This window comes from Zea mays, chromosome 5 (genome assembly GCF_902167145.1).
Source record: "Zea mays cultivar B73 chromosome 5, Zm-B73-REFERENCE-NAM-5.0, whole genome shotgun sequence".
Classification (NCBI taxonomy): Eukaryota; Viridiplantae; Streptophyta; class Magnoliopsida; order Poales; family Poaceae; genus Zea; species Zea mays.
In genome coordinates this window covers 90,238,485-90,382,663 of record NC_050100.1, presented here as the reverse complement: position 1 = coordinate 90,382,663, position 144,179 = coordinate 90,238,485, and the positions used below count along the sequence as shown (strand labels likewise).

The following is a 144,179-nucleotide window of genomic DNA, read 5'->3' as shown; positions in this document are numbered from 1 at the left end:
ATCATCCTTCTCATGGATGGCACTAATTAATTCATTTAATTTTTCCTTTTGTTGCATGTTAAGATCGGCAAAAAGGGTACGCAAATTATTCTCCTCATCACTAGCATTATCATCACTAGAGGATTCATATTTAGTGGAGGATTTAGATTTAACCTTCTTCTTTTTGCCGTCCTTTGCCATGAGGCACTTGTGGCCGACGTTGGGGAAGAGGAGTCCTTTGGTGACGGCGATGTTGGCGGCGTCCTCGTCGGAGGAGGAGTTGGTGGAGCTCTCGTCCGAGTCCCATTCCCGGCAAACATGGGCATCGCCGCCCTTCTTCTTGTAGTACCTCTTCTTTTCTCTCCTCTTTCCCTTCTTGTCGTCGCCCCTGTCACTGTCACTAGATATAGGACATTTTGCAATGAAATGACCGGGCTTACCACACTTGTAGCAAACCTTCTTGGAACGGGATTTGTAATCCTTCCCCTTCCGTTGCTTGAGGATTTGGCGAAAGCTTTTGATGATTAAAGCCATCTCCTCATTGTCGAGCTTGGAGGCGTCAATTGGTTGTCTACTCGATGTAGACTCCTCCTTCTTCTCCTCCGTCGCCTTGAATGCCACCGGTTGTGCTTCGGGCGTGGAGGATTCATCAAGCTCGTTGATCTTCTTTGAGCCCTTGATCATACATTCAAAGCTCACAAAATTCCCGATAACTTCCTCGGGGGTCATTTGAGTATATCTAGGATTACCACGAATTAATTGAACTTGAGTGGGGTTAAGGAAAATGAGTGATCTAAGAATAACCTTAACCACCTCGTGGTCATCCCACTTCTTGCTCCCGAGGTTGCGCACTTGGTTCACCAAAGTCTTGAGCCGGTTGTACATGTCTTGTGGCTCTTCCCCTTGGCGAAGTCGAAAGCGACCGAGCTCCCCCTCGATCGTTTCCCGCTTGGTGATCTTTGTTAGTTCATCACCCTCGTGCGCGGTCTTGAGGAGGTCCCAAATTTCCTTTGCACTCTTCAGCCCTTGCACCTTGTTGTACTCCTCTCTATTTAGAGAGGCCAAGAGTATGGTTGTGGCTTGGGAGTTGAAGTGCTCGATTTGGGCCACCTCGTCCTCATCATAATCCTCATCCCCTATTGATGGTACCTGTGCTCCAAACTCAACAACATTCCATATACTTTTGTGGAGTGAGGTTAGATGAAATTTCATTAAATCACTCCACCTAGCATAATCTTCACCGTCAAAGGTTGGCGGTTTGCCTAATGGAACGGAAAGTAATGGAGTATGTCTAGATGTACGAGGATAGTGTAAGGGGATCTTACTAAACTTCTTACGCTCTTGGCGTTTAGAAGTTACGGAGGGCGCATCGGAGTCGGAGGTCGATGTTGTAGAAGTGTCGGTCTCGTAGTAGACCACTTTCCTCATCCTCTTGTGCTTGTCGCCTTTCCGATGCGACTTGTGAGAAGAAGATTTTTCCTTCTTCTCTTTGTGGTGAGAAGAGGAAGATCTTTTCTCCTTCCGTTTGGAGGAGTCCTTCTTCTTCTCCTTCCTCTTGGTGCGGGACTCTTCCGATGAAGTGCTCCCGTGGCTTGTAGTGGGCTTTTCACCGGTCTCCATCTCCTTCTTGGCGTGATCTCCCGACATCACTTCGAGCGGTTAGGCTCTAATGAAGCACCGGGCTCCGATACCAATTGATAGTCGCCTAGAGGGGGGGTGAATAGGGCGAAACTGAAATTCTCAAAAATAATCACAACTACAAGCCGGGTTAGCGTTAGAAATATAATCGAGTCCACGAGAGAGGGCGGAAAACAAATCGCAAGCAAATAATGAAGTGAGACACGCAGATTTGTTTTACCGAGGTTCGGTTCTCTCAAACCTACTCCCCGTTGAGGAGGCCACAAAGGCCGGGTCTCTTTCAACCCTTCCCTCTCTCAAACGGTCCCTTGGACCGAGTGAGCTTCTCTTCTCAAATCGCTTGGGAATCAAACTTCCCGCAAGGGCCACCACGCGATTGGTGCCTCTTGCCTCAATTACAAGTGAGTGTTTGATCACAAGAAAGAATGCGAAAGAAAAGAAGCGATCCAAGCGCAAGAGCTCAAATGAACACTACAAATCACTCTCACTAGTCACTAGGGCTTTGTGTGGAGTTGGGAGAGGATTTGATCTCTTTTTGGTGTGCTTTGCAATGAATGCTAGCTCTTGTATAGTGGTTGGAAGCTGGAAACTTGGATGCCATGAATGGTGGGGTGGTTGGGGTATTTATAGCCCCAACCACCAAAAGTGGCCGTTGGGAGGTTGTCTGTTCGATGGCGCACCGGACAGTCCAGTGCACACCGGACAGTCCGGTGCCCCCGCCACTTCATCAGTGCCGTTGGAAATTGACCGTTGGAGTTCTGACTTCTGGGCCCGCCTTGATGTCCGGTGGCGCACCGGACATGCACTGTTCACTGTCCGGTGCGCCGACATGGGCGACTCTGACTTCTGCGCGCGCTGCGCGCGCATTAAATGCCGTTGCAGGTAGCCGTTGGCGCGAAGTAGCCATTGCTCCGAGGATGCACCGGACAGTCCGGTGTACACCGGACAGTCCGGTGAATTTTAGCGGAGCAGCTGAAGTGAAAACCCGAGGCAGGCGAGTTCCGGAGGCCGCCCTTCCTTGGAGCACCGGACATGTCCGGTGTACACCGGACAGTCCGGTGAATTATAGCGGAGTTGCCTCTGAAAATTCCCGAAGGTGGCGAGTTTGTGTTGAAGTCCTCTGGTGCACCGGACATGTCCGGTGGTGCACCGGACACTGTCCGGTGTACACCGGACAGTCCGGTGCACCCAGACCAGAGGTGCCTTCGGTTGCCTTTAGCTCTCTATTTGAACCCAACTTTGGTCCTTTTAATTGGCTTGATGTGAACCTTTGACACCTGTATAACTTATTAACTAGAGCAAACTAGTTAGTCCAAAGATTTGTGTTGGGCAATTCAACCACCAAAATTATATAGGAACTAGGTGTAAGCCTAATTCCCTTTCAGTGACTCGTAGCTAGTCGTTGTTGCCTTCTTCCCTTTGCCTTGAGCTCTTGTCCTGGTATAATTGATAGGATATGGTGGGTTAACACTGTTCGATGTTGCGGAGCTATAATCGTCGTCCAAATTGAGACGAGATCTTTTGCTCTCATCACTGGAGTCGTCGTCATCATGTTGCGTATAGCACTTGGACCGATGGCGTAGAGCATGCCACATGTGCTCTAGCTTGAAGCATAGTCGCAAAGTTCCCGGATCGATAGGGTCGTGATACGTGGTATGCTACTTGTGAGAGACTTTTACACGGTGGGAACGAAATTGGTCCTGCGTATCCGAGTCGGAGACGACGTTTCCGAGTCGAGGGTCGCTACCACCGTACCCGTTTTCTTATGACTATGGCTTGAAGTTGGTTTCGCCAGACTTGTTGCGAAAGCTCTCATTGGTCACGTGTGCGAGAGGAGGAGCATCGGCAGGAACATCCTCTCGGCAATAATGGACGAGAGAAAAACCATCGAAAAATATATGCCCACTCTGGTAGAGGTTTTCGTGTTGTTGTGGAAATTGCTCATTGAGCAAGTCGGTGAAGGTTTCAAAGTTTAGACTCCACACATGATTTATACTGAAACAGAGAGTAGGATGCTACAAATAGAGAAGAATGCAAGTGGATTGGAGAACGAGAGGTATGAATGAACCTAAACACTCCCTCTATTCATAGTGGATTCACTTTTTTCTTAAACTCTAAACGGTCAAAATGGCAAGAACTAATTAGGAGCTGTCGTGTGGCAATAGACGGTCAGTATCGATCGATTAAGTTCAGACTGGTTCGGTCTCCAATGCGTTAGCGCTAGTTAGTACGACTAGTTTGGTTTCAACAGGATCGGTGCCAATCGGATAGACCCATCAACATGCCCACTAACCAGTCGGCTAGACGGACCAACGCTGAAGCCAGATTGGTTGGTACTTGGTACCGACCGTTTGTACCGCTACATCATCAGATGGTGTCGACCACCGTTGAACCCAAACTAACGTCGAGCGGCCAACAACGATTGAGACGTCAACGTTAAATGCTAATATGCAATTGCATTGTCGACTATTATTATTGAATTAAGCAAATACTTCGTCTGTCTCAAATTAAAATTTATTCTAGAGAACTAATAAATTCATATAATAATTGACGTATATATATATATATATATATATATATATATATATATATATATATATATATATATACGGCGCTGCTAAAATGCACCTGGGTGCATTCTCTATATTGAATGCACCCAGGCGTTTTCGCGCGCCTCCTAGCCCCCCGCCGCCGCCGCGCGCATCCCTTTCCCCGCGCCGCCGCCGCCTCCTCGATGCTCCTCCCCTAAATCCCACCGCCGCCGAGCGCCTCCCTGTCCTCGCGCCGCCGAGCGCCTCCCTGTTCTCGCGCCGCCGCGCGTCTCCCTGTCCCCGCGCCGCCGCGCGCATCCCTTTCCCCGCGCCGCCGCCGCCTCCTCGATGCTCCTCCCCTAAATCCCACCGCCGCCGAGCGCCTCCCTGTCCTCGCGCCGCCGAGCGCCTCCCTGTTCTCGCGCCGCCGCGCGTCTCCCTGTCCCCGCGCCGCCGCGCGCCTCTCTGTCAGCGTGTCTCTGTCCCCCGCATTTGAATAACTCTGAGAAATTTTGTTAAAAAATATGATTGCAACTGCTGCTCTGATGTAATTGCAACTGTGGGTCTGGTGTGATTGCAACTTCTATATAACTATGTCCAAAAATCTATTAAATAAACAAGATTGCAACTGCTGCTCTGATGTAATTGCAACTGTGGGTCTGGTGTGATTGCAACTTCTATATAACTATGTCCAAAAATCTATTAAACAAACAAGATTGCAACTGCTGGTCTGGTGTAATTGCAACTGTGGGTCTGGTGTGATTGCAACTTCTATATAACTATGTCCAAAAATCTATTAAACAAACAAGATTGCAACTGCTGGTCTGGTGTAATTGTAACTTCTGGTCTGGTGTGATTGCAACTTTTATATAACTATGTCCAAAAATCTGTTAAACAAACAATGATTGCAACTGCTGTCTGGTGTAATTGCAACGGCTGGTCTGGTGTGATTGCAACTCCTATATAACTATGTCCAAAAATCTGTTAAACAAAACAATGATTGCAACTGCTGCCTGGTGTAATTGCAACTGCTGTCTGGTGTAATTGCAACTGCAAGTCTGGTGTGATTGCAACTTATGTGAAGAGGTTGAGCCGTTCGCGGAGGAGCCGTTCACGGAGGAGCCGTTCACGGAGAAAGAGGGGCGGGGGCGGGAAAGTGAAAATATTCTGTCCGGAGCGTGCGGGAGGGACGAAACCGGCCTGGGTGGGACGGTTGGCTCGGACCTGGCACATAGGTTCGGCCTGGGTGCATTCTCTATATTGAATGCACCCAGGTGTAATATATAAATACAGTATACGGCGCTGCTAAAATGCACCTGGGTGCATTCTCTATATTGAATGCACCCAGGCGTTTTCGCGCGCCTCCTAGCCCCCCGCCGCCGCCGCGCGCATCCCTTTCCCCGCGCCGCCGCCGCCTCCTCGATGCTCCTCCCCTAAATCCCACCGCCGCCGAGCGCCTCCCTGTCCTCGCGCCGCCGAGCGCCTCCCTGTTCTCGCGCCGCCGCGCGTCTCCCTGTCCCCGCGCCGCCGCGCGCATCCCTTTCCCCGCGCCGCCGCCGCCTCCTCGATGCTCCTCCCCTAAATCCCACCGCCGCCGAGCGCCTCCCTGTCCTCGCGCCGCCGAGCGCCTCCCTGTTCTCGCGCCGCCGCGCGTCTCCCTGTCCCCGCGCCGCCGCGCGCCTCTCTGTCAGCGTGTCTCTGTCCCCCGCATTTGAATAACTCTGAGAAATTTTGTTAAAAAATATGATTGCAACTGCTGCTCTGATGTAATTGCAACTGTGGGTCTGGTGTGATTGCAACTTCTATATAACTATGTCCAAAAATCTATTAAATAAACAAGATTGCAACTGTTGCTCTGATGTAATTGCAACTGTGGGTCTGGTGTGATTGCAACTTCTATATAACTATGTCCAAAAATCTATTAAACAAACAAGATTGCAACTGCTGGTCTGGTGTAATTGCAACTGTGGGTCTGGTGTGATTGCAACTTCTATATAACTATGTCCAAAAATCTATTAAACAAACAAGATTGCAACTGCTGGTCTGGTGTAATTGCAACTTCTGGTCTGGTGTGATTGCAACTTTTATATAACTATGTCCAAAAATCTGTTAAACAAACAATGATTGCAACTGCTGTCTGGTGTAATTGCAACGGCTGGTCTGGTGTGATTGCAACTCCTATATAACTATGTCCAAAAATTTGTTAAACAAAACAATGATTGCAACTGCTGCCTGGTGTAATTGCAACTGCTGTCTGGTGTAATTGCAACTGCAAGTCTGGTGTGATTGCAACTTATGTGAAGAGGTTGAGCCGTTCGCGGAGGAGCCGTTCACGGAGGAGCCGTTCACGGAGAAAGAGGGGCGGGGGCGGGAAAGTGAAAATATTCTGTCCGGAGCGTGCGGGAGGGACGAAACCGGCCTGGGTGGGACGGTTGGCTCGGACCTGGCACATAGGTTCGGCCTGGGTGCATTCTCTATATTGAATGCACCCAGGTGTAATATATAAATACAGTATACGGCGCTGCTAAAATGCACCTGGGTGCATTCTCTATATTGAATGCACCCAGGCGTTTTCGCGCGCCTCCTAGCCCCCCGCCGCCGCCGCGCGCATCCCTTTCCCCGCGCCGCCGCCGCCTCCTCGATGCTCCTCCCCTAAATCCCACCGCCGCCGAGCGCCTCCCTGTCCTCGCGCCGCCGAGCGCCTCCCTGTTCTCGCGCCGCCGCGCGTCTCCCTGTCCCCGCGCCGCCGCGCGCATCCCTTTCCCCGCGCCGCCGCCGCCTCCTCGATGCTCCTCCCCTAAATCCCACCGCCGCCGAGCGCCTCCCTGTCCTCGCGCCGCCGAGCGCCTCCCTGTTCTCGCGCCGCCGCGCGTCTCCCTGTCCCCGCGCCGCCGCGCGCCTCTCTGTCAGCGTGTCTCTGTCCCCCGCATTTGAATAACTCTGAGAAATTTTGTTAAAAAATATGATTGCAACTGCTGCTCTGATGTAATTGCAACTGTGGGTCTGGTGTGATTGCAACTTCTATATAACTATGTCCAAAAATCTATTAAATAAACAAGATTGCAACTGCTGCTCTGATGTAATTGCAACTGTGGGTCTGGTGTGATTGCAACTTCTATATAACTATGTCCAAAAATCTATTAAACAAACAAGATTGCAACTGCTGGTCTGGTGTAATTGCAACTGTGGGTCTGGTGTGATTGCAACTTCTATATAACTATGTCCAAAAATCTATTAAACAAACAAGATTGCAACTGCTGGTCTGGTGTAATTGCAACTTCTGGTCTGGTGTGATTGCAACTTTTATATAACTATGTCCAAAAATCTGTTAAACAAACAATGATTGCAACTGCTGTCTGGTGTAATTGCAACGGCTGGTCTGGTGTGATTGCAACTCCTATATAACTATGTCCAAAAATCTGTTAAACAAAACAATGATTGCAACTGCTGCCTGGTGTAATTGCAACTGCTGTCTGGTGTAATTGCAACTGCAAGTCTGGTGTGATTGCAACTTATGTGAAGAGGTTGAGCCGTTCGCGGAGGAGCCGTTCACGGAGGAGCCGTTCACGGAGAAAGAGGGGCGGGGGCGGGAAAGTGAAAATATTCTGTCCGGAGCATGCGGGAGGGACGAAACCGGCCTGGGTGGGACGGTTGGCTCGGACCTGGCACATAGGTTCGGCCTGGGTGCATTCTCTATATTGAATGCACCCAGGTGTAATATATAAATACAGTATACGGCGCTGCTAAAATGCACCTGGGTGCATTCTCTATATTGAATGCACCCAGGCGTTTTCGCGCGCCTCCTAGCCCCCCGCCGCCGCCGCGCGCATCCCTTTCCCCGCGCCGCCGCCGCCTCCTCGATGCTCCTCCCCTAAATCCCACCGCCGCCGAGCGCCTCCCTGTCCTCGCGCCGCCGAGCGCCTCCCTGTTCTCGCGCCGCCGCGCGTCTCCCTGTCCCCGCGCCGCCGCGCGCATCCCTTTCCCCGCGCCGCCGCCGCCTCCTCGATGCTCCTCCCCTAAATCCCACCGCCGCCGAGCGCCTCCCTGTCCTCGCGCCGCCGAGCGCCTCCCTGTTCTCGCGCCGCCGCGCGTCTCCCTGTCCCCGCGCCGCCGCGCGCCTCTCTGTCAGCGTGTCTCTGTCCCCCGCATTTGAATAACTCTGAGAAATTTTGTTAAAAAATATGATTGCAACTGCTGCTCTGATGTAATTGCAACTGTGGGTCTGGTGTGATTGCAACTTCTATATAACTATGTCCAAAAATCTATTAAATAAACAAGATTGCAACTGCTGCTCTGATGTAATTGCAACTGTGGGTCTGGTGTGATTGCAACTTCTATATAACTATGTCCAAAAATCTATTAAACAAACAAGATTGCAACTGCTGGTCTGGTGTAATTGCAACTGTGGGTCTGGTGTGATTGCAACTTCTATATAACTATGTCCAAAAATCTATTAAACAAACAAGATTGCAACTGCTGGTCTGGTGTAATTGCAACTTCTGGTCTGGTGTGATTGCAACTTTTATATAACTATGTCCAAAAATCTGTTAAACAAACAATGATTGCAACTGCTGTCTGGTGTAATTGCAACGGCTGGTCTGGTGTGATTGCAACTCCTATATAACTATGTCCAAAAATTTGTTAAACAAAACAATGATTGCAACTGCTGCCTGGTGTAATTGCAACTGCTGTCTGGTGTAATTGCAACTGCAAGTCTGGTGTGATTGCAACTTATGTGAAGAGGTTGAGCCGTTCGCGGAGGAGCCGTTCACGGAGAAAGAGGGGCGGGAGCGGGAAAGTGAAAATATTCTGTCCGGAGCGTGCGGGAGGGACGAAACCGGCCTGAGTGGGACGGTTGGCTCGGACCTGGCACATAGGTTCGGCCTGGGTGCATTCTCTATATTGAATGCACCCAGGTATAATATATAAATACAGTATATATATATATATATATATATATATATATATATATATATATATATATATATATATATATATATATGTTTTTAGACTTATCGTCATTTTTTTAAATATAGACATAAAAATCAAGAGCTAAAACGACTGTTATTTCAGAACGAAAAAGGAATTAACTTTATCGAATGATATAGCAAAGCTTAAAAAACCTAGATCCACCGTTAGTTTCTTGATATAAAGACGGCGATGGACAGGTAAATTTACTCGGAAGTTTCTCTAAGGTCTTCGCAGACGACTCGGAACAGTGAGATTCATAAATCTGCCTCATGCATAGGACTGCACCTTTTCGATGACTGACTGCAGCTTGACACGGGTCAGTCTTGAGTGCCGCTGTTGTGTTCAGCGTCTGGACGCCAACTTTTGGCAAGGATTATTAACCTCCCTGGCTGCCTCTAACGTGCATGCATGGTGTCAACTATCAAATCAAAGCAAGGATTATCTATCTATACATGTCTGTTAGAGGGATTCAACGAGACACAGTTAATGAACCTCCTCCTAGTTCCTCAGGCGTGGCATCGATGTTCTCCTATGAGCTCCCTCTTTCTCTAATTTGTGTGCACTCGTGTGAATGCATGCCTGCAGGTCAGGGTTGATCTCGAAGTAAATCTATATTTTTATTTATTTATTTGTTATGTTATGACTAGGTCGAGATAAGATCTAATATCGTAGGACTAGTACAATTGTGTGCCTTAGGTCATGTTTGAAAATCACTAGAACTAATAGTTAGCTAGCTAATAAATTATTAGCTAGATTAAGTCAGCTAATAAGTTAATTGTTAGTTGTGACTTATGAGGTAGCGAACAATTAGCTAGGTTATTAGATGGGGAAGTTTGGAATTTCTTTAACTAATTTTAGCAGCTACCCTCTCAGTTCTCTATCTTAAAGTTACGAAGATTTGTCCTAAGTCAATGATTCAAAGCTTTAACCAACAATATCTATAAAATTAAATAATTTTAAATTATAGAAAATATATATTATGGTAGATGTTTTTGTTAGATTATATGGTGCTTAGGATCGACTTCTAAGTCCCTAGAATACTAATCCGTGATTGGAAGGAAAACCTCGATGACGAGTAGATCTGATCTACTGAGAGGAATAGTGAAACACACCTTTGTTGTTGTTGGAGAGTTGTCGCAGTTGCCATCTTCATATTGTTGCCCTGCCGAGAACCAGCAGGCATCAGATCCGAGCCGCTATGGGTTGTAGCGTTTCCAGTAACTCCGACGCCTAAGCGATGGGGGCCTCTAGGGACTAGGGTTTTGAGTCGAGGTACTAGCGTTAGTTTTACCTGTGACCCCTTAGTCCTATATTTATAGCGTCGTGTGCCTGGGAGCTCCAACCGAGGTTAGTACGGGCCCTCCCGATCAAGGGCCCGATTAAAGATACGATAGTTGGGTTAAGCCCAATCCGGTCTCTATGGACTAGTTGTAGAGGACACACCCAACAATCTCCCCTTTGTTCTCTACATTCCTTATTCTCAACTTTTCTGGATTCCATCCTTCGACAAGTTTACACATAGAGACCAATGCGTGACAATGATCGATTAAGTATCACTGCACTCATTGACTACAATATGCTCACCTGCTTTAGAACGAAAAGACACTTTATTTTGTTGCAATCTGTAGCCCCTATGATTCAAGACCATAGGCATTCCCTTAAACCCATGTCGGCTACGTGTTGTCTTAACACGTTGGGTGGAAGACCTTTTTGTGAGCGGATCCGCTAGCATCTGCCATCTACTGTTATGCTCATCTTTTATGGTTTGATCCTGAATCTACTCATTAACAACATAACACTAAAAGTCAATGAACTTGGCAGCGCCACATGACTTGTTGTTATAGGAGTAAGGTACCGCTGGCTCATTATCGCAGTAAATTCTCAGTGGTCGCTCTATGCTATCAACCACTCTTAATCCGGGTATGAATTTATTTATCTTTATTGCCTGCCCAATTGCCTCGTGCATGCTACAAACTCAGCGTGCATTGTCGACAATTCTATCGTTGTCTGTTTGCAATTTTTATAAGAAATAACTCCCCATAGAGTGTAAATTCATACCTCAAAGTAGGGAACTAGATCTTCTGTTTGTTAGCATGAGACCATTTTAGTACCTTGGAGGTACATTAGAGCCTTCTTAACTGCTTAACAGTGTTCTATACCTGGGTTGATCTGATATCTCCCAAGCATCCCGGTAGTAAATTCTAAGTCAGGGCGAATATATATTTGAGCATACATAATGCTTCTAATAGTAGAAGCATATGGTACTAACTTCATGTGATCTTTCTGACACTGAATCTGGGGACACTGATGATTCCCAAACTTATCACCCTTGACTATTAGCGCAGGCGTGGCCTTACATTGATGCATACTGTACTTCTTTAGTACTTTTCTATGTATGACTTCTGTGAGAGTTCTAATACACCATTATGCCAATCTCTGTGAAATTCTATTCTAGAACATAAGAGGCTTCTCCTATGTCTTTTATATCGAAGTTCAAGGAAAGAAAAATTTCTGTTTCCACCAGTAGATCTTTATCACTACTAGCTAAAAATATGTCATCAACATACAGAACAGGGAAGATATACTTTCCTTTCCTTAGACTTTGCATAAATACAATTGTCTTCCTCGTTTTCCTCGAAACCAAACTTTCTGATAGTCTGATCAGACTTGATGTACGACTGTCTGGAGGAATGCTTTAATCCAGAAATGGACCTCCTTAAGTGACATCCCTTGTTTTTCTTTTACTACTCACGACAAAACCCTTTGGTTGTGCCATGAACACGTTTTTCTGTTAACTCTCCATTTAGTGATGTTGTCATTACATCCATCTGATGGAGCTCTAGATCAAATGAGCCACTAATGCCATAATGATCTGAAATGAATCTTTTGTTATGACAAGTGAGAAGGTTTCATGGTAGTCAATGCCTTCTCACTGTGTGAACGCCTTGGCCACATGTCCTTGTATCTTTCTATATTCCCTTTGGAGTCACGCTTGGTCTTGTAGACCCACTAATTTGCGCTTCTCATAGCTATTTCATATGTAGTGGGATCACCTTCTGCATCGATGTCCTCACACATATAAAACTCATCGCTTTCTATGTCTACACTTGTGTAAACTCCATAATCATCAGGAAACGCAGATCGTCTAGACCTTTGAGACCTTCATAAACTTGTTTCTAGTATGGTTCGTTCTGGGGCTCCCGCATTGGTGCGTCACTTGGCGCAACAGTACTACTGTCATGTGAACTCTCCTATGCAACCGACTTAGAAGAGCCAGATTGTGCAGAAGGTGAAGTAACTTGCTCTATAGTAGTTGCACTTGGTTATACAATATTTGTAGCAGGGGTTTTACCTCGAGTCGTTACAATCGTTAGTGGAACCACGGCAGGTATCGAAAAGTATGGTTCTTCAACCATCGGAATCGGGACATGTGTCCTCTTTTTCTGAAGGTCAACCTCTCTGAGTACCTTACTCCTCTTGATCAAGTCACTTCGAGGAAAATGGCATGTCTGGTTTCTATAAACTTGGTTTGTCTGCCTGGGCAGTAGAATCTGTAAACCTTTGATCTCTCAGGGTAGCCAATAAAATGGTAGCTAGTGGTTCTCTCATCTAGCTTTTCCTGTCCTGGACTAAATATTCTAGCTTCTGCTGGATAACCCCATATGTGGAAGTAGTTGAGCGTGGGCTTTCTGCCAGTCCACAACTCATATGGAGTTTTAGCCACTGATTTGCTAGGAACTTTGTTGAGTATGTGCATAGCGGTTTTTAAAACCTCCATCCATAGACCCAATGGTAAGTTAGAGTAACTAAGCATACTCATTACCATGTCCATCAGTGTTCTATTACGCCTTTAGGCAACCACATTCTGTTGCGGTTCACCAGGTGTTGAATATAGAGCTACAATATTGTTTTCACTTAGGAACCTCGCGAAAGGATCCTGGGACCTGTCCATACTCAGTATGGTGCCCATAGTACTCCCCCACACAATTTGATATGACAATCTTTGTGTTCAAATCGTGTTGTTTTTTTACCTCAACCTTGAACTATTTAAACTTGTCTAAAGCTTATGATCTGTCCCTTAAAAAGGGTAAATATAATCATAGCGAGAGTAGTCATCTGTGAAGGTTATGAATAAGTCGAACCCATCTACTGTCCTAATTGGAAAAGGACCTGTCGGGGACCATAATTAAGGGTACCCCCAAGACTCCTAATCTCAGCTGGTAACCCCCATCAGCACAAAGCTGCAAAGGCCTGATGGGCGCAATTCAGGTCAAGGCTCCGTCCACTCAAGGGACACGATCTCGCCTCGCCCGAGCCCAGCCTCGGGCAAAGATAGCTGACCCAGGAGGATTCACGTCTCGCCCGAGGGTCTCCTCAAGCAACGGGCGCACCTTCGACTCGCCCGAGGCCCAGCTCGGGCAGGCTTCACGGAGAAGCAGCCTTGGCCAGATCGCCACGCCAACCGACCGTATCGCAGGAGCATTCAATGCAAGGATCGTCTGACACCTTATCCTGACGCGCGCTCCTCAGTCGGCAGGGCCGAAGTGATCACAGTCACTTCGCCGCTCCACTGACCGACCTGACAGGAAAACAGTGTCGCCTGCCCTGCTCCGACTGTTGTGCCACCCGCCAGGGTGAGGCTGACAGCAGCCAAGTCCAGCCTCGGGCGCCATAGGAAGCTCCGCCTCGCCCGACCCTAGAGCTCGGACTCAACCTCGACTCCGGAAGACGGTCTCTGCCTCGCCCGACCCCAGGGCTCAGACTCAACCTCGACTCCGGAAGACGGTCTCTGCCTCGCCTGACCCCAGGGCTCGGACTCAACCTCGACTCCGGAAGACGGTCTCCGCCTCGCCCGACCCCAGGGCTCGGACTCCACCTCAACCTTGGAAGACGGTCTCCGCCTTGCCCGACCCCAGGGCTCGGACTCAACCTCGACTTTGGAAGACGGTCTCCGCCTCGCCCGACCCTAGGGCTCGGACTCAACCTCGACTCCGGAAGACGGTCTCCGCCTCGCCCGACCCTAGGGCTCGGACTCAACCTCGACTCCAGAAGACGGTCTCTGCCTCGCCCGACCCTAGGGCTCGGACTCAGCCTCGACCTTGGAGGATTCACCGCCTCGCCCGACTTCGGGCTCGGACCGACCATGTCACAGGGGGGCCATCATTACCCTACCCCTAGCTAGCTCAGGCTACGGGGAATAAGACCGGTGTCCCGTCTGGCTCGCCCCGGTAAAACAAGTAATGATGGCACCCCGCGTGCTCCATGACGACGGCGGCTCTCAGCCCCTTACGGAAGCAAGGATTCGACAGCCCCGACAGCTGTGCTTCCACAGGGCTCAAGCACTCCTCCGACGGCCACGACATCACATGAATAGGGCAGCAACACCTCTCCAACAGCCACGTCGGCATGTACACAGGGCTCTAGCTCCTCCCCATTAGACACGTTAGCACATTGCTACGCTCCCCGTTGTACACCTGGACCCTCTCCTTACATCTATAAAAGGAAGGTCCAGGGCCCTCATACGAGAAGGTGGCCGCGTGGGAGAACGGGCCGACGTGCAAGGCTCTCGCTCTCTCTCCCTCGCGAACGCTTGTAACCCCCTACTGCAAGTGCATCCGCCCTGGGCGCAGGACAACACGAGGCCGCGGCTCCCCTTACTGTTTTCCCCCTTGTGTTCCGTCTCGCGCCGACCCATCTAGGCTGGGACACGCAGCGACAATTTACTTGTCGGTCCAGGGACCCCCCGGGGTCGAAACGCTGACAGTTGGCGCGCCAGGTAGGGGACTGCTGTGTGTTGACGAACAGCTTCCCGTCAAGCTCCAGATGGGTAGTCTCCAACGACCTCTCCAGCCCGGGACGATGCTCCGTTTCGGGAGTCTTGAGTTCATGTCCCTCGACGGTAGCTACGACATGATACTCCTTCCTCCGCCGCGCGACAACGACAATGGCGACCGTCAACCTGCCCGCCGGCGGTGGAATCGACGACGTCTTCCCCGCGTGGCGGAAGAGCAACATCTGGGTCTGTCCCGTCACCTTCCTCGCCGACGGAGGAGGAGGCGGGGCAGGCATGGCCAAGCAGGAGGCGGCACCTCGTCGGCTGTCGAGCGAGTCGACGGCGCCGGCGCCCCAACGGGGGACACGTCGGGCGTTGACCTCGCGTCTGAGACGAAGACGAGCGTCGTTTCCCCGCAACACGCCAACCCCAAGCAGACGAATGACGCCAGCACGCTCGCGAAGGACTTGATGGGCGTTAGCCTCGTACCTGAGATGACGGTGCAGTCCGTCCCCGACGCGGCTTCGTCACCATCCGTCGATCAAGAGGTACCGTCCGTTTTTCATCCTGTGCCTTTTAGATTCAGCTTCGACCCACCAAGCGACCCTGCTTCGGTGGATGCTTTCATAAAGGCATATCCAAACCTTCCGGGGTATCATATGTGGTCAACCTGGGACCGGCTGACGGCCGTCTCGACCTACGGGCCCCCGGGTTCCGAGGAAGATGACGAGCCCGACTCTGGTTGGGATTTCTCCGGGCTCGATAACCCCAGTGCCATGTGGGACTTCATGACCGCATGTGACTATTGCCTCTTCGATTGCTCCGATAGTAGCCACAGCCTCGGCGACGAGGACTGTGGCCCAAGTCACGAATGTTTCCACGTCGATCTAGGGGGTCTCGACGAAGGCAACCATCTTGGTATGCCAGAGGACGGTGATCCCCCTAGGCCTGCGCCTCACGTTGACATTCTTCGGGAGCTAGTTGTGGTCCCAGTCCCTGCGGGGGATCAGGACGCACAGCTCGAGCAAATCCGTGAGATGCAGGCCAGGCTCGACGAGGAAGCAGGACAACTTGTGCAGCTTCGGCAAAATATCGGGCAGGAGTGGGCAGGCCGAGCACCGGCCGGAGAAGCGCGTCATCTGGCCCAGGACGTCCAGCACCGCATCGCCGACGATGCCAGGGCAAGGCTGCCCCCAACTTCCAAAGGGGTCGGCCAGAACCTGGCTGCAGCAGCAATACTACTCCGAGCGATGCCGGAACCATCCACCACCGAGGGGCAGCGTATCCAAGGAGAGCTCAAGAATCTCCTCGAGGATGTCGCGGTCCGACGGGCCGAAAGCTCTGCCTCCCGAAGGCAAGGGTACCCTCGGAGCATCGCGCCGCGACTTTCCGATTCATGCGGGAAGCCTCGGTCCACACCGGGCGCACGTGGAACACGGCACCTGCGGCCCCGGGTCGCCTCAGCAACGAGCACCACCGTCGCGACCGTCGAGCCCACCTCGACGAGAAGGTGCGCCTAGGCTACCACCCCAGGCGTGGGGGACGCTACGACAGCGGGGAGGATCGGAGCCCCTCGCCCGAACCACCCGGTCCGCAAGCTTTTAGCCGGGCCATACGACGGGCGCCGTTCCCGACCCGGTTCCGAACCCCGACTACCATCACCAAGTACTCGGGGGAGACAAGGCCGGAACTGTGGCTCGGGGACTACCGGCTGGCCTGCCAGCTGGGCGGAATGGACGATGACAACCTCATCATCCGCAACCTCCCCCTGTTCCTCTCCGATGCCGCCCGAGCCTGGCTGGAGCATCTGCCCCCTGCGCAGATCTCCAACTGGGACGACCTGGTCAAAGCTTTCGCCGACAACTTCCAGGGCACATACGTGCGCCCTGGGAACTCCTGGGATCTCTGAAGCTGCCGCCAGCAGCCGGGAGAATCCCTCTGGGACTACATCCGGTGATTTTCGAAGCAGCGCACTGAGCTGCCCAACATCACCGACTCAGATGTCATCGGCGTGTTCCTCGCCGGCACCACTTGTCGCGACCTGGTGAGCAAGCTGGGTCGCAAGACCCCCACCAGGCCAAGCGAGCTGATGGATATCGCCACCAAGTTCGCCTCTGGTCAGGAGGCGGTCGAGGCCATCTTCTGGAAGGACAAGCAGCCCAGGGGCGCCAGCCGGAAGTAGTCCCCGAGGCGTCCGCTCGACGCGGCACCAAGAAGTCGCAAGCGAACGCGACGCCGCCGAGCACAGGTACCCTCGGAAGCCTCCTCGAGGCGCCAACCTGTTCGACAAGATGCTCAAGGAGTCGTGCCCCTATCATCAGGGTCCTGTCAAGCACACCCTTGAGGAGTGCGTCATGCTTCGGCGCTACTTCCACAAGGCCGGGCCACCGGCGGAAGGAGGCAGAGCCCCCGACAACGACAAGAAGGAGGGTCACAAGGCAAAGGAGTTCCCCAAGGTCCACGACTGCTTCATGATCTACGGTGGACAAGTGGCGAACGCCTCGGCTCGGCACCGCAAGCAACAGCGCCGGGAGGTCTGCTCGGTGAAGGTGGCGGCGTCAGTCTACCTAGACTGGTCCGACAAGCCCAACACCTTCGACCAAGGCGACCACCCTGACCGCGTGCCGAGCCCGGGGAAGTACCCGCTCGTTGTCGATCCCGTCATCGGCAACGTCAGGCTTACCAAGGTCCTCATGGACGGAGGCAGCAGCCTCAACATCATTTACGCCGAGACCCTCGGGCTCCTGCAGATCGATCTGTCCACGATCCGGGCCGGCGCGGCGCCCTTTCACGGGATCATCCCCGGGAAGCGCGTCCAACCCCTTGGGCAACTCGATCTACCCGTCTGCTTCGGGACTCCCTCCAACTTCTGAAAGGAAACCCTCACGTTCGAGGTGGTCGGGTTCCGAGGAACCTACCACGCAGTGCTGGGGAGACCATGCTACACCAAGTTCATGGTCGTCCCCAACTACACCTACCTCAAGCTCAAGATGTCGGGCCCCAACGGGGTCATCACCGTCGGCTCCACGTACCGACACGCGTACGAATGCGACGTGGAGTGCGTGGAGTACGTCGAGGCCCTCGTCGAATCTGAGGCCCTCATCGCCGACCTGGAGAGCCTTTCCAAGGAGGCTCCAGATGCAAAGCGCCACGCCGGTAACTTCGAGCCAGCAGAGGCGGTTAAGTCCGTCCCTCTCGACCCCAGCAACGACGCCTCCAAGCAAGTCCGGATCGGCTCCAAGCTCGACCCCAAATAGGAAGCAGTGCTCGTCGACTTTCTCCGCGCAAACGCCGAGGTTTTTGCGTGGAGTCCCTCGGACATGCATGGCATACCAAGGGATGTCGCCGAGCACTCACTGGATATCCGAGCTGGAGCCCGACCCGCGAAGTAGCCTCTGCGCCGATTCGACGAAGAAAAGCGCAGAGCCATAGGCGAGGAGATCCACAAGCTGATGGTTGCAGGGTTCATCAAAGAGGTATTCCATCCCGAATGGCTAGCCAACCCTGTGCTTGTGAAAAAGAAAGGTGGGAAATGGCGAATGTGTGTAGACTACACTGGTCTAAACAAAGCATGTCCGAAGGTTCCCTACCCTCTGCCTCGCATCGATCAAATCGTGGATTCCACTGCTGGGTGCGAAACCCTGTCATTCCTTGATGCCTACTCAGGCTATCACCAAATCAGGATGAAAGAATCCGACCAGCTCGCGACTTCTTTCATCACGCCCTTTGGCATGTACTGCTATATTACTATGCCATTCGGTTTGAGGAATGCAGGCGTGACATACCAAAGGTGCATGAACCACGTGTTCGGACAGCACATTGGTCGAACGGTCGAGGCTTACGTCGATGACATCGTAGTCAAGACGAGGAAAGCCTCCGACCTCCTCTCTGACCTTGAAACGACATTCAAGTGTCTCAAGGCAAAACGCGTAAAACTCAATCGCGAGAAGTGTGTCTTCGGAGTCCCCCGAGGCATGCTCCTGGGGTTCATCGTCTCCGAGCGGGGCATCGAGGCCAACCCAGATAAAATCGTGGCCATCACCAACATGGGCCCCATCAAGGACTTGAAAGGAGTACAGAGGGTCATGGGATGCCTTGCGGCTCTGAGCCGTTTCATCTCGCGCCTCGGCGAAAGAGGCCTACCTCTGTACCGTCTCTTAAGGAAGACCGAGCGCTTCACTTGGACCCTCGAGGCCGAGGAAGCCCTCGGGAACCTAAAAGCACTCCTCACAAGCGCGCCCATCTTGGTGCCCCTCGCTGCCGGAGAATCCCTCTTGATCTACGTCGCCGCTACCACTCAGGTGGTCAGCGCCGCGATCGTGGTCGAGAGACGAGAAGAAGGGCACGCATTGCCCGTCCAGAGGCCGGTCTACTTCATCAGTGAAGTACTGTCCGAGACCAAAATCCGCTACCCGCAAATCCAGAAGCTACTGTACGCGGTAATTCTGGCGCGGAGAAAGTTGCGACACTACTTCGAGTCTCATCCGGTGACTGTGGTGTTGTCCTTCCCCCTGGGGGAGAACATCCAGTGCCGAGAGGCCTCGGGTAGGATTGCAAAGTGGGCGGTGGAGATCATGGGCGAGACAATCTCGTTCGCCCCTCGGAAGGCCATCAAGTCCCAAGTCCTGGCGGACTTTGTGGCTGAATGGGTCGACACACAGCTTCCAGCAGCTCCAATCCAACCGGAACTCTGGACCATGTTTTTCGACGGGTCGTTGATGAAAACAGGAGCGGGCGCGGGCCGGCTCTTCATCTCACCCCTCGGGAAGCACCTCCGCTACGTGTTGCGCCTCCGGCGTCCAACAATGTGGCCGAGTACGAGGCTCTGGTTAACGGGTTGTGCATCGCCATCGAGCTAGGGGTCCGGTGCCTCGACGCTCGTGGCGACTCGCAGCTTGTCATCGAACAAGTCATGAAGAACCCCCACTGCCGCGACCCGAAGATGGAAGCCTACTGTGATGAGGTTCGGCGCCTGGAGGACAAGTTCTACGGGCTCGAGCTCAACCACATCGCTTGACGATACAAAGAGACTGTGAATGAGCTGGCTAAGATAGCCTCGGGGCGGACAACGGTTCCTTCGGACGTCTTCTCCCGAGACCTACATCAACCCTCCATCAAGACCGACGACACGCCCGAGCCCGAGAAGGTCTCGGCCCTGCCCGAGGCGCCCTCGGCTCAGCCCGAGGCACCCTCGGCCCCCGAGGGTGAGGCACTGCGCGTCGAGGAAGAGCGGAATGGGGTCCCGCCTAATCGAAACTAGCAGACCCCGTACCTGCAGTATCTCCATCGAGGAGAGCTACCCCTCGACAGAACCGAAGCTCGGCGACTGGCGCGGCTCGCCAAGTCGTTCATCTTGCTGGGTGACGGAAAGGAGCTCTACCACCGCAGCCCCTCAAGCATCCTCCAGCGATGCATATCCATCGCCGAAGGTCAGGAACTATTGCAAGAAATACACTCGGGGGCTTGCGGTCATCACGTAGCGCCTCGGACCCTCGTTGGAAACGCCTTCCGACAGGGTTTCTACTGGCCAACCGTGGTGGCCGACACCACTAGGATTGTACACACCTGCCAAGGGTGTCAATTCTACGCAAGGCAGACGCACCTGCCCGCTCAGGCCCTACAAACAATACCCATCACCTGGTCGTTTGCTGTGTGGGGTCTAGACCTCGTCGGTCCCTTGCAGAAGGCACCCAGGGGCTACACGCACCTGCTGGTCGCCATCAACAAATTCTCCAAGTGGATCGAGGTCAGACCCCTAAACAGCATCAGGTCCGAACAGGCGGTGGCGTTCTTCACCAACATCATCCATCGCTTTGGGGTCCCGAACTCCATCATCACCGACAACGGCACCCAGTTCACTGGCAGAAAGTTCCTGGACTTCTGCGAGGATCACCACATCCGGGTGGACTGGGCCGCCCTAGCTCACCCCATGACGAATGGGCAGGTAGAGCGTGCCAACGGCATGATTCTGCAAGGACTCAAGCCACGGATCTACAACGACCTCAACAAATTCGGCAGGCGATGGATGAAGGAACTCCCCTCGGTGGTCTGGAGTCTGAGAACGACGCCAAGCCAAGCCACGGGCTTCACGCCGTTCTTTCTAGTCTATGGGGCCGAGGCTATCTTGCCCACAGACTTAGAATACGGATCCCCGAGGACGAGGGCGTACGGCGACCGAAGCAACCGGACCAACCGAGAAGACTCACTGGACTAGCTGGAAGAGGCTCGGGACATGGCCTTACTACACTCGGCAAGGTATCAGCAGTCCCTGCGACGCTACCACGCCCGAGGGGTTCGGCCCCGAGACCTCCAGGTGGGGGACTTGGTGCTTCGGCTACGACAAGACGCCCGAGGACGCCACAAGCTCATGCCTCCCTGGGAAGGGTCGTTCATCATCGCCAAGATTTTGAAGCCCGGAACATACAAGCTGGCCAATTGTAACGCCCCGAATTTCGAGTTGAATTTTTTTCTTTCTATATCGCTCGCTAAATTCGGGTGTTACCCCTCTTTCCTATTTCTTTTCGCTAAAACCCTACCTATTTCCAAAACTCCAAGTAGTATAATAATAATAAACCCTAAGGCCCCGTTTGTTTCCTTTCATTTTGAGGAATTGGAATCTTACTAATGGAATATGCTATTTTTTTAGAATGTGACATTCCACCACTTTCCAAAGTTATCATATAAGCCTATCTCAAATTCATGGGGTGAGAGATGGAAATTGATTCTATAGATTTACATGCTATTTTTCCGATGTACAACTTATAGTACACTCTTCTACTTGCGCCGCTATAATATAAATGTAGTATATAACTATCTCTCTCATATGATTTAGGATAATATACAAATATATTACATATATAAATATATAAACTTAACTAGTTTTGTCTAAATTATAATTATTAAAATGGAATTCAATTCCAACGAAACAAACGGGGCCTAAGGGTATTTTATTTGGGTTGTTGCACCATGCCGGTCCCTGCATATCTTTTGCGTGTGGATTGAATTGGTGAAAACATGCTTTTAGGAAAAAGATTAAAAAAGGGAAAAATCTTTCCTTCTCTCTCCCCCCCCCCCTTCCCCCCTTTCAGCCCGGCCGACCTGGGCGGCCCAGCTGGTGCGGCCTAGCCAGGCGCGCAGCCGCCGCCCCCCCCCCCCCCTTCATTCCCCCCGCCGTGGGCCGGCCTCGCCGCGGCCCAGCTGCCCCAGCGCTTTGGGCCCGTGGCGGCCCAGCCGGCTCGCCCGCTCCCCCCGCCTGGAAAGCCGCCACCGCCCCGTCAGTCGCGCCCTCCCCAAACCGCCTCCCCCTTTCCTCTCTCCTCCCCTGCTCGTTCCCGTTCCTCTGCCCTAGCTCGCCGCCGCTCCCCTGCCCGCCCCCCAGCTCGCTCGCCGCCGGCGCCCCGCCTGCCCGTGGTAAGCCCCGGCCCCTTCCCTTCTTCCTCCCCTCTCTCCTCCCCTCCCTCCCTCTCCCCGGCGCGATCCCGCCCGCCCGGCATCCGCGCGGCCCCGCCCTCGGCGCTCGCGGCCATGGCGTCCGCGGCCATGGCGCGGCGTCCCGATGCCGCCCCCGCCCCGCCCGACGAACTCCCCCCTCGCCCCCGCCCAGAGGCGCTCGGCCCGGCCGTGGCAGCGTCCCGGCGCGGCCCGGCCTTGCCCCCGCCTGGCGGGCTCCGCTCCCCGTGCCCGGCGGCGCTCGGCCCCGACGAGGCCCGGCCTCGCCCGCCCGCGGCGAACCCCGCCTTTGGCTCGCCGGCCTCGCCCCGCCCGTCCCCGCTCCCTCCTCAGCTTGGGCGCGGCCCAGCCATGGGTGCCCGCCCGTGGCTCGCCGGCGCGGCGCGCTCGCCGGCCATGGCGCGGCCGTGGCGCGCGGCCCGGCCTCGGCCCCCGCCCAGCGCAGCGCGCCCTCCCCTGCGCAGCGCGGCCTCGCCCGCCCGCGCAGCCCCGGTCCCCGGCGTGGCCACTGTCGGTGTTTTGGGTCCGACCGCACACCCGGGGTTGCCCCTCAAGGTGTTTTCTAGGAGTAGGACGGTGTCAACGACTGTAGCAAAATGGTTCGTGTCGATCGCACGAGAGACAGTAGACAAGATTTACAGGTTCGGGCCGCTTAGAGATGCGTAACACCCTACGTCCTGATGAGAATTCGGATGTGGTTACAAGAGGACTCTCTGGGTTGAAGGCACAGAGAGTTTACGTATGTGGCTAAGTAAGATAGGGTCGATCGTTCTGAAGGGGTGCCCCCTAGGCCTTATATACTCGACCGTGGGGCAGTACACGTGGGTAAGATAACAACAAGTAGCTAAAAGATAATGAACCTCTTGAGATTATCCCTACGTAACCCTCGCCGACTTATCCTCGCATGGCTTCGTTGCAAGGAGACTCCAGCGCGGGAAAGTCGGATCTCTGTTGCAGCCATTCGCTCGACGCTGTGGGCCGTCCGGGTTTGCACCAATCCAGCCTCATGTCGTTCTGCTTTGCCGGTTGTTTCTCCCCAGGCCCACGAAAGAATGACCTTACGATTTATTGGGCCCTTGGGCCTTTCGTGAGGTCCTTTACTCTTTTAGTGGACCCGGGGGATATCTATCTCCCACAAGCCCCCGATCTTTGGGTTGATTTGGAGGTAATCAACTCAAAGATCCAAGGTCCAAAAATGACTCCCTGCTGTTTTCTCTTGCTCTGATCACTTGTTTGACCAAAGTTTAGTTTTGTGCCTGTGCCTTAGAAATCAGCATTTTGGATTGTAAGATTCTGGACTTCATTGGGTGCACCGGAGGTGCACCCAATGGGTGTAGCCCCCGACCTTTGAGTAGATTTTAGAAGATAATCTACTCAAAGGTCTTCTCCAAAGATTATCTCCATTCGCGCTCCTGCATCTCAGTTGAGGATTGATCTTTCCAATCTTGTTCCACGCCTTAGAGGTCGGCACTATATTGATTTAGAATGATAATCCATGGGGTGCACCGAAGGTGCACCCAATGGGTGTAGCCCCCGACCTTCAAGTGGATTTTTGAGGATAATCCACTCGAAGGTCTTCCTTCTGTGTCCTTTTGCTGAAAATTATCCTTTCTGCTTGTAAAAAATTGACATGATGTCATCCGCGCTATGTCATCAATATTATGCTTCAGAGGTCAGCATGTATTTTGTCTTTTGCAGCCGAGTTCGCAATCCATCCATATCTCGCTAGGTAGTGTAATTTATTTGCTCTGTGACTGATTGGACATTTGATGGACGTTCTCTGTCTAGTCTTCAAGTCATTTCTGTCGACCATATGTTGCACTCTACTGGCTATATTTGGCTTCCCTCTAACTCTTGTTGATATCTCATTTTTGTCTTGAGGTATTCACTGCGTGCCCTGCACGGATGTGACCGTTTTGAAAAATATACTGATAATTCCTGGGCGTCCCCCCCCAATGGGTGTGGGCAAGGAACGGCTTGGTACGCTGAGTGTTTTAGCCGGTTGCCTCTGAGTAGTAATGCGATGGGACGGCTAGTGTAATCATATCCTTTGCGCTGTTGACTGGAGTCCCAATGAGTGTAGTGATGCATGAAACGGCGTCCGCTGTCTGACATGTCTTCAGATGGGTGGGAGTGCTTATTGAATGCTTTGCGACTGTTCAGTGACCGCGGTTGGAAGTGAGCGGTTGCTTTCCCCTCTATAAATAACGCCTTTGCTTCTCTGGTTTTTTCACATCTCTTCGCTGTTACTTACTGCCTTCTTCTCCTCCCTTCTGTCTGCTTCCACCATGGGCAAGGGCACCAAGCGTAAGCGCGAGCCGACTCCTCCGTCGGATGAGTTCGGTGACTCGGAATACTCAGAGGAGGAGTTCTCCTCTGAGTCCGAGGGATCTCCGGCCCCCGTCTCTCCCCCGGCGTCGTCCGATGACTCGGACGACTCCCAGGGGATAGCCGCGGAGGTCTGGACGTACATCCGGGCTGTCGAGCGCTCCGGGCTCGAAGGCTCGGATGAGTCGGAGTACTCCTCGGATGAGGAGGACTCGGACGGCGGCGACGAGGGTGAAGGCGACGACGACGACGACGACGACGGCGACGGTGACGGCAGCGGCAGTGGCAGGGGCGGCGGCGACGGCAGCAGGGACAGCACCAAGGGTGGCAGCAGCAAGGGCAGCACCAAGGGCGGCGGCGGCGGCAGGGGCAGGGCCAGTGGCTAGACGCCACTGGTCTTCTTAGATGTTAGTATAGTTTAGTATAGTTAGAATAATGTAGTAGTAATTAGTGTAGTTTAGTAGTAGTAATAATGTAGAGTAGAAGTAGGGAAGTACCAACTCGTGAAGAGTTGGTTTGTAAACTCGTTAACTTCCCTTTAATGAAGAACTATCGTTGATCCCCCCTTTTCGATGACTTGTCGTTGCTTTTCCTGAATGTTGAACCGATTCTTTTAATGTTGTAGAAACAACGCCGAGCGATGTGTAGGTTGTCATCAGCGTTTTAGAAGTAACACCAAGCAATCGAACACAAGATCCGCGTTTTAGAGGCAATGCCGAATGATAGAAGGTCGGCATCGGCATTTTAGAAGTAATGCCGAGCGACAGAATACAGGGTCGGCGTTTTAGAAACAATGCCGAGTGATTGAAGGTCGGCGTCGGTATTTTAGAAGTAATGCCGAGCGATTGAACACGTGGTCGGCGTTTTAGAGGCAACGCCGAGTGAGTGAAGGTCGGCGTCGGCATTTTAGAAGTAATGCCGAGCGATTGAACACGTGGTCGGCGTTTTAGAGGCAACGCCGAGTGATTGAAGGTCGGCATCGGCATTTTAGAAGTAATGCCGAGCGATTGAACACGTTGTCGGCGTTTTAGAGGTAACGCCGAGTGATTGAAGGTCGGCATCGGCATTTTAGAAGTAATGCCGAGCGATTTGAAGGTCAGCATCGGCATTTTAGAAGTAATGTCGAGCGATTGAACACGTGGTCGGCATTTTAGAGGTAACGCCGAGTGATTGAAGGTCGGCATCGGCATTTTAGAAGTAATGCCGAGCGATTGAACACGTTGTCGGCGTTTTAGAGGTAACGCCGAGTGATTGAAGGTCGGCATCGGCATTTTAGAAGTAATGCCGAGCGATTGAACACGCGGTCGGCGTTTTAGAGGTGACGCCGAATGATAGCCAGCTTTACAAGTTATTTTGAGGAAAATAACCGAGTGATGAGGTGGCACGTCGGCTCTCTTGGAAATAACTGTCAGATATCCACGTGGCATGCTGGAATTTCGGAGATGACCGCCGGGTGATGACTGGGCACTTTTTAAAAGGGTATCTGGCTCAAGAATATCCCTTAAGAGTCGCGCTTTTAGCCGCCTTTGCTTTCCGTGCCCTAGTTCTTGCATTTACGCATCTGAATCTTCTCTGCCACTCGCCTCCTACTCTGTTTCGCCAGTGAGAAGCAAGATGGCGCCCAAGAGGAAAACTGCGAGCTCGTCTGCTGCGGTGATCCCCCCAATCGACCCCAACAGTCAGTTACCTTTCGCAGGTAACCACATGTCTGTTATTTCCGAAGATGAGCTTCTCCGTCTTGTCTCCATCGGGGTTCTCCCTCCGCGGGAACTCTGTTCTTGGCGAGTTTGCCACGGGACTACTGTTCCAACCGAAGATACCCACGAATCAGTAGTTTACGCTCCTTTCCTTCTCCGCGGCCTCGGCCTTCCAATCTCTCCTTTTTTCCGTGACCTTCTTGACTTTTATCATATCAACTTGACCCATTTGAACCCTAATTCTATTCTCCAAATCTCCATCTTCGTCCACCTATGCGAAGCCTACCTCGGTGTGCTGCCGCATTTTGGTTTGTGGAAGTATCTGTACCATTGTCGCCCTGGGATGGCGGGGGGGCAACATCAGTTGGTCGGAGGTGCCAGTTTGGAGATGCGCCGTGGACGTAAAACCGAGTATCTCGAGATACCCCTCAAGGACAGCATTAAAGGTTGGCGTCTGGAGTGGTTTATAATTGATAATTATGGAAATTCTCTCCCTCCCCGCTCAGGAAGACAGCCAGACGTTCGTACTCTGAGTTGGACTGAGTCTCCCACGGATCAAGAAGTGGCCGAGGCAGGCGTGTTGCTTACTGAAGTCGGATTACTGAAAGAGAGAGGTCTGACTGCCGAAGCTGTGGTCACAGATTTCGTTTTCAAAAACATTCAGCCGCTGAAAGACAGGGCCTATCCGGCATATCTTTACCGAGGGCTGGCCGACTCAACCCGAGTTACCAATAGGAGAATTCCTTCTGTCGATTTGGTAAGCCGACTTGAAATGATCCTCAGAGGTAAAGTTTCGAATGTTGGTGCTCCAGTGGCATACTCGGCTTGGAACCTGCCTCCTCCCAAAGATTTCACCCTTTTTGTGTCAAATCCGCCTGTGACTGACAGCAATCTGGGCCTTAGAGTGCGACCCTCTGCTGAGGAAGTCAATTCTTTAGTTGCTTCGCTCGGGGCGATTCCTGATGATGAACGGCAGGTTTATTTTGAAGTGCCTCTGAATCCTAGTGATGCTGACATAAATGATATGCTTGATCTATTAGCTGAGGATTCGTCCGATGCTGCTCCTGTTGGTACCTTGGCAGTGGTGCCCCTTCCAGAGGTTGATACAACTTTGGATGTCTCAAAAACTGTCAGCACTCGTCCGAGGCGCCCTAGCCGAGCTAGTCGCCCCGAGCCTTCTGCTGATGAGCAAAAGAAAAAGACAAGACGCCTCCGGCGAGTATCCAGTTTTGATGAGGACGCCGGCATTTTAGCTCCTGCTGCTGAAGAAGTGCATGTTATCGGTCTTACTGATACTGATCCCAATGGGTGTGCCCAAACTGTCGTTGATCCCAATGGGTGTGCCCAAACTGCCGTTGATCCCAATGGGTGTGCCCAAACCGTTGGTGATCCCAGTGGGAGTGCTGCTTGTGTTGCCGCTGTAGAGGATGAAGAGGAAGAAGATGAAATTCCTTTAACTCGGAAAAACAGTCAGCAATTCATTGCTAGCGGTGGAAGTAGTGGAGTTCCTTCTCCTGCTTTGTCTGCTCTTATTGGCTTGCAAGAGCTGTCCATGGCCGACTTTGATAAAACTCTAGAGGATATGGTCCCAGAAGACTTGCTATCGGAGCCTGCAGATGCTGATGCGACAGAAACTTGTGCAGCCGTGCCAGATGCTGGGTTGAGGTCATCCCGTGCCTCGTCGACCTTAGAGCATGATCTCGAGGGTCGGAATGCTGACCTGGATCGTTCTGATCCCATGGAAGTAGCTGAAGGCCCGTCAACCTTAGAGGTGGTCACGGCAGAGAGCCTGGGTCCCAAGAATGGCGCTGATATATGCCCAGCCCCCGAGGATGTCGTCGGGAGTGACTTAGTTCGGGCGAAGAGTGTAGGCCACTGCCCAGCCCCCGAGGGTGCTGCCGGGGATGATCCGGCTCAGGTGGGCAGTGCCGACTGTGACCCAGCCCCCGAGGGTGCCCGAGCAGGGTCTCCTTCCTGCACTTCTATGGACGTTCATGCGGGTTCACCTCCACACTCTGGCGGCATGGTGGTGGCTCAAACTCCAGATCAGGGGGTCGCTTTAGAGGGCAGCATCCCCACTGGTCTGGCGTTAGGCTCTGCTGAATGTACTGAGCTCGCTCCTGCTGGTCTACTGCAAACTGCTTCGGGTGGTGGTCTGACACCTGATTATCAGCTGATTTCTCCTGACTTGGGGATCCCTTCGTTCTTTTCCAACCTCCAGGTGCTGTGCTGTGCTTTAGTTTGATCTTTATGTTGCATGAATTGCTGTCATTATGCTCATCTGTTCTTCTCATCAGGCTTTGGTGAATGGATTGGCCAGTCAACTGAAATCACAGGGTGCTTCCACCCCAGAAGTGGCTTCATCTCTCGAGCGTTGGAATCCAGTGTTGCTTCATCGTCGTGTATCCGAGTTGGAGGCAACTAATGCTGGTTAGTGCCCTTTCTTCTTCTTCCTTACCCTTGCTCGTGGATTGTTTTACCTTCTGACCTCACTTCATTTGATTATTTCTTGATAGGAATGACTCGGCAGATCGCAGTCCTTGAGGAAAAACATTCTCGAGATCAAGCTGAAATGGCTCAACGGTGTGCTGACTTCGAGGATAAGTATCTTCAGAGCCAGACTGAACTGAATCAGGTTTCCGCTGCTTTGGATGATGCCAACGCTCTGAGTTCTTCTCTTCATGCTCGGCTTGACTCCGAAAAGGTAACTTACGAAACCATGCTTCGCCTTATTACATGCTTGGATTCTGAATGAGTTGGTTTTTGCTTGTAGGAAGAAAAACGCATCCTTGCCGCTTCTCGCGATAATCTGGACAGATTGTATCGAGATTCTAGCAACTCGCTAACCATCTTGGAGAGGAGCCACCGCTTTACAATGGAGGAACTGGACAATCAACGCTGTAGGCTGCAAGAATCTGTGGACGAAGTGACCCGCCTTAAGCAATTGATATCAGCGAAGGATGCCACCATCAAGGAACTCCGAGCTTCCAAGAAAACCATTGCCCAGGAGTTAGAAACTGCTCAGCTGGCCGCTAAAACCGCCGAAGAGACTGCTGCTACTCTCAAAGCCCAACGCGATAAAGCCATGGACAAGGCTATTCGAGCGGGACGAATCTTGATGAGGAGACCCGGAGTGGTAGTTCCTGAAGATATAAAGGCCGACGTGCATGCCGCCCCCGATTCTTCGAATCACCCTTCTTCATCGGTCGTTCCTGAGAAGGATATTGGAAAATAGAGAAACACTTTGCGTGCCATGAGCACGCGGTTAGTATGAGCAAGTATTCATTTAGAGGACATCAGTTTATCATTCGAATGTTATGATTTCTTTCTTATCGTATCAGAATTTATTAGTTTGCAAATTTGTGGTAATGCTACACGATAATTATGAAGTTTGTTTGTGGGATATGGAAGTCATCCTCTGAATTGCATAAGCGCGAGTATGCTATACCGGCTTAAGCCATCAATGACTTTAGCTAATAACTCCGTTGGTAGGGCATAGTGGTCGCCCTGGGTTTGAGTAGGCGTGAGCATGTTGCACCGGCTTAAGTCGTTGCTGACTTAAGTCGATTGCTCCGTTTTTAGGGCATAGTGGTCACCCTGAGTTAAGTAAACGAGAGCATGTTGCACCGCCTTAAGTCGTTGCCGGCTTAAGTCGATTGCTCCGTTTGTAGGGCATAGTGGTCACCCCGAGTTAAGTAAGCGTGAGCATGTTGCACCGCCTTAAGTCGTCGCCGACTTAAGTCGATTGCTCCGTTTGTAGGGCATAGTGGTCACCCCAAGTTAAGTAAGCGTGAGCATGTTGCACCGCCTTAAGTCGTTGCCGACTTAAGTCGATTGCTCCGTTTGTAGGGCATAGTGGTCACCCCGAGTTAAGTAAGAGTGCAAGTCGATCATAAACGAACCAAGTATCTTTGAAGTCTATCTTTATTGATGACATATTTCCACTTTACAGAGTACATGGTCGCCCGAGCTATTTTGAAATACAGCTAGGGGTAAAACTTTCTGAGGTGCTCTATGTTCCAAGAGTTCCCAACTTCTGTGCCATCCATCTGGGTGAGGCGATACGATCCGGGCCGAGTAACCTCTGCTACTATGAAAGGCCCTTCCCATAAGGGTGATAACTTGTGCCGTCCCTCCCCCGTTAGAATTCGGTGGAGGACGAGGTCTCCTATCGAAAAGAAGCGTTGTCGTACAGCCTTGTCATGATAACGCCTTTGAGTTTGCTGGTACCGTGCTGATTGGATCACTGCATTCAGCCGTTCTTCCTCAAGTATATCAATATCCTCCAGCCTGGTGGCCTCGGCTTCTGCTATGCTTTCGAAGATCAATCTTGGTGCCCCAAACTTGAGATCAGCAGGCAGCACTGCCTCCGACCCATAGACCATGAAAAAAGGAGTATTTCCATGTAGGGCTCGGCTGGGTTGGGTTCTCAGGCTCCAAACAACATAAGGCAGCTCTCTTATCCATTTTCCAGCGAATTTTTCATTCTTATCGAAGACCCTTTTCCTGAGTGCCTCTAATATCATTCCATTGGCCCGCTCAACCTGCCCGTTGGCTCTTGGATGTGCTACGGATGCATACTTGATCTGAATGCTCTTTTGCTCGCAGAAGTCAAAGAATTCTGAGCTGGTGAAGTTGGATCCCAAGTCGGTAATGATACTGTTTGGTATCCCGAATCTAAATATTATGCTTTGTATGAATTCCACGGCTTTAGCAGAGGTTAAAGAAGCAATAGGCTGAAACTCTATCCATTTAGTGAATTTGTCAATTGCCACCAACACATGGGTATATCCTCCTTGAGCTTTCTTGAAAGGTCCAATCATATCCAGTCCCCAACATGCGAAAGGCCAAGTTACTGGTATGGTCTGCAGCTGCTGCGCTGGCATGTGCTGTTGCTTTGACAGGTATTGGCAAGCTTCGCATCTCTGAACTAACTCGGCTGCATCGTTCTTCGCCGTCGGCCAATAGAATCCTGATCTGAAAACCTTCCCGACTAGTGTTCTGGATGCCGCGTGTACTCCACACTGCCCTGCATGGATTTCCTCCAGAAGTTGCTTTCCGGTGGACGGGAGAATGCATTTCATGAGGACGCCTGACGCGCCCCTCCTGTATAATACCTCCCCAATGAGGGTATAGTGAGCCGATTGTCTGGCAATACGCTCTGCCGAATTCTTGTCATCTGGTTCTTCCTCATTCTTTATATACTTAATAATCGGCTGCCTCCAGTCATCAGAGTCTGACTCGGGTTGATCCATGACGTTGCACTCTTCTGCTTGATTCATCGAGACACTCGGCTGCAGGATTTCTTGCACGAAGACTCCGGGTGGGACCTGAGTTCGACCGGATCCGAGTTTGGATAGTATATCGGCTGCTGTGTTCCGATCTCTTTCTACATGGTGAAATTCCAGACCCTCGAATTTATCTTCCAGCTTTCGGACGGCAGTGCAATATTTTCCCATTGAATCACTTGAACAATCCCATTCTTTGTTTATCTGGCTGATGACTACCAGTGAATCTCCATATACCATTAATCTCTTGATGCCCAATGATATGGCGATGTTTAATCCGTGTATCAAGGCTTCATACTCGGCTGCATTGTTTGAGGCTGGGAATAGCAACTGGAGAGCATACTTGAGGTGTTCGCCTCCCGGTGCAGTGAAGAGAATCCCTGCTCCTGCTCCCTGCAGCTTCAGCGAGCCATCAAAATACATTCGCCATACTTCTGTTGTCTCTGGATTGTCTGGAACTTGCTGTTCTGTCCACTCTGATACGAAATCAACCAGTGCCTGAGTTTTGATGGCAGTGCGAGGTCGGAACTCGATATCGTGAGATCCCAACTCGCAAGCCCACTTGGCTATTCGGCCAATGGCTTCCTTGTTGTGAAGAATATCTCCTATTGGAAAACCAGTAACTACTATGACTTTGTGGTCGTCAAAGTAGTGACGCACCTTGCGGGCAGTTAGAAGTACTGCATATAATAGCTTCTGAACCTGAGGATATTTTTTCTTCGAGGGACCTAGAACTTCACTGATGAAGTAAACAGGATGTTGTACCGGGTAGGCATGCCCTTCTTCCACTCGTTCGACTACCAACGCAGTGCTTACCACGTGAGTCGTGCAAGAGATATACAACAGCAAATCTTCAGCCGGTTGAGTCGGCGTAGCTCGCCGGGGCGGTTTCAATACTGGTGGTGTTGTCAAGAATTTCTTCAATGCATCTAAAGCTTCTTGTGCCTCTGAAGTCCACTGAAACTTGTCCACCTTCTTGAGTAGTTTGTAAAATGGTAAACCTTTCTCTCCCAGTCTGGATATAAATCTGCTCAGAGCTGCCATACATCCAGTGAGTCGCTGAACCTTCTTTTGTGACCGAGGAGCTTCCATCTTCATGATAGCTTCAATTTTTTCTGGATTAGCCTCAATTCCCCGGTGGCTGACAATAAATCCGAGCAGCTTTCCTGCTGGTACCCCGAAAACACATTTTTTAGGATTGAGCTTCCATCTATATCTCCTCAGGCTGTTGAAAACCAGCTGTAAATCTTCGATGAAGTTTTCCGAATTCTCTGTTTTGATCACCACGTCATCAACATAAGCCTCCACACGCTTGCCCCAGTGATCGGCTAGGCATGTTTGAATGGCTCTCTGATAAGTCGCTCCAGCGTTTTTGAGGCCGAACGGCATGGAGGTATAACAGAAAGCACCAAACGGGGTGATGAACGCCGTTTTTTCCTCGTCTTCTTTTGCCAAACTGATCTGATGATACCCGGAATAGCAATCTAAGAAAGACAGCACAGAACATCCAGCTGTGGAGTCCACTACTTGATCTATCCTCGGGAGCCCGAAGGGATCCTTCGGACAGTGTTTGTTGAGATCAGTGTAGTCGACGCACATGCGCCAATCCACTTTATTCTTTTTGAGTACAAGAACAGGGTTGGCTAACCACTCGGGATGTAATACTTCTTTAATAAATCCAGCCGCGACCAAACGAGCTAACTCGGTACGAATGGCCTCTCTCTTGTCGGGCGTGAAACGACGCAACTTTTGCCGAATCGGCCTCGCTTGAGGATAGACCTTCAATTTGTGCTCGGTCAGTTCTCTTGGGACTCCCGGCATATCCGCAGGTTGCCACGCGAATACGTCCCGGTTATCTTGCAGAAACTGGACGAGCGCGCTTTCTTATTTGTCGTTCAAACTGGAGCTGATGACAGCCGTCTTGCGCTCGTCAGCGAACCCCAGGTTGATTCTTTTGGTTTCTTCAGTCGGCCGCATAGAGGTCGCGGCCTGAGTTTCATTCGCCGGTACCGTGAGGCCTTCCTCAGGCTTAGAGTTCGCCGATGTAGAAGGAACCGCCGACGGCTTGGTGGTGAGGGCTGCCTGAATGGCAACTCGGAAACACTCTGCGGCACCTTGGAAGTCGGCACGCACAGTTATGATTCCTCGTGGTCCCGGCATCTTCAGTATCATGTATGTATAGTGTGGAATGGCCATGAATTTGGCCAGTCCCGGCCTCCCGATGATGGCGTTGTACCCGCAGTCGAAGTTCGCCACCTCGAACCTCAGGAACTCGGTTCTGTAGTTCTCCGGAGTTCCGAAGGTGACCGGCATGTAGATGTGGCCCAGCGGGTATTCCCCTTCCGTCGGCATGATGCCGAAGAAAGGAGTGTCCGACTCGTGGAGCTCTTTGAGGTGAACTCCCAAGCCTTGGAGTGTACGGGGGAAGGTGACGTTGATGCTGCTCCCCCCGTCCACTAGCACCTTCTTTACCCGGCTCTCTCGGATCACCGGATCGACGAGGAGCGGGTATTTGCCTGGATGGTCGAAGTTGAGCCACTGATCCTCCCGAGTGAAAGTGATCGGGTGCTCCGACCACCGGTACGGGGCGGGAGGACCGGTGGTCGCCACCAGTATCTGGCGGTCGTTGAGCTTTTGTTGTCTTTTGTTCTCCTGCGACCCATGTCCGCCGAAGATGACGTTGACTTCCCTGTCAACGCGCGGGAAAGCTCCTCCTCCCCCCTCCTCCTGCCGATGGGGCTGTCGTGGTTCATCTGGTCCTCCCCTCGGCGGAGGAGGCGGTAGAGGTTGGAAGGGTCGGCCGTGCCCGACGGAGTGCTTGAAGTCTCGGCAATTTCGAAGGGTGTGGCGCATGTCCTTGTGGTACGGGCACTGGGCGTCGAGGATGTCGTCCAGCGTGCGCTCGCCTCCGCGAGGTCCTCCTCGGGCGCGAGAGGCGGGTGGTCCGGCGGCGTGTACTTCTTCTCGAGGCCTCTTCTCCCAGCGTTTGTCGGACGGCTGGTTCGCGTCACGTCGTGGCGCTGCTGGTGCAGGCTTTGCTCCTCCGATGAGATCCTGGGCCCGCTCGTCGGCGGTGATGTAGAGGTCGGCTTCCCGGAACAGCTCCTCGGAGGTAGTCGGCGCCTTTTGTAGTATGGCTCGGACGAAAACCGAGTCATTGGATCCTCTGTAGAAGTCCTCGATCACGGCCGCCTCCGTGACCTCGGGGATGCGGTTTCTCATGGTCTGGAACCTTTTAAGGTATGACCGGAGAGTCTCATCCCCCCGGCGCTTGATGGATTTGAGGTCCCATGGTTGCGCCGGCTTGTCGGAGAGGGACTGGAAGTTGGCGATGAAACGTCGACTGAAGTCTCCCCAGTCGTCGATGCAGTGTCGGGGTAGATGTCGCAGCCACTACAGCGCATCTTGCCCAAGGACGATGGGCAGATATGCGGTCATGACGTCTTCGGATGCTCCGGCAGCTCGAGCGGCAATGGTGTAGACGGCTAACCAACCCCCTGGATCCTGCTTAGGTTCATATTTGTCGACATTGGATACCTTGAAATTGGGAGGCCATTGGATGGCCCTAAGGCGCGGAGTAAGTGCGGATACTCCACACGTGTCCTCCTGTCGTCGGGGATGTCGTCTGTCCCGGGGAGGGGAGTAGTGGTGGCGGTTCCTCGACCGTCCCCGGGTGGTACCGCCAGTTGAAGCTGTTGTCGACTCAGTCCTGGTGGCCTGGCTTTGAGTTGGGAAGCCATGATCTCGGTCATACTCCTCCCGACGGCGAATTTCGTTCTCATGCCGCCGTTCGCGCGAAGCATTGATGGAGCTTCGCGCGTCTCGGCGACTGTTGATGGTGTGTCGCAAATCGTTCGGCGGGTGAGCGAGCAGTAGAAGATGGTTGGCCGCCTGAGTAAACAGGCGTCGGTATCCCTCGGCGTCGGGAGTCCGAGGAAGTCCATCAGCTATCCGAGCTAGAACGCCTCCGACTTCGCTCGGCGTGTTCATAGCTCGGGCGAAGTCGGGGTTCAAGTTGCGCCCGAAGAGCGGATTCTCCCGGCGTTGCCTTGCACCTTGCTCGGCTTGCTCCTGAATCCGTCGGCGATCGCGTCGTCGGGAGTTCCTTCGTTCCCTGAAGACGCGTTCTTCCGGAGTTTCTCCTACCTCCGAGACCTCGTCTCGCGAGACAGGCTGCTCCGGATCCCGCTCTCCGGCCGCGTGATGTCGTCGAACGTTCCTGCGTCGGTTCCTTCGTCGGCGGGATTCTCGCTGAGGCGGTTCTTCTCCAGGCGCGGTCAGTTCATCGTCGGAGACGACGAGCGACTCTGCTCTCCCGATGAAGAGGACGTCGGGGTAGAACGGCATCGCTGCCGCGGCGACTTTCTTTCCGTTCTCCTTTGAGGTCGGAGGAACGGGAAGAACGATTTGCCTCTCCCTGGTCTCCTTCTTTCTCACGACCCGTGTCCATTCTTTCGTCGGGGAAGTAGACAGCGGACTCTTCCGGGTCAGCGAGCTTCTAGCTCCAGCCTCCCCGGAGACGATCTTTTTCCGAAGAGCCGGAAGTAGCGTCTTTCCAGCATTTTCGGAGTTTGTTGGAGGAGACTTCTGTTCCGGCAGATCTGCGAGGCGGTGTAGAATTCCTTCTTCATCTGCTACGGACGAGATTGTCCCGAAGCAGAATACAGATCTGGGACGCACGGCGATTTTGCTGTGGAAGGTGACGGCCATTGAGCTAGCTTGGATCGTCGACACACCCCCTACCTGGCGCGCCAGCTGTCGGTGTTTTGGGTCCGACCGCACACCCGGGGTTGCCCCTCAAGGTGTTTTCTAGGAGTAGGACGGTGTCAACGACTGTAGCAAAATGGTTCGTGCCGATCGCACGAGAGACAGTAGACAAGATTTACAGGTTCGGGCCGCTTAGAGATGCGTAACACCCTACGTCCTGATGAGAATTCGGATGTGGTTACAAGAGGACTCTCTGGGTTGAAGGCACAGAGAGTTTACGTATGTGGCTAAGTAAGATAGGGTCGATCGTTCTGAAGGGGTGCCCCCTAGGCCTTATATACTCGACCGTGGGGCAGTACACGTGGGTAAGATAACAACAAGTAGCTAAAAGATAATGAACCTCTTGAGATTATCCCTACGTAACCCTCGCCGACTTATCCTCGCATGGCTTCGTTGCAAGGAGACTCCAGCGCGGGAAAGTCGGATCTCTGTTGCAGCCATTCGCTCGACGCTGTGGGCCGTCCGGGTTTGCACCAATCCAGCCTCATGTCGTTCTGCTTTGCCGGTTGTTTCTCCCCAGGCCCACGAAAGAATGACCTTACGATTTATTGGGCCCTTGGGCCTTTCGTGAGGTCCTTTACTCTTTTAGTGGACCCAGGGGATATCTATCTCCCATAGCCACGGCGGTGCGCGCGGAGCCCTGGCGCGGCCCGTGCTCGCACGGTGCCCCCGGCGAGCTCGCCGCACCCACGGCTCGCGGCCACGGCGGCTCGGTCTCGCCCGCATCGGCATGTCCCGCCCCTGCGCAGCGAGGCCCAGGCCCGGCACAACTTCAACTCGCGCGGCCTTGGTGCCCCTGCGTAGCGCGTGCGCGGTTCGGCCCCGGCGTGTGCGCGACTCGTTCGCGACACGTCAGCGCGGCCTTGCGCGTACGTGCTCGCATGGTGCACGGTGTGTTAGCGTGGCTCGTCGTGCCCGCAACGCAACGCATAGCGCCCTGTCGCGTCCGCGACACGATCGTCTACCCCGAGCCACCCGTCTACCCCCCCCCCCCTGCATTCTATGCGTGTGACCGCGTTATTTAATTAATAAATGGAAACTCAATTTAGAAATCGGTTACGTTAGTTAATTCATGTAAGTAATTATCTATCTCATTTAATGTCGATCAACTGGAAATGGTCATGATTCGAATTATGCATGTAGCTAATCTGTTTGTTAGAACTAATTGGAGCTAAGTAGAACTAGGGCACGTAGCGTTGAGTTATTCGTCTACCCGTAGTGCATCTCGAGCATAAGCCTTAACCCCTGCGAGACTTTCCCTCGTCTCTTTCTAACAATGGTAAACCCATTATCGTATGTGATATTCTATGCATGTTTAAGCTACTTGTTCTCTTGTATGGTGTATTGTTGGTTTCCTAATTTCAACGGATGGATGTATGTATGTTTGTTTGCACTCGCATAGAGAACGATCCGGTTGAAGAGCCCGAGGAACTCGCAGGAGAAGCCCCTGAACAGCAGTCGGTTGGTGGAGGCAAGTGTCCCTTGACCTATCTCTGTCCTATTCACTCTTTAATTCACCTCCCGCATTACACATTTATGCCTAAGGATTGACTAGCTTTTGTTATCCATATCCTTGTTTACCCATCTGGGTTGGATTATTATTGTTTAGCTTTATGCTATTGCTCAACTCTAATCAATGAACATGATGAGATTATCCATGATACGATGTTTTCCCTTCTCTTATTATGATGTTGTACTTGTGGTCTTCAAGGGGGCTCGAGCGGTTTCTCGAGTGCCTCTCCGTAAGGACCTGTTCTATGGATGACCGCCCGGGAAAATAGTGCAACCATGAGGGTGGAATGGGGTGCCCTTAGCTGAATAATTAGAGGATCTGGGGTGTAGTTCGCTTCGCCGTTGTGCCGTTAATGGGGCTCGGTGTATGCGGCTCGCTCTACCAAGGTTGATTCGTCCCTTGGGGAGGAGTGCGGTACATTTAGGAAACCTAACGGGCGGCTACAGCCCCGGGGAATCTTTGTAAAGGCTACGTAGTGAGACCCTGCCTATTCACCTCGGTAGTGTTTAAGGGTTTGATCGGCCCGAGGCAAGAGGGAATCACGGCTTGTGGGTAAAGTGCACAACCTCTGCAGAGTGTTTGAAAACTGATATATCAGCCGTGCTCGCGGTTATGAGCGGCCAAGGGAGCTCCAGTGATTAGTGGTACTTGATCAGAGACACTTTGGTTTACAGGTGGCAATGAGACTGATGGTTTTGGTTATGACTATGGTGCTGGTAAGTGGTATTCTTTCCGTTTGGAAAGGGTACATCGGGCTAATAACTTGGGTTAATGCTAAAACCTAGCTTTCTATTAGTAAATAATAATCTGACCAACTAAAAGCAACTGCTTGACTTATCCCCATATAAAGCTAGTCCACTACAGCCAAACAGGATACTTGCTGAGTATGTTGATGTGTACTCACCCTTGCTCTACACACCAAACCCCCCCCCCATCCCCAGGTTGTCAGCATTGCAACCACTGCTCAGGCGAAGATGAAGCTGTGGAAGGAGACTTCCAGGAGTTCCAAGACTACGACGAGTTCTAGGCGTGGGTTAGCGGTAACCCCCAGTCGGCTGCCTGTGAAGGCCGTGTTTATCTATGTTTCGTTTTTGCACTTTGATTTATTGTAAGGACTATATGGACGTCTCCGACGTATGCTGTAATCGACTATTATTTCCCCTTTTAATACTATTTTGAGCACTGTGTGATGATGTCCATGTTATGTAACTATTGTGTACGTGAATAACTGATCCTGACACATACATGGTTTGCATTCGGTTTACCTTCTAAAACCGTGTGTGACATAAGTGGTATCAAAGCCGTGCTGACTGTAGGACCGCTAACCTAGAGTAGAATGGTCATTCTAAGGATTATAGACCTCTGTCCCTGCCTTGACTTTGGTATCCCTTCAAAAGTTGGTCATACCGACCAAACCTATATTCTACTATATATTATACCTTGCTGAAAATTGTGTTTTATTCTAATCCTTCATTTATTTATGATTCATTATTTGCTTGTCATATTAATTCTGTTCTCACCCTTTTGCTTGCGATGTCTTTTGTAGATGGCTCGACTTAGACACACTGCACGAAAGTCCGTCATCCCCTTCTTACCCTCCCGCCTTGCTGAGCGTCCGCTTCGCCGCCCCATGACCGGATAGTCCAGCCACTTGGAGAGGCTGCACCACCGCCTGCATGAGGAGCAGGAGCGTCGACGACAGGAGCAGCAGGGCTCTTCCTTCTCGCTCCAGCAGGAGATAGAGTCCGTGAGGAGCTGCTCCCCTGTGCTTCCTCTAGAGGCGCCCCCTGCACCACCACTGGGCGCCCCAGCCTCTGGAGTAGCTGCTGGAGGAGACCCAGACGACGGAGGTGGCGACGACAGCTCGAGCCATGACACCGGCTTCTCTACTGACCAGGAGCCGGAAGGATGGGTTGCTCGACCCATCACTCGCGATGCCGCTCGCGGGTGTCACTTCCACGATGCGCTCGACACCCTGCTACGTCGGGCACTTAACCGGCGTACTTGGTCCATCGAGTATCGCTGTGTGGTCTACCAGCATAGTTGCGGGGTCTACCCGGACCGCTGGGAGGTGACCTGCTTGGTGCGCCGTTCGGAGAACAGTCTCCAGGGTGCAGAGGCCTGCTCAGAGCACTATTCTATCTCTGAGCGGGACTCAGCTGAGGCGGCCATGCAAGATGTTGCACGACGTGCGCTTTCGCACTACTGCTCGGTTCTCGGTGGGGTAGCTGACGGTCTCGACCTAAAGTATTACCCCCGCCGTCCATCTGGCAGCACAGGAGGCGTGATTGTCTCACCTGTTGGTGAGGACAATCCTAGGTTGAGCAGCACAGTCAACCTAGCCGTCGTGCTAAACACGGAGCTGGACCATGCACTAGACGAGCTGAGTAGGGCTCGTGTTGAGATCGCCCTGCTGTGGGCTGAGCGCGCGGAACGTCGTCACTTGGACGATGGTTCCCCCGCTCCCGTCGGGACTCAGCACCCGTACCACTCACCTCGGCGTGGACACCAGCCTTATGGCAATCTCGACTGCAAGACCAAGATAGACTTGGAACCATAGATTGTCAATGTGGAGTCTTGTAATAAGTGCTTAATATAGAAGTTTTACTCTTAGTCTTAGTCTCAGTCTTAGCATTAGCCTCGCTCTTAGTTAGTCTTAGTTAGACAGGGTAGTTTGCTATATCCTGTGCATTTATGGTTGTCATGATGAACTATGTTTGGTTTGGATCTTTGTAATGACTGTCACCAGAGTGCGGGTATCCCCTGCATTTTGGTTTACCTATTATGTTAATGGAGTTAGTTATATAGTTGGGAAAACCTTTTATTCCACTTTCCTCTTTATCTGAGAAGCTGTGTGATCTGTGTTGGAGATCAGTGAAGATGCTTATCTGTTCAGTGTTGTTGAAGAATTCTATACCCTTTTCTTATGCTGCAAGATTTGCAGGATCAGTTCTGATATGTGGTTGCATTCTGCAGATGTCAGAGAACAGGCGCAGAGGAGGAAGGCGTGCTTAGCAGGAGCGAGCCGCTCAGCAGGATGAGGTGCCCCAGCAACAGCACCTGCCACCCCCACCCCCGATGTCAATCAAGCAGATGTTTCTGATGCAGACTCAGGCAGTTCAGGCCATCGGTCAGACTTTGGCCGCCATTCAGCAGCAGCAGCAACAACAACAGCAGGCACCACCTCAGCCTCAGATGCCCAGAGACAAGCATGCTGAATTCATGAGAGGTCATCCACCAACGTTCGCTCACTCTTCTGACCCCATGGATGCTGAAGACTGGATGCGCACTGTGGAGCGGGAATTGCATACCGCTCAGTGCGATGACAGGGAAAAAGTCTTGTATGGTCCCCGTCTGTTGAGAGGAGCAGCTCAGTCATGGTGGGAGTCTTACCTCGCCACCCATGCCCACCCTGACACAATCACCTGGGAAGAGTTCAGAGGAAGCTTTCGTCAGTACCATGTTCCTGCAGGTCTAATGACAGTGAAGAAGGAGGAGTTCCTGGCTCTCAAGCAAGGGTCATCGTCTGTCAGTGAGTACCGGGACAGGTTTCTGCAGTTGTCTCGCTATGCTCCAGAAGATGTCAACACCGACGCCAAGCGGCAGTACCATTTCCTGAGAGGCTTAGTTGACCCTCTGCACTATCAGCTGATGAATCACACCTTCCCGACGTTTCAGCACCTGATTGACAGAGCAATCATGACAGAAAGGAAGCGTAAAGAGATAGAGGATCGTAAGCGCAAGATCAGTGGACCCTAGCCTGGAAGCAGCAACCGTCCTTGTTTCTCAGGCAATCAACCTCAGCAATTCAGGCAGAACCAGCATCCACCTCAGTAGCATCAGCAGTTCCAAAGGCAGTATCCTCAGCATCAGTATCAGAACCATCAGAACAATCAGTCAGGAGGTCAGTTTCAGAGGCAGAATCAGCAGGCACCTCGTCTTCCTGCCCCAGCAAACCAGCAGAACAATCAGACAGCACCAGCTCAGGATGGAAACAGGGCATGTTTCCACTGTGGAGAGCAAGGCCACTGGGTGATGCAATGTCCGAAGAAGGCAGTCCAGCAGCAGTCAGGCCCCAATGCCCCAGCAAAGCAGAATGTGCCTCAGCCTGGAACAGGCAACCGCTCTCAATCGCGCTATAATCATGGGAGACTGAACCACTTGGAGGCTGAAGCAGTTCAAGAGACCCCCGGCATGATAGTAGGTATGTTCCCAGTCGACTCCCATATTGTAGAAGTGTTATTTGATACTGGAGCAACGCATTCTTTCATTACTGCATCATGGGTAGAAGCACATAACCTTCCAATTACTACCATGCCAACCCCCATTCAAATTGACTCAGCCGGTGGTAGAATTCGAGCTGATAGCATTTGTTTGAATGTATGTGTGGAAATAAGGGGGATAGCGTTTCCCGCCAACCTTATAGTAATGGGTACTCAGGGAATAGATGTCATCCTAGGGATGAATTGGCTAGATAAGTATCAGGCAGTTATCAGTTGTGATAAAAGGACAATCAAGTTGGTGTCCCCACTAGGAGAGGAAGTGGTGACCGAGTTAGTCCCGCCCGAGCCAAAGAAAGGAAGTTGTTATCAGATAGCTGTCGATAGCAGTGAAGTAGACCCAATTGAGAGTATCAAGGGTGTGTCCGAGTTCCTAGATGTGTTTCCAAAGGACTTACCGGGTATGCCACCAGAGCGGAAAGTTGAGTTTGCCATAGAGCTTCTTCCTGGAACCGCCCCCATCTTTAAGAGAGCTTACAGAATATCTGGACCAGAGTTGGTTGAGCTTAAGAAGCAGATTGATGAGCTATCGGAGAAAGGTTACATCCGGCCAAGCACCTCGCCTTGGGCTGCCCCTGTCTTGTTTGTGGAGAAGAAAGATGGCACCAAAAGGATGTGTATCGATTATTGAGCTTTGAATGAAGTCACCATCAAGAACAAGTATCCCTTGCCCAGAATAGAAGATCTGTTTGACCAGTTGAGAGGCGCCAGTGTGTTCTCCAAGATTGATCTGAGGTCAGGTTACCATCAGCTCAGGATCCGACCTTCGGACATTCCGAAGACGGCATTCATTACCAAGTATGGTTTGTATGAGTTCACAGTGATGTCTTTTGGTTTGACCAATGCACCAGCATTCTTCATGAACTTGATGAATAGTGTATTCATGGACTATCTTGATAAGTTTGTGGTGGTATTCATCGACGACATTCTGATTTATTCTCAAAGCGAAGAAGAGCATGCAGATCATTTGAGGATGATATTGCGGAGATTGCGAGAGCACTAGTTGTATGCAAAGTTGAGCAAGTGTGAAATCTGGATCAATGAAGTCCTATTCTTGGGTCACATAATCAACAAAGAAGGATTGGTTGTGGATCCGAAGAAAGTGGCAGACATTCTGAACTGGAAAGCGCCCACAGATGCCCGAGGAATCAAAAGTTTCATTGGAATGGCCGGATATTATCGGCGATTCATTGAAGGGTTTTCGAAGATTGCGAAACCAATGACAGCGTTGCTAGGCAACAAAGTTGAGTTCAAGTGGACCCAGAAATGTCAAGAGGCTTTCGAAGCACTGAAAGAGAAGTTGACTACGGCGCCTGTCCTAGTCTTGCCTGATGTGCACAAGCCCTTCTCGGTGTATTGTGATGCTTGTTACACCGATTTGGGATGCGTGTTGATGCAAGGGGGAAGAGTTGTGGCTTACTCGTCCCGACAGCTGAAGGTTCATGAGAAGAATTACCCAATCCATGATCTAGAGTTGGCAGCAGTGGTTCACGCACTGAAGACATGGAGGCACTATCTGTATGGACAGAAATGCGATGTTTACACAGACCACAAGAGTCTGAAGTACATATTCACTCAGTCAGAGTTGAATATGAGGCAACGAAGATGGTTAGAGTTGATCAAAGATTATGAGTTGGAGATTCATTACCATCCGGGCAAAGCGAATGTAGTGGTAGATGCTTTGAGCAGGAAGAGCCAAGTCAATCTGATGGTCGCTCGTCCGATGCCTTATGAGTTGGCCAAGGAGTTTGACAGGTTGAGTCTCGGGTTTCTGAACAATTCGCGAGGAGTCACAGTTGAGTTGGAACCTACCCTGGAGCGGGAAATCAAAGAAGCGCAGAAGAATGATGAGAAGATCAGTGAGATCCGGCGACTGATTCTAGAAGGCAAAGGCAAAGATTTTCGAGAAGATGCAGAAGGCGTGATATGGTTCAAAGATCGCTTGTGTGTTCCCAATGTCCAGTCTATTCGGGAGTTGATTCTCAAGGAAGCTCATGAGACAGCCTATTCGATTCACCCTGGCAGTGAGAAGATGTATCAGGATCTGAAGAAGAAATTCTGGTGGTACGAAATGAAGAGGGGAATCGCAGAGCATGTGGCTATGTGCGATAGTTGTCGAAGAATTAAGGCAGAGCACCAGAGACCAGCTGGATTGTTGCAACCGTTGCAAATCCCTCAGTGGAAATGGGATGAAATCGGTATGGATTTCATAGTCGGATTGCCTCGCACTCGAGCCGGCTATGATTCCATTTGGGTAGTAGTGGACCGTTTGACCAAGTCAGCCCACTTCATACCTATCAAGACCAACTACAGCAGTGCAGTATTGGCAGAGCTGTACATGTCTCGGATCGTTTGTCTTCATGGTGTGCCAAAGAAGATAGTGTCAGACAGAGGAACGCAGTTCACCTCTCATTTCTAGCAGCAGTTGCATGAAGCCTTGGGCACACATCTGAATTTCAGTTCAGCTTATCATCCACAGACAGATGGCCAGACCGAAAGGACCAATCAAATTCTTGAAGATATGTTGAGAGCCTATGCGTTGCAAAATCAGTCCGGATGGGACAAGAGATTGCCTTATGCAGAGTTTTCCTATAACAACAGTTACCAGGCCAGTTTGAAGATGTCACCATTTCAGGCGCTCTATGGAAGAAGTTGTAGAACTCCGTTGCAATGGGATCAGCCTGGAGAAAAACAGGTGTTTGGGCCAGACATTCTGCTTGAAGCCGAAGAGAACATCAAGATGGTCCGAGAGAATCTGAAGATAGCGCAATCAAGGCAGCGAAGCTATGCAGACACAAGAAGAAGAGAGCTGAGTTTCGAAGCTGGAGACTTTGTCTATCTGAAAGTGTCACCGATCGGAGGAGTTAGAAGGTTCGGAGTCAAAGGCAAGCTAGCACCCCGCTACATCGGTCCGTATCGAATTCTCTCAAGGCGTGGAGAAGTGGACTATCAGCTCAGTCTGCCAGAGAATCTGTCCGCAGTGCATGATGTCTTTCACGTGTCTCAGTTGAAGAAGTACTTGTGTGTGCCAGAAGAGCAGTTGCTAGTGGAAGGTCTTGAAGTCCAGGAGGACTTGACCTACGTTGAGAAGCCAGTGCAAATCCTTGAGACTGCAGACAGAGTCACTCGAAGGAAGACCATTAGAATGTGCAAAGTCAGATGGAATCACCACTCTGATGAAGAAGCAACCTGGGAGCGTGAAGATGATCTGATGGCCAAATACCCTGAGCTCTTTGCTAGCCAACCCTGAATCTCGAGGGCGAGATTCTTCTAAGGGGGATAGGTTTGTAACGCCCCGAATTTCGAGTTGAATTTTTTTCTTTCTATATCGCTCGCTAAATTTGGGTGTTACCCCTCTTTCCTATTTCTTTTCGCTAAAACCCTACCTATTTCCAAAACTCCAAGTAGTATAATAATAATAAACCCTAAGGGTATTTTATTTGGATTGTTGCACCATGCCGGTCCCTGCATATCTTTTGCGTGTGGATTGAATTAGTGAAAACATGCTTTTAGGAAAAAAGATTAAAAAAGGGAAAAACCTTTCCTTCTCTCTCCCCCCTTCCCCCTTTCAGCCCGGCCGACCTGGGCGGCCCAGCTGGCGCGGCCCAGCCAGGCGCGCAGCCACCCCCCCCCCCCCCCCTTCATTCCCCCCGCCATGGGCCGGCCTCGCCGCGGCCCAGCTGCCCCCGCGCTTTGGGCCCGTGGCGGCCCAGCCGCCCTAGCCGGCTCGCCCGCTCCCCCCGCCTGGAAAGCCGCCGCCGCCGCCTTGGGTGGGCCCCACCCGTCAGTCGCGCCCTCCCCAAACCGCCTCCCCCTTTCCTCTCTCTTCCCCTGCTCGTTCCCGTTCCTCTGCCCTAGCTCGTCGCCGCTCCCCTGCCCGCCCCCAGCTCGCTCGCCGTCGGCGCCCCGCCTGCCCGTGGTAAGCCCCGGCCCCTCCCCTTCTTCCTCCCCTCTCTCCTCCCCTCCCTCCCTCTCCCCGGCGCGATCCCGCCTGCCCAGCATCCGCGCGGCCCCGCCCTCGGCGCTCGCGGCCATGGCATCCGCGGCCATGGCACGGCGTCCCGGTGCCGCCCCCGCCCCGCCCGACGACCCCCCCCCCCCCTCGCCCCCGCCCAGAGGCGCTCGGCCCGGCCGTGGCAGCGTCCCGGCGTGGCCCGGCCTTGCCCCCGCCTGGCGCGCTCCGCTCCCCGCGCCCGGTGGCGCTCGGCCCCGGCGAGGCCCGGCCTCGCCCGCCCGCGGCGAACCCCGCCTTTGGCTCGCCGGCCTCGCCCCGCCCGTCCCCGCTCCCTCCCCGGCTTGGGTGCGGCCCAGCCATGGCTGCCCGCCCGCGGCTCGCCGGCCATGGCGCGGCCGTGGCGCGCGGCCCGGCCTCGGCCCCCGCCCAGCGTGGCGCGCCCTCCCCTGCGTAGCGCGGCCTCGCCCGCCCGCACAGCCCCGGTCCCCGGCATGGCCACGACGGTGCGCGCGAAGCCCTGGCGCGGCCCGTGCTCGCACGGTGCCCCCGGCGAGCTCGCCGCACCCGCGGCTCGCGGCCACGGCGGCTCGGTCCCGCCCTCATCGGCGTGTCTCGCCCCTGCGCAGCGAGGCCCCGGCCCGGCACAACTTCAACTCGCGCGACCGTGGTGCCCCTGCGTAGCGCGTGCGCGGTTCGGCCCCGGCGTGTGCGCGACACGTCAGCGCGGCCTTGCGCGTACATGCTCGCATGGTGCACGGTGCGTTAGCGTGGCTCGTCGTGCCCGCGACGCAACGCATAGCGCCCTGTCGCGTCCTCGACACGATCGTCTACCCTGAGCCACCCGTCTACCCCCCCCCCCCCGTGCATTCTATGTGTGTGACCGCGTTATTTAATTAATAAATGGAAACTCAATTTAGAAATCGGTTACGTTAGTTAATTCATGTAAGTAATTATCTATCTCATTTAATATCGATCAACTGGAAATGGTCATGATTCGAATTATGCATGTAGCTAATCTGTTTGTTAGAACTAATTGGAGCTAAGTAGAACTAGGGCACGTAGCGTTGAGTTATTCGTCTACCCGTAGTGCATCTCGAGCATAAGCCTTAACCCCTGCGAGACCTTCCCTCGTCTCTTTCTAACAATGGTAAACTCATTATCGTATGTGATATTCTATGCATGTTTAAGCTACTTGTTCTCTTGTATGGTGTATTGTTGGTTTCCTAATTTCAACGGATGGATGTATGTATGTTTGTTTGCACTCGCATAGAGAACGATCCGGTTGAAGAGCCCGAGGAACTCGCAGGAGAAGCCCCTGAACAGTAGTCGGTTCGTGGAGGCAAGTGTCCCTTGACCTATCTCTGTCCTATTCACTCTTTAATTCACCTCCCGCATTACACATTTATGCCTAAGGATTGACTAGCTTTTGTTATCCATATCCTTGTTTACCCATCTGGGTTGGATTATTATTGTTTAGCTTTATGCTATTGCTCAATTCTAATCAATGAACATGATGAGATTATCCATGATACGCTGTTTTCCCTTCTCTTATTATGATGTTGTACTTGTGGTCTTCAAGGGGGCTCGAGTTGTTTCTCGAGTGCCTCTCCGTAAGGACCTGTTCTATGGATGACCGCCCGGGAAAACAGTGCAACCATGAGGGTGGAATGGGGTGCCCTTAGCTGAATAATTAGAGGATCCGGGGTGTAGTTCGCTTCGCCGTTGTGCCGTCAATGGGGCTCGGTGTATGAGGCTCGCTCTGCCAAGGTTGATTCGTCCCTTGGGGAGGAGTGCGGTACATTTAGGAAACCTAACGGGCGGCTACAGCCCCGGGGAATCTTTGTAAAGTCTACGTAGTGAGACCCTGCCTATTCACCTCGGTAGTGTTTAAGGGTTTGATCGGCCCGAGGCAAGAGAGAATCACGACTTGTGGGTAAAGTGCACAACCTCTGCAGAGTGTTTGAAAACTGATATATTAGCCGTGCTCGCGGTTATGAGCGGCCAAGGGAGCTCCAGTGATTAGTGGTACTTGATCAGAGACACTTTGGTTTACAGGTGGCAATGAGACTGATGGTTTTGGTTATGACTATGGTGCTGGTAAGTGGTATTCTTTCCGTTTGGAAAGGGTACATCGGGCTAATAACTTGGGTTAATGCTAAAACCTGGCTTTCTATTAGTAAATAATAATCTGACCAACTAAAAGCAACTGCTTGACTTATCCCCACATAAAGCTAGTCCACTACAGCCAAATAGGATACTTGCTGAGTATGTTGATGTGTACTCACCCTTGCTCTACACACCAAACCCCCCCCCCATCCCCAGGTTGTTACCATTGCAACCACTGCTCAGGCGAAGATGAAGTTGTGGAAGGAGACTTCCAGGAGTTCCAAGACTACGACGAGTTCTAAGCGTGGGTTAGCGGCAACCCCCAGTCGGCTGCCTATGAAGGCCGCGTTTATCTATGTTTCGTTTTCGCACTTTGATTTATTGTAAGGACTATATGGACGTCTCCGACATATGCTGTAATCGACTATTATTTCCCCTTTTAATACTATTTTGAGCACTGTGTGATGATGTCCATGTTATGTAACTGCTGTGTACGTGAATAACTGATCCTGGCACGTACATGGTTCGCATTCGGTTTACCTTCTAAAACCGGGTGTGACACCAATAGTCAAGGCGAGGTCTACAACAACGCTTGGAACATCCGACAGCTACGTCGCTTCTACCCTTAAGATGTTTTCGAGTCGTTCATATACCTCGTTTACATACGCAAATAAAGTCTAACCATCAAGGAAGGGTCAGCCTTGCCTCGGCAAAGCCCGACCCTCCCTCGGGGGCTAGAAGGGGGGAACCTCCTCTGCGTCAAAATTTTCCTCAGAAAAAGTCATTCTGCCATAACATCTTTCGTGCTTTTCGACTCCTTCAATAGTGGGATCCTGAAAACGACGGAGTACACGTAAGCGGCAAGGCCGACCGAGCCGAGGGACTCCCACGCCTCCGGGATACGGATACCTCACTCATCACCTTCCGCGATAAGTAACTCACGCTCGGATAAGCGATTCCGCTGGCCGAACAAGTCTTAACGCTCGAAAGCTTTTCTGCCGAAACAATTTTTCGTGCCCTCTCGACTATATCGATAACAGAATCCTACGGACGAGTAAGAGTACACGTAAGCGGCAAGGCCGACCGAGCCGATGGACTCCTACGCCTTCGGGATACGGATACCTCACTCGTCACCTACCGCGAAAAATAACTCTTACTTGGGTAAGCGATCCTGCTACTGACAAACAAGTCCGGATACGCAAAACAGGAGGAAAAGAGACACAGCTTTATATCACGATGACAAAGTGTTCAGGCCTTGGCGGCCGCGAAAGACACATACATATTCAAAATAAACTGCTCTGGCAGAATCAGGCATCGCCCGGGGGAGGAGCTGCACCCTTGGCTTCGTTTCCACCCTCGGCGAGATCCGCCCCGCCCTCGGACGGTGGCGCAAGCGGAAGGTTCTCCGCCTCGAAAGTGGACGCCAACACCACGCTTGGGCCCGCGGCGGCCGCATCAAGCCTCTGAACTTCGGCCAGGGCAGCTTCATCTTCGTCGGGAAGGCAGTACCCCTCGCTGACCCGCTCTAGATCCACATCGTAGTGGGAAGCGAGCACGGCGAAGGCCCGCCTAACGCCGTGACGCAGCGCCTCGCGGAGTCTGCCGCGCGTGTGGTCACCCAAGGCCTGCAGGCGACTCAGGGGGGAGCTCCCCGAGGGGACGTTGTCAAGACCAAAGATCTGGCAGAAGGCCGAGACAGCCTCGGACATGGCCACGCGGTCGGCCTCCTTCTGCTCAGCCGCCTGGGCAACTGCCTTGGCGGACTCGTTAAGGGCAGACTCGAGCTCTGCAAACAGCCAAAACAGAAGTCTTCAAACACGAGTTGAAGAATGAAGTTGAATCAAAATCTCAAAACAGCCAAGACATACCTTTGGCCCGGGCACGCTACTCCGAGGCTGCGGCTTGGGCGGACTGAGCAGACCCGACGGCCACGGCCAGGTCCGCCGCAAGGGCTCTGGCCCGAGCAGACGCCTTGGCTAGCTGGCCTCCAAGGGCCTCAGCCCGACTTTCAGCCTCGGCGGCCCGGCCTCGAAATTGGTCTCGCTCACCGATGACCTAGCCAAGCTCCAACTGTCGCCGCTGCGCCTCTGCGCGCGCCACCGCTGCCTCTGCCCCCAGCTCGTCACAGGGCAACCGAAGGTCTGCCACCTCGGTGCTCCGTTGGGAGAGGTGCTTGGTGGCCTCGGCAAGCGTGGTCCTCAGGAACCGCAGCGAACCCCAGACGTCGGCCTCGCGGCGGATAAACGACGACTTGGCGGTGCTCAGATCCATCAGATCCTGAGGAAGGGAAGCAGGGCGTCACAAAGAATGCCTTGATCACATGAAAGGTATGCCTGGAATCCTTACCTGGAGGATCCTGGGAACGTCCCTGGAAAGGACCTCCAAGGTCAACCGAAGCGACCCCACCGTTGCCTCAGCACACTCACGAAGCTCGTCCCAAGCCTACTCCTCTCGCTCATCGTCAGAAACAAAGAGGGGTTTCAAGGCACCACGGGTCCAGAACCGGAGCCTCTCCCCACTCCGTTCATTGGGACCTCGCCGCACAAGGATGAGGTCGCCGCTCCCCAGGACGGGCCGCGGTTCTGCGCCCCCCTCCTCCAAGGCGTCGGCACCCCCTGCGGTCGGCGCATCAAGTACCTCCTCGACTAAGGGGGCAGGCCTCCGATCACCGGCCTCGGGTAGCAGCGCCTCAGCCATCTCAGCATCGGCGGCGACGGATGGCCCCACGGGCAGAACGGCAACAGCCTCGGCCGAGGCTGGTGCCGGCGTCGGCAACACATCAGGTGGTGTGAAGGCCGCGGCCGCGCCAGTAGTCTCCCCCGGCACGACGGCCGCCACAGTAGAGGGGTCAGCCTGAGGGGCCCGCCCCACGGCAACTCGCGCCGCTTGAGCCCCCCGCTTTGGGGCATCTTGTGAGGAGGTCAGCCGGCCGGCGAGGCCTTGTGCGGCACTGGCTGCAGAAGCCGACGCTGTCTTGAGGACCTTCCGGGGAGCCAGGCCGGTCGAGTCGTGCCTCCGTTTGCTGGGAGGAAAAGGAAAGGCAGGATTAGGACATACGAAGAAGGAATCGGGACAGAGGTATCCTTAGATACTCACCCACTCTGGGCCACAACCAATCGTGCCTGCGGGGAGGCCCCTCGAGCCTCGGTCCCCGCGGGCACCACCAAGGTTTGCCCCGCTGCCGGCTTCGGCACCATCCCTGCCTCGGGCGCCTGGGGCGCCGAAGGGACGGTCCGCCCAGGCGCAGACACGGCGACCTGAGGATCTGCCTCCTGTGCTGCCGGCATGGGCAACGGCTCTTCAGGGACAGGCGGGTCGGCCTGACTCCCCAGGGTCACCTCAACCACCTCGGCCAAGGGGTCAAGTACCCCCTCGGCCTACCCCTGTTCTTCGGACCGGGACCCTGATGCCCCGGCCCTGGATACTGACGGCGCCAGCCCACTCGGGGGCTGGCTCGACGACCCCGGGCCCAGCCACAGATCTAGACTGAGGCCGAGGCGGGCCGCCATGTCATCGTCCTCGTCGTCATCGTCATCATCGTCGTCGTCGTCAGGCGTCTCCGGCGACGGCTCCCTCGGAAGCACGTCCCTCTCCTGCTTCCGACGACGCCTCTCCAAGGCGTCCCGAGCCCGCATCCGCTCGCGGGCCTGAGCCTTTTTTGCGTCCTTCTTCTTCTCCGCAGCAACCCTCCACGCGGCTCGGTCCACCGCATCCTCCGGGACCGGTGACAGAAAAGGTTTGTGAAACCCCAACTCCTGGAGACGGACGAAAATCTCGGCTGTGAGAACCAAGGGCAATCTGACACAAGAAGGAAGAAGGAGCGGACACTCACTAGGGATATGCACCCGCGCTCGGGACGCATCGAGGGCTGGGTAAGAGCACCGGCGTCCAACTTTCATATCGTGCCGGCTACCCGCCTGTGGAGGTCATCGGCGGGGAGGGGGACCGAGGACATCTCCGAACCCTCCAAGCCGAGCCCCGGTGTCATCTCCGAAAGCAGCAGCCGCCGCTCCGTCAAGGGGAGCACCCTCCGGTGATGGATGGCGGTGACCACCCCCGCGGCGGTAAGCCCTCCGTCTCGCAACTCCTGCAAGGCCTCCAGAAGAGGCTAGAGATTCTTCTATCTGTCGCGCGGGGCCCCATAGCGCTAGTTGCTGCCGGCGGTGGTTACCACTCGTTGAGAAAACGACGGGAGCCTCCCATCGTCGTTCCGAAGGTAAAACCACCGGCGCTGCCACCCCTTGTTCGAAGACACAAGGATGGCAGGGATGTACTATTGCGCACGCGCCTGCCTCAACTGGAGGATGCAGCCGCCGGCCCGCACTGCCATGCGAACTCTCCTTTCCCCCGTCGTCAAGGTAAAGGGCTCCGCGGAGAAGAGATGGGTCCACAGATCCCAGTGGGGGTCAATCCCCAAAAACCCTTCGCAAACCGCCGCGAAGATGGCTACTTGCGCGATGGAGTTGGGGCTGAGATTGTGCAGCTCCACCCCGTAGAAATGCAGAATCGCCCGCATGAAGCGACTTGCTGGCACTCCGAACCCCCGCTCATGGAAAGAGACGAAACTCAGCACATACCCCGACGGCGGGGACGGGGCGGCTCCGCTCGGAGGGGCCATCCAATCTGGCTGCGGGTCACCGGAGAGGGGACGAAGCAAACCATCGGCAATAAGGGCCTCCAGATCGACCGCCGTGATGGTGGAGAAAGGCCACGGGTCGCGCGGCGGAACGACGGTTACCCGGTCGGCCATCACCAAGCGAAGGAGGTGACGGCGGAGCGGACAAGGTGCGCGGTTTTCTTTCTCTGGCTATTCCCTCAGGTTGCAGAAACCTAAGCGGGAGGCGAGCAGCAGAGTAAAGAACCACCACCGGTCCCTCTTCCGAATATATAATGGCCCGGGCGAGACCCATTCAACACTCCGCCCGAACCCGCCGCGAAATCCAAAACTCGATGGCGAAACGACCGTTCCTTGAATGGCTCGCACAACGGCTGCCCCGCGAAACACTCGTCCCATCGCATTAACTCTGCGGCAGGGCAGGCGGCGCCTTTGGCAGGCGAAGCAGGCGACGCTTCACCTCCGCCATGATGACCGCGTCAAAAACAAAGGGTACGCCACGTCGTTCAATTTCATATCCCTTTTTTTCTTCCCCTTTCTCTCTCTTGCTACAGGGACCAGGAAAGGGGATACTCCGAAAGGGATCCTTCTCCGCGAAGGAAGCGGGCCCGGAGCCCCCCTACTGATCAGAGGTTCGAAGGCTGGCCCCTCAGAAGGGTTCGACAGCCGCCTCAGAGCACTCGGGCTCCACGCCCACTACTGGTCAGAGGTTCGAAGGCTGGCCCCTCGGAAGGGTTCCACAGCCGCCTCAGGCCACTCAGGCTCCGTGCCCACTACTGATTAGGGGTTCGTAGGCTGGCCCCCGAAGGGTTCGACAGCCGCCTCAAAGCACGTAGAGCGAGGGATGACTCTGGGTACGTCCGATACATGGCCGAGGCTCGGGCTACGGTCCCGAGGTACCCTAGGACATTTCCGAGACCAACAGGAGCGATTCTGTAACGGAATCCCATCAGAGGGAGGCGTCGAGCCCTCGAACCCTATCAAACGGGACTGGGTCCGGCAAATCACCTGCATGTACTTTTGGAGCGCGCCTCTGGGCCACTAGCCGACCCTTATCGAACGGGGCACGAGCATCCACTCGGATCACCCGTTAGCAACTCACTGGAGACACCATGTTCGGCGTCCTCCGAGGGCAGCATGGCGCTTCCCCCCCCCTCCTCCTTGCGGAAAGGCGATGAAGGGGCGTATGAAAAAAGCCGAGTCAGTCCTTGACCGTCCTCTCGCTCTGTGTGGAGGCTCGGGGGCTGCTCTCACAAACCCGGCTCCGGCCAAAACGTTGACAGCGTCAACATACCAGCCCGAGAACTCGAAACCTGACTATGCACCCGGGCAACGACTAGTTCGCATGAGGGAACAACCAGACCGGCCGAGGCATCACGAAAGGCATTAAGACCTCGAAGGAGTCAAACCACTCCTCCGAGGCCTCGGGGGCTACACCCGGCGGGTGCGCTCGCGCGCACCCACCGAAACGAAATGCAACCGAGAGAGGCCGGTCCCCTTGCAAAAAAGTGTGACAAAAGCCTCCAAGCGAGTACCAACACTCCCTTCGAGGCTCGGGGGCTACTGTCGGGGACCATAATTAGGGGTACCCCCAAGACTCCTAATCTCAGCTGGTAACCCCCATCAGCACAAAGCTGCAAAGGCCTGATGGGCGCAATTCAGGTCAAGGCTCCGTCCACTCAAGGGACACGATCTCGCCTCGCCCGAGCCCAGCCTCAGGCAAAGATAGCCGACCCAGGAGGATTCACGTCTCGCCCGAGGGTCTCCTTAAGCAATGGGCGCACCTTCGACTCGCCCGAGGCCCAGCTCGGGCAGGCTTCGCGGAGAAGCAGCCTTGGCCAGATCGCCACGCCAACCGACCGTATCGCAGGAGCATTCAATGCAAGGATCGTCTGACACCTTATTCTGACACGCGCTCCTCAGTCGGCAGGGCCAAAGTGACCACAGTCACTTCGCCGCTCCACTAACCGACCTGACAGGAAAACAGCGCCGCCTGCCCTGCTCCGACTGCTGTGCCACCCGCCAGGCTGAGGCTGACAGCAGCCAAGTCCAGCCTCGGGCGCCATAGGAAGCTCCGCCTCGCCCGACCCCAGGGCTCGGACTCAACCTCGACTCTGGAAGACGGTCTCCGCCTCGCCCGACCCCAGGGCTCGGACTCAACCTCGACTCCGGAAGACGGTCTCCGCCTCGCCCGACCTAGGGCTCAGACTCAACCTCGACTCTAGAAGATGGTCTCCGCCTCGCCCGACCCCAGGGCTCGGACTCCACCTCAACCTCGGAAGACGGTCTCCGCCTCGCCCGACCCCAGGGCTCAGACTCAACCTTGACTCCGGAAGACGGCCTCCGCCTCGCCCGACCCTAGGGCTCGGACTCAACCTCGACTTCGGAAGACGGTCTCCGCCTCGCCCGACCCCAGGGCTCGGACTCAGCCTCGACCTCAGAGAAGTCACCGCCTCGCCCGACCTCGGGCTCGGACCGACCACGTCACAGGGGGGCCATCATTACCCTACCCCTAGCTAGCTCAGGCTACGGGGAACAAGACCGGCGTCCCATCTGGCTCGCCCCGGTAAAACAAGTAATGATGGCACCCCGCGTGCTCCATGACGACAGCGGCTCTCAGCCCCTTACGGAAGCAAGGAGACGTCAGCAAGGATCTGACAGCCCCGACAGCTGTGCTTCCACAGGGCTCAAGCACTCCTCCGACGGCCACGACATCACATGAACAGGGCAGCAACACCTCTCCAACAGCCACGTCGGCATGTACATAGGGATCTGGCTCCTCCCCGCTAGACACGTTAGCACATTGCTACGCTCCCCGTTGTACACCTGGACCCTCTCCTTACATCTATAAAAGGAAGGTCCAGGGCCCTCATACGAGAAGGTGGCTGCGCGGGAGAACGGGCCGACGCGCAAGGCTCTCGCTCTCTCTCTCTCCCTCGCGAACGCTTGTAACCCCCTACTGCAAGCGCATCCGCCCTAGGTGCAGGACAACACGAGGTCGCGGTTCCCCTTACTGTTTTCCCTCTTGTGTTCCGTCTCGCGCCGACCCATCTAGGCTGGGACACGCAGCGACAATTTACTCGTCGGTCCAGGGACCCCCCGGGGTCGAAACGTCGGCAGGACCACATATATCTATATAAATAATTTCTAACACTCTTGTACTGTACATGCAATCTCTGCATTGCTCTAAGTCTGTGAAGTCTAGGTGATGGAGAATCCATCCCTTAATGAGACATTCTTTTCTCCCCCTCGAAATATGGCCCAAATGATAGTGCCATATTTCGACGAGGTTTCTCCATCACTTCATTTTCTTACTCCTGCCACTGTTGGCTGGATTGTTTTCTGGTATATGTAAGACGTTGACAACAACACTGTGCAAAGATAAATAAAGCATGTCTCATTGGATGGCGATACCAGTATCTTTATTATCAAACTAAATAAGACACAATGCATGTCACCAAGTGGCAGTGGATGTGCTGATCGTCTAATCACAAAACTGAAGTTAAGTGTCTGTTTGCTTTCTGTTAACCATTGTAACTGTTTTTTGGCCCTCTAGGAGCCTTAGGTTTGTATGGAATTGCATTCTATAACAGCTATTGCAAGAATTCTGGACACTTTCTATTGTAATGTCCTATCTTCTTGAGGCAGATCTCAGGGGGTCTGAAAAATTGTCTAATTGTGGCTTATAGAAGCCTGTGATCATGCTTGATCTTATTATTTAACTTTTCTTAGAGTTCTTGTTCTTTTTAGGGATATTTAGTTTGGGAAAATTGATAGAATCACTTATTTGACTCATCAACCTTTCCTCCTTCTAGGCACATCGTGCCATAAGTTGATCTATATTGCACTTGTCCTTTACACTTGTGTTATACTGAACATGAAATGTCTCATATTCTGAAATAGCACCCTCAATAGGATCCTTGATGAGACTCTTATTGTGATCAAGTACATTACATTTTTATATATATATATGACCTTATCGATGTTGTACTGTAACATCTTAAGGTCATAAAAATGGGCCTACTGTAGGCTTGGTGGGTTTCACATAACCACAATAAGTAATCTATCTCACCCATTGTAGTTATCATTTCAATCTTTTCCCGCCATAAGTGGTAATAAATACCACGTAGCGGTTTAATCTGTCTTGTCTGACCAACTAGTAGCCAGAATGTGCACTTTTGCAAAGTAAAATAGAAAATATTTAGGACATCTGAAGTAAATATTGAAACATATAGCTTGCATGAATTAAATATTCGACATTGGTCAAATAATAATCATGTCTGATCTACAAATTTTCTAGTTCTAAAATTCTAAAACATCGTTGGATGGTCTAGAAAACTTAAATCTTGTATAAAATGTGGCAACAATATTCGACGTTGGTCAAAATATTCAGTCTCCACAAAAACATTTCTGAATTTATATGCACTTAATGAGAATTAATCCACGTAGGCTTCATAATAAACAATAATGCATAGAAAAACAAATAATAATATAGTTCTAAAATTCTAAACCATCGTTGATCTAGAAAAAGATATTTCTCTTCAAAATGTGGTAACAATATCTAACGTTGGTTAGAATATTCAATTGTCGCAAATTTTCTGAATTCTATGCAATTTAGACAATAAATTAATCCATGTTGGTTTCATAATCCACTGAAAAAATGCATAAAATACTGAATAAAGTACCAAAGTACGCAGCGGAATAAAATAGTCCATAAATATCTCTGAAATTTTCTATACCTCGAAAAAAAATCTGACATATTTCTGAATTTTCTTTACTGGTTTTCTAATTTCTTTTTGTGTTTATATTCTAGGAAATAAATAAAACAAAATTTAATTCGCTGGAAAAAACAAAATCGTCATTCTTAGTCCATTCATCCCAGCTCAGGACGCCCATGCGGCCTGGTTGTGGGAGGTGGGCGCGCCCAGGCCACAACCTGAGCGTGGGCCGCCAAAGTGGCCCACGCGCGGCAGCCCCCCTCCTGTCTAGATCAAGGTCGTCGGATCCGATCCGATGGTCCAGGTTTCCACTGTGCCCTATTATAAGAGTGAAAATTGGAGGGAGAGAAAACCCTAACTCTCTTGACCTCCTCCCCAGCCGCAGCAATCTCTGTTTCTGGCTGACGGCGCTGCTCTCTGCGACTCGCCACCTTGAGCCTTCTCACATGCGCCTCTTCTCCCTCTTCTTTCTAGCCGGACTGCACACTTTCTCTGCCTCCTCTGTTCACCCGACCGCCATGGTGCACAGGCGCCTGGCCGACGGTGCCCCTGACGGTACCGAAAAGGAGAAGCCCTATGGGCTCTTACCGCCGGCGAGTGTGTCCCCTCGGGAGGGCGCGCCACCATCGGTCGGGGTGACGACGTGGACACTAATATGTTCGTCTTGCGCTCCTTTGAACCCGGATTCTTCTTCTACAACTCGATCCTAACCACTGTGAATGAATGTTGTATGAAATGTGACTTGATGTAATTTGCGGCGATCGAGTTTGGCGGCTCACTCTTGAGCGTTTATGTGATTTGTTGGGTGGAGCGTTGTCTTCAGTTCGGCTGTTGTAACACCCTAAAACCCTATTTTTGGAATCTAGAGAAAATTCATCTCAGGAACTAAATAAAAATGTTTTCTAAGAAAAGATGGGAGAAAAGAATCATCGTAAGACTAGAGGTATTTGTTGAATAAACTGTATAGATAAAATACTTGTAAAGAAATGTGTCCAACCTAAGGTAATTCTTTATATTAAACCTTACTTTTCACAATATATATATACATATATAATGAATATTTGTGTTCTTCTAAATTAAACTTTTTAGCTTTGATCACACATTCAAAATTATTTGTGTGTCGCATATGTGAAAATTTCATAGCTAGAAATACTTGCAAAATAGAATATAAATAAATATATATATATATACAAATATAATGGCATCTCATGTTGGTTCTTATGATTGTGCATTTAATTTGAGATCCAAAACCAAATTTGAAAGTGGATTTGAAAATGAAAATAAAAATAAATAAAAGAAACACCCCTGCTTGTGCCTGGGCCGAATCTGGCCTCGGCCCACCGACCATCCCGCGCTTGGTCAGCCCGACTGCTTTTCCCGCGCCTGCCTCACGGGCTGACTGGTGGGCCCCAACGGGCGGTCTCCTGTCCCCACGCCGCGCTCGCATCGCGCGCTGACAGGCCTGGCCCCACCTCGTCAGTGCATTCCTGCCGCACGCGCGTTGGAGCCTTTCTCTACGCGCCGGGCCCGCATTGCCAGTCACTTTCGCCCATGCGCGCTCAGGGTCGCGCCCGCTACCGCTGGTGGTGGGACCGTGCGGCAGTCGTCGCTTGCCTCACGCCAGCCTCTGCCACGTGGGCCCAGGGCGTCAGCTCCATCTTTCCCCAACTGCTCGCCGAGATCCCCGACAAATCGGACTCCGCCATCACCGACCTTCGCGCGTTTGCTGGGTGGTTGGACTCCGCGTAATCCGTCGGCCACCACAAATCCTTGAGGCGATATAAACCATGCTTGCAACCCCCTGGTCCTCGCAAACAAGCACGACACCGAGAGCACAGAGGACTTGGAGCCGCCGCCACCATAGAACCTTGCCGACATCTGCAATTGGAGGCCGTGATCTGGTTGGGAAGCTTCACGGGGTCACACTGAAGCTTGTGATTGCATCTACGGGGGCGCCCGAGCTCGGGATTTCTTCACCGGTGAGGGTCCTCCGCCGCAGCACCACTGACCTCCGTGGCCAGGGAATCCTGCTAACCGAATCACGGTAATGAGCTCTCCATCACTTCGCCTTCCTTCCCTCAGTGTATAGCGTCGTCCGCGTTTAGGATTTAGGGTCTCTGTGTTCTGGGCGGGGAGGAACTCTGGCGAACTCCCTGGGTGGAGCTCGGTCTCACCGCCGCCGCTGCCTGGAGATGGGCTGGTGGGGGGATGACCCGATTGCCGTCGATTTATGGTGAACGGTGAGGATTAGCTGATGTCGTGCCCACTCGCGTTGGTATGTGAGAGCCGTTCGATCGAATCAAACGTGTAAAAACGGACCTCTGATATTTAAAATCCACACCGTTGATCTCCGATCCAACGATGTCGATCGCATACCGGTTCGGATTGAAGACAGCTTTAATCTGAGCCCTCAATTGTAGATCTAACGTCGGTCATGTACCTATACCCTTTCGGCTCCGCCGTTTTGCAAAAGAGACCTCATAGTTTTAGTTTAACAACCTGCTATCCACAATGTGGGGAATCCTTAGTCTGGGGAATAATTGCTAGTTAGACCCTGTAGTTTCTGATATTTATGCGCCCAGTCCAGAGAATTAGAAATCCAGTAAAAGTAATTAGAAAATGATTTTTAATGAGAAAATAAATGCTAGAAACTTGTATAATTCATAGAAAATTCATATTAAGTCCGAATTGATCCATTCCAGTTCCTGTAATTTTGTAATATCATTCTCTATCAAATAGTACCACTGTGTTTACAAGAAATACACATTAAAATTTATTTCTCACTTAACCCTATATTAAATGCATAAAATCTTTGGAAATTCATAACTTAAAATATATAACTCCAAAATTAATGGTTCCTGTTCCTATGACTTTATTTTAATAGGTAGATTATTAATATGTATTTTGTTCTTATGTTTGGTGTGATGTTAATTTTGCGTATACCATGTTTGTCTGTATTGCTACGACTAGCGTGAGGTCACGAGTCAGCTGAAGAGCAAGTTGGTACCTGGATCTCAAGTGCCAGGCAAGTTGTGCCCTTGATCACTTCTTTTTACCCAGCCATGTTCTGATTAATCATAATGATCTGCATAGGTTAAATTTGATGGGACCCAATAGGTTACCCTAGTTTGTCTATCTTTATACCTTGTTTATCACTAAATTTTTTGGGTAGTACTTGCTAGTGCTTTATGTGGTTTTGGGTATGTAGATACATTGTTCACGATTATACTTTTATTATCTGTTTATTATCACTGTTCATGATAAGATCATTATGTTAATTGGAACATGGAGCGACCAGCCGGGAAAACAGTGCTACCACAAGGGTTTATGGACGCCCTTGGCTGATTAATTAGAAAAGCTAGTGGAGGACTACCTTACCCGAAAGGGGCAAGGGCAGTAGGGGAGTGGTTAGTGTAGGGAGGTCCTTGGTTGATTTTGCTGCGATGGCGGTCAGGCAAGAACCCTGCATTGGAGCTTCCTATAAACTGTAGCGGGTTTTCTGAAGCTAGTGGAACTTTGTAAAGGCCTCGTAGTGTTACCCTGCCTCGCCTCCTCGGTAGAGGTGTATGGGAAGTCGCGATCCCTTGACAGATGGGTAACATGACTTGTGGGTAAAGATGTGCAACCTCTGCAGAGTGTAAAATTGGTATACTAGCCGTGCTCACGGTCATGAGCAGCTCGGACCCTCACATGATTAATATATGGAACTAAATTCAATTTGTCATATGCATTGCATCGCATGTGATGTTGTTACTTTTGTTCTACTGCTTAATTGGGTTGGTATTTACTTATACTTAGTAATTGCTAATAAAATTTTGACCAACTTTAAAAGCAATGCTCAGCTCTAACCATCCTCTTTGGTAAGCCTTACACTTCACATAAACTCCCACCTTTGGCGAGTTCATTCACATTATTCCCCACAACTTGTTGAGCGATGAACGTATGTGAGCTCACTCTTGTTGTCTCACACCCCCCACAGGTCAAGAACAGGTACCCCAGGATGAGGCGCATGGAGGATGCTGCGATGTGTTCGTGAGAGATCTAGGCTGTTGTCTCCCAGTCAACTTTGGGTTGCTGGACCGTTGTCTCCTTATAATGTAATTATTTATTTATTTTGTATAGAACTCCTATTATGTAGTAAAGATGTGGCATTCGATCATGTGCCATGATTCATCATATGTGTGAGACTTGGTCCCAGCACACCTGGTGATTATGTTCGCTCCCGGATCTTGGTGCCCAAAAATCCGGGTGTGACAGCTGTTCTTTTGTTCTTTCATTGTTTTTTTATCTGCCAACCCGAATGCATGTGTGCTATCTTTGTGCACACGAGTGCTCGAGAAGTGTCTCTGTGCACATGAACCGACCGGTTCTCTTGATGGGAAGATCCAACTAGGGTTTCTAAACCCTAACCTTGATGGGGTTTCCCTTTTTTATTTATTTCTTGGCTACGAATTCATAGATCCAAAGTCCTTGAGTACGATCTCTGACTTGATTTTTTTGAATTGGGTTTAGGTATTCAAACCCTAACCCTAGACCGTGAATGAATCACGGGTTCATGGCCGAGACCTCGTGTCTATTCTAGTGGTCAAAACCCTAGATTTAGGGTTAGGTTAAACCCTAACCTGAGAGATCTAAAATTCTCTCTATCTATTCTTTCTAGTTCTAATCTGTCTGTTCTCGGGTGATGAACATGATTAAAAATGAGTTAAATCACATTGATCAGAGACCTTTCTGTGATCTCATAAAACCGATGCGGATTAAGAGATCTAGGGGTCTTAGAATGGCTCTGATACCATTGTTAGATTCTATGGTGCTTAGGATCGACTTCTAAGTCCCTAGAATACCAATCCGTGACTGAAAGGAAAACCTCGATGACGAGTAGATCTGATCTACTGAGAGGAATAGGGAAACACACCTTTCTTGTTGTTGTTAGAGAGTTGTCGCAGTTGCCGTCTTCATATCGTTGCCCTGCCGAGAACCAGCATGCATCAAATCTGAGCTGTTGTGGGTTGTAGTGTTTCCAGTCACTCCGACGCCTAGGCGATGGGGTCTCTAGAGACTAGGGTTTTGGGGTGAGGTACTAGAGTTAGTTTTTCCTACGATCACTTAGTCCTATATTTATAGCGTCGTATGTCTGGGGGCTCCAACCGAGGTTAGTGTGGGCCCTCCCGATCAAGAGCCCGATTAAAGAGACGATAGTTGGGTTAAACCCAATCTGATCTATATTGACCAGCTGTACTGGACACGCCAACAGTTTTAATATAAATTTAATAGTTTCATTTTTATTAAGTCAATATTTATGAATATTGTTTATTAATGATTATAGTTGAAAACATTTAACTTAGCATATACAATCGTGACTTTAATATAGGAAATTGAGGGAGTAATTATTAGCTCTATAAGTTCTAAAAGGACCTTATATTAAATACGACAAACAGCACAACACGTACACGACTAGCTAGTTCGTTCTTACCGTGTTGTCCGTTTGAACATGTATACAGCCATCAGCCTATCATACACCTTCGTTACCGATGCTGACCATGCATGCGTGCATCATGCAACGACAGGCACCAAAGTTCCAGTACAACGGGCAACTCACTTGAAACTTCCATAGTTCCAGAATTCCTGCACTGCATGTCATATCGGAATCCAATGGCTGTAAAGCAGACGAATGCCGTTGCATGTGTGCGCCGGTGCTGTAGCATCATGACACGCACAGTAGTAAGATCGACATATATTCATGTAGCACCATCAAAAACCCAAATCCGCGTTCAGTTGATTTGTGTTGAGCACAGTTTATGTCATGTCCACGGTTCGGTCCTATAATCGGACGGTACACGCATGAACAGAATTTGTATGGAATCGACTTATAATGGATACAAATCTCTTATCTCCTGTTTGTTTCCTTTCATTTTGAGGAATTAAAATCTTACTAATGAAATAGACTATTTTTTGGAATTTGACATTCCACCACTTTCCAAAATTATCATATAAGTTTATCTCAAATTTATGGGATGAGAGATGAAAATTGATTCTATAGATTTACATGTTGTTTTTCCTATGCACAACTTATAACACACTCTTCTACTTGATTCGCTATAACATAAATATAATATATAACACTATCTCTAGTATGATTTAGAATAATATATAAATATATTACATATATAAATATATAAACTTAATTAGTTTTGTCTAAATTATAATTATTAAAATAGAATTCAATTCCAACGAAACAAACGGTGTCTTATATAAATGAAAAGGTATGACTGATTAATGTTCGACAATAGATCTAATCAAAGCCCCAACCGGATAAAAACCACAGCAACGCGAGACCAGTAGCACTCACACACGAACCAAAAATCCACACGAGAGGGCTTCAGGCAAAACAAGCTAAAGCTTCCTCGGCATAAGTACAACACAGAGCCTATAAAACTATAGCTGCTGTACGTCCGGCCGTCGTCCCGTGCAAACTAGCGTGCTACTCCGACGAGCGAGAAGAGCAGCTAGCATCGGGCCGTTTCTTCTCGATCCATCCGGCCGCCGTCGCCGCCGCGAGGTATGTAAAAGTGTTCCTTCCCCGGCCTGTGGCCGAGACCCAGTAGCAGCGTCGGCGCCGGTAGCGTCGTAGCGACGACGGTGACCCGGCCAGGGTTGATTCGTTTCTTAGCTTTTCTTTTCAGTAGTTCTGCTTTCGCTCTGTAGTTCACTTTTATGCACCAGGGATTCTTGCTTGACCTAGAGGATTAGGCATCCATAGCTGACGCCGCAGATCCAATCACAAAGCGACCCGGCTAGTACTGGGGTCAGCTTGGCCTTTCAGAGTTCAGACTGTTTCACAGTAAAAGTAGACAAAATACTCAAGGACTGACTACTGAGAGCATCTCGAGCAGCTCCGGTAAGTCTGAATTCCACAATACTGTACTCTCTAAAACGTCGTCTGAATATGGTGGACACTCTTTTATGTTATATAGAGAGATTATCTTCTCTATTCTATATATTTTTATATTTTAGATAACAGATTAAACAAAACTAAAATATATTTAAATATTTTAGGGTACGACAGATACATAATTATAAAAATCTAAAGCAAAAATACGTCTTTAATTTAGGTCTTTCATGGATAAGATATAGATAATATTATTAAAGATAAACAAGAAATGAAGGACTTAATCTTTTTTAAAAAATTATTATGGACGAATATAGAGGATACCACTAGAGACGATCTAAGACTCCATAACCCCCTAAAATTATTATATTAAGCGACATATGACTATTTTCTTACTATAGCAGATCCCTAATAGCCTCTTTATTCCCCCAAAAATGCCCTTCTCCCCAATTAAATGGAGAGTTATATCTACTAAATAGAGCGGGTCATACAACGACTACGACTTCTTGCCTATGTAAGGTTTAGTTCACATCAACTTCGACGAGCACATCTCGAAAGCGACGTCAGTTTCGTCACATGGTTTTAGAACAGAAGTCGTTGACGAGCAAGGACACCACCAACATCCTCCTCTTCAATATCGCAAGAGCAAAAACACGCGTGGAGGGTGCTTCTCGAGGCCTCCTTCATCAAAGACCATGACAAATGGCACGAGGATGTGATCGACTGGTCTCTACAGTCAAAGATGGCATGGCACGTCGTGGGGCCAAAACCACCTAATCAGTGCCCAAGGCTAGGGCTAGGGCCGACGTGGATGTGACGAGGCCAGGAAGGAGGCTGTCGTAGATGAGAAGGTTGCAGAAGGCTAGAAAAATGGAGAAGACGGGTTGAAAAAGGTACCAACATGTAGGTTCCCACATGTAAGCATTATTAGGGTTGATGTATTGGTGACTAATATTGATAATCACCAATAATATTACTCTACTAGTTAGTTGCGCATGCATCGCTATGGTTTCTATATATCATATCGGCAGACATTTTAAAATGAGATAGTTATTCAAACACGATACAAACTCATAGACTAGTTGAGTGCGAATGACGAAGTATGAGGCGTGGGGTTAGACAAGATGAAGTTTTTTATCTCGCTTTTTTATGCTCGCAAGATCAGGAACAATGAGGGAGGAGGTATTGGACAGATGACCAAATAAGCTATGCCTCGCGGGCTAGCATAAGACACAACTCATTTAATAGTGCCACAGTCTGGTTCAATATGATTTAAAGTGGGTTCGTGCTATGCTTGGGTTGTCTTATCGGCCTGTAATGTTGTCCCGGTCCAACACGATTTTTATTTTAAATTATTAATGTGTATATTTATAGTACATATCTTTTATATAACACAAACCAACAAAGTGGTGCAGTGGTTAGGAGACGGTAGTTTGTTCCTTGTGACTTGTGTTTAAACCCTAGTGGTAGCGTATTTTTTGGATTTTCGCAGTTGCATGAGGAGAAATTATTTTTCGCATGTGCACATGGGAGAGGCGAACGACGTACAAAGGGAGAAACTACTATATTACGGTAGTAGAGATAGAGATTGGGGACATGAACATGGTTTTGATGGATTTTTGTTTGGGATCATTTTGAGGGTTGTTGCCTTGTTGGGCAGGATAGATCAGGCCTGATTCAATTCAGACCCGCTGATGAGGTTTGGTCCATAACTGTACCCCAATCAACATGATGATTCGAGCTAAGGCTGTCTGTAGTGGGGAGCTGAAAAAGCTCCCCTAAAATTTTACCGTAAAGTAGAGGCTGCACTGATTTACCTTACACCCTACTCTACTCTCTCTCTCTCTCTCCGACTCCATCGACCCCAAATCCAGCGCACTCTCTCACCTACGCTAACTAAGACAGATGTGGGTCCAGTATGGGACCGATGCAGTTGCATATGCATAGGAGATAGGAAAGTGAGGTAAAAATATGATATAATATATGATAGTTGGTATATGTTATATATAGAGTAGTTGTGACCGTGGAGAATCGTTGAATATAGTATAACATTTCGGTGACTACTGACTAAGATGAAATATTCTTTTTAGAGCAGAGAAATATAGTAATATGACCTATACCAACTAGCCGGCCTAAGCTCTGTGGGCTGGAGTTGGGCCGAGTTTGTTTTTATTAGGACAAACAAATTAACAAAGTAGCCTATTGCTTCAACAGTGTCCAACGGAAAGAGGAGGATGAAATCTCATATCGGCGACGCCCGCGTGCGAGTATAGAAAAAAAAGAGCGCGTGAAGTTGGAACAGATAGAAAACTTTGATTCTGAGTGGAGGGAACAAAATATTTTTAGAAAAAAAATGTTTCGCTCTGTGATAGTAGTATTTTGTAAGCTTCAAAATTGGCGCTTCCATATAAACTCCCTGTCTCCATGACGCGCTATATTTTAGCCTTTGACAGTCAAGGTTAATACTATGGTCCTGTTTGGGACAGCTGCTGCTTGTTGAAAAAGCAGCTTATCTGATAAGCTGGTAAAAAGCAGCTTCTGCTTGTTGGCTGCTTTTAGTTCATTTTGAGAAGCAGCTGAACTGATAAGCTGCTGCAGAAGCTGCCTGTTTGGCAGAACTTCAGCTTAAATTTGTGAAGAAGCTGAAAATAAGCTGTGCTAAACAGGGCCTATATCATCACTTACTCTTTGACCGTTTGACGGTCTCTCACGGGCTCACGGCTTGTGGTGAGTCTTTCTATGCACTCTTCGGTTAAAGTATTGGCTCGGGTCAGTTTTCTCGCGTCGAAGCACGATGAACGCTGATCTAGGAATGGTATGGTTGTCAGGTAGTTTGCAGGGCAAGTACATGTTTTGCTGGCTGGACTGGTATGTTACACTCTGAAGTCTGAACATCTGAAACCCAGTGTTCTATTTGCAAATATGCAGCTTAGGTCCTGTTTGGGAACAAAGATTTTGAAAACCATATTTTTTAAAATATTATAGTATATTTTAGTTATTGCAGTATCACGTTTAAAATACTAAAGTTTTGAAAATTAGGGTATAAATATAAATTTAGAATGCCTTAAAACAACTACAATATTTACAATACTTTAATTTTAAAAATAGAAATTTTAGCTAGCTTGTCAAACACTATTATATATATAACACTACAATATTTGAAAATATCACAGTAGTTTTCTAAAACTGCTTATTTCATTTGTTTTGCGCCAGGAATATATTATAATATAACTTTGGACACGTGCAACCTGCACTATTTAGGCATAACTTTTATAATATAATCTAGAAAGAGTTAGGATTTAAAAAAAATCAAGGGGCATATATTAGGTATAGACCAAAATTATTACAGGGTTGTAGTAAAAATGCCACACACAAATGGACAAAGCATGGGAAATAATATTTGATAAGTTTTACTCCCTCCGCCGCCCTAAATTAGAAGTCATTTTAATTTCATTGAAGAGCCAAATCATCTTAAATTTTGACCAAATTTATATAATAATAAAATAATAATTTTTATGATACTTAACAAGTAGTATTGATTTCTTCATTGATTATATCATCGTAGTTTATCTATTCGATGTCGTGAATTTTTGTATTTTTTCTATAATTTTAGTTAAACTTAAGATGTTTTAACTCTTACAAAAAGTTTAATGTATTGTAATTTGGAATGGAGGAGATAAATCATAGTCATATCCTAAACATAAATTTCTCTACAGAAAGATAGTGTCATGGATGGAGTTGATGTTTTTTAGAAAAAAACCCAATGTCTTGTCTCTAGTTCAAATTTATCATCTGTATACATTAACAACATAAAAGGAAGCAATATCATCACTTGCACCACAAAAAATAAAAATGAAATTGTAAAAATGCACATTTTGTTTTCTCCATCTCCATATGCCACTCAATCAACTTAAGAGGAAGCAATAACATCACTTGCAACCTATTAGATCGACACCAACGCACACAAGCAAAATGGGAGACAAAGTGGTCCTGTTGCGTGTTGCTACAATGTTACGTGGCGACTAGGGATGACAATTTTACCCACGGGTTCGGGTATCCACGGATATCCGACCCGTCGGTTTCGGGTACAGGTACGAAATTTAACCTGCGGGTCTCACCCAAACCCGACCCGTGATAAAATCGGGTTGGGTACGGGTTTAATATTTTAAACGCGGGTCTTGGTGGATATCCGAAATTTTTAGTTTTCATTTTCAGCCCACCAGAAACCGGCCGGCCCAATATCATTTATTCAATCACCCAGGAACCAAACCCTAGTCTCTCTCTCATCTTACGCAGTCACGCACGAACTCACAACCACCAGCCGCCAGAAAGCAGAACACGACGGAGGAGGCCATCTGGGAAATGATGCTCGCGGAGGCCTCCAAGATGTAGGCCAGCGCGCGTCGAGGAGCTGGACGTGCTGAAAGGCCTCGTCGCGCCGGTGGAGGCTGAGCTGGAGACCGAGGACCATGCCGAGCACACGCTTACGCAGCAGAGATACGAGCAGGCCGTCGCCACTGCGCCCAACAATTCGCTCATCCTCGCCAACTTCACGCAGTTCCGCTTGGCCGTCCTACTACTGTCGCGGTCCCTGCCCTAGCCACCTGGCCGCCACCGCCACTCTGCCAGCGAGGAGCCGAGGAGCGAGATCCAGGCGAGTGCGGCAGTGCCCAGCCCGCCCAACACCGTAGAACGCGGGCCCTGCGTCCGGCGTCCCTGGCTGCCCGTGCAGTGTAATTATACCCGCGGGTATCCGATACCCGCCCAATACCCGATGGGTACGGGCACGGATATAAAATTCTACCCGCGGGTATAGTCGCGGGCGGGTATGAGTAATACCCGCGGGTATTGTCGCGGGCGGATATTTACCATACCTGATCCGAACCTGACCCATTGCCATCCCTAGTGGCGACGCAAAAGGGAGGTGTATCCAACCGAGATATGCATTTAGGCACACACTAGGCAGCAAAAGGGAGGCGTATCTAACCGGGACATGCATTTAGGCACACACTAGGCAAAATTACTTCACATTTAATGCTTCTAACAAAACGCATGTGGCTTCACTGTGTGCCGAGTGAGATGCATCGTGGAGATAGGTTAGGCTTTTTTTTGGGAAATTTGGATCCATACCATTAAAAGATCACCACTCTGGATCCATACCATTACTATCTCACTTACATGTGGGTCCACATGAGTCAATGACATGTGGGGTCCATGGTATATATCTAAAGTTTGAATCTTTTAATGGTATAGATCCAATTGTTCCTTTTTTTTGCATCTCCTCAACAAGGATATACAAAATGCATAACTAATTTGCATGTCCAGTTGGAAGATGCATTTCATGATAACAGTGGCCGTGGAAGAGGCATCTACCCTATGCATCACGTGATGTGCACGCGCGTTGGGTCGATCCGCCATCCAATCTACTTCCTCAGTGTAACTGTAACACTATATGATCTACTAGTTTAAACTTTACAAACCACGCGACTTAGATCGTAGAATAATCATCTATCCCCTATTCAATAAAATCCAATGGACAATATTGTTTGGACTATCCATCATCCCTGCCTCTCTCCCCCGACCCTGCCAACCCCAACCTCGTCCTCCCCTCACTCGCGTCGTCACTATCGCCGTTGCTGACCTTTCTCCTATCTTTTATGAGATTGTAGCATTATTATGAGCTATATGCAAGTAAATACAAAAACACGGGTTGGTTAGCCACGTGATGCCATAAGATGAAACGGAAAAAGGCGACTGTTCTTTTCTTTTTTCTTTTTTAAATGGCACTATCGGCCTGGCAAAGACAAATACATGCATGGCCTTTATATCACCATCAAGTCAAGCCATGCAAAGAGGCGTGACATACAGACTCCACTGCCGGTTCAAACCGCCCAATCGCCTCCGGCCACACCACGCACGACAGCAACGTCCGTTCCACGCTGCACCATGCGCGAACGCGTACGCGTGCGAGTCAAAACGTACTCCACGCTGCCCCCGCGCTAGGCCGCTAGCTAGTGATTCGGTTGTGCGACTTGCGTCCGCGGGGGCTCGTGCACGTATAGAGAGGGCGACTGGGCGAGGGCCGAGGGGCCGGTCCGCCGGTGCAGTGAGGTCACCCACGACCGCGACTGGACTCGAGCGTCTCTCACTCTAGTCGCCACCCTCACAAGTGCCAGCGCCAGCGCGTGGTTCCTGGGCGGGCGGGCCCCGTCTCCCTCTCCGGCTTCCTTTCTCCGTTTCTCGCTCGCCTCTTCTCTCTCCCGGCGTCCGCGCCCGCCGAAACACTCTCGAAAGGAAACCGATCTGTCACCCAAACCGCGCCTCCCCGCGGTGATCTCGACTCGAGCGCGTTTAAAGCACCGCATCAAAAGGAAAAGAGAAGCGCGCGAGCGAGCGAGGATCCGGGAGCGTGAAGCGCGAAAAAAAAGCAGGGGAGGGAGCGAGCGAGGAAGCAACGCGGAAACGGGAAAGCGAGCGAGACAAGCGCCCGATTTGGTCCCCCGCCCGCTTCGTTTCCTCCGCCGCACGTCTTCTCCCCCACTACCACTAGGCCACTACCCCACCTCCCCTCCAGTCCCCTCGCCTTCCCGCCACGCCACCCGCCGCGTCGCCGGAGCCCTGTAGCTTTCACCGCGCGCGCGTCCGTCCGTCCGTCGGCCCGCCCGCCCGCCCCGAGGTGGCTGCCGTACTGCCCAGTCGTCACGCGTGGACGCTCCCGCTCGCTGCTGGGGCTCTCGGAATTCGTGGTTTGCTGACTGACTGATGTGCTGGTGCGGAATGTGGCTGCAGATCGGGGAGGGGCGCGGTGTCATCTCTCCTGAGCAAGCGGCGCGGCGATGGCAGGGGGGCAGGCGCCCGAGGCGTCGCCCGGGCGGTACCAGCGGCGGCGCGACGAGATCGACGACGACGACTGCGCCGACGTGCTGGGCATCGACGTGCGTGGGCCCGACGCTGACCCATTCGACATCCCCGCCAAGCGCGCCCCCGTCGAGCGGCTGCGGCGCTGGAGGGTGAGTACCTGACCCCATTCCCGGCCGCAATTTGAATTCGCTGTGCTGTGCCCTCTGCCTTCTCCTACGCTCACTTGAGTGCCTGCTTTGTTGTAGCCGCTTTCTGTAATTCTGGGTGGTGGTGGGTAATGTGGTTTACTTTTGTCCACGTTACTAAATATTGGTATTGGTATGATGCGGAATTTTGACAATTATTAGAATCATTAATGTATGTGTTGATGTCTGATTTAGTGAATTACTCCTCTGGCCCCAAAATATTATTCGTTTTACATTCATTACTTAAAATATGCAGTTCGTATATGTCTACGTTCATTATCATTCAAATGGACGTGGATAGAAAAAAAGAGGGCTCTAAATATATTTTGGGACGGAGGGAGTATTGTTTAGGACATTATTGTTAGTACCGCTGAATGCTGTAAACACTAACTGCTCATTCCAAATCAGTTCATCACCCAACCCAAATCTTTTTTTGTGATTACCCAAAAGAAAAATTAGTGAGATGAACTACCACCTGTAAGTCTAATATTTTGCTTTCTCTGGCTATTGCCAGATGCTGTACTATTGTTTTTGTTTCCTGATGAGATACTTCAAATTCGCAGCCCTCATAGCATCCTTTGGTCCAAGAGCATGTGTTGTAAACTAATAGCAAGGACTGTCAAGTCTGAATTTGGTGACGCCCTTTTTGTTTGTATATTGGATTAGTCTATTCGGTGGATTTGATACCAAGAAGTAAATACAACATTGCTTCTTGTTAATACCAAGATAAAGAGTAAAATGCACTAGGGTCCCTAACTTTTCTCAAATTCTCAACTAGGTCCATAGACTCTCAGGCTCTGGGTCCTTTAATTTTCGATACATAAAGTTTATTTATGGGCCTAAGTTGGAATCTATAAAATGTTTAAGGACCCTAGTGCATTTCATTCAGGTAAAAATCAAAGGTTTTAGAATGGATACAATCTGGGCAGAGAAACCATAGAGATGACACGACAAAACCATCTCACATATATTTGATTGAATACAATAAGAAACTGTAGGAGTTGACAGTTTACACAACAAAATCCACCTATGACCATTCACCATCTATAATACGTCCTCCTTTGAAAGAAAGATGCAATTTATCATACTAGTTTCTAAAACAAATGATTGAATTGCCTTCAAGACATGAAACAACTTCAGGGTTAGCTAGTTGGTTTCATTTGTTAACATCTTTTATGCTATGTGAGCCAGATAGAAGTCCACCTGTACACCAGGGCTTGCCAAATTGACATTAGCATTCCTTCTGAAGAAACGGAGTTTTCTCTGGATGAAGCATTTGATATTCATGGTGTTCATCCATGAAGAAAATTGCTGTAATGTCCTTGGCCTGAATTCCAGTGCTTCAAATCCACCATGTTTTTTTTTCTCGGAAGCGCAGGGGAGCTGCGCTTTTTATATATATTCAAGAAGAAAAGAAAGGTGTAAGAAGACCTGGGTTACAAGATAGAAACCTCCCTATGGAGGCCGACATCACACATAAATGAAAACATCCATGAATAAATACTCACACTACCCACTAAAACTCCGGGGGGGGGGGGGGTGGTCAGGCCTCATGAAGAGGGGCTGCCAAGAAGGAGAGACCCCTGGTCCCAGCAAGCTCCCATTTTCTTCTCTCCTCATCAGACCGCGCAAGGATGGAGGGAAGACTAGGAGCCAGACCATCAAAAACACATCGGTTTCGATTGTTCCAGATCATCCAGGCCCCCAAGATTATAAGTGAGTTCAGACCTTTCATAACCATCCCATGGACTTGCTCAGCAGATTCCTCCCACCAGTCCAGGAAGGAAATATGCCTCGGCTCAAGGGTCAAACTGTGCAACCCAAACTTTCTCAGTAACTTGTACTAGTACGTCCTTGTAAAACACAAGAGACCAGCAGGTGGTTAATAGTTTCAGGCTCCTGGTCACATAGCAGACAACTATATGGGTGATTCAGCCCCCTCTTGGCTAGTCTGTCAGCAGTCCAACATCTGTTTTGAGCAGCCAACCAGATGAAAAAACGACACTTAGGCGGAGCCCAGGATTTCCAGACGCTCTTGTAGTGACCAAAAGTGCAGGAACCTAGGAATAGACCATTGTAAGCAGCTTTTGCTGAGTATTTTCCATCAGGTGCAATACTAAAAGTATGCCTATCCTCTGTATTTGGTTGTAGCTCTTCCTGAAAGGCATTCCCAAAGCTTCAAGTAATTTGCCAGAACTCCCACTGATAGTGCGCCTTTAATATCAGCTATCTAGTTCATGTTCAATAGGGCTTCTTGGACTGTTCTCCTTTTTGTGATTCTCTTCGGGATTATGGAGAACAGCCTAGGAGCCAAAGTAGAGACGCTCCTTCCCTGCAACCAGTTATCAGTCCAGAAGAGAGTGTTTGAACCATTCCCCACCTCAGAGATGAGGACCTTAGAAAAGAAAGCTCTGGCCTTGCTAGTAACCTGTATAGGGAGCCCAATCCAAGGCCTTCTAGAGTCTGTTTTTTGAAGCCAAAGCCATCTCATTCTAAGAGCCAATCCCAACTCAGGAAGACTTGAGATTCCCAGCCCCCCAAATGAAGGGGTCTACAGACTTTTCCCCAAGCCACCAAACAGTGTCCCCCTCTAACTTCCTTTCTTCCTATCCACAGAAAGCCCTTTCTAATTCTATCAATTGCATCCAAGGCCCAATGGGGTATGTCAATTGCCATTGCAAGGTACACAGTCATACCAGTAAGCACATGCTGCACTTGAACCCTTCTTCCTGCTCTGGTCATCAAATCAGCTTTCCAATTGGGCAGTTGATCAGCAATTCTCTCAACAAAAGGTTGGTGATAGATATATATAGCAAGTGTATATTAGGCAAGTTCATATTAGGCAAGTCCACAATCAGTGTGATTAGCACCTGCCATGTATTGTGATTGGCACCTGCCATGTACTGTGATTGGCACCTGCCATGTACACTCAGCCACATTGGCTATATATATGAACGTCACCACCCCACTGCAGGGTGTGGTGTCTTCTCCAATCTCCTATCCTTCTACATGGTATCACAGACCAAGATCAATTAGATCCTGGACCTTCTGCTTCCGCATCTCCCCACCTCCACCTTCCCGGTGGCTGTCCTCTGACGCCACCGTCCACCTCAGGCTGTGCGCCACTCCCCCTGTTCGCAGCCACCTACGATGCCTGGTGACGACGCTGCCGCTGCAGCCACCGCTGCTACTGCTGCCGAGGCCGCAGCCGCTGCCGCCGCTGCTGCCGAGGCCGCAGCCGCTGCCGCCGCTGCTGCCGAGGCCGCAGCCGCCGCTGCACCACCACCACCAGCGCCGCAGGCTGTCGTCATCCACCCCTACACCGCCGTCAACGTTAAGACCCACATTCCGGTAACTTTGGAGATGAAGAATCCCAATTTCACCAAGTGGGCGTCCTTCTTCAAGGCCCTGTGTGGGAAATTCAGTCTTCGTCCCCACATCGACGGGCCTCCTCCTCCAGCCGGTGATCAATCGTGGGACATTTCTGAGTGCACAGTCCGCAGCTGGATCTTGAACACCGTCGCCGACTCGGTTCTTGATCTTGCTATCACCGACGAGAACCAGTCCGCCCACGAACTTTGGGTGGCGATTGAAGGCCTCTTCCGCTCCAATCGAGCGCCCCGCGCTGTCTTCCTGCTTGAGGAGTTTCACTCTTTGAAGCAGGGCGACTTGACGATCGATGAGTACTGCCAGCGACTCAAGATCAAGGCTGCTGCCCTACGGGACGTCGGCGAAACCATCGAAGACGCCCGACTCGTCCTCAGCCTCCTCCGCGGCCTCAACCCGCGCTTCAGCGGCACTGCCGACGACATCGCAAATTCTGCTGTCCTGCCATCCTTCTCCAGGGCCCGCGAGATGCTCTCCCTTAAAGAGCTGCGTCTCGCCAATGACGAGAAGATCACCGCAGCATCCGCCATGGTGGCTGCCTCTGGCTCCACCTGCACCTCCACGGGATGCCGCTCCTCCTACGCTGCTCCCACCGGTGCTCCTCCCAAGGCCTCCGGGGGTGGGGGCAACAGGAAAGGCAAAGGCAGCAAGAAGCAAGGCAGCTGGCGCGGCCAGGGCAACGCCAACAGCGGCTGGCAGCAAGGCAGCAATGCCCAAACCGGGGGCAACCGCCCCATGGGGCCATGGTTCTGCTACAACCCATGGGCTTCCCAGGGCGGTGCTCCTTCAAGTGGTGGCTGGCAGCAAGGCCCCAAGACCGGCAGCTGGCAGCAGGGCGGCCAAGATGGGCGCAACCAGGGCCTCATGGGTGCCAACCCACAGGCCCACTTCGCTGCACCGCCACCTCCTTCCCCGGTGTGGGATCAGGCCGGCCTCATCGCCGCCCTGAACCAAATGGCGCTCCAGAACTCCGGCTGGGTCATGGACTCTGGCGCCACCTCCCACATGCACAACACGGATGGTATACTTCTCTCCCGTCAACCCTCCTCTGTCCCATCCATCACTGTTGGCAACAGTCATCACCTTCCTGTGTCTTGCTCTGGCACCTCCACATTGCCTGGCAGCACTTCATCCTTTTCGCTTCGCAATGTTCTAGTTGTCCCATCTCTAGTGCGCAACTTACTTTCAGTTCGCCAATTTACTCGTGACAACAATTGCACTATCGAATTTGACGCGTTTGGTTTTTCTGTCAAGGATCTGCAGACCAGACGCATGATTCTCCGCTCTAATAGCTCTGACGGCCTCTACACCATCCCTGCCACCCCCCAAGCCAACCTCGCCACCTCCACCAACCTCTGGCACCATCGTCTTGGTCATCCAGGAGCTGCTGCCCTAAATTTGCTTAGACAAAATAATTCCATCTCATGTAACAAGTCCGCTCATACTCTATGTCATTCATGCCAACTTGGCAAGCACGTGCGGCTGCCCTTCGGAAATTCCAGTTCAGTTTCATCTCTACCATTTGAGCTTATTCACTGTGATGTTTGGACCTCTCCCGTTGCCAGTGTCTCTGGTGCGCAGTACTACCTAGTCATCCTCGATGACTTCACACACTTTTGCTGGACTTTCCCTCTAGTCCGCAAGTCCGAGGTAGCCTCTCACATCATTAATTTTTGCGCTTATGTCCACACACAGTTCAGCCTCCCTATCAAGGCTATACAGGCTGATAATGGCACTGAGTTTGTTAATAATGCCCTCACCACATTCTTTGCATCCAGCGGCATTCACTCACGCCTCTCCTGCCCTTACACCTCCTCTCAAAATGGCAAAGCTGAACGCATCATTCGTTCTCTGAACGATATCTGCCGCACACTGCTCATCCATGCTCACATGCCGCCCCAATACTGGGCAGAGGCGCTAGCTACAGCCACCTATCTCCTAAACAGACGTCCCTGCTCAGCCATTGGCCATAAAGTTCCCTTTGAGCAACTCTACCAGCAACCCCCTGACTACACCATTCTTCGTGTTTTCAGTTGCCTTTGCTATCCCAACCTCACAGCCACCTCCAAACACAAGCTGGCACCACGCTCCACAGCTTGTGTATTTCTCGGATACCCCCCTTCCCATAAGGGTTACCGCTGTCTTGACCTCACCACTAGACGAATTATCATTTCCTGTCATGTTGTCTTCGACGAGATGCGATTTCCCTTTAGTGCTGACTCCACCAGTGCGCTTCCCAGCTCTCTGGATTTTCTTGTTACAGGTCATACCGCGCCGATGCCCCGCACTGCTGCCACGGAACCCCATGCGGTCGCTCCGTTGCCAGCCGACGTTGAGCAGCCGCAACATCGAGCTCACTTGGAGGAGCTCGCTGAGGACCCAGCCATCCTCCAGATTGGCCAAGTTCTTGCCCCTGCTCCGACTCAGCCTGCTCCGGCCGGCCCTCCACCCCTACGGGTGTACACTCGACGCCGTGCTGCTGCTCCGCCACTTCCACCAGAGCTGGAGGTACCACCACCGGCGCCCGCGGTTGCTGCACAGACGGCGCCCGCCGTTCCTGCACAGCCGGCGACCGCTGTTACTGTACAGCCGGTTCCGGCTCCGGCTGTGGCGGCTTCTTCGATCCCGCCGCCTCTCACCTCGAGTCGTCCGGTGACACGGCTACAGACAGGCTCGCTTAAGCCTGTCGACCGATACGGATTCCCACCGGCAGCTCACGTCGTCACCGTCTCCACTGCCTCGCCGATTCCCCGTGACTACCGGGGGGGCCTTGCGGACCCCCAATGGCGTGAGGCTATGGCTGAAGAGCACAAGGCGCTTGTCGAAACCAACACCTGGTGTCTTGTTCCCCGTCCACCCGGTGCCAACGTGGTCACCGGCAAATGGATGTTCAGGCATAAGTTCCACTCCGATGGCACCCTGGCCCGCCACAAGGCTCGCTGGGTGGTCCGCGGCTTCACCCAGCGCCAAGGCGTCGATTACGACGAGACCTTCAGCCCCGTCGTCAAGCCTGCCACCATTCGGGTCGTCCTCAGCATCGCGGCCTCTCGCCAGTGGCCCATCCACCAGTTGGACGTGAAGAACGCATTCCTTCACGGCCACCTGAATGAGACGGTCTACTGTCAGCAGCCTCCTGGCTTCGTTGACCCGGCACGCCCTGACGCTGTCTGCCTTCTTCAACGCTCACTCTACGGGCTCAAGCAGGCCCCTCGGGCGTGGCACCAACGCTTTGCCACGTTCCTTCGACAGCTCAGCTTCGTCGCCTCTGCCACCGACGCCTCGCTCTTCATCTTCACTGAGGGCAAGTCCACAACTTACTTACTGCTGTACGTCGACGACATCGTTTTCACAGCATCTTCGGCTACTCTACTTCGACGACTCATCGACAAGCTTCACTCTGAGTTTGCCATGACAGACCTTGGGGAGCTCCATCACTTCTTGGGGATATCCGTCACTCGCTCTTCCGACGGTCTCTTCCTCAGCCAGCGACAGTATGCTGTCAACCTTCTTCAGAAGGCGGGCATGGCCGAGTGTCACTCGACGTCGACGCCTGTTGACTCTCGTGCCAAGCTCTCTGCCATGGAGGGCGCTCCTGTCACCGACCCCGCCGCGTACCGAAGTCTCGCGGGCTCTCTTCAGTACTTGACGCTCACCCGCCCCGACCTGGCATATGCTGTGCAGCAAGTGTGCCTGTTCATGCATGACCCGCGCGAGCCTCACCTCGCGTTGATCAAGCGCATTCTTCGGTACGTGAAGGGCACTCTATCGACCGGTCTCCACATAGGCACTGGACCCGTCGACAAGCTGATTGCATACTCCGATGCTGACTGGGCTGGGTGCCCAGACTCTCGTCGCTCCACATCAGGCTTCTGTGTCTTCCTCGGCGACAATTTGATTTCCTGGTCCTCCAAACGGCAAACCACCGTGTCACGGTCCAGTGCGGAGGCCGAGTACAGGGCTGTTGCTCATGTGGTCGCAGAATGCTGTTGGCTTCGACAACTCCTTCAGGAACTTCATCTTCCCTTGAAGGTCGCCACAGTCGTTTACTGTGACAACATCAGCGCCGTCTACATGACAGCCAACCTGGTCCATCACCGCCGTACCAAGCACATCGAGATTGACATCCACTTCGTCCGTGAGAAGGTGGCTCTCGGTGAGGTCCGAGTTCTCCATGTGCCGTCCAAGTATCAATTCGCTGATATCATGACTAAAGGCCTGCCAATTCAGCTATTTGAGGATTTCCGATCCAGTCTTTGCATCCGGAATCCTGACGCTTCGACTGCGGGAGGCTGATAGATATATATAGCAAGTGTATATTAGGCAAGTTCATATTAGGCAAGTCCACAATCAGTGTGATTAGCACCTGCCATGTATTGTGATTGGCACCTGCCATGTACTGTGATTGGCACCTGCCATGTACACTCAGCCACATTGGCTATATATATGAACGTCACCACCCCACTGCAGGGTGTGGTGTCTTCTCCAATCTCCTATCCTTCTACAGTTGGACCTGCTGCTTGGTCAGCTTGCGCAGAGAAAGAGGAAGACCCAGGTATTTATAAGAAAAAGTAGCAACCTCACAGGGGAGCAGGTTCTAAATTTCCACTATAGCTTCAGGTGAACATTGGATGGGGTAGACATTAGATTTTTCTGCATTATTCTTGTGCCCAGAGGCCTCCCCAAAAAGATGTAAAATATCCAAGGTAATGTTAATGTCTTCAGCAGAAGGATAGAGGAAGAGGGCCACATCATCTGCATACATAGAAATTTTACTAGGTGAGTACCTGTGCGTTGCAACGAGAACATATAATAACATAATAACTTATATACAAAATGTGTCTTATATTGTTATAAAAATTATTTCATAATCCATTTGTAATCCTATCCATACATAAATTTTGTTATTTTAATTTAGATGTTTCACTACTCTATTGCAACCATCAGTATCATGCAGACTTCGATATATGCCACGATTTGCATGGTCTCATCATTGAAGAGCACGTGTCACACCTGTCGGTAGAAGTTTCCTCGTACATTGTCAGTCATCAGGTACGCACCACCATACACGCTTGCTTAAACAAAAAAGCAAGTGTATGTGTTTGCGAAGAGAATTAAAGGCAGGCCGGCACAAAAGCTACCCCAACGATGGCGAGTGGTCATTGTTGTCGGTCCTCCTCTGCGTCACCTCTGGTGCTAAGATGACGCCATAGTCCTTGATATAGTAGTCGTCGAACGCGCACGACATGACGAGTACCGATGACTCTTGGCTGGGCTGCCAAACGAAGTGCACCCCGGGCTCATCAGCGAAATAGTACGCCTAGCCGTTGCACCACCGGATGTGCTACTCCTCTACATAAATCTTGTTCGAGGACACTCACACAACGTCAGCAACGACCGTCGTCCCAGCGCACAAGAATTTATGGCCGGTCAGTAGTGACTTACGTGGGAGGTTGAGCTTCAGGTGGATGATGAGCTGGACGGTTGGCGCCGTTGTCGGATGCGGTGCCCAGAACATCCCGAGAGTCGCCGGCGTTGGCGACGACCATGAGGTCCCCCTATTTGAAGATGGACAGCGCGATGCAGCCGCTCTGGACCGAGTCCAAGCGGCGGCTGCGCCGGAGCTTGCCGAACACAGCGACGCATGCGGTCACGTAGTACTGCTTCCAGAGGTCGAACTGGCAGTCGCCAAGCTTCTTTTCGTCGTCGATGAGCGACGCCAACACGAGCGCCTCCTGCCAGTGGTGTTTGTTCGGGGTTTCCAAGTAAGAAACATGGATTCATCTTTGGCGTTGGTTTATGAAAATGACTCACAAGTCAGAGCCATGTAAAAATATTACGGAGAATAAATGTCACACATATAAAAAAGAATTTAAGTTGAAAACATTATTCAAACAAAAGAAATTGCATGCAAAGCTCTTGTTTAAATACTACTCCCTCCATTCAAAAATATAATTCAGGAATCTCGTTGATAATTATCTACTACTACACATTGTGCAAAGGTAGCAGGTGGGCTTTGAGAGAGATGTAGTATATATTTTTACTGTAACAAATATTGACATAAACACACATGTGGTGTAGTGATAGCTACGGGCACATTTGCTTGAGAGGTCGCAGGTTCGAATCCCATTGAAGCCACATTTGTGTTTTTTTAATTTAATTTTAGCTAGGCGTGGGATGCACGTGAGAATGGGAATGAGATTTGCGGGGAGGGGGAATGAGAAAGACAGTGCGGGGAGGGGGTAATGGGAATGACAGAACACTGGCAGAACACGGAATGACAGCCGAGAATGGGAATGGGAATGAGCTTTGCGGGGAGGGAAGAATGAGAAAGACAGTGCGGGAATGAGAATGGCAGAACACGGAATGACAGCCTACCCCTTACCGCCTTAATAAGTAGTAGAGATGTAACTTTCTTCTTGATAATTGTTGCAACAAATCTGCCTCCTCAGCCTTAGAAAAGAGAAATCCAAGGACATCCACAACTAGGATAAAAAACATGGCGGAAAGGGGATCTCTCTGCCTAAGGCTTCTCATGTGTTGAACATGCTTGCCAGGGAGACCGTTGAGTAAAACTTGTGTAGAAGAGGAAGCAAGCAGGCCACAAATCATGTCTCTCCAAATCTGCCCAAAACCATAATGTTGCATTACCTCAATTAAGAAAGGCCAGGAAACAGAATCGAAGGCCTTAGGGATATCAATTTTGAAGAGTAGCCTGGACAACTTTTGTTGGTACAACAATCTTGAGGTTTGCTGAACTAACATGAAGTTGTCTTGGATAAACCTCCCTTTTATGAAAGCACTCTGGTTTGGAGACACCATTTCATTTAACTTTGGTGCCAACCTATTAGCAAGGATCTTGATATTCAGTTTTGCAAAACTGTGGACCAAACTAATTGGCCTGAAATCCTTGATCTGATCAGCCCCTTCTTTTTTTGGAATCATAGCAATGTAGGCAGAGTTGAGTTTGTAGAAGCTGTTCAATCTCCTGTCCCAAACCGCCAATGCAGCAGCCATAACATCATCCTTTATAATGCTCCAACACACTTTATAAAATAAACCGGTGAAGCCATCTGGCCCAGAGGCTTTATCCGAGGGTAACCCCTTGATGGTCTCCCAAACCTCCTGCTCAGAAAAAAGGAGAATCCAAACCAATTAAATCATGCCTAGGTAGCCCAAGAGCTTCCAGAACAATTCTCCTATTTCTATGGCCACTTTGCCCAATGAGATTATTATAGAATTGGTCAACTGCAGCAGCCTTTTCCCCATGCTCGGTGAGGATATGATCACCTTCAATCAATTTGGCGACAAAGTTCTTTCTCTTGCGGTGTCTAGCATGTATATGGAAGAACTTAGTATTTGCATCCCCTTCTTTTATCCATGTAATTCTTGATCTAAGCCTTGCCATGGTACGCTTGAAGGATGACAACAGAAGGGAGTGTTTTTTGAGTCTGTTTTTGAGCCAGATTTCAGCCGGGGAGAGATCTCTATGATCTTGAGCTATTTCAAGTCTGTGTAGCAGTTCTTTTGCCATAGCTAGCTGTGTTCTGATATGGTCTACACGTTTAGCACTCCAGCTTTGTAAGCTTCTAGCAGCGACCCTTAGCTTCTTGTCCAAGGCCAGGAAAGGACATCTGGAATTTTCAACTGAATTCCACGCTTCTTTGATCACCTCATGGAAACCTTCAATCTTTGGCCAGAAAGCCTCGAAATGGAACCGTCTTTTCCCCGACATATTCTCATTAAGGCCCAGAAGAAGTGGACAGTGGTCAGAATCATGTGAGGAGGCGCTCTGAAGGAGGACATTTGGAAAAAGCTGTTCCCAGGCCAAAACAAAAACTCTATCCAATTTGACTAGGACAGGATGCTCTTTCTGATTTGACCATGTGAACTTATGCCCATGTAGGGGAATCTCCTTCAGAGCAAGGTCATTTATTGTGCTTCTGAAACGACCCATCATGGATCTATTGAAATTAGAGTTATTCTTATCAGCAGAGCTGTAAATGAGGTTGAAGTCGCTTGCGATCATCCACGAACCATCACAAGCAGCTCTGACATCTCTCAGCTCTTGAAGGAACTGAATTTTTTCTCCGTCACCTTGAGGACCATAAACACAAGTAATCCACCAAGCTTGCCCATCTGCCTTACAGAACTGAATTGAGATGCTGTGATTATCGACTCTCTGTTGACCAGTGTGCCCAACATGTCTTCTCCATGCAACTAGTATACCCCCACTAGCCCCCACAGATGGGAGGTGCACATAATTAGGGAAATCAGCACCCAACATAGATAGGACAGTTCTCGCAGTTATGCTTTGCATTTTTTGTTTCTTGAACACAGACTACATCAATATGGGCAGAGTCCATTTCCCTAACAGTATCTTGCCTAACAGAGAAATTTAGGTGTCAGGGCCTAAGGAGGCCCACGGAGGGGCTACGGCAGCAGCAACCATGGGCCCTCCAAGGGGAATTAGATAAGTATAGTTAGAGATAAGATTAGAAGATTAGTTGAGATTTTCTAGAAGATTAGTTGAGATTATCTAGGAAAGTTATCATTTAGTAGTTGTTGAGAGTTTTAGGAGAGTTTTAAGGAGATAAGGATCTCTAGCTAGATAGGGGCGACCACCTGACCTATTTATGTAATCAATGGATGAGAAATAAAGTAGGCAAGAATTAGAAGTGAGAAACCCTCCTCTTGCTCGGCCGTGGGCAGAGGCCCTCGACCGACGTTCCTGCCCATCAATACCACTCTCCAATCCCTCACCGATCTAGCGACCATAACACCTGGTATTCGGAGCCAATTTTTCCCCATCGCCCTTTCACCGCGCTTGTTCCTGCGCTGTTCGCCCACAACACAGAGCCGCCACCACATCTCCGCCGTGTGTCCGCCACATCTACGTCGTCGCTCACCACCACACCTCAACCAGCGCGCGTACAACCGACCCGCCAGCGCCGACGCGCGATCCCTCGCATGCAGCTCGGTGACCCACTCAGCGCCCCCACCAGGCCACTTCCACGCCGGAGGCCTCGCCGCTCTGGGTCCACCGCCGCCACCTCCACACCGGCAGGTTGCGTCACCCTCCGCGCCGTTGGGACGCCTCCGCCCCGCGCCGTCGGGACGCCACCTCCGCACCATGCTGTGGGCGCCACTGCGGGTTGCCTAGAACCAACCGGACCCGATGTCGAGCGGTAGTGGCTCGTCCAGGCGCGCAGCCCCGTTGTACGCGCCAGAAGACCCGTCGCTGCCAAGGCGTGGCGCGGCCTCGTCGACGGCATCACCAGCTACCTCTACTACTGGAACCCCTACACCAACGTCACGCAGTACGAGCGGCCCACGGCTGCGCCTTTGCCTCTCGTGGGTCCTTGGGTTCCCGACCAGGCGTACTTCGATGATCTGTTTGCGAAGCTCAATGCATTCAACATGGCGCTCTCCAGCAGCACGCCAGCACTAGCGGCCTGGCTGTCGTCGCCCGCTCCGGCACCTACATCTTCGTGGGCGGCGATGCCTACCAGTTGCGTTGCGCCCTCAGACCCGTCTTCATCACCAGTTGCATGGTTGACGACGCCAGACAACCATACCAGGACCGGTGTACCAGCCCCTGGCGCTGACCCTCGCTGCTGCTACCATGTCGACGACTGAAGCACCCCCTCCTTCCCCATCTACTATGGCAGCGGCGACCCTCTGGGGTGGTTCAACGGCTGCGAGCAGTTCTTCTGGAGCCAGCGCACTCTGGAGTCCGACAAGGCCTGGCTGGCATCGTATCACCTCACCGGCCACGCACATACGTGATTCTGGCGGCTGGAACGCGACGAGCGTGAGGTCACGTGGCCACAGTTCAAGATCATGTGCTAGCAACGCTTTGGTTCCCTCGCAGCAGTGGCGACTTTTGCTGCCACATTTGTCGTGCCCTCATCGTCGACATCACCCCCGTCATCAGGGGCATCCATCACCGCTACCCTTGACCCCAAGAGCGATGTCCAAGAGAGGGTGCTTGCTCCGCGACAGATGGCAGCGACCGTCCACCTGCTGGCTGCAACACGCGGTTTCCTAGCGCGTCGGCGGGTGAAGCAGATGATGGGGGTGCTCCATTGCGGAGGAGTCGTAGCTGCACTAACGTGCCCGAGCAACGTGGTGGTTGTTCACTTCTGCGTACAAGAGGCTGCAAGACATGACGACCCTCTGCAACGCTCCGTCTGGCGCTGGCCCTCATCTGCGTCGACCGGGAAACTACCACGACTACTCTCCTTCGTATAAGAGGGTCTGCTGGCCTCGCCACCATCTGCTCCAGCCACACCACCCTTTGCGCACTGGTGGCCGCAGGACCATGAGGGGCTGCATTGCACGAGATTCACTTGCTGGAAGCAACACCAACATTGGCCTCCACGGGCCCGCCTCCAAAGGCTGCCGTGTCTTTACCTCTATGGTTCCAGCCCGCGCTCTCCTCTTCGCTGTGCAACGTTTCCTGGACACAGGATGATGCTTGCAGTTGCAATATATCTAGAATAATTAAATGATGAGTCGAGATGTAAAATATTCATTTTTCGGTGACAGGTTAGATCATTACAGGTCGTTTGTTGGATGCTGCAGCTCGAGGACAAGTTGCTTGTCCAGGGGGGTGTAGTGTCAAGGCCTAAGGAGGCCCACGGAGGGGCTGCGACAGCAGCAGCCATGAGCCCTCCAAGGGGGATTAGATAAGGATAGTTAGAGATAAGATTAGAAGATTAGTTGAGATTATCTAGGAAGGTTATCAGTTAGTAGTTGTTGAGAGTTTTTAAGAGAGTTTTAAGGAGATAAGGATCTCTAGCTAGATAGGGGCGGCCAGCTGGCCTATTTATGTAATCAATGGATGAGAAATAAAGTAGGCAAGAATTAGAAGAGAGAAACCCTCCTCTTGCTCGGCCGTGGTCAGAGGCCGCCGACCGACGTTCTTGCCCAACAATACCCCTCTCCAACCCCTCATCGATCTAGCGACCATAACATCACGCCTCTCACATTTCAAATCAGAAATTTTGCAGGATCCATTAAAAAAGGGGTACAACTACCAAACTGGGAAAAGAAAGGGGGGGAGGGAGTGGGGTTAGAACTCCAGAGTCCAGATCAGATGGGGTGGCCAACCAAATAAGGCAGAAAGGGCCTCCACCTGAACTTGCGAAAGGGGGTGCGAGAAGAGTTTGGTATATTCCTCCATAGCTTCCTGTGAGATACCTTCAGATTCAAATCCACCATGTTGTCGCATGGTTCAACCAATGTGAACGTGGTAATGTCGCTGACTAACAGTAAATCACTCTCTATTCCTTTTGTTTGATGTTAATGACTTTCACGCTTTCCAAAATATTACTATGTTAGTGACATTTGGTAAAATTATAATGTTACAAAACTAAGTTATAGTGATATCATTTGCTTTGGGCATATGACCAATTCAGATTGATTGTCAAATAGCTGGATTGTGCAGATTCTATTAACAAAGAACACATTGAAACACCCTTGTTTTAAGAGAAGAGTGTGTACCTTCTTAGTTTTAACTTTTAACAAACAACAATTTCGGGAAACAATTTTTTTTTCTCGAACGCGCAGGAGAACTGCACATCATTATATTGAAAGAGAGAAAGGTCCGAAGTGGACCACAGTACAATGCCATAACAAGCAAAAAAAAAAAAAACAAAGGAAAAACAAACAAAACCTATTCTTATCTCCAACTTTCACAACATTATGCACTAGAAATAGCCCTGACCTTAGCAAAGGCAGCTAGGAGGCCAAGACTCTCAAGCTGCTTCGCACCAGCCATACACCAACACTCCACCTCATTCATAAGAAGCCTCTGAATGGTGCTCAAGGAAGGGCTGACACCATCAAATACCGCCTTATTGCGATGCAGCCATAAACACCAGGCCCCCAGGATAATGAGACTATGAATACCTTTTCTGATTTGTTTGGGTACTCCCCTTTGCACCTTGTCCCACCAATCCACAAAAGAGCCCGCCTCTCTAGCAGGCGTAAGATGGCCCATCCTCAAAGATGAAAATATAATATGCCAAAATTGTCTAGCAAAACTGCACGGGCACAAGAGGTGCAAGATAGTTTCCTGCTCTTGGTCACATAAGGGACAAACCACCGGGTGTGGTAGTCCTTTCCTCTGAAGTCTATCAGCAGTCCAGCATTTATTCCTTATTGCCAGCCAAACGAAAAATTTGCATTTAGGGGGTGCCCACGACTTCCACACCCATTTCCATGGCTGAAAAGAAATAGCTCCCATAAAAAACGTCGAATAACAAGATTTTGAGAATTCTCCAGAGCTCGAGTGCACCCACACATGTCTATCCTCCTCCTGGTTAAGCACCACTCCACTTAAAGCATCCCACAGCTGCAAATACTGCTGTAGTCCAATCAAAGATGAATGATTCACAATATCGCAAACCCATTGCCAATTATGCAGCACCTGAGCAACAGTTCTTGAATTAAAGGGCCTGCTACTCACCATACGGACAACTTCAGGGGCAAAATCTTGTATCATCTGCCCATTTAACCATCTGTCTGACCAGAAAAAAGTATTGGTCCCATTCCCTACCACAGAGACCACCGAAGATTTAAAAAGTTGTCTAACTTGCTGCTGCACGGGGATACTCAAACCAATACACGGCCTAGTTGGGTCAGTATTTTCTAACCATAGCCATTTAGCCTGCAATGCCCAACTCTTCAATTGCAAATTAGGAACACCAAGACCCCCTAAACTTAGTGGCCTTGTCACAATTTCCCAGGGTACAATACAACTTCCACCATTCACCTCCTTTCACCCTTTCCAAAGAAACCCTCTTCGAATCTTGTCAATTGATTTAATAACCCATTTGGGAATTTTTATGGCAATAAGAAGGTAAATCGGGATGGCCGATAACACAAACCGCACCAATGTTGTCCTCCTGGCCAGGTTCAGTAAACGAGCCTTCCAATTAGGGAGTCTGTCTGCAATCTTATCTATCCACAACATAAGATCAATCCGCTTCAGTTTCCTGTCTGAAATTGGCAGACCCAAATAAGAACAAGGGAATGCGGCCAAACTGCACCTCAGCACATTGCAGCCCTCTTGAACCACATGCTCCTCACATCTAATAGGAATAGCATAACTCTTATTCATATTGGTAACCAATCCGGAGGCCGACCCAAAACAATTTAATATCAATCTAACACATTTCAGATCGTCTTCAATGGGTTTAACAAAAAGGGCCATGAAGCAATCCCCTACATTCAGCAGCCTGTTACGGACTCCTGCCCCTTCCAAGCTATGAAGCAATCCCCTACATTCAGCAGCCCTAAAGAGACTGCTAAGAACATCCATGGCCAGCACGAACAACATAGGGGAGAGTGGGTCTCCCTGATGAAGACCTCTCTGATGCCTTATATGGTTCCCAGGAGACCCATTCAATAGCACTTGCATAGAAGATGAAGCCAGCAGATTTGAAATCAGATTGCGCCAAATAGGACCGAACCCCATGTGAGATAAAACTTCAAGAAGAAAAGCCCACGAAACCGAGTCAAAGGCCTTGGACAGATCCAACTTCAGAAACAGGCTAGCAACCTTTCTCTTTTGAAGGGATTTGATCGATTGTTGGACCAACATAAAATTATCATGAATCGACCTTCCTCTGATAAAAGCACTTTGATTAGATTCTACCAGTTCATGTAGACGAGGGCCCAAACGATTAGCGAGTAATTTTGTGACCAACTTAGCAACACTATGAATTAGGCTAATTGGCCTGAAATCACCAGCCGAAGAAGCATCCATCTTTTTTAGGGATCAAAATAATGTAGGAGGAATTCAGCTGTCCCAACCTCTGAACATTGCCTTGGTGAATGATAGACAGAGCCGCCAGCAGATCCACCTTCATGCATGGTTTTCTGTGCTTCAGACATGCTTGTTCTGAAATTTCCAATAATTACTTCAACTAGTGCTGCTGTACATGCAGTCATAACTGTTTTTATCTGTTCACTAATTTTTACGCGTTCTTATTGTGTTTTTTTGCTTTGGCAGCAAGCTGCACTTGTCCTGAATGCTTCTCGACGATTCAGATACACCCTTGACCTAAAAAAGGAGGAGGAGAAGGAACAAATAAGAAGGAAGATAAGGGCCCATGCCCAAGTCATACGGGTATTCATTCTGTCTTATGTTCCTGGAATACATGTTTATACAATGCTGCACCTTCTTTGTTTGATGGATTTGAGTTTGAATGCAATCAGGCCGCTTTACTTTTCAAAGAGGCTGGGGAAAAGCAGACTCATGAAACAGAGTTACCAGGTAACTGTTTTGGATAATATATGCCTTTTAGTTTTTGGTTTTACGGAGAGTACAAGTGTCAATATCTTGGTTGTAATTATCAGTGACATTTGTTCCCATGGAAAACATCTTTGTCAAGGATTGATCGCTACTAATTTGAGGACCTAACGACATATTTACGTGTAGTTGTATAAAAATGGCAATACTACTTTTGTAATACTTGATTACCGTTCTTTTTATGCAGAAATTCTCCCACGAGATTTTGGAATTGGAGAGGAGCAGCTGACAGTGATGACTAGGGATCATAATTATTCTGCTCTGCAAGAATATGGAGGGGCATGTATCATTATCTTTGAAAGTAAATTTCAGCCTCCAATTTATGGACAGCCAATTAAGGCATGACTGTCTGCTTTGAAATTTAGGTCATAGGGCTCGCAAATTTACTGAAAACCAACCTAGAGAAGGGAATTCATGGCGATGAGGCAGATTTGTCATGCAGGGCAAATGCTTTTGGGCCTAACAGATATCCTCGCAAGAAAGGAAGGAGCTTTTGGGCAAGCTTCGTTACCCGATTTAACTGTGATTACTCTATTAAAGTTATTGCTTTAACAGTTAACATTTTTTTTTCTTTTGGTGGGGGTGGTTCTGTTTCTACAGGTTTTTCTTTGGGAGGCCTGCCAGGATATGACGCTAGTTATCCTTATCATAGCTGCAGTAATTTCTTTAGTACTGGGCATTGCAACTGAGGTCAATTCCTTTAGTCTATCCTATGTTTTTTCCTGTTCTTATGCTATCGTTTGTCGATCATTGCTATTTATGCTTATCTGCTTATGAATCTGAAATCTTTTATATAAGCTTCCAGAAACAATGTTTTAATTGAGCACTTTGCTTATACAATTATGCTTTTAAACATATGTTTTGTTTATTAGTTCTAACTCCAAGCATTTCACCAGGGCACAAAAGAAGGCTGGTATGATGGCACTAGTATTGCATTTGCAGTCTTTCTTGTGATAGTCGTTACTGGTATGATGCTTGTTTTTGATCCTCTAATATCTGTATTCATTACTGCTGTAAGCAATAGAATATAATAGGATGATGCAGATAATGGGTTCACTTATCCTTGAACAATCTGAGTAAATGCTGTATTTTTGGGAGGCAGAATTCAGATTTGTGTTTATTCTTACTTTCAATAATATGTTTGTAGTGCGCAGGATTGAATCTTTACTAATATGCTTCCAGGTTGCTGTTTAGTTTTTTAGTGCCTGTTCTTCGCCTTCGCTGAACAATTTTCCATTGGGAATAAAAGTTCCACCCCTAACTATTTTCTTCTCTTATTGTGGTAGCTGTTAGTGACTACAAGCAGTCGCTGCAGTTCCAACACCTCAATGAGGAGAAGCAAAACATACAAGTGGAGGTTTGTGAAGTGAAACTACGATACAAGTTTGAGTCAATAGATTGTAGTTGTAGCACTCTAATTTAGTTCCATCATGCTGTGTTGTTCAGGTTATTAGGGGTGGTAGAAGGATACAAGTATCAATATTTGATATTGTAGTCGGTGATATCGTGGCTTTAAAAATTGGTGATCAGGTAAGGAAGCAACTATAATTTGCTTTGACGTATGGCTAATGTTTGTGTTCCTGACATTACAATCGTATCGAAATGTCATTTTTAGGTCTCAGCTGATGGTGTTGTAATCAGTGGTCATTCTCTTGCCATTGATGAGTCTAGTATGACTGGGGAAAGCAAGATTGTAAGGCACATTTTACAGTTTATACTCTACCTAGAATCAGTTTCCCCATGGTTAATAAACGCACTAAACAATGCTTGTTCATTTAGGTTATGAAAGATCAGAAGTCACCCTTTTTAATGGCTGGATCAAAAGTTGCTGATGGTTATGGCACCATGTTGGTGAGTGATTGTATTCTGCCTCCTTACTCCTTGCTTGTTTTTTGTTTTGTTCTGGAAACTACATGTTTTTGAAGAAAAAGAAGCTAGGCTCAGTTTATATTGTATAAGTGTATGTTTACCCACTCCTGAGAATATTTCTAGTGGGTTACTTGTGTTAAGAACTAACACCATTGACTATTATACCTTAACAACTTGCAATTATAAAGGGTATCCTATTGTTAGAGTGGACGCACTAACCAGTTCAACCCAAAAGCTTAAGCTGTTGGGAGAAGGTAGACAATTCACTTATACACTTCAACACCCTACTCACGTGCATCCAGAGAGAAAGGCGCAAACGTGGAAACATAGTTGTTAAGGCAGTAAGGTGAGGTAAGCTGGCCGATCCCCTTTTACCTTTTTAGCGGTAAGGAGTAAAGCGAGGCGACGCCTTACTAATATATAAATATGTAGGGATAATAGTACCAAATAGGAGTACAAGTTTAACATAAACCAACATAATAGACTTAAAATCCAACGTAACTAATAGACAGTAGAAGATTAGGAAAAAATAAATACATAACTAATAGATTTACTGGTTTAATAGAGACGTAAAAAGAAAAATAAAGGAGATTAAGGACATACGAGCCATCAGACCGTTGTTTCTCGGCCCAGGTCACTCCACTACTTTACCAATCGACGCTTGACCAGCGCTGCCGTGACCCGCGCGCCGCCGTCGTCGCTTCCCTGCATGCCTTACTCTTGCGGCAAGGCGACATGACGACTTGCTTCTCTCGGTCTCCTTATCGCTTAGGTGTCACTTTAGCGACGCCTTAATAACTTTGCGTGGAAATAAATGGTTGGAGGCACAAATTAAGCCTCTGCAGGATTCGAACTCGAGACCTCTGGCTCTCTGATACCATGTTAGAGTGGACGCACTAACTAGTTAAACCCAAAAGCTTAACTGGTTAGCGCGTCCACATTTCAACACCTATATCTGTATTCACCAAGTTCCTATGTCAATTGAGTCAAGGAACATTTTTTTCTCGAACAACGTAGGAGAGTTGCGTGTCATTTCACTAAGAAAGGAAATCTTACAAATGTGAGCACTAGAATAAACCTTCCCAACATACCCTACTTACTCTAATCCATAGGTAAAAGAAATTTGCACCACTACCAAAATAAAACCCTGATCATGACGTGCTTGCCATACTAGGTCAAAAAAAACTCGACCTGTGGGGGGTAAGACAACCCCTGAGTATTGTACTAAGAAGAAGACCTTCTCACACAGGTCGAGAAAACCCCCGAACCCCTGCCCCACCCATACACAGCGGCATCGAATCCCATGTGAGAACGACTGCGACCGGGGCTGAGCCTTAGACCCGTGCTTTGGCATGGGACAGACGAGGGGATTTTTTTAACCACATCCTAAAATTCGCTCCCACGAGGAGTCGAACCTAGGACCCGAGGAGTGCTACTCAGACCACCTAACCAACTCGGCTAGAGGCCCATTCGCCATACTAGGTCACTAAGGCTATGACCAGCAGATCGTGCCTATAGAGTTCAAAACACTGTTTTGCAGTGTAGACCGTATTGTTTACAGAGTTGAGTTTGAAATATGAGATGTGGATGAGTAAGCTGCTGGAGATAGCCTAAGGTGTTGGACTGTGTGTATGTGTGTGTGTGTGGGCCGGCACCACTGTGGGGCTGCCGACCCATTAGGGTTAGGGTTCAGTCCCTATATATATGTACCCCATCTCCTATCAATACAACAGTTCACTCTTCTACATGGTATCAGAGGATTAGATTTAGGGTTCCTCCTCCCACAACCGTCACCTCTCTGCTTCCACCCCACAGCCACCACCTCCCTCCTCCAACCTCTACAGCCGCCCCGCCGCCGCCCCGGGAGGCTCATCCTTCCCTTCCGGGGCGGCCCCCTTCTCAGTCGCCGGCCACCCACTGCGGCGTGCCCAGGACGTGTCGCCGCTGGCCCTGGCCGCGCCGGCCGCGACAGCCCCTCCTCGCTCGGGCTCACCTGTGCGTCCGCCCCTCCCCTCCCGCCGGTGGCTCCCCTTCCCCAGGCCGGAGGCCGCGAGCCTGCGCCAGGGCCGCCCCCGGCCGGAGGAGCCGCGCCATGGCTGCGCCCGAGCCCGCTTGCAGACGTGCGACTGAGCGCAGCGGCACCGGCGGCTCGGCGGAGGGCCGAATTCTGGAGGGCGGACTCTTGGGCTGGGTGCACGCCCGCCGACCGCGGTCTCCCACCCGCCGCCCAGATCTGAGCGCTCCCATGGCCATGCCGGCCTGCCGCTCTCCAGCAGCCACCGCCTCCTGGTCTTCTTGGCCGAGCTCCTGCCCAGCCGCTCGACCTCGACCTCGCCGGCGCCGGCTCTCAGCCATGCCATGGACGCCGTCACGCTAGCCGACAGGGTCCCACCGTGAGCACCTCCCCACATCTCCCCTTCACCTCTGCCAACAGCAGGGTCCAAACTCCCCCTTCCTTCGTCCATGGCGCTGGATCTCCAACCCCTTCTCTGCTTAGTGCACAACCATGGCCAGACCTCCCCGTTGCTGCTCCTAGGTTCCAGGGCAGTGAGCCGAGTTTTACCTCCCAGCCACCACCGGCTTCCGCGCCGCCGCCCCGGGAGGCTCATCCAACCCTCTCGGGGTGGTCCTTCTCCCCTGCCGCGTGCCTCCCTCCCTTGTTTCCCCTCGACCGCTCTCGCTCCCGCGCACCGTCCTCACCAGTGCCGGCCACCTCTTCCCCGGCATGGATACCCTGCGCGCCTCTCCCCTGTGTCGGCATCTCCGCCCGTGCAACCCCTTGTCATCGCGCTAGCCACCTCCTAATTGCTCGCGCTGACGCCCCAGCATCGCCTCCCACTTTGAGCTTCTCCCGTCACCGGTGTCGTCAACACCCCTTGCCAGGTCCGGCGCAGGCCCTTGCCCGGTTGGACCCACCCCGCCGCCCACCCCCCCTTCATCGCCTTCGTTGGATCCGTCGCTGTCGCGGTCTTCCCAACCGGATCCCCGTTGCTGCGACCTTCCCTGCTCGATCCGTCGTCCCTTTAGCTGGATCACGTCTTCCCGGCTGGATCCGTCGCTGCCGTGGCCTTCCCGGCCGGATTTGGCGTTTCCCCTTCTATTCTGCCGCGGGCGCGGACACCATGACCGGCGCAGCCGCGTGCGCTGCTGTCGGCCTCCCTGGCAGGGCTCCTTGACGTCTGGTCGATCGAAGAAGCAAGAAGGTCAGCCTACCGGTGCTCTTTTGTTGTGTCGCCCTCGTCGATCGTTGACGCTCGAACGTCGACTCCTCCCGAAGAACAGGCTTCTGCTGCGTGTCTCCCGACCGTGACCACCTCGACTTCTGCTACCTCGGCATCTAGGGGCTATCGTCTTCTTGGAGCACACACCGGTCTCTACTCCAGCCGCAACATTCGCACCATCACGACGCTGCGACTGCGGGGGGATTTCAACCCGTCGGCTCTTACCTTCGGCCTCTACTCCAGTCTCATCGTGTGTGGTGTCCCCGTTGCGACTGCGGGGGGATGTTAGACTGTGTGTGTGTGTGTGGGCCGGCACCACTGTTGGGCTGCCGACCATTAGGGTTAGGGTTCAGTCCCTATATATATGTACCCCATCTCCTATTAATACAACAGTTCACTCTTCTACATAAGGGCTTGGAACAAGCGACCTCAAGATAAGCTCCTTAAGAGCAGGAGCACCAGTCGAACACCACAAATGGCATTCCTCTATCATTTAAAGAACGACGAGGTCCTTCAAAAACAACTGTTGAGGAATATGAAATATTGTTTAACAAATGTTTTGCCAAGGTCGAGACGAAATTATCCCCTTGTTCCCTGGATGATGAATGTGGCATTGTACCTGTACCACATTCTTGGTGACGCTTGGTATTCCATTTATTTATTTTCTCCCGCACTCCCTCCTTCCTACCTTGACAGGCCTCCCACATTACTAGGTCACTTATGTTGCCATACATTTTCCTTCCTGTAGCATGCTAATTCCTACATGAACTTGAGCTACCGCTATATGGCTCAGCAGCTCCCTTGCTGATTCATCACTTTACCTCAGCTTCCCCTGCTTGGTCACTGCATTTAGTCCTCCTTTAGTATTTCTCCTAGTTCCTTTTTGCACCCTTCTGTCATGGTTTCCAAATTGTCGATGGTATAATGACCTGCTTTTTGTTTACTCACGCATTCCAATTCTAAGACCGTGTCCAACAGTTTGCCCATAGTTAACCGAAAACACTTTGTTTGCATTGTTGTGCATTGTAGACTGCACTATTCGCAGAGTGGAGTTTGAATATTTGTATTGGGATGGGTAAGCTGCTGGAGATAGTCTAAACGATTAAGGCCTAATATATCGCTAGACCTCAACCTCACGATGTGGACAAAATAACCTTTCATTGTATTCATGGTGCATAATTGCCGATGAAATCCATAGTATGGCGCTCATGCTTAAAGGTTAAAACACTGGTTTCTTTGTTTGAGGGTTTAAAACTGTGCAACCATGAGTCGACGCCCCTCCAGTCGTAGGCCCATCGGAGTCCACAACTGTTAGAGTGTGTGTTCCTATATTATCCATGTATGCGTAGATGTGCTGGCACCACCGTTGGGCTACCGGCCTATTAGGGTTAGGGTTCCCCTGGGTCTATATATGTAACCGTCCTCTATGCAATAGATGTTGAATCTCAAGGTTTCCCTCATTCCAACATGGTACTAGGGCTCAGGTTTCCCTCTCCTCCCTGTAGCCGCTACCCCCAACTTGAGAAGTGAGAGGCCACCACCTGCTTCTGCGCTGTCGTCCCCAGGAGGTTCGTCCTTCACTCCCGGTGACGATCCCCACCCCTCTGCCTCCCCGAACCTGTCGCTGGCAGCAGCAGAGCTACCGCCGGCCATGGCCCTTGCGGCCCTCTCTTCCCTGCCTCTCTCCGCGTCGTCCCCCTGTTGGCTCTGGTCTGGAGGTGAGTGGATCCGGCCTGGGAGCCGATGGGAACGCCCCCACAGGTGCCATCGTAACCCCAGATTCGATGCCCTGCCGGCTTGAGCCTCCCTGACCCTACCGTCGCGTCACCGGTGCCGCTCCCTCTTGCCTGGCTGGATCTGCCCCGCTGTCCCCTTCTTCGCCACCGCCACGGCTAGAACCGTCGTTGTCGCGGCCTTCTCGGTCGGATCCACTGCCTCTTTGACTGGATCCGTCGTTGTTAGCGCCACCCTCTCTCTTTGGCATGTCGTCTTGAGCTGTTCCCACTTTGGTGGAGGACATACCTAGGCTTTGCGCTATCGTTTGCTCGCCACGACGACTTCCCTCGCGTTAGCTATGACCACGACCACCTTGATTTTGGCTACCTCGGCATCCAGGGGCTATCATCTACACGGAGTGCACACCGGTCTCTACTCCAGCCACAACATTTGGACCCTCACGATGCTCCCACCTTTGACTTGGCAGTCGACCCTCCAGGATGCGCCACCCTCTCTCTCTTTGGCAGTCGTAGCGTAGTGAGGGTGCGAATGTTGCGGCTGGAGTAGAGACTGGTGTGCACTCCAAGAAGACGATAACCCCTGAATGCCGAAGTCAAGGTGGTAGTGGTCGAGAGACACATAGCTGTAGCTTGTTCTTCGGGAGGGGTCGACATTCGCAGTGCGACACACAAAAGAGCACCAACATGCCGACCTTCTTTGCTTCTTCGATCGTCCGGACGTCGAGGAGCCCCGCCAGGGAGGCCATCGGCAGCGCACGCGTCTGCGCCGTTCATGGTGGCCGTGCCCGCGCCCATGACAGAATAGAAGGGTTAATGGTGGATCCGGCCGAGAAGGCCACAACAACGATGGATCCAGTCTGGAAGACGGCGATCCGACCAAAGGGACGACAGATCTAGCCGGGATGGCTGCCACGACGGTGAATCCGACCGGGAAGGCCATGACAGCGACAGATCCAACGAAGGCGATGAAGGAGTGGGCGATGGGGCGTGTCTAGCCTGGCAGGGGCTTGCTTTGGACCTGGCAAGGGGTGGTTTGATGTCGGCGATGAGAGAAGCTTGAAGGAGAGGCATGGGACCTTGCTGGGCGCTGGTACGGACAGGGAGGAGGTGGACGACGCTAGAGAGTTGATGCGCAGCAGCAGGCGTGCAACAGAGAGGGAGGGGCGCGCACTGACGACTGGAAGGCTGGCGTAGCATGCTGCGTGAGGGTCAGCGGCGGGCGAGCTAGGGGCCGGTCAGGGGAGATTCGGGTGACGCCGTCACGGATCCGAACGGCACGCGCGCCCGTGAGGAAGCAGCAGCCTGCTAGCACGCCCGAGAGGCAACAACGGCTTGCCTACACGCCTGCGCGGTGACACAACAACCGGTTTGGCCGGTGGCCAGGGGAGGAATGCCGGCGGGAGGGGCCATTGTGGTCGTGGAGGTGGTGCAGGTGGTCGTGCCGGGGGCAGTGGCCAAGCCGCCAGGGAGCAAGGAAGAGGCGGCCGCGTCGACGGGGATGAAGAGCGGGCTCGCGCGCTTGGTCCGGCGCACGGGCGGCGCGGAGAGGCCGACGTCGGCGTGGTCTGTTGCTGGCGGGCGCGTGCTCTGGGCTCGAGCCGCCATCCCCTTGCCGGCGACGCAGATCCCGATGGGGGGGGGCTGGCTCGACAATGGCGGCACGCAGATTCGGCACGGGGCGGCGCCGCGACCAGGCGGAGGAGGGAGGCGAGCGGCGCATTGGCGGGTCCACGACCGAGGGGGAGGAGAGCCAGTGGAGGCGGAAGACGAGTGGAGGTTCGCCAGAGTGACGTGGAGGCTGACGGTGAGCTGGAGCAGATCCCGGCCGCGGGCGCCGGCTGGAGGACGACGATCGGCGGACGTGGCACTACTACAGTGGGAGGCGAGCGCGGGTGGGAGGCTGGTGTCTGACTGGGAAATAGAACAATAGCGACCATGATGAAGGAATTGCGTGGAAGGGAGGCCAACCCCCCCCCCCCCCCCCCCCCCCCCCCCCCCCCCCCCCGAGAGGGAAGGAATAGCCTCCCGGGGGCAGCGAGTGGGAGACCGGCGGCTGGGGGTGTGAGAAGGGGAAAACCTAGTCCGATACCATGTAGGCAAATGGAACTCTTGATTGTATTGCATAGAGGTGGTGGTTACATATATAGACACAAAACCCTAACCCTAATGGGCCGGCACCCCAACAGTGGTGCCCCCCCCACACACACACAGAGTCTAACAATTAACATGCTTTGCAATCAGGCCTGGATGTTTTTGTGTATGAACATTTCCAGTTCTTTGCAGGTAACGGCTGTTGGCCTTAACACCGAATGGGGTTTATTAATGGCCAGCATTTCAGAAGACAACAATGAAGAAACTCCTCTGCAGGTTTCACCTTTTATCTTCCACTGATGATTTGATCAGGAATTGTGCTTTGATACTCTGAAGCCTTACTTACATTTTATGGTGTACTTCACGGGCTTATCTTTTTTCTTTAAGGTGCGGTTGAATGGAGTAGCAACATTCATAGGTATTGCAGGCCTTTCTGTTGCTGCTATGGTCCTCGTAGTCCTCTTTGCAAGGTAATAACAATATCTGGAAGTCTTGACAATTAAAATTCGAATAGCTCAGGTAATAACCCTACAGTTGAAGGGCAGGCTGTCATGCTGATTCACAACACTTTTTTTGCCCTTTAATTATTCTGGAACTGCTAAAACACTACAAAGCATATTGCAGACATCACTGACAATATAATGTTCCTTATCTATTAGAACTGATTGATGTGTGAGAGCGAGACAAACAACGTTAGACTTATTATTTCCCTTTTTTGTGTTCCAACACTTAGGCCCCCGTTTGTTTCCCTTACTAAACTTTAGTCTCTATCACATCGGATGTTTGGACGCTAGTTAGAAGTATTAAATATAGTCTAATTATAAAACTAATGACACAAACATGGACTAAACGATAAGACAAATCTATTAAACCTAATTAGTCCATGATTCGATCACGTGATACTACAGTAAACATGTCTGTGTATATAATCATGTATTAATTAGGCTTAATAAATTTGTCTCGTCGTTTAGCCTTCAGCGATGTAATTAGTTTTATAATTAAACTATATTTAATACTCGTAAAGTTATAATAGCCATTCAAACGTTTGATGTGACACATACTAAACTTTAGTCCCTAGAACGAAACACCCCTTAGTTTTATCCTATAGGGCTCAAAATGACACATACCACATGTCTTTTTTTTTCTGTTGTAAATCTGCTGTATATATGTCAAATCAGAAATTTTTTCTTTGCTTCCAGATATTTTACAGGACATACTACAGATTCAGATGGCTCTGTTCAATTTGTTAAGAGGCACACTAGTGTGAAATCTGCAATATTTGGTTCAATAAAGATACTAACTGTTGCGGTATGTAATGGATGCTTTTAGTACATTGTAGACTTATTTTTTTGTTAAATCTTATATTGCTGAATCATCTAGGTAACTATTGTTGTCGTCGCTGTACCTGAGGGCTTACCACTGGCTGTCACACTAACGTGAGCTGATATATTCTGGTGTTTTCTTTAATATTTCATTTTATTTTAATTTCTCAATGTTCTTTTCCCATTTCACCAGTCTGGCTTATTCCATGCGAAAAATGATGGCCGACAAAGCACTGGTACATATTTCTCCAGATTAGATTATGCTGTATTCTTCCAGTTATAACATGTTGCCAAGCATGACAATTTCAGGTTCGGAGGCTTTCTGCCTGTGAAACAATGGGTTCAGCGACAACTATTTGTAGTGACAAGACTGGTACATTAACATTAAACCAGGTTAGTTGTTTTTATTTTGAAATGGTCCTTGTAATTATTCTTTATTAGTTGGTACTATCTAGTAAATTGCCTCTGGTTTTGTGATTGTTTGACCCCGGAACTTTTTGTTGTTCAAGATGACTGTTATGCAATCGATTGTCGGTGAAGTAAAGCTGCAACCTCCTGCTAATGTTGATAAACTGTCATCTACTGTAGCCTCACTTCTACTTGAAGGAATTGCACAGAATACTTCAGGCAGTGTGTTTGAGGCACAGGTAATGTTGCATTCTGATCACACAACTACATTTACTGCATTTGATTACAAAGGTGAACTTAAATAGTTCTTTATGGAATAATTTTGTAAGACAGTTGCAGCTACTTTGTATTCAGCTTTGAACTTGGCTTGTTGATTCTGTGGTGCTGTCCCACGAACACTGCATGGAAACTTTTTTTTTCAGTGGGTGTGTAGGTGGGAGGGATTTTTTTGTCTTCATTTAGTTTTCGTCCCGTGTTTGGAAAAAAAATCTAAATGAACAGTTCCTAGATCAATGACCAGTTAATTGGGTTTTCATCTATTTATTTGGGAAAGTTTTAATTTTACTGTCAAGCATGTAGTTTTTTCGTTGCTGTGTGTCTGGTTATTCGTGTGTGGGGTACAAACCTTTATCTTAATATAATGATATATGGTTATTTGGTGTGTGGGTTACAAACCTTTTTCTACTTAATATAATGATATACAACTCTCGCGTGTTCGTGAAAAAATCTATTTATTTGGGAAGTAAGAGATTTGCGGCTTAGTGAAGTGGAGATAGGCTGCATAGGACTTAGGAGTAGGTTCATGTCTGTAAAAGAGAGATCCTTGAATCCATTTTAAGAAAATGTCTGGTGCTACAGCAAAAGGCTTTGCCCACCAAATTGGTTGAATCTTGAATCAAAATCTCTAATCAACAAAGATGCCTAGCGACTTGAGGGGACCATTCTTGGTGGGTGGCTAAGTTTTTTTTTTTTTAAATTTCAGTCTGTTTACTGCTGAATTCGTTATTCTGGGATGTATTTTGTGATTTTGTCTTCTACATTTGCCATATCTAATTTCTTAGCAGTTGTCCCTGTATGTCAGTTTCTTTATTGCTTCTGTTATCATCGATGCTACTTAGAATGGTCTTTATCTTTCTGCTATAAAATATCATATTTGCATATTTGTATCCCTTCTATAATGTCCTAAATTGTGGCTTATCAGGATGGTAGCGTCGAGGTAACTGGTTCACCAACAGAAAAGGCTATCCTATCTTGGGGTCTTGATGTAAGTTCATTAGCTACTAAAACTTCTATTTCTGTTGATATTGTTAAAATAATTTCATTTCTGATAACTACATTTTTTCCTTGTCCTGCTGGTACCTCATAGCTTCGTATGAAATTTGCTGAGGAGAGATCACGATCTTCTATAATTCATGTCTCTCCTTTCAACTCCGAAAAAAAGCGCGCTGGGGTTGCAGTGGTTGCGGTAATTGCATCTGCATTTGTTTTTCACTTTGTCTTTATTGTCTGTTTGAACTCTTGTTTACTTTTAGATTATTCCTGTTTTCTGGTGTCCTATTTGTTGAAATGATTGATGCCAGCTTTCTGTGTTGGTGAAGTATTTTTTATAGATTTTGCTAAATACATATAACTTAAATGATGCATATTCTGAAATTTACTCCTATTCTAGCTCTGTTCCTGTATGTTGTTTGAGTTCCAAATATTACTTTAGGATAAATTGTTGCATCTTATATATTGAGATTGCTTTTCTCTTCTCAACCATCCCTTGCCATTTGTTGGTGCTTAATAATATGACACTGCTGAAGTATTCTTGAGACAAATGAACTCATTGTTTTCATATTGAAGATCTAGTACCCTTCCCATTTGAAATCTGTTGACCCAAAGCATTCCAGAGGCACTTAATTCCATTGAAGGGAGCAGTAATCTTGTTCATGTGCCATTTTCAGAGAGATTCAAATGTTCATGTACACTGGAAAGGAGCTGCTGAAATTGTTCTTGCCTTGTGCACAAGTTGGCTCAATGTGGATGGCTCAACACATGAAATGACACCTGATAAGGTAGAAACACTGGCTCCTTCAGGTTCCCACTTGCCTCATTCATTCCTAAGTAGATTTCATTCTAGGACCCTGTAGAAGAGCAACAACAAGGCACACATATAGAAGACTATAACTTCACCTAGAGCCTTCATCCGTTTAATTATTGTTCTTGGGTCGTTCTTTAAGCTACTCCATAATGTTACATTCAGTCATAAAAACATGTCGTTTTGGACAAGATCTTTGTCAAATTTTAAAAACTATCTTCTATCATAAGAACTTGTCATTTACGACAATATTTAGTTAAACCTTAATAAACTACAAGCATGAATAACTTAGAAATTATTTAGTTTGAAAACATGCAAGATGAAAAATATATTATATGTGTAGAATTTTATTGCAAAATATTGGCAAAATCTTATAAATTTGATGGATTTTAAAAATATATTCTAGTAGAAACTTTTGGTCAAATATATGCATCAAAGGCTGTAAACTTAAATGTGATAAGTATTTTTGCTGGACATGTAAGGATAACTGTTAGAATATGCTAAACATAGGCTATAGCCCTAGTTGTCTAGGATCCTCGGGCTAGATTAGAAGATGAGAAAATTACTCGTATTAAATATGACAGTTTTGCCAGCACTGGTGAACCTCAAGACCTGGCTGAAGCTCTAGGTGATGACAATTGGAAGAATCCCATGGAATGTTGAATTTGACACGCTGCTGAAAAATAACACTTGGTATCTAGTTTTTGCTGATGAGGTCAAGAATGTCATTGGCTGCAAGTGGGTATATAGAATCAAAGGGATGATAGATGGAATGGAGCGCTTGACAGATATAAAGCCCAGTTTGTGACTAAGGGTTTTAAGCAGTGATATGGCATATATTACGAGGAGACATTTGTTAGAGGAACTTAAACCCTGGTTGGGAGATGTATTAATAACAGCAGTAGTTGGGCCTAGGCCCATTACATAGACAACACTCACATAATCACAACCCATTATCCTAATCAGTACACAGTCTCTAACACCCCCTGTGGGTTGGCCGAGGTGCTCGAGTTTTGAGAGGACTCGTGATAAGGGTGGCCAAGACAATGATGCCATGTGGGGGCATAGTCAACAACAACAGGGGCGTAGGGTGTAGCAACATGTGATAAGGGAGGTGGGGTAGGCAAGTGACTAGGATAGAGGGCCAAGTTGTCGTAGCGAGCGACCACACCACAAGTGGTAAGATCCATTATGGTGAGCCCCTGAGATCAAACTCCATAGAGCAGTGGTTGTCGGTGGTGAAGCGATGGGATGAGAGAAGGTTCTATATGATGTTGGAGTCAACAAGAATGCTGCTGAGGTACAATTAACTAGGAAGGACCGAGTCACCTATTGAGGTGACAGATAAAGTTGACTCATTAGTCATTACCGACAACAATGGGAGAAGTTAAGGTGAGGTTGTGAGGATGGTGGAAAGAGACAGTGCTAGGGCCAGAAGTGGTTTTGGTACGAGGCGCTAGAGTCGGCAACCAAGTCGGTAGGAGTAGCTAGAGTGGGCTGCGACAGTGTGGTGTCATGGACCATGAGGAGAGAGAGCCAGGGGAGGCATTCCTACTACCTCCGGGATGGCCGCCGTGGTCGCTAGTGGTGAGCAGGCTGACGGCATGCATGGTCGATGGTGACGGCGACACGTCTATCGTCATGGAGACGATCGCGACATCCTAAAACACTAATGACCTAGGTGCGTGGCGCCTCTCCTGCGGTTGGACAGAGGCCGGAGTGTGGCAGAGCTTGCCACAGTTATGGAGAACCGGGTTCATGTTCTGGTCAAATGCCACAAACGTGTCTCAAAGATGCTACTCGTCATGAAGGGAGACATGCACAAAGTAGGGTGGCACGTGGACCGCGGTGGAGCGAAGGACGAGTGTCGAGGTAGCAGTCGTAGGGAGGGGGGATGAGCCCACGCCCGGAACGTTCTCACGTGGAACGAGGGTTGACGGGAGCAGAGCGGCCGAGACGGTGCATGCAGAGGTGAAGGATGTTGCATTTGATGAAGGAGAAGTTGGTCTTGCTGTCGACGTGCACGGTGTAGCCTGATATGCGAGCATTGTTGAGGCGGAACATGACTGCATGGGAATCGATGAGGGCGCCACAGTTCGCGCGTAGGAGGTTTTTGCTGTAGTCGATGATGGGCCAGACCATTTTAGTCGGGCCAAGGTACGACACTTACAAATAGGATCATGTCGTGTCGGCACGTGGGCCTGAGCATTGGCCCAAGAACGACACTGTTACTCTTAATTGGGCTGTGCTGGCCCAATGCCCGCTTCACAACAGTACATAGACCACACAATCCATAGGCACGTCACAAACAGATCACCAGGATTCATACAAATACAATTCAACTTCATATTTGAGACTTCATAACAGTTTTAGGCACAAAGTCACAAACAGATCAGAGATCACCATGATTCATATCAGAAATCATAACATTTTTAGAATAACAGAAATCACTCATAACAAATCAATTGTTCAACATAACAGTTTGAGACTTCATAACAGTGAATAGCAGTAGCAGTTCAGACTTCAGACATCATAGCTGGGAATCATAACGGTGAATAGTAGTTGCGGGATCTCTTCACGTTCTTTGTTCTCCACATTGTGTTGCTGCCGAGCAGTAGCTTGCTCTGAATCCTTGGCCAGGGACAACATCTCGACTGCTTGCATGTGGTGGAAGAGATCCCGTCAGAGACTCCATCTCACAGTCGTGGAGAATTGGAAAGCTGCGGGAGGGCGACGTGCGACGGGAGGTGGGCGTTGGCTGAGGCCTGGACAGGAGAGGACGAGTGGATGAGGATGACCAAGGCCCGACAGTCGGGTACTTGTGCCGACGAATTAGGGTTAGGGTTCGTGAGTTCGCCCTTATATATATATGAAATGGGTCGGGGGTGGGCCTTCGGGGGATGTCAGTAAACATGTCGTAGATGAATAGGGGGCGGGCCGACTAGGGATACCCGTTACCCGATAATTGGTATAGTATGTTTCTATTTAGACGGGCTGTAAATGGGACATGCTGGGTCTATTGGGCTATTCGTGCCAGATAACGGGCTTAACGGGCCAGCGCTAAACGGGCCGTGCGTGGGCCACCCGACGGGCTTGCTTTCAACCCAAGCATTACCCATAACAGGTCTCGTGTCGGCTCGGGCACGAATACTATCGTGTCGTGCCATGCCAAAACGATCGTGGTCGTGCCCGCCCGTATAGCCCGGCCCGTCTGGCCACCTATAATGACAACATAGGAGGGGATGTGCCTGGGGATTGGAGAGCAGGGAGGGAAAGCTGGTTAGGACGGAGGGGTCGTAGCGACAGAGGCAATGCTAGGAGTGGAGGTCGGGAGGCGGTCCTCGAGGAGTTCGTTCATGTCCTGACGCAACGCCGATTATGAGGGATCAGTTGTAGCCGGGTGGAGTTGCGTGGCATTGGGGCGCGCCGGGTCGAGCGACAAGGGCTCCCGCGTGGGTCAGGGGCCACGACACGACAGAGAGTGGTGTAGAAAGATGTCGCGCTGACAAAGATGGTTGAGGCACGTCGGGTCGAGCGGTGGGGCTCCCATACGGGCGCAGGGGCCATGGCGTGATGGAGCACATGGAGGATGTTGCATTGACGAAGATGGTCCACTCGCCCAGGCTACGACGGATGATGACTAGTGGCTGCAGCGGCGGGAGGCATGACAGTGCCTTGGAGCTTAGCGATCATGGGGTGAGTGGCAGCGGACGTGGATCCTTTAGCAGCGCCAAATCTAGCCCGGACGCGTCGGTCAACGGCGGATTGGGGTGGGTGTGGGCCGCTAGATTGGGAGATACGCACACCACCGGTTTGGTTGCCTGGGAGAGGTGGGGGGGGGGCTCTTCCTCGGGGAGAAGAGAGGTGTGAGGGCGGCGACTGTGGCATGAGGCACATGGAGGAGGCACCATGTGCGGGGAAGAAGATGGACAGTGTCCGCAGGAACTGTGGTCATAGTAACCGGTGGCTAGGGTTAGTGTTTGGTAGGGAGAAGCAGCGGAAGAGGTTAGGTGATACCATGATAGAATGGAAATGCTACTAGAAATTGATGATTGCATTGCATAGGAAAGGGTTACAAATATATAGTGGCAGTCAATGTAAGAGAATGGAACCCTGTATATTGGATAGAGGATGGTTACATATATATAGACCCAAAGGAAACCCTAACCCTAATGGGCCGGCAGCCCAACTTTTGTACCAGCCCACCTACACATACAAGGAACACACACTCTAACATCCCCCAACAGTCGCAACGGGAGCACCACAAACGATGAGACTGGAGCAGAAGCCATTGGTAGGAGTCGACGGGCTAAAATCCCTCGCAGTTGTAGCGTCGTGAGGGTGCGGATGTTGTGGCTGCAGTAGAGACTGGTGCGTACTCTGTGTTGATGATAGCCCCTGGATGCCGAGGTAGCCGAAGTCGATGTGGTGCGCAGCTGCGGCTTGGAGACACACAACATTAGCCTCGTGCTTTGGGGGGGGGGGGTCGACGGTCGAGCGTCGACGGTAGGCGGGGCGACACAACAAAAAGGATATCAGAAGCGTGATCCTTCTTGCTTCTCTTGTTCGGTCGTCGGGGAGGCTGGCGGCAGCGCACGCGTATGCGCCGGTCAGGTGGCCGTGCCCGCCAGAGGGACAGCGCCAGCCTCCGGCCATGGGAGGCGGCGGAACAGAAGGGACAACGACGGATTCGCCCGTGAAGGCCACAATAGCGACAGATCCGCCCGCGAAGGACACGACAGCGTCAGATCCAGCCATGAAGACGTCGGATTAGGCCGGGAAGGCCACAACAGCGACAGATCCTAAACCCTAAACCCTAACAATAACATGGTAAAAATCATCTTGGGAATGACCCTGGAAAGCCATAATTGCAGATTTGAGAATAGATTTATTTTGAAACTTCTCATTTTCACATCGATCTTTCAGGCTAATCAACTCAAGAAACTTATAGAAGATATGGCTGAGCAAAGTCTTCGATGTATTGCTTTTGCTTATCGAAATCTTGATATGAAGGATGTTCCAAGTGAGGAGCAAAGAATCAACTGGCAATTGCCAGATAATGAATTGACTCTTATTGGAATCATAGGGATGAAGGTATATGATTATGAACTTGCAAGTGTTGAATTCTATTGCTTGTTGCTGAGTTTTCCATGTTTATTTGTAGGATCCTTGTCGCCCTGAAGTAAGAGACGCTGTCGAACTGTGCAAAAAGGCTGGTGTTAAGGTGTGCATTTGTGTGTGTTCATTCCTAAACAAACATTTGAGGATTTTTTGAAATAATATAAGCCATATGTCTCAGAAATAAGTGTGCTGAGGTTTCTTGCATAACATTTCATTATTAAATATTAGGGAAATTTGGATCCATACCATTAAAAGATCACCACTTTGGATCCATACCATTACTATCTCACTTACATGTGGGTCCACATGAGTCAATGACATGTGGGGTCCATGGTATATATCTAAAGTTTGGATCTTTTAATGGTATAGATCCAATTGTTCCTAAATATTATCCATCATATAAACCCATGTTAGAAAACCAGCTTTCGTGAAGTTTTCATGAATTTGTACTCTTTTACTGGTTAGCTCATTATGATGTATAATAATTTTATTTTTCTGTTTTGAGATGCAATTCAAAATGGTAAAATGAATGAACCTTCTAACATGTGTATTTTTCTATTATCTTTAGATACAAAATTTGTTTATTTGGTTTTAATGGCTGTAAAAGCACATGAATGTTGGCCATGTTATTTTTCCTAAAATTTTGTCTGCACTATTGAAGTCATCATGAATCTGGCCTGGCTTATGTGGTTTCTAAATTCCTCCTAAATAAATAGGTACGAATGGTAACTGGAGATAATCTGAAGACAGCTAAAGCAATAGCTCTTGAGTGTGGAATACTCGATGACTCAGAGGCATCTGCACAAGCTATAATAGAGGGAAGAGTTTTCCGTGCTTACGATGATACTGAAAGGGAGAATGTTGCTGACAAGATTTCTGTAAGACTAACACATTTTTGCTGATTTCTAGTTTATTAATATAATGATTAAGGCCTTGTTTGGATGTACTCGGATTCACATCAGTCCACATGTGTAGGGGTGGATTGGAGTGGAACTTGGACTAAATTCCACCCCAACACGTGGATTGAGGTGAATTTGACAACATCCAAACAAGTTCTAATACACGTTTTAGGGTATTTGGTCAATTAATCATTCTGATATATTTTGTGCATGTTGTCTTTGCCTGTATTGATCGAACAAAAAGGACTATGGACCTACTGTTTATATATTTGATATCATGCTGCATAGTTTAATGGGGATCAGTTATCTTTTTTTTTTCGAAAACGCAGGAGAGCTACGTATCATTATATTAAGAGGAAAAAAAGGTGAGGGTATGAAACCTCATACAAGCCAAACAAACCCACACACCCACACACACTCAAGGATAGCTAGGAGTACAATGATATTATGACCAACAGCACTCATGACCAAGAAAGAAGGACGCCGATTAGTGCGCTGGAGCGGAAAGGATGCTATCTAATCCATTGGCTCCAGCCCTACACCAGTTGTGAGACTCCTCCCTGACCCACTTGATGACCATGGTAGAACAAGGCTGCTCCCCATTGAAGACACAACGGTTGCGGTGATTCCAAATGGCCCAAGCCCCAAGAATGATCAAAGAATTGAGGCCCTTTGACAGCCCCCTAAACGTTGGATCACCTGGGACCGAGACAACTTCTTCCCACCAAACCTCAAAGGAAGAGGTCGCAAGGTTAGGAGCCAGGTGCTGCAAACGGACAAATTTCAGAATCTGAAACCAAACATCATGTGAGAAGACGCAGGAAACTAGCAGATGGTTTAGGGTCTCCTCCTCCTGATCACACAACGGACAGAGATGAGGGTGAGGCAGCCCCTTTCTTGCCAGACGGTCAGCTGTCCAGCAGCGACCATGAGCCACCAGCCACATGAAGAACTTGCATTTTCCAGGCGCCCAGGCCTTCCAAATCCTCTCCCAGGGGTTAAAATTTGTTGATCCAAAAAAGAAACCAGTGTATGCCGATTTGGTGGAATAAAGACCTGAGCTAGAGAGTAGCCATATGTGCTTATCCTCATGATCCTGTTGTAAATCCCAGTGAGCGGTGAGATCCCAAACTTTGAAGAATTCAGATAGAACATTAAGGGTGATAGCACCTCGAATGTCCTGCACCCATTCCCTTGTTGTGAGAGCATTGTGGACACTCCTCTTTTTAGCCCTAGAAGAGACCGTCTTGACCAGGTGAGGGGCCAACTGACAGAGACTCTGACCATCAATCCATTTATCAGTCCAAAACAAAGTGTTTTTACCGTTGCCCACCACCGAGGAAACCGCTGCCGAGAAGAAGGCCTTCACTGAAGGGTGAGCTTTTATATTAAAGGAAGCCCAAGGCCGGTCAGGATCAGTTTTTTGCAGCCAGAGCCAGCGCAGCCTAAGAGCCCAATTCATTTTTTGCAGGTCCGAATGCCCAACCCCCCAAGCTTTTTTGGTCTAGTAACCTTGCTCCAGGCTACCATACAATGACCTCCCAAAGCATTCTTCCTTCCTCTCCACAAGAAACTTCTTCTGATTTTGTCAATTGCTTTAATCATCCAAGTAGGTAGATCCATGGCCATAGTTAAATAAATAGTCATTGACGACAAGACTGCCTGGACAAGGATCAATCTTCCAGCTTTGGTTAACAGATCAGCTTTCCAGCTGGGAAGACGACCCGCAATTTTATCAATGAGCGGTTGGAGGTGCTGTTTCCCAAGCCTCTTCAAGGAAAGAGGCACCCCTATCTTGGCATTCACAGTTATCTATATATTAATATTATGTATTTATACTCCCTCTATTTCAAATTATAGGTTGTTTTGGCTTTTCTAGTAGACATAGCATATATCTAGGCGTATATCTAGGTGCTCAGCCTTCTATAGCTATATTGCTTACCTCAGCCGGTGATGAGTTCAATATGTGATGTTTTGCGGGGACCAAAGGCTTGACCCGTCTTTCAGACCTAGCTTTTGTGTTCAAACCCGGCTAGGAGGTGGTTTTTACCTCTTGTTGTTGTGTGTGCGTGTGTGAGTGGTGTGTTAGGTCTTTGTATATATTGTTTTCTTCTTTTCTTCTTCTAATGGAATTATCGCAGCTCTCCTGCGTGTTCGAGAAAAAAAAAGAAAGTTGAAACAACGTATAATTTGGGATGGCACCACGGAGGTAGCACTATGCAACATAATTTAGTTTGGGTTGATTGAGTCAAGGATATTCGAGTGTGGTGTTTGTCATTGCTAAGCTTGGTTCTTGTGGTTGCTACTATTCCTCTAGTACTGACTGCCAGTGTCCCTATTCTTGACTTCTGATATCCTATGTTCTGTCGTCCTGTTACAATATGTCATGCTCTATCGTTAATGCTAGATAAAATATGAAATTTTGAAACGACTGAATCTGTGTTCCACAAGCCAGTAAGATACAAAATGTTCACCTTTTTAGGTTTCCTCTAGCTGCTAGCTGGATTTGCCGAGGCAGTTTTTGACTCTTTATTTCATCATGTAAATGGACAGGTCTTTTGTTTTTGGTCCTTGGATCACACTTTATATTGTTGATTATGCGTTCTTACTGTTGACTATCACTAGGACTAACAATCTATCAACAATACGTTGCAGGTGATGGCACGATCCTCTCCTAATGACAAACTTCTCCTAGTAAAAGCTCTTAAGAAAATAGGCCATGTTGTAGCTGTTACTGGTGATGGAACGAATGATGCTCCTGCATTGCATGAGGTACATTCAATTTGGGAGTTCATATTTTAAATGAATACAAGAATTCAACATGCATGTGATTATATGAAGCACTATTTGGTAATACAGCACTTCTAACATGTTGAGGTTTCTTCCCCTTCTCAATCTTATCATTATTCCCACTTATCAGGCAGATATTGGTCTTTCTATGGGCATCCAAGGAACAGAAGTAGCCAAAGAGAGCTCAGACATAATAATTCTGGATGACAATTTTTCTTCTGTTGTGAAGGTTTGGCCTATTTTTAGAATCTAAGGATCTTGATAATACGCGCACATGCCTAATACAACGTTGTCTTACATGTTCTTTATCTTTTATATTCTAGGTGGTTCGCTGGGGTCGCTCTGTTTATGCAAATATCCAAAAGTTTATTCAGTTCCAGCTTACCGTAAATGTTGCAGCTCTTGTCATCAATGTTGTTGCTGCTGTTTCCTCAGGAAATGTTCCTCTAAATGCTGTTCAGGTTTGGATAAACATATGTAGTATGATTTTTTAAATAATCACTGCTATATTAAATAACATCTATTCGTCTGTATTGGTATTTTAAGTTTTTAACCCAAGAGGGCTCTTGTTCCTTCTACGTACAGTTTGCTCAAACCCAAGAGGGCTAGCAAATTATGCCGAAATTGCCTAGCAAAAACACAATTAGGAGGATATGCTGCACTGTCTCCTTGGTCACAAATAATACATTGCTTGGAACGGGGAGATCTCTGGGATAACCTGCCTGCAGTCCAGTACTTATCTCTAGTCACCACCCATAAAAAAATCTTGCATTTGGTTTGGTCCATGGAAAGAGGATTGGATCACCCTGATAACTGCACTTTCTGTCAATGATAAGTACTGTGACAGTATTGCCAACTTGCCACGGACCAAACCAAGTTGTTAATGAACAAAGTGTAGTTAAAGTATTAAGCTTCTATTTGAAAGTTGGACACCAACAAATATTAGCTTCCTTTTGTTTTTTATACAGCTTCTCTGGGTTAATCTCATCATGGACACACTCGGTGCTCTTGCTTTGGCTACTGAACCACCAACAGATCAACTTATGAGGCGGCCACCAGTTGGACGGAGGTTAGAAGTCTTTTTATTTTGAATCATTATTATGAGTGTGATTGATTGCCTCCACTAGGCCTAGCCTGCATGCAGCATAACCTAATCCACCATAAATATGTGCAATATTTTTTTGTTTGGTTGTCCTCTGCACTTGCAAACATAAAGTAAGAATGCTTTCGGTTGGTTACATCATGTTGCATTGCATGTGTTCACCTCCATCTTCTAGTATAGGTGAGGGAGGCAAGAAAATTCTACTCCCTCTGTTCCAATTTATATTACGTTTGACCTTTTTTTGCCAACTTTGACAGCAAAAAAAACCAAAGCCATACTTTTTTTTTCTGAAATGCATAGGAGAACTGCAGTAAATATATTAAGAGGATAGAAATAGAAGGTCTAAAATAGACCATACTTAAAGTATATTATATGCTAAAAGATATCACAATAAAAATTAATAATAATTATGAATTTTTTGAATAAGATGAACCGGTCAAACTTGGTATGGTGTTATATGCCCAAATCAACATCATCAACAACCAACAAGGACCAAACAACGAAGGGTCCCTTTGCATCGAAGAGCACATCCAAAGAACCAACGAGGGGTGCGAAGGCCATAACAGAGGCTCTGTCCAGGAGCGGAGACCATATCACATCTGTCATGGATATCATGGCTTCTCGAAGTTTCAACATCCGTAAATTTTCCAACAAGTTTACAAGCCTCTTCACATTTGGTGATGAAGTCTTTCTCAGGTCTTCCCATCAAACCGATGTTGAAGGGGGGACTCCACACCTTAAGTCCCTTGGGTGGCATTTCACGTTGTTGGACCTCGCCAATTGTCTAACCGTGGCTCAGTGGCCATATCCCGCACACCAAAAATTCCTCAACTAAATTCCTGCCGCTGCTATTGATGGATGCCCGGTGGAATGCGACTTCATCCCGATCACCCTCCACCTCGTATCGGGGAAGCGAAGTGTACCAGTGAGGCACCATCTCACTCGCCTTCGGCCAACAAATGGTGTCCTCGCCCTCGTCAACCTTCATGGAAAACCCACATTTTCGTCCAGTTGCGGCCCCTCCGGTTTTTAGCACATGACACTAGCTCAATGATGGCCGTCGAGGTATTCCCGATCTTTGGAGTGAACATGCAGCTCCCAAACTGAATAATCCTCCCGTCGACGATCTTCTTTTGCCACTGCAGACAATAGTGTTTTGTGAAGATCTCAACGAATGGCTCACCTTCATACTTTATCGTAGCCCAAACATATTTCTTGAGGGCCACGATGGCGTTCGGGGTAAGCTGGTGTAGCTGCACATCAAACCTTGACAAAACTTCAGCCACAAACTTGTGGCATTACTGAGCCTTTTATGGGATGGTGGGAGAAGATTGACAAAAGTTCTGGAGATATGGCTATGAGGGGTCTCAATTATCTTATTGCCTTGGGTGCCTGGATTCTTTGGAATCACCGGAATAGAATTTTCTTTGATGGATTATCTCCTAGTGTTTCCGCAGCTCTCTGTAAGGCAAGGGAGGAAGAACATTTGTGGGAAATGGCGGGAGCTAAGGGTCTCTCCTTTCTTGCAGCCACCACTCGTGTCTCTTAGCTGCTTGTTGTAGGGTTGTAATTGTTTCTTCTAAGATCATGGATAGTTTCCTATTTCTTGTTTTAAACCTCCTTAGGAGGGTATTCTTGTACCGGGGTCCATTTTGGACCATCTTTTTCTTCTTAATATAATGATGTGTAGTTCTCTTGCTCGTTCGAGAAAAAAAACTTGTGGCATGACAACCGAAGTACGACCACAAAAAACACTTTGAAGACCATGACTTCGCCTTGTGGCTCCGGTTTGGTCTTCAACCCGGGGGCACGTCTAGCCACGCAACAAAGTGATGCAGTTGCTCCATCTCTGTGACGCAACCCTCCCTGATACGTGAACGCTAAAAAACATACGACTCCCCTCCCACATCGTTCCGCCTCCTCGAGGAGCCCTCAACTGGTGACATTGCGGTAGACGACACAACCTCCAAGGACGACGAACCGACCGTCAGAATAGTGTCCATCGACGTGGCACAACCAGATTGCTGCTAGAACTCAACGAAAAGGATGACGGCATCACATATCGGTGGTGTGATTGAACTATTTGCTTGATGCGCGCTAGTGTGGGCAAGGCTTCAGTTCGAGCTATACGACAAAAATGGCGACATGCACAAGCAGCGTGTGCGAGGAAGACAACAATAGTGAAAGTGAAATGCGTAACCCAAACCCTAACCGAGCGACACCTTGTATAGGTCAAAAAACCCAAAAATAAAAACAATGATGACAAAACTCAATCAACCAAATCAATCAGCCAGCCAATGGTCACAAAGATATCGCTCCCTGAAATTGCTCACCAATGATCGAGGGTAGTGTTTGAACTAGCACCTAGTCTTCGGGATTGACTCATCAAGTTGAGCCTTGCCCTTGGGGGCTACTGTTGGGGAAAAGGTCGAACGGGACCTCGATCATCGGTCCAGCCGACTCTGCCTAATCAATCGTCAGTTTTCGCTCCTATGAGCACAGGGTTCGTGGGTCACGAGGGCTACCAAGGAGACTTTGCCTCGTGGGGGATAGACCCTTCAATATGACACACCAAACCTACGATCACTACCTTTATGTTGAAGGCTGCGAAGGCCACGATGAGGTCTCTGCTCTGGGTGAAGAATGTGACAGTAAATAGGCGGACTCCATCAACGACGTCAACCATCTGAACGATCGATCGAAAGACGTGGAAGCGCTATCGAACACCTCGCCGATTAGCAAGTCGAAGACTTAGACCTCGTCACTCGGGCATCACACATGGTCCCTGTCGGAGGCTTCAAAGACTTCCCCCACTTGGAGGGTCGATGAACAACGTCGAGGCTACAACAGCGTTGGGCCCCTCTTGCTATGGAAGGCCTACCTGTCGGTAGCAAATATGCCCCAATTCTAGTGTGGGTATGTAATTAGGTGTTTGTAACATGAGGTCTGTAACCGCCCCTAACAACACTGTTGTACAAGATATTCTTAGAATGCAGCAGGTAGCCGAGAGCAAGCCCGTACTTTAGGGGGTGGCCCGTTGGTCACCCTATTAATACCCTCAGCTGGACAGGGTGACGAGATGATTGAGACATTTGAGAACCACTGTTCTGCATTTGTCGTGTTGTAACACTCTTGCCATCTCCTTTGTTCGGGCCCCTCTGTCAGGATACAACACAAGTCAAGATTGCGAGAACAAAATGGTGGAAATTGAAAGGGGAGATGACAAAAGACTTCAAGGAAAGGGTCATCAAAGAGGGCAATTGGAAGGAATACGACACAAATAACATGTGGAGAAGATGACAACTTGCATTCGGAAGATAGAGAAGTATATAAAGTAGCAAAGAAGACAACAAAGCGAGCTATAAGTGTGGCAAAGGATTGGTCGTATGAGGATCTTTACCAACGTTTGATTACAAAGGAGAGAAGGACATATAGGATGGCTAGGGTCCGTGAGAGAAGACATGGGATTTCAACTAAGTTAAGTGCATTAAGAATAAAATGGAGCACCTCTTGGTGAAGGAGGATTGGATCAGACATGGATGGCGGGGACATTTTGTCAAATTGTTCAATGGAAAGAATGGGACACGCTCTTTTAGTTGGGTGACTCTTTTGATGACACCAATAGGCGCTTTGTGTGTAGGATTCAAGAATCTAAGGTTAGAGAGGCATTAAAAAGGATGAAAGGGTTAGGGCGATGGGCCCGGATGGTATCTAATTGAGGCATGGAGATGCCTTGGGTACATCTATAGTATTTCTAACCAAGTTGTTCAATCATATCTTTCGGCCGAACAAGATGTGTGAAAAGTGGAGAAGTATATCGTTATCGATCTATAAGAATAGAGATACTCAAAATTGTACCAATTATGGAGGAATTAAGTTGATGAGTCATACTATGAAGCTATTTGCGAGAGTTATCGAGCATGCTCTGAGAGGAATAACGAGGATCTCTATGAACCAATGTGGTTTCATGGCCGAAAGACCAATCATGGAAGTCATTTTTTTATTAAGACAAGTGATGGAGCAGTGTAGGGAGCAGAAGGACCTACACATGGTTTTTAACTTTTTATTGACTTGGAGAAGGCTTATCACAAAATAACAAGGAATGTTATGTGGTGGGTTTTGGACAGACATAAAGTTCCAACGAAGTACGTTGGACTCGTTAAGGACATGTACAATGATGTTGTGACTAGTGTTCGAACAAGTGATGGTGACACATATGACTTCTATATTAGAGTAGGACTACATCAATGGTCAACTTTGAGACCTTATCTTTTTGCCTTGGTGATGGATAAGGTCACAAGTGATATACAAGACGATATTCTTTGGTATATGCTTTTTGCGAAGACCAACGGAGACAACTAGAGGCATTGGTGTGTAGTGGGATCCTAAGGCATGATGGCAATGGGAACAGAGGCAGGTGAGGGCCGAAGTTGATGCTGAAGTGTATAAGTGGATTGACTACCTTCTCCCATAAGTTTAATCTTTTGGGTTGAACTAATTAGTGCGTCCACTCTAACATGATATCAAAGCTAGAGGTCTCGAGTTCGAATCCTGACAGAGGCTTTATTTGTGCTTCTACCCATTTATTTCCATGTTTGCACCTTTCTCTCTGGCTGTGTTTGTGCCTTTCTCTCTGGTTACACGTGAGTGGGAGTGTTGAAGTGTATAAGTGGATTGACTACCTTCTCCCATAAGCTTAAGCTTTTGGGTTGAACTGGTTAGTGTGTCCACTCTAACAGTTGACATGTGTGATATCCTGGCCCCTGGGATGAGATATCCTGGCCCAAGCCTTAATAGAATTAATAGAGTATTCATATCAATAAGGTGCACCTTCTTTTTCGGAAGCCTATCTTGAAAGAATCAAGCGTGCTTGGCTTGGAGCAATTTCGAATGGGTGACCGACCGGGAAGTTTTCTCGGGTGCGCATGAGTGAGGACAAAGCGCCACAAAAGACTCGTGTTGGTTGTGGGGACAATATATGATCCTAGAGAGCTGCCAGGAGTAAGTACCGTCGGTCCAGGGATTGGACGGGGTGTTACAAGTGGTATCAGAGCCGACCCTCGCGGTTTCACGGGCGTGTGTGGGCTAGGGGGTTTGGGTATATGGCGTATGACGCATGTAGGCCCAGAGTGGTCACATGACATGGCATATGACGACACTAGACATACAGACGTGGCAAAGAGGGGAGGTTTCTGGATTGAGGTTGACCGACGAGGACGTCGGTCTTCTAAGGGGGGTGGATTGTGATATCTTGGCCCCTGTGATGGGATATCCTGGCCCAAGGCGTAATAGAATTAATAGAGAATTCATACCAATAATGTGCATCTTCTTTTTCGGAAGCCTATCTCGAAAGAACCTCCAAGTTAAGCGTGCTTGGCTTGGAGCAATTTCAAATGGGTGATGGACCTGGAAGTTTTCTCGGGTGGGCATGAGTGAGGGCAAAGTGCGCACAAAAGACTCGTGTTGGTCTGTGGGTACAATATATGATCCTAGAGAGCTGCCAGGAGTAAGTACCGCCAGTCCAGGGATTGGACGAGGTGTTACAACATGTAAAGAGATAGTAAAAAGAGACTTGAATGGATGGAATGTATCCAGAGAAATAGCCTTGAATAGGAGTTTATGGGAAACAACTATCCATATGTCTAAACCTTGACCCGTGGTTTCAGTCCAACTTGCTTGGGACTAAAAGTCTTTCTTGGCTCTGCTGTTGTTGTACAATGCCACCTAGTTACTCCTAGGTTAAAAACTCGGCTGAACCACCCTCACGGTATCTCATTAATAGAAGGCAGCAACAACGGTCCCAACCGAGAAACCCCCGAACCCTATCCTCCCATCACTAATGGGCCGATTTAAGTTGCCCACTCTACAAAGGCCCACCCAGGCCCGAGGGTGAAGCATAGCTGAGTTGTAGCCTGAGAGCGGATGATGAACAACGAGGGGATTTTTTCTGTGCAGGGTCAGTTTTTTTTCCGAAAGCGCAGGAGAGCTGCACATCATTTAATTAGAGAAGAAAGGGTCCAAAATGGACCAAGGTACAGAGCCCTGAATAGGCCAAATAAAAACACCCAAACACACACCACATCCTCCCCCAACAAAATTAGGCCATGTGTATATTAAGCGTGACCTCAAGGCCTAAACTCTGAAGATGTTTAGCTCCAGCCTTAATCCAACACCCCATCTCATCAATAAAGACGCATGGGTGAAGCATAGCTGAGTCGTAGCCTGAGAGTGGATGATGAACAACGAGGGGATTTTTTCTGTGCAGGGTCAGGTTTTTTTTTCCGAAAGCACAAGAGAGCTGCACATCATTTAATTAGAGAAGAAAGGGTCCAAAATGGACCAAGGTACAGAGCGCTGAACAGGCCAAATAAAAACACCCAAACACACCACATCCTCCCCCGACAAAATTAGGCCATGTGTATATTAAGCGTGACCTCAAGGCCTAAACTCTGAAGATGTTTAGCTCCGGCCTTAATCCAACACCCCATCTCATCAATAAAGACGCATCTGATAGTGCTCAGCGAAGAGTTCTCTCAATTGAAGACTGCCTTGTTATGGTGAATCCATAAACACCAGGCCCCCAAAATGATGACGCTGTTCATACCCTTTCTCTTGCTTTTATGAATCTTCTTACTTACTTTCCGCCACCAATCGGCAAAGGAGATCTCATGATCTCATCTCTAGACGGAGAGAGATTACCAAAACCCAGGGTCAGGGTTTGAACCTGTGACTTGGTGACAGGTACCCTGCCGTCTTCACCACTAGGATATTACCCCATCTGCTAGTTACTCCTAGGTTGCTTGAGTTTTTTTAATGACGTGTTTATTGTTATTACTTATTTGTCACTTGTATTTTTTATTACTTGTTACTAGTTCATCAGGGTCTGTATAACCTTTTACTGAGCATCACCTTTTAGCTTGACATATATCTTTCTTAAGGCTATACTATGTCTGCATTGAAAATGTGATTTCCTGGTGAAGGAAGCACATCACCCAAGAAATAGCATATTCTTTATATGATTTCATTTTAGATTAAGTTAAAACTAAAGATCCATGACGTTTTTTCATAATTGTTTGTTGTATATGCTTAAATGGCTAACATTCTTGTGCATTTGATGTAGAGAACCTCTTGTGACTAATATCATGTGGAGAAACTTGTTTATTCAGGTACTGAGATCCTGCCAGATGTTTCCTAACTTTAAACTGTGACTGAACTACTTTTTGCTGAATATTGATGTTTATGTAACCACAGGCTGTCTTTCAAGTTGCTGTTCTTCTGACTCTCAACTTTAGGGGTCGGGATCTTTTGCATTTGACTCATGACACACTAGGACACTCTAGTAAAGTGAAAAATACACTTATATTCAACACATTTGTATTGTGCCAGGTAATAAATTTTTGGACAACTGATTTCTTTTATTCTTAGATTTGTCTTCATTAGAAGCATGTAATATACTCCCTCCGTTTGTCGCGTTTTAGTTCAAAAGTGAACTAACGGGTGACAAATATATGAGAACGGAGGTAGTAATATGTAATTAACCACTAGCATATGTGTAAACCATTCTTGGAATTGATGAACCCTGAATTCTTGACTTCACATTTCCCAATAGGTGTTTAATGAGGTCAATTCTCGTAAACCAGAAGAACTGAACATCTTTTCCGGAGTTTCAAGAAATCATCTTTTCTTGGCAGTAGTGAGCATAACTGTTGTGATGCAGGTATGAAGGGGTTGTAGATAGTTTTAGCAATAAATTCAGGATTATAAGGACATAACACCTGCTGGCATGCCTTGTTTACATCAGGTGATAATTATTGAGTTCCTCGGGAAATTTACATCAACAGTGAGACTCAACTGGAAGCTTTGGCTTGTTTCTGTAGTTATTGCTTTTCTAAGGTAAGATACCTTTTCCACTTTAAGAACCTTGATTGTTTTGTAGGTGTAAGCTATGTTTTCTTAAATAATTTGATTGAGAGATCTAATAGCCTCCTGAACTTGTGGGCAACATCCATCCGAACAGGCGACCTCCATATATACAACATCAAACATCCTATTCCTGAACTTGTACCACCAGTTACATTTTAATTTTGGACCCAGTGTTGCTGGTGGTTTTGCTTATGTTGGCGGGTGATATCCCTATTGTGTATTATTATGATGAGAACAATTTGTAGCTATAACTTCATGTCAGATTCGTTTAAATAAAAGTTTGTGTCAGGGAGGACGATTGGGTCAAACCGCAGCACCCTAGTCTCTTCCCTTCTGTGGAGTCCACTACATTCTTCTCTTTCCTCTTTTCACACAATGATATTGCTGTCCTGATCCACAGGCTGCGGTCATATATCTTGGCAGTGGTGGCTTCTGTCATTTTAGTTTCGTATAATTTCTAGGATTATTTGATTGTCTAATTATTTATCTGCTAGCTGTTTGAATTTAAACAGATGAGCTTTAATTTCTGATAGGTATCCTAGAGGGTTGATTGTAGCTTGCTTGTAATTAACTATTGCCTGGCTATGCAGTTGGCCCTTGGCTTTTGTTGGAAAATTCATTCCAGTTCCGAGGACTGAATTGAAGGATCTCATTGTAAGGTGTTGGCCTAAACGTAAGGATCTCACATTCTCATCTAGTCTTTTTTTTTGGTTAGGTATTGGGACTGTAGTGCATCTGCATGAGCTGCAGTTTGCTTCTTACGTTGCTTGTTTATTGGAACAGCCATTATTGTATACTTGATGAATATATGTAACCTTCTTTGGACCCCTTAATGTGCAGGTGGCGAGAGTGCAGCACAACAGACTCAGGATGACAGAATGGAAGTACCAGTGTGAAGCTGTTCTTGAGCAACTTCTCGAAATTATCAGGTGTTAGTGTTGGTGCACATAGATGGTGTTGGCTAATTTTGGGTGCTGATTTTTCTAACCATCCTACCTTGTTGCCTGGCTATGAATTCTATGGCTGTAGTCAGCAATCGGGGAGGTAAACCTCTGCTGACTCGTGATCTAGAATTTGAACACTGTAAACAAAATATGTTTATTGTAGCCTAACGAAGGTCAGGACCTCCAGTGGTTTATTGCACAAGTTGTGCAGTCGGTCCCAGAATCATTTGGGGAAGGCGCTATAAACAGTTTTTCTTGGCAGGAGTGGAGTGTAGCTCCTTTTCGCTAATATCATTTTTACTTTTAGATGCAATCAAGAACATTTTGTCAAACACTCTAATAGTAATTGGCTGATTTTGTTAGAGTTGCCTTTGCTATGCCATAATTGTATTTCAGAAATTGACTGGTGGTATGTATTGCGAGTGTAAATCCACTATTATTGGCGGTATGTGATAACAAAAATATTTATGGTGCCCTAAGATAAGCAAATTCTGATGGTGACCATCATTGATGTGATACAAGGGGGGGGGGGGGGGGGGGGGGTAGCTGTGAGCACATGGTACGGCCATACATATTCCCAAGAGGAGCTATGTTTTTTTATAAAGGAAATTTTTACTGTTTGTGTTTTATATAAAGGAAACTTTTATTATTTTTCAAAAACAATACGGTTACGTTGAGTTGATATAAAGCTTCGAAAACAACATGCCTAAGCATGTCACAGGGGCGAAGTATCAAATGCAACCTTTTGCAAAAGTACCAAGGTAAGGCATGCAATGCGTGCAAATTGTCTCTCGATTTGTTTAGGGGGGACGTGCCTAAGCATGTCGCGGAGCCAATAAGTAGGGCACATGGTGGTCATCCATGCTTCCCCGGCCCGGAGGAAATCATGATGCCTGCTTTCCCTGGACGAGATGCACAGCGGACTTTTTCATTAGTGGAAACAGTCGACGAGAAGCCTGGTGGAGCTAATGGGAACCGCGGAGAGGGATCGGCTCAATAGGGTACTGACTTAACCTTGGTGAACTCACTGAAATGGAGTACTAATTTACAAGGCCTTGGATCCTGTAACACACCGGATGCTGTTGTGCCGTGTGTGCCCCCACCTCACCTGGCAGAAAGAGCTCTGGACAATGCATGGTGTGCCACCATGCATCATCATGGAGAGGTAGCTGCCGCCTGCAGGAGTGCAGAACCAACCATGCATCAGCCCGTTGGAGCAACTGGCAGAGCCACAGAGGAATGGAGGCAGATCGTGTACAGCGGCTGCTCTGCGGTTGTCTTGAATCAAACATTTTAATCTTTGACTACTGTATATTCACTATATTTTATAGCAAAAGGTAGCGACCGAAGGTTTATTTAGACTGTCGATACCCAAAACGACTTGTTTCACAAAATCGGAGTACGTATGCCCATAGATTCTACCTCTATGAATGCTCATAAACAGGAAAACAAACTGATAACTGGAGATTGATTGTCATATCACCGTAAACACCTTGTTGTTGATTTGTGCATTGCTTAAATTCAAAATTGATGTCATATCCACACCCGACGAATCCCTCCTTTTAGCTTTCTGCGGTTAACCCCCACCCCAAAGACCGCCACCTCCCGATGGCGCCCCTCCCTGACTCCTTCGGTCCTTCTCTTCCGGTCATGCCCTTAGCATGGCTATGTGTCTTACTAGTCGTGTTCTTACAACAAGTATAATAGCTGGCCGTAAGCCGATTAAATGCTGACATAGAAGAAAGAGAGGAGGAGCGGGATACAAACTAATAGCTAGCTTAATTATACACGGGAGCCAGGAATTTTGTGAAAGAGACAAGTGAAACATATATTAATTGTAAAAGGCTAACTCTATATATATCGGCTATAAGATAGACTACAAAGGTCCTTATAGCCAGCAGTTGACTATATTATTAAACTTACTCTTAGCATGACCATGTTTGTCAATGAGGAGAAATAAAAGAAGGTAGGAAAGAGGATGGCAAATAGGTCGTATGCATCATTCTATACCGATTGTTTTTATTTTAGCACATTTTTTTAAATTTCACGTTTAGACCCCTATATGAATTAATGTCGTTTTTGGACCCTTTGCTCGACGCGTGGCGCCGAGGTAACACATCTCAGCGCCAAAGGCTGTGGCACCGAGATAACTGTCGTGATGGCCAGTAATGGCTGACGCGACGCCGACGTGCCCCTTAGCTTGGCACCACAGATCTTGGCGCCGAGCTAGGATTTAGGTTCAGGCGTCGTCTCTCCTTTCTCCATTCTCAGTCCAAGCCCACCGATCGAACCGCTGCCCGCCTACCGGCTGTGCCTCACCGGCCCGACCGGCGCCACCCGCCTGCGCCCCACCCAGGCTAGCCAGCGCCCGACCGTCGCACCGCCGGTCGTGGATGTTTCTGCCCTCCCTGACTGACTAGGACACGACAGGAGGTTACAGATGGGCTTCTGGAGTGTTGGCCTTCCTCTGTAGGCAACTTTTGCGAGGTCTGTCGTCGATCATCGAGGTCCACGAGCTTAGGAGGTTGTGTGTACCTACTCCAGCTGTGGATGTGGTCACACATACCCGTCGGTCGTTCGAGAGAGTTCGCTCCTCATGAGTGGTTCGTCATAGCCGGGCACTGACTACGGCCGTCGGCTCCCTACCGCTGGGACCAGGTCTATGAGCCATTCGCACGACACTAACGTGCCTACGTGGAGTACTCAAACGAGAAATGATTTTAACTTATAAATACAAGTCTTTCACAAACTATCTACCAAACTGTAGCCATCATATGAACCATTATTCCTAGGAATCATAACTAATAGAAATATGAGCAATAATCAAAACTAATTAATCGAAACCATACAACGCAATATACGTAACAAATGAATCAGTGAGACAACATACCTTGGTTTTCAAAGTTTTTCAACTCGAATACGAAGATTGGAGCACCTCTGGGCGGTATGGAAGAAGATTGAAACGTAGGATTCAAATGGCTGGACACAGCTCTCGACCAGAAAACGACCGATTTATAGGTCTTCCTAGCTCGACGCAAAGATCTGTAATGCCTAGCTCGCACCAAGATCTATGGTGTCGAGCTAGGTGCCACGTCGTCGCCGCGTCAGCACTCGCGTGCCAGCGGGTCAGGGTGCTCGACGCCATAGGCTATGGCTTTGAGCTGTGTTATCTCAGCGTCGAACAAAGGGTCCAGACACATAAATAAGTCGTCTAGGGGTCATTCTATGTTTCATTGAATTTGAGGGTTTTAGTTTTGATGATTTTTTTCATAGAGTTTAGTTAAAAAACAAAAACCCTTAAAAGTAGAATAAGCTCTCGAATAAAAAGGAAGGATCTTATTTTGAGAGGGAGTTGCATGCTCCTACCACTAATAAAACAAAACAAGTTGTAAATGCGAGTGTCCACCGAGACATGATTGATCGAGCCTGGATTTACATGTTTTGCTACCACAAAAACCTAACCATGCATGCGACTGAGATAAACTGATAGAATGTTAGTGTGTGTATATATAATTGTCTTGAGATTACTCAGAATGTTCGTGTGCTTGCCACCAACTGACCCGCGCTCGCTTGACGCTTGCGGCTTGCTCTTTAATTTGTCGCTCTGCTTGGTTCAGTGGATACTCATCGATCTGGTCCCCGGAAATGATAAACACTGCTGTCTGTATACTCCACACGGACAACGACAAAATTGATGAGATGCATCCATGCATGGACGGATGGACCTGACATATATATAGTGACAAGGAACGAAGCAAAGATGGATGGCTTGGGAGTTTCCAGATAGACACATGAACACGGACGCGTCGCGCTCCATTGTTCATCGGATTCTGCATGCATGCAGATGCCGACGACTCACGCACGAGCTACTAGCCTGGCGGCAGGAATTCAGGGTCCCCCGTACGGCCCGATGTGCGTGCATTCACTCGCCTTCACCTCGTCGTCGCTTCCGTCAGGCGCAACAGTGCACCGTCGGTGGTCGGCGCGCGAATGCGCGATGGCCGGTTGAATTGGAACGAATGCACGCGCAGGTAGCTGCATGTCCAGTAGGGATGAAAACGGGACGAATATAACCGGATATAGAATCATCCTGTATCCTACCGTAATGTATTTCTCTCGGATACGGAACCAGATACGGGTAGTTAAGATTCGAGACGGATACAGGACGGGACCGGGTAATAATCCGGACGGGTAAGAAACGGATAATGGATACTACTCGGGTAGGTACCGGATAATTGTCGGGTAGTTCATCCGATGATATTAATTGTCCAACCATCCATAAGTTATAGATCAGATGTAAGAAAGGAAACCGGTAAACACTACACGACGGTTCACTTACAGCGACCTACGGTTGGTTGCTAAAACGGCCTTCAGCGACCTACGGTTGGTCGCTAAAAACTTTTAGCGACCCATAAGGATGGTCGCTGTAAGTGCCGTCGCTAAAGGCTTTAGCGACCGACATCTCTTTAGCGACCGACCGTCCGTTGTTAATATTGTATATTTAGCGACCAACTGTGGGTTGTTGTACTATAGATTTAGCAACCAATCGTGAGTCGTTATACTATACATTTAGCAACCAACAGAAAGTTGCCCCTAGTTATAGTCGTTAATAATGATAATATATCATTAATTAGCATTAACAACTGTTATATATATACAAAAGCATCACAAATCACCAATTTTTATACACATAATCACATAGATATACAAATTTAATTAGTATTGCACAATGATAGATCCACATACATAAACCATCAACAGGCACCACAACAAAATCATTCACAAAACCTACACATGTTATTATGTTTTGCACATATTTGCAAACACTTTACAAAATCATTCACAAAAGTACTAACGTTTCAAGTGATTCGCAAAAGCTTTCACAAAAGCACTCCAACTTCTTGTATCCTTTTGTTTTAAGGCACAAGCTTGTAGGGGTTGTGATGTCGCCACTTACTTGATGCTAACAAGACATTTCCTTCACCAAAGCCATCTTCAACACTTCGCCCATAAAAAAGATCAATTGTCATTTTCAATTGCATGTCTGCAAGACAAGTGATAATTGCAATAAGTAAATTATAATCTACATTTATATAATCTAGACTACCAAACAGCTACATATAGACATATAGTAGACTACCAAACAACTACATCTATCCTCCACAAGCCGGTCAGGTAATCCTCAAGGACATGGCCAGTGACCCCCAGCCCTAAGGGGAGCGATGGCCCCAGGCGGTCAGGTAGCAGGCGCCCAGCTGATCACCTTTCAAAGGGAATAACATCCCTAGGTGGCGTCGGGCAGGTGTCTAGCCGGCCAGGCGACCGCCGCTCTCATCCCCCATCTGTTGGTATGCTAGCTGCTGCAGTGAGCCAATGAGGTACAGGATGTTCTATGGTCTAGAACTTCAGTTCATGTTCATCCCACTTTGATTGCCAATTCCAATTTTTTGGCATGAATAATTGATTCTAAATTGCTACATAGAGTGGCATTTGTTTACATCCATGGAAGATAAAAAAAATACTAAAGTGCCTTTTGTCCACAAGAAACACTATGTTATATGTCATCCCGATCATTTTAAATGTATCCTATTATTTCTATTCATCATTACATCTATTAAGTTGTTTATTTAGTTTATGACTGATAAAAATTTCTACCTTTCAATTATTTAGCCCCCCTTTGATCCACTTATAGATCCGTCAAAGGGTATTGTGAATATTCTGGTAATTAAACTAGCACACCGACATACAACTAAACAGTAATGAAAATAAAAGCAAAATGATAAGAACACTAAACATGGTACATGACTGAACTGAACATCATGATCCAACAAAAGTAACAATTCGCAATGAAGGATCCAACTATGGCCCTACACTATACCACAAAGCCAAGGGTATGCTACTCTGATTAAGCAGATGCATTCCTTATTGCTCCATAACAAGAAACAACTGTCGCTATGCAACCGACTACAAGGTTCCAGCCCAGCACTATACCGAAATAAAGTTTGAAAATATACTATATATTGGACACTGCCATCACCATCCTCACCGTCGTTACAACCAGTAGCATCGGCTAATTCTTCCTGGATTTCAGTTCTCCAATCCGTTCCTCTGTAGCCTTCAGAGCATCGCCGAATTTGCTTATGATCTAAGAGGGCAATCAGGCTGTCAGTCTCATGATGGTTAGATGATTGTATCAGTAAGGCAAAAAGTGACTGTAAAATGGTCTTACTTCTTCGACTTCATTGGGAGTCATGATCAGCGGGGGTGACAGCATGATGTTGTCCCCAGCCACCCTGATGAGCATCCCACGCTTCTCGCACTCCGTGCCAAATATCGAACCAACACCTGGAGTTACCAGTCGTAATAAAATCAATATACTGTCACCATTAATCAACTCGGCAAGGTTTCTTCTAACTCTGGGGATAGTGACAAATTTTGCCTCGACATGCTACGCTAATTCATAACATTAAGTTAACTCTTCAGAGAACAATTTTGGGCCGCCTTAAAGTTGGATTACTTCTGAAATGTTTGAAAAGGGGACATGAGATCAATAAAACAACGAACCCCATTCAGCTGGAAATGGATCATTTGGAGATTTGTTGTCGACAAATTCAGTTCCAAGTATCAGTCCCAGACCGCGTATCTGTATGGAGGAGCAACCAATGTATCAGTATAAACAAGAAGAAAGGATCCTCTGAAGTATGTAAAAGTAAGAATTTTCTCATTTAGATGTGCACCTCCCCAACAATTGGGCTGCCTAAGAAGGCCTTGATTCCCTCCTGGAACCTTGGAGCAATTTTGTTAACGTGTTCTACAATATTCCTTTCCCTAACGACCATTATATGAAGGATTAATCAGACACATATATACAGAATAGATTTACCATGATGGGATTAGATTTACCAAGTTTATTGCTCTGAGAATAGTTTACATCCGTTATTTCTGGGCTAACGAGAATTGCTCCAATTGGCATATATGCAGAAGAAAGAGCCTACTAGGGGGAAAAGTGCATTAAGTTCACCATTAATTTTATAAAGAAGTTCTCTTGTAATTAATAAGTATTTTATATTGAACTAACCTTGGCTATGGAAACAAGATCTGGTTTAATATTATACATATCACATCCAAACATTGTCCCTAGTCTTCCAAATGCAGTAATGACCTAAAACAAGATGTTGACTTAGTAAATTCTCGACCTCTCCTCCACGAACAAGCCGTGACGCAGAGACCTAATGGAATCACGTAAGAAGCAGAACAATATGCCACTAGTTGAAGAAACAATCAAATCAAACCAAAGTGGAGATCTTTACAAATTAATTCGAGATAATAACTAGGCAAACCACTATACCATAGTTTCATTCAATAGGATGGGAGAGCAGGCGATTCGAGCTGTTGATTGGGAATCTCAACGAGCTGCTCACCTGCAGATTGGAATTGGATCGATGGATGGACCGCGGACGCCCGCACGCCGATTGGATCTCCTCCTCCTTGGACGGCTGCTAACTGGGTTGGGATGGGACAGGAGCCTTCCTCGCCACAGCCGCCGTGCCGTGCTGCTCCTCTTCTCCGAGACGCTGGGAGCCTCGATTGGAGACGTCTGGAAGACGGGAGGTGGAGAGGTATGACGTGACGGAGTTTCATCGTCGAACTCCACCGGCGCGCTGAACCTTCAGCTCGGCCTGCAGGAGGACGCTGGGAGCTTCGGCTGTGGCGGGGCAGGAACGCGCTCGCGACAACAAACGGCGGCTGCCCTAGGTTTAGGTGGCGACCGGTTAGGGTTAGGGGAGTGCGGCTGGGCTTTAATGGGCCGATTTGGTTAGGTTTTGTTTTTTTTCTTTTTTTATTTCCTTTTCTAAATTTGAAATATATTTTTAAATAACCCTAAAATTTATAGTAATTAAACCAAAATTATTTATAAATAAAATATTAATTTTGTGTTAATAATTATTATATTTTTTATTTACTAGGATTTTCATTTAAGAAGAAATGTTATTCAATAACCAAAAATCAATCATGGGCAATAAAAAAATTATTCCAAATGCAAATACATAACAAACACTTAAAAGAAAATTCATTACCATAAATATCTTTAATAACTAAATGCATTATTTTTATTTTATGATTTTTATGGTGTTACAGTTTTCTTTTCCATAATTCTTTTTTTCTTTTCTACAATTCTTTTTTTTCTTTACTACAATTTAGCTATCAATGTTTACTTGTTTTAATTAATTTTTAGTCACTAACATCTATAGGTACGTTCAGGCTATAAGATTTGATAGTGATCCTTGCTCTATAGCGACCCACCGCTAGTCCCCGACAACATCTATAGCGACCAACCATAAGTTGTTACATTTCTAGACTTTTAGCGACCAATCGACCGTTGCTATAAAAGGATTTAGCGACTGACCGTCGGTCCCTAACCTTTAGCAACCAACAGTTGGTACCTAATAAGGGTCGCTAAAGATCAACCGTCGTGTAGTGAAAATTGACATCATGCAGTTCAAAGTTGCTTATCGCAAGGACATTATAGAACCAACACCGCAATATTTAAAATTCATAAAATATTCTAGTTTCACTAAAAATTGCAAATAAGTTACAAAAACTAATAAACATTTTATATGAAGATAACTCAAGTCCTCGTATGAAAATGATAAAGTGAAGTACTGATTATGTTGAAACTTGGATACTTACACTAATTTCACATGTAACTCATACAAATAAGTGAAAGTGAAAGGAAAGAAACGTGGACATCTTATAGATCTTATGATCCAAATATTTTTTATGGTTACATATGGACATATGTTGTATCTCCGTAAAATTTCACGATTTTTAGGCTATTTATGTATTATTAATTTCTTGTCATAGAAAATTATCAAAATACAATTAAATTATTAAATATTGTTTAAACAAAAAATTGATGTATTACAAAGTCATAGATCTCTTCAAGCTCTACAATTTTCATATAAACTTTATCTTCATCCGATTTCATATTCATCCGATTTCATATGTAAAAGTTATGATTTTATAACTCTATTATGTAGAAAAAGAAAAAACGGGTACCCAAATTCCGGGTACCCATATCCGACCCGAGATTTTCGGGTACTGCCCGGGTATTAGTGATTCCGTATCCTACCCGTATCCGAGGTTCAATATCCGGGTAATACCCGTATCCGTCCCGACAAACAAAATACCTGTATCCGTATCCGTAATTACGTCCCGTTTTGGTAACCGTATCCGATACCTGTTCCGGGTACCCGTCCCGTTTTCATCCCTAATGTCCAGCAGGCCAGGGTTCGGCCGGCCGGCGAGTACGGAGTAGTTGTAGTTGCCTGCTAATCGGTAGCTCCGGCGGTCGCTTTCAACCGTATTGAAGCCAGCCTTGCTTGGTACCAATCGGTTTGTTAAGACGGTCAGCTAAGAGTTTACTCTCTCTATCTCTATATTCAAACTTTACTTAGTATAGTCTACAATACAGAACAATATTTTAGGTGACCATATAAATGAACGGTTGGAAACGTCTTAGGTCATATACCAATCGGATGTGTCGGGAATGGGGTACCCAAAAGTAAGCCCACAACCATCTTCTGGCCCATTAACCGACCAACTCCCTACCAAGCAACCCTGCGAGATGGAGCGACCAACCAACTTTCCTCTAAGCAACCCTGCATGGCGGAGTGGCCGAGCAACTCTCCACCGAGCAACCCCGCGAGGCGGCCGACCAACTCCGAACCAGCCAACCCTGCAAGGCGAAGGACCCAGCCCAATGTTGTTGACCCGCGACAACATCCGACAAGACATGTCATCACCAACCCACGTCCAGACATACGTGCAGGACACCAAAGGAGCACTGGGAGGTCACTATCAAGCACGATCGGACACCTCCACGTACGACCTCAGATGTGCCCCCACTAACTTGTGGGGTCAGTCAACCTCAGTCGCAAGGGGACCTTAGCCACAGAGTACAAACAGTGGCCCACATATAAGGGAAGACCTGACGATGTGCCATGCCAAGCTTATGCCAACGTATGTGGGCAGGTGATGTGGGGCTCATGACGACAGACAGAGCTGCGCTGCGCACGATTGCGTCATGGGCTGACCCATTTGACCCACCACACACTTCTACGAAGACACCAACGAAGGACTCACTACAGGGTCCCGTATGGTAGGCAGGCAGGACAATACGCCATATCGACAGTACGGCTATGCATGGCCCTACGGACGATATCGGGAATTCTACCTCAACCCGTGGTGGCAGAGCGCCCCCTTACGAATAGCAAACAAGTCCCTGTTGTAAGGTCTACCCTTGAACTATAAAAGGGTAGGCCCTCCTCCTTCTCAAAACACACGCACAAGCTATAACACTATTCAGACAATACTACGATCAACACTACACTGTACTAGGGCACAAGCATGAACTAGTATAACCTACCGTCTCACAACCCCTCTCTTCGAATCCCTGCGATTCACCATTCGGAGTGAATCCGCGCTAGCTCTCCCCTCCGAACACAAATTCTATTGTCCTCTGGTTTCTGAAACCATGATAGTTGGCGCGCCATGTAGGGGACCATTAGTGTGCCAAAAGGCACTCATCACTCCAATGGCTCGCTCACCAGCACTCACCAGTGGCGATACTTTCGCTGTAGGGAGCCACTTCATGTTCGGCTTTCTTGACTTTCTTGCCACCGTCGGCGCAGGGACCTCCATCCCTCCAAAAATCCATGGTGGTCATGTCTTTCGTGTAGGTGGAGGGAGTGATGCTCCTCCAGGCTCCGTGCGGGTAAGGCGTGTAGCCTTCTTTTCCTCCTTTGCTCGATGGCATTTCTGGCATGTCACAAAGTTCTCTGCCTCCGCCTGCCTCTTCCACTTCTGCTCCGCCTTTATGGTGGCATTTGCAGGAAGGGCAGAAGGCAAGGCTCCAAAGGTCCAACTCCTGTGAAAACCCAGTCGATTGTTACCACCGGGAAAACCGAGGGAGCAAGAGGAGGCGAGGGAGAAAGTACTCACCAAATTACTCACAACATCTTTTGACAAAGGACAGGGAGACCTTCATCCATCAAGGACCCCGACGACAACGTCGTGATGGCCTTGACCTAATTTTCGATCTCGGTGTCACACCCGGGTTTTAGGGGCACCAACACTACACGACGGTTGATCTTTAGCGACCCTTATTAGGTACCAACTGTTGGTTGCTAAAGGTTAGGGACCGACGGTCAGTCGCTAAATCCTTTTATAGCAACGGTCGATTGGTCGCTAAAAGTCTAGAAATGTAACAACTTATGGTTGGTCGCTATAGATGTTGTCGGGGACTAGCGGTCGGTCGCTATAGAGCAAGGATCACTATCAAATCTTATAGCCTGAACGTACCTATAGATGTTAGTGACTAAAAATTAATTAAAACAAGTAAACATTGATAGCTAAATTGTAGTAAAGAAAAAAACAATTGTAGAAAAGAAAAAAAGAATTATGGAAAAGAAAACTGTAACACCATAAAAATCATAAAATAAAAATAATGCATTTAGTTATTAAAGATATTTATGGTAATGAATTTTCTTTTAAGTGTTTGTTATGTATTTGCATTTGGAATAATTTTTTTATTGCCCATGATTGATTTTTGGTTATTGAATAACATTTCTTCTTAAATGAAAATCCTAGTAAATAAAAAATATAATAATTATTAACACAAAATTAATATTTTATTTATAAATAATTTTGGTTTAATTACTATAAATTTTAGGGTTATTTAAAAATATATTTCAAATTTAGAAAAGGAAATAAAAAAAGAAAAAAAACAAAACCTAACCAAATCGGCCCATTAAAGCCCAGCCGCACTCCCCTAACCCTAACCGGTCGCCACCTAAACCTAGGGCAGCCGCCGTTTGTTGTCGCGAGCGCGTTCCTGCCCCGCCACAGCCGAAGCTCCCAGCGTCCTCCTGCAGGCCGAGCTGAAGGTTCAGCGCGCCGGTGGAGTTCGACGACGAAACTCCGTCACGTCATACCTCTCCACCTCCCGTCTTCCAGACGTCTCCAATCGAGGCTCCCAGCGTCTCGGAGAAGAGGAGCAGCACGACACGGCGGCTGTGGCGAGGAAGGCTCCTGTCCCATCCCAACCCAGTTAGCAGCCGTCCAAGGAGGAGGAGATCCAATCGGCGTGCGGGCGTCCGCGGTCCATCCATCGATCCAATTCCAATCTGCAGGTGAGCAGCTCGTTGAGATTCCCAATCAACAGCTCGAATCGCCTGCTCTCCCATCCTATTGAATGAAACTATGGTATAGTGGTTTGCCTAGTTATTATCTCGAATTAATTTGTAAAGATCTCCACTTTGGTTCGATTTGATTGTTTCTTCAACTAGTGGCATATTGTTCTGCTTCTTACGTGATTCCATTAGGTCTCTGCGTCACGGCTTGTTCGTGGAGGAGAGGTCGAGAATTTACTAAGTCAACATCTTGTTTTAGGTCATTACTGCATTTGGAAGACTAGGGACAATGTTTGGATGTGATATGTATAATATTAAACCAGATCTTGTTTCCATAGCCAAGGTTAGTTCAATATAAAATACTTATTAATTACAAGAGAACTTCTTTATAAAATTAATGGTGAACTTAATGCACTTTTCCCCCTAGTAGGCTCTTTCTTCTGCATATATGCCAATTGGAGCAATTCTCGTTAGCCCAGAAATAACGGATGTAAACTATTCTCAGAGCAATAAACTTGGTAAATCTAATCCCATCATGGTAAATCTATTCTGTATATATGTGTCTGATTAATCCTTCATATAATGGTCGTTAGGGAAAGGAATATTGTAGAACACGTTAACAAAATTGCTCCAAGGTTCCAGGAGGGAATCAAGGCCTTCTTAGGCAGCCCAATTGTTGGGGAGGTGCACATCTAAATGAGAAAATTCTTACTTTTACATACTTCAGAGGATCCTTTCTTCTTGTTTATACTGATACATTGGTTGCTCCTCCATACAGATACGCGGTCTGGGACTGATACTTGGAACTGAATTTGTCGACAACAAATCTCCAAATGATCCATTTCCAGCTGAATGGGGTTCGTTGTTTTATTGATCTCATGTCCCCTTTTCAAACATTTCAGAAGTAATCCAACTTTAAGGCGGCCCAAAATTGTTCTCTGAAGAGTTAACTTAATGTTATGAATTAGCGTAGCATGTCGAGGCAAAATTTGTCACTATCCCCAGAGTTAGAAGAAACCTTGCCGAGTTGATTAATGGTGACAGTATATTGATTTTATTACGACTGGTAACTCCAGGTGTTGGTTCGATATTTGGCACGGAGTGCGAGAAGCGTGGGATGCTCATCAGGGTGGCTGGGGACAGCATCATGCTGTCACCCCCGCTGATCATGACTCCCAATGAAGTCGAAGAAGTAAGACCATTTTACAGTCACTTTTTGCCTTACTGATACAATCATCTAACCATCATGAGACTGACAGCCTGATTGCCCTCTTAGATCATAAGCAAATTCGGCGATGCTCTGAAGGCTACAGAGGAACAGATTGGAGAACTGAAATCCAGGAAGAATTAGCCGATGCTACTGGTTGTAACGACGGTGAGGATGGTGATGGCAGTGTCCAATATATAGTATATTTTCAAACTTTATTTCAGTATAGTGCTGGGCTGGAACCTTGTAGTCGGTTGCATAGCGACAGTTGTTTCTTGTTATGGAGCAATAAGGAATGCATCTGCTTAATCAGAGTAGCATACCCTTGGCTTTGTGGTATAGTGTAGGGCCATAGTTGGATCCTTCATTGCGAATTGTTACTTTTGTTGGATCATGATGTTCAGTTCAGTCATGTACCATGTTTAGTGTTCTTATCATTTTGCTTTTATTTTCATTACTGTTCAGTTGTATGTCGGTGTGCTAGTTTAATTACCAGAATATTCACAATACCCTTTGACGGATCTATAAGTGGATCAAAGGGGGGCTAAATAACTGAAAGGTAGAAATTTTTATCAGTCATAAACTAAATAAACAACTTAATAGATGTAATGATGAATAGAAATAATAGGATACATTTAAAATGATCGGGATGACATATAACATAGTGTTTCTTGTGGACAAAAGGCACTTTAGTATTTTTTTATCTTCCATGGATGTAAACAAATGCCACTCTATGTAGCAATTTAGAATCAATTATTCATGCCAAAAAATTGGAATTGGCAATCAAAGTGGGATGAACATGAACTGAAGTTCTAGACCATAGAACATCCTGTACCTCATTGGCTCACTGCAGCAGCTAGCATACCAACAGATGGGGGATGAGAGCGGCGGTCGCCTGGCCGGCTAGACACCTGCCCGACGCCACCTAGGGATGTTATTCCCTTTGAAAGGTGATCAGCTGGGCGCCTGCTATCTGACCGCCTGGGGCCATCGCTCCCCTTAGGGCTGGGGTCACTGGCCATGTCCTTGAGGATTACCTGACCGGCTTGTGGAGGATAGATGTAGTTGTTTGGTAGTCTACTATATGTCTATATGTAGTTGTTTGGTAGTCTAGATTATATAAATGTAGATTATAATTTACTTATTGCAATTATCACTTGTCTTGCAGACATGCAATTGAAAATGACAATTGATCTTTTTTATGGGCGAAGTGTTGAAGATGGCTTTGGTGAAGGAAATGTCTTGTTAGCATCAAGTAAGTGGCGACATCACAACCCCTACAAGCTTGTGCCTTAAAACAAGAGGATACAAGAAGTTGGAGTGCTTTTGTGAAAGCTTTTGCGAATCACTTGAAACGTTAGTACTTTTGTGAATGATTTTGTAAAGTGTTTGCAAATATGTGCAAAACATAATAACATGTGTAGGTTTTGTGAATGATTTTGTTGTGGTGCCTGTTGATGGTTTATGTATGTGGATCTATCATTGTGCAATACTAATTAAATTTGTATATCTATGTGATTATGTGTATAAAAATTGGTGATTTGTGATGCTTTTGTATATATATAACAGTTGTTAATGCTAATTAATGATATATTATCATTATTAACGACTATAACTAGGGGCAACTTTCTGTTGGTTGCTAAATGTATAGTATAACGACTCACGATTGGTTGCTAAATCTATAGTACAACAACCCACAGTTGGTCGCTAAATATACAATATTAACAACGGACGGTCGGTCGCTAAAGAGATGTCGGTCGCTAAAGCCTTTAGCGACGGCACTTACAGCGACCATCCTTATGGGTCGCTAAAAGTTTTTAGCGACCAACCGTAGGTCGCTGAAGGCCGTTTTAGCAACCAACCGTAGGTCGCTGTAAGTGAACCGTCGTGTAGTGCAAACCCGGGCGCGAACTTCACCAAATGTGTGCTTGGATCAAGTCTCACACATATGATGACTCATGGTACATAAACGAATGTCACATCATTAATATATAATGGAATTCTATACAAAATAGTTAAATAATTACATCATACGAAGACAACGATCCAGCAACCCTAGTTGACTAGGAGACGACGGCCTAGACCAGTCACCAACTCATCACATCAACCTTCATGCGCCTCGTGCAGTGGTACCTGTTCTTGACCTAGGGGATGTGAGTAAAACAAGGGTGAGTTCACATACGTTCATCGCTCAACAAGTTGTGGGGAATAATGTTCATGAACTCACCAAAGGTGGGAGCTCATGTGAAGTGTAAGGCTTACCAAAGGAGATGGTTAAAGCTGAGCATTGCTTTTAGAGTTGGTCAAAATTTTATTAGCAGTTACTAAGTATAAGTAGATACCAACCCAATTAAATAAGGGTTCACAATTAATAATAACACCCGCGATGCAATGCATATGACAGATTAAGTTTAGTTCCATAAATTAATCATGCGAGAGTCCTGAGTTGCTCTTGATCGTGAGCACGACTGATATACTAGTTTTACACTCTGCAGAGGTTGCACCCTTTAGGCACAAGTCGTGTTAGGGTTTTCAAGGCCCTTAGACACTTCCGAGGTGAATGGCTACGGATCCACTACGAGGCCTTTAAAAGTTCCACTAGCTTCAGAAAACCCGCTATGGTTTCTGAGAAGGGCAATATTGGAATCCCTCGTCCGAAAAGCCATCGCAGCTTGATTGACCCGAGAACCTCCCTATACGTAGCTCCTCTACTGTCCTTGCCCCTTTAGGGTAAGGTAGTCCTCCACTAGCTTTCCTAATTAGTCAGCCAAGGGTGTCCCATTCCACCCTTGTGGTAGCACAGATATCTCAAGTTAAGCTCCATGTTCCAATTAACACAATGATCTTGTCATGAACAATAATTAAAACAACAGAATATCTGGAACATGATCATAATATAACATTAATTTTCCAAAACCAGGTAGAGCAATAGCGAAATTACCCAATTAGTCTTTTGTCTGCAAGGTGTGGGATAAATAATGCTAGGGAAACCTATTAGGTCCCATCAAATTGACCTGAGCATGTCACAATGATTAACAACAACATTATTGGGTAAAGAAGAGTGATCAAGGGCACAACTTGCCTGTAACTCGAATTTCCAGGTACTTCACCAAGTTGGTCTTCGGTGACTCGTAGCTTCGCTGCTACTCGTAGCAATACATACAAACAGACAAGTACATAAAAATAACATTGAGAATAAACCACATAAGAATAATCTACGCTTTGCTATGAGGTCGTAGGTTCGAAAACCACTAAATTCAGAGTTACAGTTAAGAGTATATGATTTTCCAAAGATTTAGGTGATTAAACAATAAAACTATATTCTATGTTGACTATAATTCATGTGATAAAGATACTACAATTAAATAACTTAATTGAACCTTATTCTAAGTTATAAATTAGTTAGAAATCATATCTCAGTCAAATTATAGACATATACTAGATTAAAATATTGCTTTCGCTGTAATTAGAGAAGTTAATCAAGTACTTCATCAATTTTCAAAACATGTTACATGATAAAACAATGTTACTAATGTGTGGGAAATTTTATTACAAAGCCAATGCAATTTGAACAGATTAAATCAGAGCTAAGATATGAGATATATGATTTTTGCAAGTTTCTACATTTATTTTAAAACTAGTAATCACTTTTTTAGATTTATTTATATTTTTTTGGGCTGCGACTTCTATTTCAGAAGAGTTCAGGGTTTATTTTGTAAATTCTAGGACATCTATGCAATGATCTTATCAACATTCTGGACTGCGGGTTAGTTCATCAAAAGTCCAGGGGCTCTTTTAGAAATCTGTCCTGCCGAAGGGGTATCGGCGAATCGGGACCGTTGGATCGTTGGTCAGCGGCGGAGATCAGATCGTATACTAGCCGAAGCGGCCCACGATTGTGGCCATAGGATCCAAAACCTATGGCGTGGATTTTATGGTTTCTAGATCCATCCAAGCCCCTCCGATCAAGATCAGACGGTTCCCATCACATCTGGCCGAAATGATAACCCAGCTTTGCTCTGTGCCATCCAAATCTGATCCTACGGTCCATCATATACTATGGCATGATCTAATCTCCATCGTGAATACGCCGATCAACGGCTATGATCGAACATCGAAGCGGTATGCCACAACTCTAATCCTAAACGTTAAATTCTCATCGCACGGCTATCCTCCCTTCTTCCTCCCCCGGTCACAGGCACGATGACTTCTGTTCCCTGTGGTGGCGGGCCTCGCCGGCGCACACTGCCTCGATGATCTTTTATTCCACCACCCATGAGGAAAGGTGCAAAATAGCGTGGGGACAATGGCGAGTCAATGGGTGGAGGGTTTATCGTCAATGACGTCACGATTGAGGATGGCCCCAGCGGGTCACTGTTTCCTCGTGGCTGTGGCAGATCTTTTTCTCCGGCGAGATACTTGTAACACCCCAGGTGTTACTCAGGGTGTCCACCCCAGGGTTACCCCCTTTTTACCTATTATCACATGAAGATTGAATTGGGCAAAGTATACCAAACTTGGAATTCTAGGTCCTAAGCAAGTGTAATCCACCTTGGATGTCATGCCCTAGCTTATCATGCACATCTAAGTGGGGATCTCCCAAAACCCTAAAGCAAGACCCCCCATAGGCAATGGGAACCATAATTGAAGTTATGATCAAAAGATCAGGTAAACCTTATGATCATGGTTTGGGCCAAATATAAAAGTTGTAATATACTTCATAACCTACAATTAATAGTAAGGAAGTACCCCCAAAAAGTTTTCAGAAAAGTCCTAAAAAGTTCACCTAAGGTTCAGCACAAGGGAGAATTCAGTTTTTGCCTAAGTACAAAAACTAACCCTTGCACAAAGATTCCACATGTTCACCTTAATCCCCTTTTCAAAACCTTTCGACCCAATTGACAAAATGGCGCCAAATTAACCCTAGAACACCCTGGAAAGAGATGACGCCTACCCTAGGGCGCTAGACACGACTTGACACCCCTTTTGTCTCGGTTCGGGCTTAGCTGACACAGCAAACTTCTCCCCTCTCTATCTCCCTACCCCGACCATATCTCGACTTGGAACTCACAGCGAAAAGATAGGATTTGGAGCAGAGAAGCGACCGTACACAGTGACTTTGCCAAGATACGCACGCTATGGCGCTCTAATCGGCCGTTGAACCATGGCAGAAGCAAGCTTCCACGTGTTCGACGCGAGCTGGCATCCGGGGGCGCGCTCAGAGCACGCCCGTGTGCGAACCCCCGCGCGCCCGCGGCCGCCCGTGACCACGCCCGCGCTACGGCTATAAAGCCCGCCCCAGTGCTTGGTTGCTTTCCCCGTTACCTCCTCCGTACCTCGCTGGACTTGCCCGAGCCAGCCATTAACTCCGGCGACCTCCCCGCGACCCGCCAGTGCCGCCCGAGAGCAACCACCGTGGCCAGCCCCTCTCCCGTCCTCCTCCGTTCGATCTAGGCCCTCAGTTAGCTTCCTGGTGAGGCCGTGAGACTTGCTCAAGCTTGACCCGGGGACCCTCGTCACCGGAGTAGCCCAATCGTACTCACCGGAGTTCAAGAACCCGCCGGCGCACGTGGACCGGGTAAGCCCATGCACCGTTTTCCAATTCGTTGCGCGCATGGCCTCTGTGTCACCCCGTGAAGCTCCTCGTGCACCCTAATTGAACTATACCGCCGTGGTTTGGCCGGAGCAGGAGCCGCCGACGACCCCCGCCGCCTGTGCTCGTGGCCAGGGTAGCTCCGACCACCTCCGACACCGACCCGCACACCGACGTGACCGTCGCGACCTCCCGGACGTCACTGACCACCCCGCCGGAGCTCTACTGCCGCCGGTAAGCCCCACCGTCGTAAACCTTGCCGCGGGTACTGTTTAAGCCGGTCAGGGAGCGCGGGTTAGATTTTAATTAAGTCCAGGGGGCTTTGCGCAATGTCAGTGACCCAAGCCAATAGTGGACCAAGGGCTGTTCTGTGAGAAAAGAAAAGGAAAAACCCCAGGGGCCTCAGCGTAAACCTGTTTTCTTTTCCATTTTCGAATTTCTTTTCTTTTTGTTATAACAGATAGCTAAATAAATGCATAACTTGAAAAATAATCATCCAAAAATATTCAAACCAATTTTGCTAAATTCTGGAATTTATGAACTATCAGATAAAAATAATAGAACCCATGGTTTCTGTATTTCTTTCTGAAGTTTTAAATTAAATAAGAAAACTACTCAAAACTCAATATTAGAAGGAAAAATAGGAATATTGTTTGACCAGGGTTAGAAAAATTTTGAGAAGTTTGTATCTACCTACTAACCCAAACAAAAATGTTAAACCTCTCTGTCCACTCCATTAAGTTAGTTTTTACCCCTTATTTTATAATATGCTTAAGGGTAAGAAAAATAGAAAATGTGATTTAATTAATGAACCAGAGAGTACCTCTATTTTTGTTAGGTTACTTATTCAATATAGTTCACTGGAAAAATATATCATACCTTGTTTTAGTGTAAAATAAGTAAGATCTCTTTTGTTTTAATAAAACAAGTAAAACTTAGAAAAACTCTACAAAAATAACCCCAAGGTAAAAACACCCCCACCCTTGGGATAACTATTGTTTTACTAGAAAGAACTTAGGAAAAATATGAAATCTGCTGTTTGACATTTTTCAAATAATAATGTAGTAGAAAGTGCCTTTTTGACATTAAACTTAAGAAAATCATAACTAAATAACCACCCCTTAGTTTTCTGTGATTTTCAGCACAAAGGCCTATTATTACTATGGGATGCCAGCAAAAATAACCTTTAGGACAGAACCTACCCCTAACTAAGAGGTGTAGTGTAAAGTGGCCCATTTTGCCTAACTATTGTTATTTTTGTTTAAAGCCTAGCTTTTATACTTTAAGCCTCAAATTCTTAAAACAAGCTAGAATAGCAAGTGACAACCCACTGTAATTTTTACAGAATTTTTGGAAATTATTAAAACACTGTCGTAGTTCAAACCTACACTAGAAACCCTAAATGGAAATTAAAGAAAGGAAAATGGATAATGGAAATTAATGTCATCCTAAGACCTTTGTAAATTTGTCCACTGAAATCTATAAAGACAATGCAAATCCACTATGTTATCCTAAAAGAAAACCTAAACCTAAAAGGTAATAAGTCTATGTATATATATACCACTAGAAGACCCACATAACCAGGGAACCCTAAGTTAATTCTTGACTTAGTTTCTGTAGCTTAATGTTCTTAAATCTTGCATAATCATGACATACATGTTCATTGCATTTTGATAGACTGTAATCTTGCTGACGGAGAGTACATCCTCGTGCCGGAGCAAGGAGCTGCTCAGGAGGTAGCCCCAGATCCAGCACCCGAGCCTGCACCAGAGGACCTGCCTGCCACTGCTTTGGAAGGCAAGCCCCGGTTTTATGCATAACCTGTTATTTATGCTATTTTACTTCACTTAATGATTGTAGGAATGATTGTGCACTTAGGTGTAGGAATTGTTTGAAACCCTAGTTGCATGATCTCAGGAATCCTTTTGAGATGAATACTAGTATGACAGGTCGAGTAGTTGCTTTATTAAGTAGGATCTCGGTAGAAGACGAGTGATTTTTCTAGCACTCGCGCGAGGTCAGGACATTGATTGTACCCACTTTCATATCGTACTAATGTTGGTTGTGGGCAACAATCCATGGGGATTGGTTGTCTACGGGATAAAAATTTGAATAAGGATTAAGGTGTGGTACCGTGAGTCAAGCGTTTGAATGTACTGAACATATACCGAGAAATATGGTAAATCGGTAAGCCTAGTACCTGATTGAACCCGGCAGCAGATTGCCCTCCTCATGCGACCTGAGACGAGGTCTCCCATTCCGGTTATGGTGGGTACAAGTGCGGTCACTGCACGACGGCCAGTCGGGGTCAGTGAGGCATTGTACGCCAAGGCGGTGAGCCCCTCTCTGCTGACGGGGAATCGATGGGGACGGTTGATGTGGGGACGGAGTGCCCCTACATGTCGTGTGTTTAGGTTTACCTTGCAAGGATAAAAACTCGATTCGAATCGTCTGCTTCTCGCAGCTAATGAGACTGCTTGATCCATGCTGCTACATTGAGTAACAAGTGGAATGATGCGGAGATGATATAAGATGTGATTGCTAAAATGTTTGCTACTTTGTATGAATAGATAGTACACTTTTAGCCTTAAGAGAGTCACACTTAACTTTGACTAAGTTAAAATCTTGATTTAGAAACTCAGCTAGTGCTTTTGGCAACCAAACCCCACAGCCAAACAGCTGCATGTCTAGAGGTAGAGGAGTAGACTCCTCACACCGGGTAAGTCTAGCTGAGTATTAGTATACTCAGCCTTGCTTGTGGCATAATTTTTACAGGTTCTCTGGAGGAGATGGTTGCTGGGATAACTTGGCCGTCCACCTTGCCACCGGGTTGGACTGTTGAGTGGGACCCTGCCTCGGCTGAGGAGGAGCATGTGGAGTGATGGGACAGGCTTCCCCATCTCTCTGTTTAATTACCGTTAGTTTTATTCCGCTGCACTTCGAACAATGATGGTTACTTTTGCAAAAACTCCGATGATGATGATGGTGATGTAATAATTTAACATTGTGACATGTATGGTTTTATGCTTTATTGTATTTGCTCTGTGACTCACCTTCGAGTGAGATTGTGGTACTTGATCCTATCAGTGGCCGTATCGGACTAGATCCGAGGGATTGACGGGTTATTCCCATTTAAGTGTGGTCTAGCCTCTAAGGCGGGACTTGGGCACTTAAGTTGGAATAATTCGGGCAGTTCCGCCACAGCTGGTATCGGAGCTTGTACCACCACAGAGTAATCAATAAAATGTAAATACCATCAATTTTCCAAGTAAAATTTGATAGAAACAATGTTGGATAGATAGCAGGGCGAGCAGGATAGACCTAGGACGTGAAGCCTTAGGATAATAGAAGGGTAGCTAGGTGGCTAAGAAACTAGGCCCTACAGGCCACTTTTACAGGATGGGAGTTCTTCCCTATTCCTTTTATCTTGTTGTGAGGTCGTTCAGGACGAGCATGCATGCATTTATAACTAAGCAATGGATAACTGAGTAAAGGACTTAAAAACAAGATAACAACCAACTAGGTCCCTAGTGCCTTTCTACTTAACTAGAGAAAGGCTGAGTTTTACTTTTCCTTGTTCTTTTTATAATTCTTTTTCTTTTACTTACGCTTAACCGTACACAGATGACTTCCCACGGATCCTCCGATGACGGAAATGCACTGACCCACACTGACGGACTTGCACGAGAGGGCTTTCCCCGCATTTTGTGGGAGGTACTTCAGGGGGCTGGATACACGACACCCCCTCAGTACGCGGTGCAGCAGTTCGAGAAGCACCGGGTGCCCCGCTGTAGGGTGAGGATGACTTTGGAGCCTCATCCCCTGCAGCCAGGCTGGCGCTCCTTGGACTCAGAGTCTTTCGGATACCGAGCAGAGGATACGATCGAGGCGATCGCTCTGCATGGATTGACTACCTTCTGCGGATTCCATCCCTTGGAGCTGGCTACCCACCCCATTGGCTTGTTCCCCGCTGAGAAGGAGGACGACCCAATGTGGAAGGATCGGGTGGAGCATGCCAAGGATATCTGGGCCATCTACCCAGGTCAGACTGCGCACTTGACAGTACGGTGCATGAATGCTTTGTACCGTCTGCAAGTGATGCGCGGTGAGGCAATGTCCCATCTGATGGCACTACTGGAGGCAACAAAGATTACATTGGACAACAGAGAGGAACTTGTGGTTGATTTATCTCAAGAAATGGTGGAGAAGGATTTGCAGGTGGAGCAGCTATCCACTGATATTCAGGAGTTGGAGGAGCTGGTAGGCACCAGGGAGAACACCATCGAGGTCCTAGAGGATCAGCTCATTAACACTCAGCAGCAGCTTGCTGAGGCTAACGAGCACCTGGACATGCACCACCAGGAGATCCAGGACCAGGAGGCCAACGAGGACGTCGACATTGAGGGAGGAGATGAGCCTGCCTCTAGTG

At 48.6% G+C, this 144,179-nt stretch overlaps 3 protein-coding genes across 5 annotated transcripts; 2 read left to right on the top strand and 1 right to left on the bottom strand.

The window, feature by feature from the left end:
* Positions 1–63,951: 63,951 nt before the first annotated feature.
* Positions 63,952–121,244, top strand: LOC103626686 (calcium-transporting ATPase 5, plasma membrane-type). Of its 3 annotated transcripts, none has more exons than XM_020538441.3 (35): positions 63,952–64,167; positions 71,287–71,507; positions 88,951–89,067; positions 89,157–89,214; positions 89,438–89,529; positions 89,616–89,747; positions 89,851–89,940; positions 90,147–90,216; positions 90,537–90,607; positions 90,697–90,780; positions 90,866–90,943; positions 91,030–91,101; positions 98,360–98,443; positions 98,555–98,637; positions 99,367–99,475; positions 99,548–99,603; positions 99,683–99,725; positions 99,799–99,882; positions 99,999–100,136; positions 101,099–101,161; positions 101,264–101,362; positions 101,844–101,954; positions 106,904–107,071; positions 107,142–107,201; positions 107,815–107,976; positions 110,653–110,769; positions 110,918–111,016; positions 111,111–111,248; positions 111,756–111,856; positions 119,010–119,055; positions 119,141–119,275; positions 119,499–119,606; positions 119,691–119,782; positions 120,403–120,485; positions 120,653–121,244. In XM_020538441.3, exons 2-35 carry the CDS (start codon positions 71,334–71,336, stop codon positions 120,706–120,708), a joined length of 3,273 nt encoding a protein of 1,090 aa, XP_020394030.1. In that variant the 5' UTR covers positions 63,952–64,167; positions 71,287–71,333; the 3' UTR covers positions 120,709–121,244. The 3 variants fall into 3 exon arrangements, with proteins under 3 accessions (XP_020394030.1, XP_008645303.1, XP_008645304.1); XM_008647081.4 differs by lacking the exon at positions 63,952–64,167 and adding an exon at positions 70,662–71,173; XM_008647082.4 differs by lacking the exons at positions 63,952–64,167; positions 106,904–107,071 and adding an exon at positions 70,883–71,173.
* A 4,177-nt stretch (positions 121,245–125,421) lies between these two features.
* On the bottom strand, positions 125,422–131,485 carry LOC103626684 (probable gamma-aminobutyrate transaminase 3, mitochondrial). Its single transcript, XM_020538049.1, has 7 exons — positions 131,367–131,485; positions 128,178–128,423; positions 127,494–127,584; positions 127,321–127,399; positions 126,986–127,101; positions 126,803–126,901; positions 125,422–125,800 (listed from the first exon to the last, which is right to left on the bottom strand). Exons 1-6 carry the CDS (start codon positions 131,483–131,485, stop codon positions 126,827–126,829), a joined length of 726 nt encoding a protein of 241 aa, XP_020393638.1. The 3' UTR covers positions 125,422–125,800; positions 126,803–126,826.
* Positions 131,486–131,568: 83 nt separating this feature from the next.
* LOC103626685 (probable gamma-aminobutyrate transaminase 3, mitochondrial) lies at positions 131,569–135,704 on the top strand. Its single transcript, XM_020538048.1, has 7 exons — positions 131,569–131,663; positions 132,705–132,950; positions 133,544–133,634; positions 133,729–133,807; positions 134,027–134,142; positions 134,227–134,325; positions 135,326–135,704. Exons 1-6 carry the CDS (start codon positions 131,569–131,571, stop codon positions 134,299–134,301), a joined length of 702 nt encoding a protein of 233 aa, XP_020393637.1. The 3' UTR covers positions 134,302–134,325; positions 135,326–135,704.
* The last annotated feature ends 8,475 nt before the right edge of the window (positions 135,705–144,179 follow it).

Excerpts from the sequence above, each read along its gene's own strand:
- LOC103626686 (XM_020538441.3), top strand. The coding sequence starts at position 71,334 with ATGGCAGGGGGGCAGGCGCCCGAGGCGTCGCCCGGGCGGTACCAGCGG. Across the intron at positions 99,726-99,798 it reads TGATGGCCGACAAAGCACTG|GTTCGGAGGCTTTCTGCCTG; the intron begins GTACATATTTCT and ends TGACAATTTCAG. Across the intron at positions 111,017-111,110 it reads ATTTTTCTTCTGTTGTGAAG|GTGGTTCGCTGGGGTCGCTC; the intron begins GTTTGGCCTATT and ends TTTATATTCTAG.
- LOC103626685 (XM_020538048.1), top strand. The coding sequence starts at position 131,569 with ATGGCATTTCTGGCATGTCACAAAGTTCTCTGCCTCCGCCTGCCTCTT. Across the intron at positions 132,951-133,543 it reads GATCCAATTCCAATCTGCAG|GGAAAGGAATATTGTAGAAC; the intron begins GTGAGCAGCTCG and ends AATGGTCGTTAG. Across the intron at positions 134,143-134,226 it reads CTCCCAATGAAGTCGAAGAA|ATCATAAGCAAATTCGGCGA; the intron begins GTAAGACCATTT and ends TTGCCCTCTTAG.
- LOC103626684 (XM_020538049.1), bottom strand. The coding sequence starts at position 131,485 with ATGACCACCATGGATTTTTGGAGGGATGGAGGTCCCTGCGCCGACGGT. Across the intron at positions 128,424-131,366 it reads ATCGCCACTGGTGAGTGCTG|GTTCAGCGCGCCGGTGGAGT; the intron begins GTGAGCGAGCCA and ends GCCGAGCTGAAG. Across the intron at positions 127,585-128,177 it reads GATCCAATTCCAATCTGCAG|GGAAAGGAATATTGTAGAAC; the intron begins GTGAGCAGCTCG and ends AATGGTCGTTAG.